The 143817-nt window shown below is 40.1% G+C and overlaps 1 protein-coding gene across 2 annotated transcripts; it reads left to right on the top strand.

Annotated features, from left to right (window-relative positions):
* The first annotated feature begins 46339 nt into the window (after window positions 1-46339).
* Window positions 46340-143061, top strand: cdh22 (cadherin 22). 2 transcript variants are annotated; one of them, XM_028575565.1, is made up of 13 exons: window positions 55138-55401; window positions 55531-55556; window positions 63868-64162; window positions 81427-81546; window positions 84681-84848; window positions 86816-86997; window positions 88759-89015; window positions 93078-93214; window positions 109675-109796; window positions 131661-131778; window positions 134991-135140; window positions 135468-135569; window positions 141468-143061. In XM_028575565.1, exons 1-13 carry the CDS (start codon window positions 55356-55358, stop codon window positions 141995-141997), a joined length of 2253 nt encoding a protein of 750 aa, XP_028431366.1. In that variant the 5' UTR covers window positions 55138-55355; the 3' UTR covers window positions 141998-143061. The 2 variants fall into 2 exon arrangements, with proteins under 2 accessions (XP_028431365.1, XP_028431366.1); XM_028575564.1 differs by lacking the exons at window positions 55138-55401; window positions 55531-55556 and adding an exon at window positions 46340-46570.
* Window positions 143062-143817: the final 756 nt, after the last annotated feature.

Genomic DNA, 143817 nt, shown 5'->3' with positions numbered 1-143817 from the left:
CCAAGGGTGGAATGATTCTAAATTGGCTCTGAAAAATGTAGTCCTCGCATACAAAGAGATGAAGGAAATATTTACGGAACAGAGTGTGTGGAAAGTGGTTGCCAGTTTAATTCAGCATCTTGTTCATTACCTCTGCCAAGGAGGTTAGGTTACGAGCTCCGTTTATCTCTCTGTTGTTAGTTTGGAAGATATCTCCAAAACGAAACAACAGATTTTAATCACATTTAGTGGAAAGTCCAGCCAGAGACGAAGGAACGAGTAGTTTTTGGTGTGGATCCCGATTCAGATTTTTTGAGAATTTCTTAACATTTTTACAAACTTAACAAATGTTTTGCTCTTTTTACATCAACTACAGCACACACAAAAAACAGTGGGTGTATCCTGTTCAACAGGTAATACGTTGTGCCATACTGTAATAATAATGTCCTTTGTGACATTTTCTGGCCATCTTAATTTGCTGTCGAGGTTGAAATTAAATACAGACAAATTTACAAAAGAAATAGCCACAAAGCAGAACTGTAGAAGTAGCAAGGTTATCACAGTCAATATTAATGGTGAAATATTTTTCTAGCTACAATGCTGCAAAAGAACAAATGAATTTATACTGTAATTCAAAGATACTGCTTCAGATGGCTACTCCTGGAAACACAATAAAAACACCCCAGTATGAGACTGCTGTTTGTTCAAAACCAGTTATTCATCTCCAGAGATGCTGTGATTCCATGGCAGATGGGAGAGGTGAGAGGCAACATCATAGTGCATAGATATCATTACACTGGGCAAACTGTGTGTGTGTGTGTGTGTGTGTGTGTGTGTCCTTGAGATTGAAGCAACCGCTGGTCTAATCATTCAGTGTGTTAGCTATGGCAGGTGGCTGGCAGTCAGGCGTGCTCCATGTTAAATCCAGCTCCTGTTGCGTTTATTGATCTTTTATCTTTTAAGAAGTAACAGGCAGGGCTTTTGTTTTTGCATCTGTAAACACTGATGGTGGTTGTAGGCTGTGGAGTTGATGTAGACATTGATTGTGACTGATAACAGGGATGTGTATATACGGTTAGTGCATAGATGTATGAGGAAGTTGCCCTTCAAACTAGTGCACTAGTGCTACATTTTTCTTCTGATCAGTAACTTCAACCACTGGTTTGTGGACTGCCATTTTGAAGCCAGGAGTTTGCATTTGTGGTCATCACCATCTTGGTATTTTGAAGCCAGAAGTGAACATGACACATCTAAGCCAGTGTTATGTATGTTTCAATGGCGCTGTGCTAAGGTAATCTCTAAAGAGGGTAAGTCGCCAATTTTCAACTCTCCTGACACAAGTCCAGTTTTACTAGCGGCTAAACGTGGTACTCCTGGTACTGGTGCCGTTCTTGCATGTACAGCAGTACACAGGGCTGGTTGAAACTCAGCAGACTATCGCTTAAGTTTCCAGCTAACACTGGCTTGGTTGGCTTAACGCTGAACAAGACATTTCTAGCCAGTGTTCCAATGAACTTTGATGAAGTGAAAACACAGTGAGATAGTCGAAGTTTAAGATGAAAATACAGACAACACCCAAAAACATGTTCACAGCTATTTTAATGTCACAGGTCCATGGATATGCATTGCTAAGCCTCCATCATGATTGACAGATCGGCGTGTAGCCAGGCCCCTCAAGCATCCCTTGCTTTATTTTAAAATAAATGGGACCATGATTCACAAAATAAACATCATGCTGTATTGAAGAAGACTTGAAACTAGGGATTGAGGCCATAAACTCATTTGAAAAGTGTTTATTGAGGTAATAAATCAAGACAGAAGTAGAGTAATTCCCCATAGAATTTTATAGAAATTGACTTATTTTGGAGCCAGTGGAGTTGCCCCCTGCTGGAAATTAGATAGAATGCACGTTTAACGCACTTCCGCATTGGCTTCATTTTTCAGGCATGGAAGTTGCCTCTTGGGGCTAACACAGTATACATTAAGCAGCCATTCTTCTTAGCTTCTGTTACAGTACATTTTGTTTCCTCTTTGTAATTATGTGCCTCTATGAGATAAACAGCCATACTACTGTGATTCCTACATTCAAACTAATAAGTTCCCATAATTCTTTTCTCTCTGTTTCAAAAGGTTTCCTCACATTCTGCACGCTTTCACTCCTTATTTGACTTCCTCTATCTTGCACTAGCTGAAACCAGAATGGAAATTCTGCCAGGCGCTGCCACATCCTCAGATGCAATAGTGAACTAAGCAAAGGGAATCTTTGAGGAAGCAAAGGGAATTTTAATGAACAGGCCCTTTATTGATCTGTGGACAAAACAGTCGTTAATTATGTGCGGGTGGGCATTTAATTGAGGGAGTGAAACAAGGTCCCTGCTTGCTAAACTAATGCATGGCAGGATTGAGGAGAATTTGATTGAGTCCTGTGCCATTGGGTTAAAAGATGAGACACAAACGATCACTCAGCCAATGCCTCTGGATCTTCCTTTCTCTCTCTCGCACTTGTGTCTATTCTTCTTCTGTCTTTCTTAGTAAGTGAGACTTGAGTGTTATACCACTCTCTTTTTGTTTCCAAATTTTCCTCAACTCTGTGTGCTCTTTTGTATTCTCTTTAGCCCAGTCTGTCTCGCGCTTTGATTTTCTGACTTTTGTAAATGGCAGCAGTGAGGAAGTGTCTTAAGCAATAGAGAATCTAATAATAATAATAATTGACTCGTGTGTTTGTGTGTGTGTGTGTGTGTGTGTGTTGTGTGTTTAGTGCAATATTGTGTATAACTTTGATTTGTAGTTGTCAGTCATCATCAGGCAGCCAACTATTATATGGCTTTGCTGAGTGAGTCTTATTATGTGCAGGCACAACTCTCCATCTCTACTAACTGTCTGATATATTGTCTCTTAACCCTCTGAAACCGATGGTCATTTAATAGGTTCTTTGCAGTAGTGTTAGTCAATGATTCTAACTGTATCCAATTTTAAAAGTTATTATGTTCTCTTCCAAGAGTTGAGAAATAAAGCCAATGAGTGGGATGACTTAAGGACAACACAAACAATTGCTAATGACAAGTAAATGTGAATAAGAATGAAGATATCACTTAAAAATATGAAAGTTTTTAAGATAAAAGATAGTCATAACAAATCATGATTTGTTTATTTATGACATGTTTGATAAAAATAGCAGCATAGCATGTGAGTTACACTCTGATATTATATCCTATTAATTGAAGACACACACACACACACACACACACACACACACACACACACACACACACACACACACATCAGAGTTATCTGTGTAGGGTAATCAGATGAGGTTTGAAGGGAAAATGTGTCACCTTGTATGTGGATGTCCAATCAGTGTTGATGGTAAATGTAGTCAATTGAAGCAATACAGTCCTCAGTGCTATATTGGCCGATAAAGCTGAGTTCTCCTGCTTGTGGATCCATGCCTGCAGTGCCCAAATGTACCAGGATGCATTGCACGTGAACTACTGACACCCAGCCAAATCATTAAGTGGCCAAGTTGCACCCATACAGATAATAATATATAAACATGGTGTCTCTGTGGTCCGATCCAGCGTGAACCAAGACAGCAACAACTCTTTAGTATTTTCCAATTTTCAGAGTGTTACAGCTTCCCTACTTCCATTTTTACCTTTCAAAATAAAAGCCCAACTTAAATTCTTTGAGCATTTTGCTATTTGGCTACTCAACAAAATAGCTAACAGTAGCGTTAGATAAGATAAATATCCACTCATCATCTGCCCTCTCGGCCCTGAATGGTCTTGGTTGTCTTTTCCAGTTTATCTTTGGGATCCTGAAGAAGGTTTCCAGCACACATCTGTCTAGGTGATTAAAACTTTCATGAGTAGTAACACACACATGGTCTCTCTCTGAGTTGGCGTCAGAGACAGCGTCCAACAAAAACGTTGACATTCATTGCAGAAGAATTATTCTGTTTCTGTTGGCATCGGGCAATTTGAGCAAAGGCACAACCAGTCGGCATTTTCTCTCGGCAGCTCAAGATCTGAAGGGTCCCCGTTGGCTAAATCCTCCCCGCTGCAGCCACAGCCTCAACCTTTCTTTGCTGCATTTCTTCGGTAGTATACTCGGGTTTGAATAAATACAGCTAGATATCTGAGTCAGCCAAAATGCTTTAAAATGCACAGTAAAAATCCTCTGCACTCATATTTTGGGATGCCAGTTTCCCTGTTGGAAACGTAGCTAGTTTGTAATAAAAGCGAAGAAAACAAGGAAGTTCTGTTTTTGAGGCATAGAGCAGTCCCCCTGGATACCTGGCAGAATCCAAGCCTAAATAGCCTGTAGTTCTTCCTCGCCTCCAGGTACATCTCTGTCACATCATTGGATGCCAGAAGAACAACAGATTTTGCAGCTGCAAACAGCAGCTTTCTCGGTCAATATAGCATGCACTAAGGAATTTATTCTTAATAAAATAATAATATAATTTATTTTTCGATTTATTAACGGATATTACTGGACATCCACCTAAAAAGTGGCAAATTTCTTGTCTAAGCAATCAGTCCCAGTGCGGTGTATAACATAAGCAACAACATAACCTCTGTCACTCACACCACAGACACATCTGGAGATGAATGGCGGTGTTTAACTGAAGAACTACACAAGGTGTAATCCCTACAGGGGATGAGTTGTGTTGCATGAGCATGAGTGTATAAGCTCAGCGTGCGTTAGATTCTCATTAAAAGAGGCTTATTTATCTCTACACCTCCTAAAGAATCAAGGCTGTCGTCTTCAAGTCTTTGGGCTGGCAGCAATTACCATACCTATCAAGAAGCTTTTATAACGCCTGTTCTGTGTCATAAGAAAGATGTGCCAAGCTATTACTCAAGCTGCCGGCACTTTTCACAAGGTGAAAGTGCTGAAAGCGCTCTCAAAATGGATTCATGTAAAAGGATCAGTTTCTGTGCGTGCAAAAAAAAACAAAAAAAAACATCCGTTTTAGAAGTTAAAAATATAGCTTTGCCATCTTTGCCTGTCTGGAGAAAAGGGAATAGTAGCTCGTAGTAAGTTGTCGAACCCTATTGTGTTGGGGATTTAAACGCATCTATGCTTTGCTTTTTTCAACACTAAGTTTAGAAAATGTTATACTAAACATCAAACAAAAGATGTAGAATCAGCCCGGTTCTTTAAGATAGATGTGAAAGAAAAAAGAAAAGCCAAAAATCATACCAAAATAAGTGAGTGTGTGGGGAGTGTGTGGTAGAGGGAGAAGTGAGAGAGTGCCGGCGATCGGAGCGAGTAGTGACTCTAGAGTTATAGTGACAGAAATAGTCAGTTATAGTGTCTCCCCTGTGTTTTCTGACCACGGTGGGGAATCTGGAGCAGGAAAAGTTAACCCTCTCCTTGATTTCATGTTGTTTATGGAGAAGGAGAACCAGAAAATGACTAGGGGGAAATGCAACGCTACCAAGCCACGGACGAGCGACGTGCGTCGCTGCGACGTGTAGTTACATTTTTCGAGAGGTGCACATCAGGCTAAGGCATAGGGTCCGGCGTAGACGCAGAACCCTCTGCGTCGATTCGACGCACAACTATAAAAAGGCCTTAAGACTGCTTGGTAAAATAGTAGGTGTCACAAATAACTCAAGTCATACTAGTAGTATTTGTAGTGCTTGTTTAAAATTGCTGCGCAATTCCTAGGAGTAAGAACGCTAAGCTTAATCAATATGAGCACTGATCCTATTATGGAACACAAAGCAACTCCTTTGATTCAGTGTACCCAATGTAAATTTAGCATATGAAAAGATAAATCCATTTATTAGCCCTTGCTGAAATATACCTCTTTAATAATACAATGCTGTCCTCAAAATGTTCACCTAGTGTCAGGCTCTGGTTGTAGAAAATTCCTCTGCTGATTGTATTGTGTGACTAGCCATAATATCATACTGCTGCTTGGAGGGCTATTACTGTCATAGTAACCCAACAGGGTGTCATTATATGGCTCGCAGCTGCGACTATTTGTTTTCTCCACCGTCAGCACAGCCTCACAGTTGTGTTTGTGTCTGCGTATGAGCACGAAGAGGACTGTGTACATGCTTGCGTGTGTGTTCAGGCCTGTGCGTGGGTGTGTGTTTAATATGCATCTGCTTGTGTAGCATGTATCAAGGGTGTGTGTGTGTTTAAGCTACAATGCACTTTTCTCCTAGGGTCAAGAACCTCCCATTGCTTTATGATAAATGTGTGATACTGGGGTGCATGTGTGGCCTTAAAATGAAACGGTCGGCTGGCCACTGTGTTCAGCCACATCATTACCCATATGGATATATTGATTCTTTGTTGGTGTGTTTTCTTTCTCTCTCTCTTTCTTTTTTTCTTTTTCTTTTCAATTAGCTAGACTTTTACACACATTAAACACACATGACACATGCTAAAGGATTTGTCTGACTGAAGTACAGTTTGGTGCATTACCATTAGAGACTGTCCACACTGGAAAAACAATAGCAGTGATCATTTAAATGCTTCAAATGACCTGTGTTCACAGGAAATACCTTCCTTATCAAGTGAGTAGCATGACATTGTTATCCTGCTGAAAAAGTCTTGAGGTCAGGGTAAGTATATGGATATAGGAAGTGACTAATGACTGACTTCGACAACAGAAACTGCGGTTTGCATTCTGTCTCCGACAAACAAAATGATCTCTTTTAAACATGAAGGCAATCTTTCCCTGACATTAACCAAGATATTTGCCTAAACTTGAGTATTATACCTTAACCGTAGAATCAACAGATCAGAAAACATAATAAAATTCCTTTTGGCATAGATTGACAAATTACCTATTTTGTCGTTTAGGTATGTTGACCTTTAGGTGATTTACATTAGATTGTAGCTCACTTCTCTCTAGCTTTCTGTCTTATGAACAAGCTATTGCTATTCCATCTCTGTCACATTTTAAGTTATCGAAGCACACAAACTTTATTTAAAGCTGGTGGTATGCCTTTTTCTGGAAAAGGCAAAACTAAGAATTTGGAAATACAGCCCTCCTCCTGCAGCTCTCCACTCTCTGTCCCAAGCTTTTCCCATAGACGAGCACGGGCATATGCACGCGATTCATCCTGATCATCATTGTGATCATGATGCTGTTATATAGCAGCAATTCTATGAGAAACACCGCCCTGTTTCTTTACAAACTTCTGAGGATTCAATGTCGTTTGAGATGGTATACTGTGATTCGAGGCTAGCTGCTACATTTCTATGAATAAAACACACAAATATTGGCAAAGCGTTTCAGACACGGAGAGAAATGTTGCTTATAGTTTAGTCAGCCACCAACTAAGCCTTTTGCTACGACTGGCAGAAGGCTAAACTATTATAAAGATGAAGAGAGCATGTTGCTGATAGTAGCCATGAGCTTGTTTTATTGCATTTATTTGTTTCATTGCATTTATTGTCACACTCTTATAGACTCTCTTTTTGATATGCCCGTCTTCCTTTTTTTGGGCTGCTTTGCAGTGTCTGCAGTTGTTGCCAATGCTGGAAAAGCAGGATTTTCCTGCCATTTACAGTTTTTTTGGATTGCTTTAGCACGATTTTCAAAACAGGGCCCGTGTTTTCAAAATACTACACACAATTAGCACAACCACACACCCAATTAGCAAAACAATACAGATCCTTTGCATAATTAAACACTCTTGTAAAAACTATACACTTTTGTTTAAAAACCACACTTTGTTACCATATGAAACACACACGTTTCACATTACTATACTCTGTTTGCACGAGTTACACTCTTCTGTGATAAACCTAAAACACTTTTAGCACTTCTACTTCCCTATGATTATAGTAGGCTACCATCAACAAAGTACAAATATAATGTAAATTCACCAAACACTACACAAGACCAATGTTGCAGACTGAAGAAACTCATTTATTTCTCAACACGCCCAAAATGTTGACATGGAGATTCATAATACTGTAACAAAATGTCACTTTACGTATTGTACTGTAAGTTTATTGTAAAAAAAAAAACACAACAAAACTAGACATTGTCTCTTCGCCTAGCTGGATCTGGCCAGAAAATTTCATCAACATCATGAGGCAATGTTGTCATTAGCAAGACACCTTGGAAAGAAACGTCTTGAATGACGAATCCATCCTTGCATTGCTGCTACCTCCATCTGGTCACAGGCCTCCTCCATGGCTTGGATGAGGGCTACCTCAGCCTGGAGACGGAGATCATATACCTTCCACCACCATGGCGAGAAAAACTCTTCTATAGGGTTGAGGAATGGAGAGTATGGTGGAAGATATAGGACGGTGAAATGTGGATGTTGCTGAAACCAGTTCTGAACCAGAGCAGAGCGGTGGAAAGACACATTGTCCCAGACAACAATGTATTGCATATGATCGATTTGATTTGCTGCGGTTATGTTGTGCAATTGGTCCAAGAATGTAAGTATGAGTGCTGTGTTGTAAGGGCCCATATGGGCATGGCGGTGGAGGACCCCATGGCTGCACAGAGTGTGATATTACCCCCACGTTGCCCTGGGACATCGACTATAGCCCTGTGGCCAATGATGTTTCTTCCCCTCCTTCGTGCTCTCGTCAGGTTGACCCCAGCCTCATCTACGTAAATGAACTCATGCTGGATCTCCTCTCCATCCATTCGTAAAACTCTCTGAAGAACCGTGTCAGGCAAAATTGTGTAGTTGAGTGTAGATGTAGTATACATATTACAGTACAGTAAAAGATTATGAGACAGTATGCAAGATCACACTGCTAAAGTGAATACATACCTCTGCATAATCATGCCGCAGTCATTTCACCCTTTCGGAATTGCGCTCGAAAGGCACTCGATAAATTTGCTTCATTTGAATATTTTTTTTTTTTAGGATGCGTGCCAGTGTTGATGTTGAGACCTGATGGATATCGTTGAAACTGGCGTGGTCATTGACAATGTTAGTTTGGAGCTGATTGAGTGTTATAGCATTGTTGGCCAAAACCATGTTTACTATCTCCCTCTCTTGCTGTTCTGTGAACATAGGAGGCCTTCCCCCTTGTCGTTCCTGACCCTCAATCCTATGTAGAAAAAAAACAGTATACAATAGTACAGTAATTTCACAGGAAAAGGTAACAGAAGTGCTGATAGTGCATAGAATACAGTACTGTAAGCAGTTACTGAAACCGTGCAGATGTGTTTGATATGATGATATTTTTACAATACCTATTTTCCAGTCGAAATGTTCTTATCACACTTGCCACTGTGTATCGGCTTAGATTTGGCTGGACTCGCAGTCCAGCCTCCCTCAGCATCAGGCCGTGGTTGACAACGTGGTCAACCAGTGTTGCGCGGATCTCATTTGTCAGATTCGGTCCTCTTTGAGCACCTTCTTGTCTTCCTCTTCCTCTTCCTCTTCCTCTTCCTCTTCCTCTACCTCTACCTATACCTCCAGCATGGCCTCCATCTCTTCCTCCTCTGTTGATTCCTCTTTCTCCCCTTCTTCCTCCCCTTCTTCCTCCTCCTTGTCCTCCTCCTCGTTCTCCTCGTTCTCCTCCCCGTCTTACTCTTTCTCTGACTCTTTCCATTGTGCTTGAAAACCGATGAACCTGCTGCTTTTTATAGTGCTTATACACCTGATTGGTGTGTCTACAATTAGGCAAACAAGTGTTTGCACACCTGATGACTGTGTTGAACAAATTGGTTGGACGGTGCGGTAATTTGACAGTCAGTGCTTTGGTATTGCAAGGAAGTGACTTCATGATAGATTTTTGTGTGTATGTATGTTAAGTGTGTTTAGTGTTTTGCAAATCACTGTGTGTAGAGTTTTGCAACAAGTGTGAGGTTGACATTTGTGCTTATAGTTGTGCAAATATGGGCTGATGTTTTGCTTCTTGAGTATAAGGTTTTGCTAATAGTGTACTACTTTTAATTTTAGTGTGTAAGCAATCCAAAAAACCTGTAATCAGGCTTTCACCATCTGAAGAGAGACATGAAACTACATCTGCATTTGCAGAACAGCCTATTTGAGTGCACTCTCTCTGAAATGGCCTGTGATTGGCCAAAGTCTTCTGTCACAGGCTAGATTTTCTAAAGCCTGAAATCAGAGGCAAGAGGAGGTGCAGATCTCTAGTTTTCTCTCAGACCACTTGAATTACAATATGCTGACAGCAAGGGTGTAACTTTGGGTTCAGCATTTGGGGGGGGGTTGAGATCTCCACTTTTGAGCAAAATCTAAATTTTAAGCATATCAAACACTATATTTCCTGCATTCTGGTGAATTTTTCTGCAACAATTTGTGCCTTTTCTGCATCACGTTATGGTGCAAATGACGCAAAACAAACTGCCCCCAGCTTTAAGCGTTAAGCTGTTGAAATATCCAGAAGGTAACATTCTTTAAACTATGTTGGTCTGGATTTTTGTCTCATATTATCAGTACAGAAATGAACTAGGCCATAGGTGAAAATCTGCCCTTGAAGCGTGAAGTGAGGACAAGTATCAGTCACATTAATGCTGTGTAATTGTTTTTACCTGATCAGTCATAAATTACCTTTCCTTATAACCAACATTAATTGATCACAGGAATTATGTATGCTTTACATCATGTGACATGAATGTATTTGTGTGTGAGATGTGTGTGAGTGATTTAGCCACATCAATGCACTTTCTTCACTTGCCAAGCAGCCAGTTACTCACAGCCTTGGATAGGAAAGTCAACCCACACACTCTACTAGCCTTATTGTCTTCAGTTCAACACTGTTTGGAACCAATCAATCATTTTATTTTTCTCAAGACTGCAGGTTTCTCTATAAATTATTTAGCAAAGCACTCAGAATCTACACATTTTTTTCTCCTTATGTTAAATGATAACATGGATATGAAAGTTTCATTAAGTATTTCATTAAACCTTATGGGTTTGAGTTGCGTATCTGTAAATAGATAATTTCTCATTTGAATAGTTATACCGGACTGATTTCTCTTTGATGCAAAACCAATCTGCCTTCATTTATTAATGCAATTACACCCTCCCTTATTCCCATAAAAACTCCTGAAACCTGACAAGAGATTTTCAATTTCCAGCAGCAATCTCTGTTAACAACCCTGGCCTACCAGGATCTATAAGGCCATTACCATTCATAGGAACAACAAGAAACAAGGCAGAGCAGATGTCCCATAAGACCAACAGCAAATGCATGGTCTTGTCTCCTTGTGTTAAATCAACATCATGCTACATTTAAAAAAAAAGAGAATTCTTGAAGCATTGCTCCAACTGTTTGTATCTTTGATGTCTGTGAAATGTGTGTTCTCTGAAGAAGGATCAGATGAGCCCTAATGCTTTATTTTGGCAAGGCGGCACGGCAAACTTAGAGGACACTGATTGCTTGTGTCCTCCACTCTAATGCTCCTGTTAATTCTCCAATGAAGCTGATTGCCACATTCAGATGTGTAGAGGGGGTTAGAGAGGAAAACTGTTAGCGGTGCAGTGACGAGGTTGTGCGGCAGCCTGACATTAATTCAGCAACTGAGTTGTTTCACCTCTTGTCTTTCCCTCTCACTCTCACCCTCTCTCTCTTTTTTTCTGTCCCTCAACCGCTTCACATAATGCTCTAGGAATTAAATTAGAGCTTGCGAAATCTTCAGACATGCTTATTACTGGGCTGGCATTGTTGTAATGTGTCTGACCTTGACCTGTTGAGGATTAATCCAAGCAGACAGGGCTGAGCAGGCGCCCCGGCTGATTCCCATGCAGAGCACAGACACCAGTTGTGTTTACCAATCTGAGATAGAGGAGGAGAACAAACAACAAGTACCAGCTCCTCACTCAAGGAGAGCAGTTCGGATTGGACTCACTAAGTCACATCAGACGGCAGGAGGGGAGAGATGTGACAATGTAAGTGTGTGCGTGCGTTAAAGATGCACAAACCCATGTTCTCAATGTTTCTATGGTGAGCATATTGACATCAGTGTGTATTTGACTATTCAGTGCATTTATGTGCAAAGGTTATATCTGAAAGAACACTTACACTCCAGCCAAAATGCCCATGCTGGCCACACTTAATTTGGTCAGGGGATGGCATTTGCCCTCAGTTTGGGCGACCGATATTGGCTCCGTCACGTACAGTATGTCTGCTAATGGGGCCAAATTGGGCTCCAAGTGGGGGGGGGGTCATGTAAGCAACAATCCTTATGTCTTAGATGGGTGATTTTGCCCCCACTGCTTGGGCCAAGGTTAGTCTATATCCTTGACTGCAGGGTAAATTGAGACAGCTAGCTAGACTATCTGTCCAATCCGAGTTTTCTCTCGCACAATTATTTTGCAGCGGCTCTGTAGCACCGCCCTTGATGATTCTGATTGGTTTAAAGAAATGCCATTTAACCAGAGCACGTTTTCCTCCCATCCCCGAATGCTATGTGGAATAGCCAGACCCTACTACAGAGCGCTTTGGAGGAGGGTCTGGCATAGCAAGACTAGGCCAAGGTAGACTACCAAAAGCTAGTGTGTCAATGAAAATTGTATTGTATTGTATTCTTCTCCTTTTTATCCTAGCCAATCCATCTAATTATTAAACACATAAAGCAAACTGCATTGACCCATGGAAATAATCCATATGTTTTCTTCCGCATGGTAAGATAAACGTGATTTCAATGAGGAGATACTTCATTTAGGAGTGAAAATGTTTAATGAACATGGTGCAAAATAGATTGATATGGTTAGAGTCTTTGGCGATTAGACTCCCTCACAATGTTAAATAAGAGGTATAGAGGCCATGGATATATAGGAATATCCCCCCGATGGAGTCCAGACATTGGTGCAGGTGATGAAGGGATAAAGGAAGCCTGAAGATCTGGATAGATGTGATGTGAAGCTGGGACTGGAGGTTAATGGGATGGAGGAGGGTTGCATTGATTTTGCCTGAAATGACAACTGACAGCAGCAGAGAGAAGAACAGATTTAAAGTTTGAATGCAACAATGCGATAGCTCACGGAGATTGTGGCAAATCTGGTTGGTTTAACTGAAAGAGTAAACACCCACATTCAGCTGATGACAATGCAGCTGATTATGTTGGGAGAGAAAATGTGAAGCATAGAAGTCATCCTGAAAGAATTTACGCTGAGCTTCATTAAAAAAAAGATGGCTCAATCGAAGATGGCCGCTTATTGTTTCAAGGTCACATGGGTTGGACAACGAACATTTGGAGGGAAACTTGAGTCTTCTCACAGAATGCTCTATGTCTAAGTCAAACAGTGGTGGTTCTACATTGAATTACACCCTGGGCTAGACCCCCTTCGGCGAGACCCCTTTGCACGGTGCCAGACTGGAGCAAAGACCACTATAGGAGCTGTTAGCGCGGATACATCTGCCCACCGGCCTGGGAGTGCACCATCCCTTTATCACTATTAAATCACTGATCTTTATTATCAACGTTTCATTCCTTTGAAGACATTTGGCAGAGCAGCATCTTTTTTTTTTTAACCAAGTTGGATTTCTTTCATAAACTTCTACTATCTCTTCTACTATCTCTACTATCTCAACACAGTCTGTTTCAGCCCCCCCTCCCTTTTCCCCTTCTCACACAGGTTCAGGGGCGCCTGCAGCTGCAGGGGGCGCCAATTTACCAATTCCCCACACAGTGAAATTAAATGAAAACCGCTTCGCGGCGCAGAGTTTTATTTTTTATTTAAGTGCTCGCGCCCCATGTGTCATGAAAAAATGCCGGCTTGCCCGTGCCAAAAACGCTACTGGAGTCAAATCAAAGGTTGTAAGGCAGGAGGTTTGCTTACTATTAACTTGTGTATGTGTAGATGTTTAAAGTCAATTTGTGTATTTTGAGGTGCCAGGTTAAGAAAGGGGTTGCATATGTTAGTTGCATACAAGGCTGTGTGGTGTGATGCCTAAATTCACTTAACAGTGCAGCTACAAAATAGGTTGACCAACAACAATATAGGTCTGGAAGGCATTAAATGTATACATTTTCATTATCAGAAGTAAACAGCTAACAGCTTTGCTTAGCTGCTATCGCTTAGTTGGTTACATGACCCAGAAAGAAATCCTGTGTTAGCTGGTGGAACATCTTTGTGGGAAAGTCAGGCTAAATTGTGAATTGTGGTTCTTAGGTCAAATGAGTCTTTGTTGTGGTGTATTCCAATCGTGCAGGCTGGAGAAAGCTGTTAGCTTTAGTCCTTGTTGTTAGCTTGGCGCTATCTTCCTTTGTTCTTCTTGACGTCAGCACGCGTCATTAAGGCAACACTTGAATTATACATTGAAGTTTATGCATTTATTAGATTCAGCCATTGTGCTATAGGAACATTTAAAGAGGTACTTTTGTTTTCTTGCCGCACAAACCAAACAAACAAATTGAAGTAGGTTTACAGGGGCACATGCTGTATTCTGCACATAATTTTAAATGCAGTAGAAACCATGGTTTTGGAGCCACATATTCTGTTCCTAAAAAAAAACAGTGCCGCATATTTGAATTGCAAAATTGTTATATTACACACTGGAATATATGATGAGTGAGGTTTGGGTGTCTCTGGTATCAGTCTGTCCTAAAGCATCCCTAACTAAAACAACATGCAAAGTGAATTCTTAAGTGGAAAGGTGATGCTTTTCCAAATGAGGACCATATACTCTGCTTCTATGTAAGTCAGTTTTTAAAATCCTCCACTGTCAACGGTGCTAATCGGTTGCCTAAATTTAGTAATCCTGTTGGCAGTGAGGGCAGGGATTCTCTGTTTGGCTTCTGCAACACTTCTGAGGAGCCTGCAGAAATGTTGTCTCAACGGTTTAGCTACTTACAGTGTCTTCAAATGAAGAAATAGCTCAATGAGCTTTGCAATTATTTTCGTTGATTTGTCGTCATCGAACCATAATTGAACAACTCTTTGACAATAAGCAATGCAATTTAATACAACATTATTTTGTGATGCCTTTATGCAATTTTGGAAAGAGAAGATAATTGAGAGGATATGTTTATTTATGAAGGTTAAAAAAGTCCTCTGCATACATATTTAACATCTAACAGAGAATATTCTAGAATATTATAGTTAGATAGGCAGTACCTATCATGTCTCTGTTGCATGCAACTCACCCCCACTTGGTCTAAGTGTCTCAATTCTTCTCTCGGACATTCTCCTGCCAGTGTTTACCCAGACTGCAATTAGTATAGAATATTCTATGCATTTCTAGCATGAGTCTTATCTACCACAGAAATGTGGAAACGAAAAGGAATGAAGTTACTGTATCTCCGTTTCCAGTCATTTTAATAGCAGCCAGCAAACTTGAGTCTCTGACCCCTCATTTGGAGTCTTGCTTGGCCCTTTAGCCCCTATTAGCCCTAAAAGATTATTTTTCTTCTCTGTATCTCTTATTATCCATCCTTTTTATGTCTAATTTTTCTCTTTTTATTTCTGTAACTGCAGTGACTTGTCCTCTCTGTCTCACTGTTTTGTCTGGTATTTTTGACCACATTTCCGTGTTCCTGTCTCTCTATCTCTCTATCTCCCCCTCCTTTTTTCTTTCTCTCATCTTGTCTTTGTCTCTATTCCTCTTTTCTCCCTCAGCAATGTTTTGTGATTGGCAGCTGAAGCTTGACTGCAGTAGAGTTAATAGAGAATAGAGAGGAATACCTAGAGGATTTACAGCTGAGTGGAGACGCACAAATAAGATAATGACTTGGGAATAACAATTTCGGTGTACCGTTTGGGAAGGCACTGGAGAGAGAGAAGGAGGGAGGGAAGAGAGAGAAGCAACAGACAAAGAAAGCCTTAAAGACCGAGAGGAAGAGAGGGAGAAAAAGAGGCAGACATAAGTGAACAGATTTCAGGGGTGGCCGACTTAACAAGATTTTTCTAAATTGGAGAAAATAGTCAAAATCCCTGTGGGGTTTCTGTAAAGATAAAGCTGATTTAAAAGTAACACTGATGAACTAAAATAGTTATTTTCCTTCCTGATGCATTTGTTTTGATATGGGTCCGGTCGATTGTTGACCATATCCTGTTTCCTAATGGGATTCAATAGACATTTTGAATATTAATACATACAAGGCAATGCTCATTTTCTGTGTGTGTGTGTGTGTGTGTGTGTGTGTGTGATTGTGTCAGTTTGTGTTTAGTGTGGTGTGTTTCTGCATTTGTCTTATAGCTAGCTTGTTTGTGCATTCCTCATCTGAAACAATGGCTGTACCGATATGAAGACATTTTTCCCACAACAGGAGAGGCGGCTGGTGAGGAGAGATAACCCACTGAAATTCATAATGCCCGAGCTTCCCTTTAACTTGCCAGACAGGAGTGGGTCACCCATCAAAACCATAATCTATAGTCATTTGGTTGTCAGAGTCGTTGGTTGAGTTATAGAGGTTGGCGGCACTCAGAAGGCCTTCTTAAGGGACCTAATCTCAGATGAAAGACAAGGGCTCTTGGTGATATCATTTTCACCCTCTCGCTTCACTGCTCTGTCCCTCCATCATCTCTTTGACATCACTCAACGCTCAACAAAGTAGCTAATGAAGCAGAAGAGGAGAGAATATTTGCCCAGTAATTAAGAAAAATGAAAGGAAGTGGAGTTTGAAAGCTGACACGGGTGCACACTATAATTGTCCTCTCCTTGACGTGGGAGTATGGTGTAGGCTATACTTTTCCAGTACACTCTTCTTAATTCAAGTCTCATTAGCTTCTCACTCTCCGCAGCCCTAAGATCTCTGTCCATCTCGAAATGTCTTTCTCACTTCATTTCTTGTGTCTTTGTTCACCTACACAGTCATGTTGGCATTTATTTATTACATTTGCCAACAAATTGATGAGGTATATTCATTTTCTGTTGAATGTGTTCAATTTTAGACAGCCACACAAGTTCTAATCAATTTCAAACTGCGTACCAATCCTAAAATATGTCAACGGTCATTCACAGGTATTTCTATAAATGCTCCAAAACACTAAACAGGGCACTGAGTTCAAAGCTTTCACATTCCTCATCTCTTTAAAACTGTACTGGAAAATCCACATAAAATGCTGAAATGCTGACATCATATTATTAGTAATATGCTGCCGAATATATCCAGCCCTGAACGCAAAGGTTTGGAGGTGTGCTCAACTGCTTGTGTACAATATAGGAAATGTCCCTCTTGTGAATAACCCAGCTGGAGGTCTTGAAAAACTGTTTAGAAATGTTCTATTTCTAAGCTGGCCCCAGGTACCAATTTTTTACAGTTTCCTATTATTGCTGGGTGCCCATTATATGTGGATACAGGCTCATTTTATATTCAGAGGAGTCGCAAACTGGTATGAAATAAGCTTCAATTTAGTCTAAATGCTGAAAGAAAGGCTATACTGTAAATCGTCAGAACATCACAGATTAGGCTATCATGTTTATTGTTGTTCATACATGTAGTAAACATTTACCTACCAAATTACAGGAATCACATCTGTTTATTTACTCTGTTTCTTTATACAGTGGATGCTACAGAGAGAAAAAGCTACCATTAGTGGGTAATCAAAGCAATTAATAGTAAAGTCAAATCCTAAGCACATTATTATATCCCAAAGGGAATAGTTTGGCTGTGTAAGCTCCATTTTAAAAAGGTTTTAAATGGATGACTAATTCAGTGCCAAGTGTTGAATCTGACCTTTTAGTTTTTATATTGATGAGCAATATTTTCACATCTTAATTTAGTTACATTTTGCTTATTTCAGGGTATTAGTGTGCAAATTGCACTAGATTTGTTTCTATTTGCAAGCTCATTATTAAATCGGCGAGTATACTACTGTGCAATTTAAACAGTTTTTCTGTTCTATTCTCCACCTTTAAATCATGTTAATCCTTAAAGTAGCTTACCATGCATTTATCACTGTTAATGTTATAACTTTTACTTCAGCCTGTTCTTTTACAAAATATGAACACATGAGTATACTAAAACTCCCTACATGACTCATAGTCCAGTTCTTGTATTTTCTGAAGGCTGTAGACTAATTCAAGCAATTTTTACTATTTTACAGTTACAGTGGTTAAAAAAAAATGAATTGCCATCCCTGCAATTTATGAAGGAATGTTCCATTTGCATCATCATTTGCATCATTTTTTACTTACTGAAGAAGTCCAAGAAGTCAAGCTAACTCTGCTGAATTTAACCCCACCCCCTACTAACACAGCTACCGTCCTCTCTGATCCACTTCTGGCCACATGCTGTGATTCTGATTGACTTCATATGGACATTATTATTTTTATGATTGTTATAATAACTGCAATGCCACCCTAATGATAGTGATCATAATACGGGGAACTCACTCTCCCAATAGTCGGCTGGTAGTCGTGCGGCAACCTCAGCGGGGAGTGAGTGAGCTGACTTCAAAGGTGTGATTTACCTCACAGTGGAGTGCAGAGGATTTTTGTAGTTCAATATTAGTGCTGTTCACCGGCCAGGTACTTGAGGACTGAGAGAAAGGCTCTAAAGGTCTTCTGTGATTTTCTTTCTCTTATATATTCACCTCCATATAGTATCTCGATCCATTCATCTTGTAAAATCACTATTATGCCAGTCTTGGCCGTGCACTGTATTGCCATTTTGGATTACAGCGATGGAAAGTTACACAGAGCTCATCTTGACATTGATATTGATCAGTTGGACAGTAAATGCCACAACTTTGCTCAACCGCAAATTGAATCCTAACACTCATCCACTACCCTCGCCTCAACTTGAAATCCTTCCTGCACAGGCCTGGTCATTTTCATGCAAAAGATTGCCTTTTCTGCCTTGAGGAGAATGCAACGAATAGATTGATTAGGCAATATCGTAATGGGGATAGGGTAATGAGCCTGTCAATCATACAGCAGACAGCGTCTAAAAGAAAAAATACGCCCAGGCAGCAGAATTACTTTGCTAGTAGATTGGGGGGCGAAAAATAGTTTTATGATGAGTCAAAGAAAACAGACTAGACTTCTCTCTTTAGACAAAAGATAATAACCTAGACTGGAATAGAGCCACATACTGCACTTGAGGCTTTATTAAGTTCATCTACTATGTATGTGTTGATTATGTAGATAATGATGATTTGTTTTAATCTAAAGTTAAAAGACATATATATATATATATATATATATATATATATATATATATATATATATATATATATATATATCGTTGATGCCTACATAATACCTAAACTGCACATCAAAGCATGAAGCATACTTTTCTTACCATTGGAACTAGGAGCTCTTTAATCCTCTTGTGAAAACAAAGACTTCCCGTGGAGTGAACAGTTGCATCTTCATTTCCTGGCATTACAACTGACAAGTAGGAAAGTTATGATCAGTTGCATTACATGTCACCCCGTATGTTCCTCTGTCCTTTTATGTCTGGAATGTGAACCAGGGGTCAAGGGTCCCATTGTGATGGCATTTCCCATGTGTTATTATCCATCATGCACCTCCCCTAAAATAGATAAATTTCTACTGCAAATATACGTTCTGAAAAGCCATGCATGCAGCAAACGACTGATATGAATGCCATTCACAGTGCCAAATCATTTCCAGTGTGAACAAGTGCATTATAAACCTAAAGGAAAGAAGCTTTCTCCTTGCCAACCCATTTGTTTTGCTGCTGGACACGGAGAGCAAACTCGCTTGTATCCGAAGCTGAGGCAATTTGTTTTATTTGACTTCTCGCGCCATAAACTGTCAACTCTGGTTCCCCTAATCCAGGCGAGGTTTGCTAGAGAAAACAAATGGGCGCTGTAATGACCCTCTCCAACAGAGTTCAGTTTTGGGGTGTGATCTATGTACTTATCCAGAACGTTTGCTTTTCTTTTTTTATCTACGACCAGGCGGATAACTAGTGAGTTTCTCCCTGTGTGCCTCAGTTCTTTTCCTTGTATCTTTTGATGGATCTCATCATTTCCTAAGAGAAATTCAGAACAACTTAAAATGTTTATAGTGCTTTAAAAAAGGCTGTTATAAAATCCAGGCCACTTTCAAAGTTTTTTTTTTTCACAAACTCACCTTTAACACACCTTAGACACTAGTACTAGTGTCCTTATGTGTATTTGTGTCTGTGTATGCTGCAGAGAGACAAAGAAGGAGAGACATTTGTGCCCATGTGTGTGAAACTATGAAAAAGTGAATTTTCAGCCAACTATTGATTTTGGAAAAGGCTCTTGCTGAGATGATGAGGAGGTGTGTCTTGTGAAGTGCCTATTATGTGAAATCAGTTGCCGTTGCTTGATTCTGTGTGCTCTATATTCCTTGCTTCTAGTTCTCTAAAACAGCTTAGGCTGCATCTGCTTATGCGCCCATTGCATTCAAATTCCCCAGTTTATAGAACACACCAGTGCCTAAACATTGTTTGCAGGTGCATCCTACATGATTATTCCAGCTCTAAGCTAAATTATAATAAATGTGTTGTTTTTTCTTGGCCCGTTGCAAGATTTAAAGTGAGCTGGACAGGTGCAGTGGATTTCTTTTTTTTTTAACTGTCAACTGCTTTGAATACAGAGTGGGAGGACTTTTTTTTTCTTTTTCAGAATATTATCCAGGATATAGGATCCAGGATTTTAAACACAAGCATGTAGTTGAATAAAGGCTATTACTCTTCGCTAAATTACTCCTACCAGTTAAACTGTAGTCCAATGCATTATGTTTAGATTTTTTTTTTTTGACATTTATTACATTACAGTTACTGGTTACTGATGATAAAATTCAAAATCTGTCAAGTTATGTTGTTCAAATGCTTCACTGGTGATGGGCAGGAGTTATGCACAAGGGAAAAAGGAGAAATGCCTATTCACTACTTTTTAATTGCTCACAAAGAAGCATGCAAGCATTTAATAAGCAAGGATACTTGACATTTTGCCATGTTAAGATTACAATACTGTATTACCAAATATTTGGGTGTACAGGTCAGAAACACCTGCCTACAGCAGCAAACTTAAAAAAACCAGACTATCAATGCATTGGCTACATAAAACTGATTGCAGAACAACCTTGTCTTTTCACAGCGAATCAACCTCTGCTAAACAGACATAAAACACAGATAAAATCCATTTTGTAGATGTAAATGCAGAGATGTGTAGTGGCTGAAAGGTTGCCCAATACTAGCCTGGATGCCAGCCAAACTTAGCCCCGCCCACAACATTTGAGGTCAGGAAGTTCGGTCTGGACTTGATCCGTTGTGGAGCAACTATGCTTGAACCAGAGCTGTTCGGACCAATCAAATTGTCAGTGCGGGCTTTATACGATGATTGACACATGATCAACAGTAACGTAATATGTATACACATTGCCACACCCATCCGCACGACGCGGAAACTGCCGCCTCTGCCTTTGCTCTGTCGAAGCCTGCCTTTGACTTGCAGCTTCTGTGATGTCTGTCTCAGTTGCTCTGATTGGTTGTAGGTCTATCCAATTGAGTGCAGAAGCATTTTCTTTCCTGGTTCGCTTGAATTACGCCCCATAATCACAGCCCAATGGAGCAGTATCAGACTCACATTCTGACTAGAATCTGAGTATGACAACGTCAGGCTAGCCCAATACAGTCTTTCAGAGACATTCTGAACGAGATGTGATTGGCAGGTAAGGTCTGCAATGGCTTTAAGAAAGTAAATAGTGTTAGGAACTGAGTAAAGAAATCATATTTAAAAGGGGCTGTACTCCACATTCAGAACATTATTATAGCAGTAAATAAATATTTGCTATGTAAAGATATGTTGGAGTAATGTCGTTCTGAGCAGGGAATGAAGTCACACTCCCTCTCTGGGTGTTGTAATTCAAGCTTTTCTGTTCTTTGTTTTGATATATATAACAATAACGTCATCATATTCACGAAATTGTGCCCATATTTCTTCTCTGCTGGTGTTTTCTTATTTTTATTTTGGATGTAGTGCTGCACACGGGACATAGCGAGAGAGGCATTTGGGGAGGCCTTCACACACACACACACACACACACAGAGTTGTGGAGGGGTAGAGGTGAAACACAGTCAGGTTTGTGCCTTCCTGACCACAATCTAGCCTAATGGGAATCTTATGGCTGAGTGCGCCACACATGCAGCAACTAGAGTCAGGATGTATGACCACCTAGTGAAAGCATTCTAGCAAGAAGAAAAGTACAGTGTAGGGCCAAATTATGGAGGGATGATGGGAGGACAGAGAGATAGGGGGTGAAAAAGAAACAGCATTGGGTTGGTGACACACAGATTGTCCTTTAACACATATTTTGACATTTGCAGTCAATTATTCATAATTGTCCGTAATAGACTGACTTACACTTCACATGCATTTCTGACACAGATGATTATTTTTGGTCACATTGGAAGGAGATGCCTCAGTACACAACATACACAAAGCTGTGTACAGTGTTAACATTGTTTTTTTACTTTGTACATATTTGCACCTTGCTTTGAGGTTTGAGATTGGCTGTTGATTCAGCGCATTGCTTCTCTGGATTCACACAGTGATAAAGAGGAAAGTCAAATAAACATGTTACTGCCTCCGAAGTCCTCTTGAAATGTTTATTCCTCTGAATATATTAATGGATTAGAGATTGTATGTAACATGATTATGAACAAAGCAGCTGAAGTGTGATCAAAGTGAGGGAGAGAGTAAACACGCACATACACAGTAGGCGGAAAAGGTGAGGTAAACAGAAATTATGAGATGGATTATAAGATTACTCCACAACATGAAAACATTAGCAACATATGGAAGAAACAGAAAGTCTCAAAAACACTTTTTCACTTTTGAGGTTTTGCACGTGATTTTATGTTATGAGAGCTCTGCTTAATAAATATCCATTGGGCTCTTACTGATATGCTTTCACTCTTGCAGGTTCAGTACACAGTGCAAGCATTTATGTAAGTGTCAAAACACAATATACTTGACAAGCCATAATTAAGTGTCTTGTTTTTCCAGTATGTTTTCTTTCCAACATGAATTCACGGCTTATGTACCACTAGTGTCTAAAACATACAGATGCGTATGTAAGATAAGGTTCAAATGCTAAGGCAAGCAAAGATGGCTTTGTTCAGTTTTCGAAGAAATACCTTTTTGTTGTTACTTGTTCTTTCAGCTCTATTCTGTTGCCTTGGGAGGTGTGCTTAAAGGTACAAAAATGTAGTTTTATTCATGTATTATTAATTTTTAATTATTTGATCATTGTGAGTGTCCCATTATTATGTGTAAAACATACATTCAGTTGCATTTAAAAATATTATTGCCATTAAGTCAAGAGTTAAAATAGATACATCAAAAATAGATGTGCTCAACTAATTTTGATCTCTAATTTGCATTCCTGTTTTGTTAACCCTACATGAGCTACATTCACACATTTTTTTCACTTACAGTAAATAATTTCCAGCCAACACAGTTACACCAACTGTTAGAAGAGAAGAGAATAATACAGTGACGAATTTACTGTGGGTCAGGTTAATTTTGTTCATTTTAAAGTGAGAGCTGGATTGGGCTTGTCTACTGACATTGAGGTACCTAAACCCTGCTTCCAAATCATCTAGTAACTTTGTACTGTACTTTCACTTCCTCATGTAGCTCTAAGACTTGACGTCAATTACTAGAAAAAAGTATCATCTCCAAAGCCCTCGACCCTTTCTCCAGTTACCAACTTGGGCTCTTCAATACACTGCTTGCTCTTACAGTTTTTTTTGGATTGCTTACACACTAAAATTAAAAGTAGTACACTATTAGCAAAACCTTACAGTCAAGAAGCAAAACATCAGCCCATATTTGCACAACTATAAGCACATTGTCAACCTCACACTTGTTGCAAAACTCTACACACAGTGATTTGCAAAACACTAAACACACTTAACATACATACACACAAAAATCTATCATGAAGTCACTTCCTTGCAATACCAAAGCACTGACTGTCAAATTACCGCACCTTCCAACCAATTGGTTCAACACAGTCATCAGGTGTGTAAACACTTGTTTGCCTAATTGTAGACACACCAATCAGGTGTATAAGCACTATAAAAAGCAGCAGGTGAGTTCATCGGTCTTCAAGCACAATGGAAAGAGTCAGAGAAAGAGTAAGACGGGGAGGAGAACGAGGAGAACGAGCAGGAGGACAAGGATGAGGAAGAAGGGGAGGAAGAAGGGGAGGAAGAGGAATCAACAGAGGAGGAATCAACAGAGGAAGAGGAAGAGATGGAGGCCATGCTGGAGGTAGAGGTAGAGGAAGAGGAAGAGGAAGAGGAAGACAAGAAGGTGCTCAAAGAGGACCGAATCTGACAAATGAGATCCGCGCAACACTGGTTGACCACGTTGTCAACCACGGCCTGATGCTGAGGGAGGCTGGACTGCGAGTCCAGCCAAATCTAAGCCGATACACAGTGGCAAGTGTGATAAGAACATTTCGTCTGGAAAATAGGTATTGTAAAAATATCATCATATCAAACACATCTGCACGGTTTCAGTAACTGCTTACAGTACTGTATTCTATGCACTATCAGCACTTCTGTTACCTTTTCCTGTGAAATTACTGTACTATTGTATACTGTTTTTTTTCTACATAGGATTGAGGGTCAGGAACGACAAGGGGGAAGGCCTCCTATGTTCACAGAACAGCAAGAGAGGGAGATAGTAAACATGGTTTTGGCCAACAATGCTATAACACTCAATCAGCTCCAAACTAACATTGTCAATGACCACGCCAGTTTCAACGATATCTATCAGGTCTCAACAACCACACATCGCACGCATCCTAAAAAAAAAACATATTCAAATGAAGCAAATTTATCGAGTGCCTTTTGAGCGCAATTCCGAAAGGGTGAAACGATTGCGGCATGATTATGCAGAGGTATGTATTCACTTTAGCAGTGTGATCTTGCATACTGTCTCATAATATTTTACTGTACTGTAATATGTATACTACATCTACACTGAACTACACAATTTTGCCTGACACTGTTCTTCAGAGAGTTTTACGAATGGATGGAGAGGAGATCCAGCATGAGTTCATTTACGTAGATGAGGCTGGGGTCAACCTGACGAGAGCACGAAGGAGGGGAAGAAACATCATTGGCCACAGGGCTATAGTCGATGTCCCAGGGCAACGTGGGGGTAATATCACACTCTGTGCAGCCATTACACAGAATGGGGTCCTCCACCGCCATGCCCATATGGGCCCTTACAACACAGCACTCATACTTACATTCTTGGACCAATTGCACAACATAACCGCAGCAAATCAAATCGATCATATGCAATACATTGTTGTCTGGGACAATGTGTCTTTCCACCGCTCTGCTCTGGTTCAGAACTGGTTTCAGCAACATCCACATTTCACCGTCCTATATCTTCCACCATACTCTCCATTCCTCAACCCTATAGAAGAGTTTTTCTCGCCATGGTGGTGGAAGGTATATGATCTCCGTCTCCAGGCTGAGGTACCCCTCATCCAAGCCATGGAGGAGGCCTGTGACCAGATGGAGGTAGCAGCAATGCAAGGATGGATTCGTCATTCAAGACGTTTCTTTCCAAGGTGTCTTGCTAATGACAACATTGCCTGCGATGTTGATGAAATTTTCTGGCCAGATCCAGCTAGGCGAAGAGACAATGTCTAGTTTTGTTGTGTTTTTTTTTTTACAATAAACTTACAGTACAATACGTAAAGTGACATTTTGTTACAGTATTATGAATCTCCATGTCAACATTTTGGGCGTGTTGAGAAATAAATGAGTTTCTTCAGTCTGCAACATTGGTCTTGTGTAGTGTTTGGTGAATTTACATTATATTTGTACTTTGTTGATGGTAGCCTACTATAATCATAGGGAAGTAGAAGTGCTAAAAGTGTTTTAGGTTTATCACAGAAGAGTGTAACTCGTGCAAACAGAGTATAGTAATGTGAAACGTGTGTGTTTCATATGGTAACAAAGTGTGGTTTTTAAACAAAAGTGTATAGTTTTTACAAGAGTGTTTAATTATGCAAAGGATCTGTAGTGTTTTGCTAATTGGGTGTGTGGTTGTGCTAATTGTGTGTAGTGTTTTGAAAACACAGGCCCTGTTTTGAAAATCGTGCTAAAGCAATCCAACAAACCTGTAACACATCAGTAAATATATCATGTGCAGATGACAAATGTGTTGAATTATGATATTGCTGAGAGAAGGGATGAGGGATGACAAATTGGGAAAAAGAGCACATTGGATGACATGATGTGTAATGCTGAATTTGCCCTCTATACCTACATGTCTATTTTTATGTTTTTTTTTTCAAAGAAGAAATATAGTTAAAAATACTTGCTGAGAAAATTTCCTATCCATGTTGTTGCAGAGACTTTCCTGCATTAACAGCTTTACACGCCAGAACAGGTTGCACAGGAAACCGGTGCCGATGGCACAGTACACCCATTTATAGGCAGATCATTACCAGGTCTCCATGCCAAGTAGACCTAAGGCTTGTGTGCAGCAGTGTAATATTATATTGCTCTGAAATGCTCAATGTATGAAGTGAATCCCTTTGCTCCAGACCAGTCTCCTGATTCATGATGCATCAAGCCTCCTTTTTTAGAAAGGGCAAAAAAACCTTGTACACTAGTTCTGCAGGATGCTCTTGAACTTGTTGACGGTACTCCATCCAACTCGCTTTTGCATTTGCATTGGCTGGAAGCAGCTCTGATAGGCACCAGTGGCTTCTGGTTGTCCTGAGAGGGTCCTAAGTATAGTCGGCCTGAAGCTAAGGGCAGAGTCGGAGCAGTGTGTTGACAGACACCAGTGCTCTTCTACCATCCTGGGCCCATGTGCACTGACAGCTGTCAACTACCTCGGTCATCACCTGTCTTTGACAGAGACACACACATGCACATACATTGATGCGTGAACACACACTGACACAAAGAATATTTTCTTTGCACACATGCATGCACACAAGCATACGTGTCTAAGTAGAAACACACACACACACACACACAGAGTCTTTAAGGAGCAAGCTTTTGGCTCGGGCTCTTACTCCGGTTTATCCCTCCTGATCCCACTGCCCTTTCCTTTTTGTGTTTGTTTCATTCATATTCTCTCTCTCTCTCTCTCTCTCTCTCTCTCTCTCTCTCTCTCTCTCTCTCTCTCTCTCTCTCTCTCTCTCATCTCTCATCCCCCCTCTCTCTCTCTCTCCCAGCCAAAGCTGGGGATACAGAGTGCCAACCACCCATGAGATGAGCGATTTAGTAATTGTGCAGCTGGCAGCCCAGGCATTGAGGTCTGTGCAGCAATAGTGGACACTGTGGCATGCATAGGCACAAAGGCTAGTCCAGGGGGTAAATGAAAGAGAAAGACAGAAAGACAAAGACAGACAGTCAGAGACAGAGGGACAGAGAGTAAGGAATGGACCAGGGGTAGTTTATGAAAAAGAAATTTAAGAAAAATCAATAGACGTAAAGAGAAAGTGAGAAAAAATGAGTGGGTGCAGGTTCATTTTAGTATGTGGGTGAAGGCTTTTGAGTTTTGAAGAGTAGAAGCAATATTGGCAGCATGGGAGAGACTGAACAAGGAAAGGGGAAGGGGGGGTTGGGGGGATTTGAAGAGAAAGGGAGGGACGGGGGTGGAAAAGCAGCAATTAGTGTAATTAGGAGACCAGCTTTAGCAAGGCACTGACAATATGTCACCTCTCATTATAACCCAAAAGCAAACACAGCAGCCTAATGCAAGGCAGCACCCATTCTCTAGACAGTTCCCTGTGTCAATGCAGATTTTGTTCTCTCCAGTCACACTCGACTGCATATCATTGACTTGCCAATACAACATGGGCTTTAGGATTCAGAATATAGAGTCCAGTTGAGAAGAGAGAGACTAGCATGCTGCCGGAGTACAAGAGGCAGCCTGGATCCTTAAAGCTACATTGTGTAAGAATTTCTCCCATCTAGCAGTGAAATTGTATATGACAACCAACTGAATATTACTTTCTAGCCCTTCCCACTCCTACGGTGGCCGAACCCGAAATTAGCTCTTAGTATCTCCATCGTTTACACCTAGCTGTTCTAGCCACTCCAATATTAACTTTGGTCTCGCGTTGTCGTTTCTAATACTCTTTTTCGCTTCCCCGGCGAGTAATCTCCCCCTGGCATTCACTGCGCGAATGGTGGAGGTATGTCCCTCTTTGGCTAATGTGTTTTAAAGATGGAGGCGCTACATGGCGGCCGTCATTCGAGTGACTCGCTCATATGTGTTCTGAATGATTCTAAATGGCAGTTTGTAAGCTTATGAGAATACTTTGATTAGTTGGTGGAAGTAATTACACATGAAAGAACACGGGTTTTTGCTAAGAATCAACTAAAAAAATTACACAATGTAGGTTTAAACTACATGGGGACTGATTTCATCCATCTGAATGATGGATGAAATGTGTTAGATGTTTGTGCAGAGGTGGTTTGAATTAAGAATTACATGTTGTGGTTCATTGGAATTGATGTTTGGACAATTATGGCACAAGAACTGAATTGTGCTTTGAAACTGTAGGCGATTTGCATCAACATTTCATCTGACAATTTATAGACTTTGTTAATATATGATTGCTCATTGAACATAATAGTATTTTATTTATATCAAATAGTGACATATACAGTGAACAACATAATTGGAAACGTTGAAGTTGCATTTAAATTGCAGAAATGCTTATTATTGAATGTTTGCCTGTTTAGCAGTCTCATCATTTATGAATATTTGCACAACTTCCATGAGCCAGTACACTTGTACACATGGTAACCCTTTTGCACTCCAGAGAAAACAGTAGTTTAGTTTGTGTCCTTTTATGCATTATATTTTTATGTTGTCCGTAAAACAGCAAACAGGCCATTAAAACTTTACCATTGCTAGATAAACCCTACATAAACAGACATGTTTTCTGTTGTGCCTTTTTTTCACTCGTCTGTGACATGGCACGGTGCGCTGAGCCAAGTGACTGTGACAAATTGGGATTGGAAATGACAAAGTAGGCTATTTAATAAGCATGGTGGCGGGGTTTGGACTCTGGTGTCGGGTTCACTTGAATAAGCACACTGTCTGAACTCCTCCTGGGCCCGGCTTTGATGGCAGCTTTCATCCATCTGATGGGGAGATTCTGGGAACAGAAGATGGTACAGGGTCTGTTTCGCTATCTACTGTGTATGTTTAACAGCCATGAAAAGGGGAGTAGTTGAATGAAAGATGCACGGACACAAACTTTTCTCAGATCATATGTGTAATGACTGAATATAACACAATACAACATACATAATACATACAATTCTGCTGCTGCATATCTACAGAACTGAAATATACCAAGCAAACAAATACAGCAATACGCAAGAGATAAAATAAAGTTATGCTGATAACCTATAGCACTCACAATTACACTCTGTACATTACAGAAATGTATACAGAACATACATGTACAATGTCTCTACATGGCCACTAAGTGCTGCTCTTTCATCCACCACGTCGCAGTTAGCATTACTAAAGGCTAATGTGGCTAGCTTACTCTTCGTCGTGTAATTAGCTTCATTACTTCACAATGTGCGGACATTCTGTGTTAGTTTTTCAATTGTTTACATGCAATTTTGAAAACCGGGTTCTTTTTTTTTCTAAAATATAATCACAATTATCCAAAAACCACACTCAATTTGCATAATTCCCTACATTGTTTGCAAAGTGACACGTCAGTCAAAACGCACACTTCAGTCAAAACATATACACATTTGTGAAAATGCTATTAGTTTTCATTTAACCAACACAGTCCTCAATGATCAGACACTATTGCAGCCAGTTTCACAATGCTGTGATAAAAAAAAAAAAAAAAAACACATTTGTAAAAAAAAAAAAAAAAAAAAAAAAAACTAATTTTAGGAAATAGCATGTGCTAGATTTTTGGCCAGACATTGTTATGTAAGGGATAATTTAGAGGACAAAAAAAATAAAAAAGTGACAAACCCACAACATTCTTCATGATTAATTTGAGATATAGGGAGAATGTACACAAATAGGCCTACTATAAACTTACCAAGCACTGCACAACACTGATGCTGCAGACTGAATATTTCAAGTATTTATTTCAATACTTACAGTATTTCTTACCATAATCAGTTACAGTAAACCACCAACAATGAAATTAATGAAACAAAATCTGTAGACAAATAAAAATTACGGCATGAAGTACATACACTTTGACTCTGAAGACTACTGTAACTATTCATCTCTCCATCTGGCTGGATCAGGCCATAAGATTTCATCCACATCACAGGCTATGTCTTCATTGGCAAAGCACCGTTGGAAGAATTGTCTCGTGTGACGAATCCACCCCTGCACAGAAGCTGCTTCGATATCACAGGCCTGCTCCATGGCCTGAATGAGGGGCAAACGGTCATAGGGCCGCAGGTTGTATACCTTCCAGCGCCATGGGGGGAAAAAAAAAAAAATAATTTATATATATATATATATATATATATATATATATATATATATATATATATATATATATATATATATATATATATATATATATATATATATATATATATATATATATATATATATATATATATATATATATATATATATATATATATATATAATAATTAACTTCTAAATTCAGAAAGGTAAGACTTCAAATTCAGGGTGCTCATGGAACCAATTCTGGACCAGAGCAGCCCGATGGAATGAGACATTGTCCCAAACGACAATGTACCGCATCTGGACCACTTGGTTTAATGCTGTGACAATCTTGTGCAATCTGTCAAGAAATTAAAGTATTAGATTTGCATTATAGGGTCCCAGATTTGCATGGTGGTGGAGGACCCCATTTTGTGTAATAGCAGCACAAAAAGGTGATGTTACCCCCTCACTGCCCTGGCACATTGGTGATTATTCCGTGTCCAATTACATTTCTCCCTCTACTTGTTGTTTTCGCAAGGTTAAATTCAGCCTCATCCACATTTATAAATTCATGTTGAATTTCTGCAGCATCCATTTGCAAGATGCTCTGAAACACAGTAAAAGACAATAGGATGCTAGTCAATATCTATTGCACAGTATTTTTTGTGCCAGAACATTATAGCAGTACATAATACCACACCATAGTAAGATGAACAATACATACCTCCACATACTCCTTGCAGAGGTTTCACTCTCTCTGAATTTCTGTCAAATGGTACCCGATACAGTTGCTTCATGTATATTTGATTTTTCTTGAGGATTCGACCTAATGTTGACAGAGAGACTTGTTGGATGTTATTGAAAATATGGTCATCGTTGATGATATTGGCTTGGCTTTCTCACAGCCTGATACAATTATTTGTCAAAACCATGTTCACAATGGCGGCCTCTTGTGCACGAGCGAACATAGGGCCCCTTCCACCTTGGTGTCCTCGTCCCTCAATCCTATGTGAAAAAAACAAACAAAAAAAACACATGCAGCCTACTGTCAAATGTCACAGTAAACAATATTGATAAGTACAGCAAGCTTCAGTTTCAATGTACTGTGTGGTTAGCTTACCCGTTTTCTCGATGAAATGTCCGAATTACTGACGTATTTCTGCGGAGATTTGGTTGAACTCTTTGTCCAGCTTCCATCAGTGTCAGGCCATGGTTGATAACATGGTCAATAAGTGTTGCACGGATTTCTTGAGTCAAATTTGGTCCTCGTCTTCTTTGTTCAGGTTCTATCAACTCTTCAAGTCCTTCTTCTCCTCTTCCTCTACCTGGGCCTCCTCCTCCATCTCCTTCTTCTCTTCTTCCTCTACGTCCTTCATCTCCTTTTTGAGCTACCCCTCTCATTCTCACTCTTCCTCTTCCTCTTCTTCTTCCTCTTCTTCTTCTTCTTCTTCTTCCTCCTCCTCCTCCTCCTCCTCCTCCTCCTCCTCCTCTTCTTCTTCTTCTTCTTCTTCTTCTTCTTCTTCTTCTTCTTCTTCTTCTTCTTCTTCTTCTTCTTCTTCTTCTTCTTCTTCTAGCTCCTTCCATTTTTGTTGAAGACAGTTGAACTCACCGGCTGCCTTTTATAGCACACCTGAGTGCTGCGTTTTCAAATTAGCACGTGTGCTTCCACACCTGGTGGATGTGATTTTCCAATTTGTTCATTGGTGTGGTCATTGGCAATTTGGGGCTTTGTAATGACAAGGAAGTAACCTCACAATCCTTATCTGTATCTAAGGTGTGTAGAGTTTTACAAATCACTGTGTGTAATGTTTTGCAAAAAGGGTGAAGCAAACATTGTGTGTAATGTTGTGCAAATCTGTGGAGCTGTTTTGCTCATTGGAGTAGAATTTTGCAAATTGTGTGGGCATTTTTATTTTAGTGTGTAAACTAGCGTAAAAAACTGTAAAAACACTCACCTCAGCACATATACACATTCACATAACACTCTGTTAAACAATAACACATATTATAGGAGACTCATACCTGAAAAGGAGAGTAGTTGAATGAAAGAGGCACAGACACAAACTTTCCTCAGATTATATGTGTAATGACTGAACAAAGGAGGTGACGTGCACCGCAACATAGCTCAACAGTTTTCCGTTCCCCTGCTGTAGCCCTCTAGTAACTACAATGCTCTTGTTCACACTTACTGCTGCTGCTGTTGAAATGACATTTTGCACATGAAAAATAAGAAATCACTACTGTACTGTACTGTAACTGTACTGTACTGTAACTGCTGAAAATGACAATAACAACTTTAACCATAAACTGTGATATACCACTAAAATGTGAAAATGCCAAAATTACTCAATATGAACCCTCAACTGCTGTTACTCAACTGCTTGCTCTGACTTATTGGTAGGCTAATAAACATTACTTTTACTTTTTGCTGTGACTTACTGGTAATACACATTATTCCATCTGTCACGTGTGAGTGTGTGTGTGTGTGTGTGTGTGTGTGTGTGTGTGTGTGTGTGTGTGTGTGTGTGTGTGTGTGTGTGTGTGTGTGTGTTTTAAGCTGTGCATGCTTGTGTGTGTGCATAGGAACATTTTTGAATGAATGCAAAATCAGTGTACATATCAATCTGAGGCAGAGATATACTGTGGCGAGCGAGTGGGCTCTGGGGTGGTGTTGGGGGAGTAAATGTGGCCATGTGTTAACCTCAGGCTATTAACTTCCAAGTATAAACTCCTTCCCTCAGATAGTAATCACCTGTGCCAGGTTTTTCTTGTGGTCACTGACATGAGAAGTTATTGTTACAGAGAAATGCAGCGACATTCCTTAATGTCACCAGGCTCAACTGAGTTGTCACATGTACTGTATATGTGTAAGAATGCGCAGAACGCACAAGAGAAGGTTAATGGAACATCATACATCTCAGAAAATATCTTTTAAAGTAATACAGGATGGAACTGATTGAAAAACTATAAAGGGATGGAAGAGATAGACAAACGGATAGAGAAAAACAGGACAAACATAAACCTGCAGAGGGAGCCTAACTGAGGGAACCTGCTGAGACTGTGGAGCAGACAACAGGCGAAAAAGGAAATACAAGAACAAATAAAAGTGACAGTGGAGTGCAAAAGAAGAAAATGAGTGAGAAAGACGGTGTGGATGGGCAGACAGCATAAGAGATGATAGAAAAGTTGTAAGGGCAGGGTGACAGAAGAGAAGACTGAGTAGAAGTCAAAAGAAAAAGACTCCAAAACAAAGTGACAAAGAGAGAGAGCGAAAGGCTGAAAAGCAATAGGTTTTAGAACTTGTTGACAGTGAGTTTGACACAGATAGACAAATACAGAGAAGGCAAAGAGGTGCATGGAATATAGAATAAGATAGTGAAGGAAGGTGGGGAAGATACCTAATGGTAGGATGGGTGGTGGAGGGACAAGGAGAGTGTGCTTGTGTGTGTGGTGTAAAGGCTTGCAAAATTAAATGGTTACACTTAAGTTTGCATTCATTTTCTGTGCATGTGTTTGTGTGGAAAACGTGTGTGTACATGGTTGTGTCTCTGAGTGAGCAAGTGACTGTCAGTGTCTCTGTGTGTGTATGTGTCTTTGCATACATTCAGTTTTTTTTCATTATACAGCCATTATACAGGAAGGAAAACGTTTCAGTGCAGCAGGAGAACACTGCATTTTTGCCTAGCTCCAACACACAAAAGTGAAAACATGAATTATGAATTAAAGCATGACATTTTCTGCTAATATGCAAATTGAATCCTATGAGGACATTTATATTTGCAGAGACTGATTCATCATTTACAACCAGAGTTAAACAGTGTTTCTGTGCAACAAAAAAAAAGCAACCTTGTATATTTCAGTCAGTAATTCACAGTACTCATATGCACTCCACATAACTCACTGAAGTGGCAGCTAATTTGATTGGTCAGGGAAGGCACAATTGAGAGGAGAGTGGGCTAATGGCAGAGCAGAAAGGCAGAGAGGCACAGATAAGCTTATCACAGTAAAAAAAAAATGGAGACTTGTTTTGGAAACAAACTCAAATTGGCCACTGACCAATCAGCTGGTGTGCATCATTCAACAACAAATCCTTAATATTGAACCTTTTATTAGCTGCAGAAAAATCACAACAATGGAAAAAAATACATAGGTTCCATTTATTTATTTTTCAGTTGTTCAAATATGTTCTATTGTGTGTGTTTTATACTGCAATGTTTTTTCCTTTATTTCATACATTCTTTAGATATGAGCTTCCCAGAATATGGGTCATTTTTTCCACCATAAAAGAAAGGCATTTCATATATTCTCCCCTTCCCCCTCCATGTTGTATTGCCCCAAATCCTCAACAACTGATCAGATCTGTTTCAAACATGAAACAAAATATTGAATTCATTGCCACATATAGCACTGCCCAGTTGTGCTTTTATGATAAAAAAATAACACATAACATTAGAACAAGGTATAATGTAGACCAAAAAAAATAAATACATTAGTTTCTCAGTCTATAAATAAAGATTATTTCTAAGATGAACAAAAGATTCAGACAAAAATATGTATTTGGGATAATTCAGTCATAATTTACTTGCAGCTTTGATACCAGTTTTGAAGAGCATGTTGGCTAGCTGCCTCATTCAGCTCTGTCTTTATACTGCTTTTCTCTCTTTTGAGGTCACTGTCACTATAAACAACAACGTACAACAACCATTATGAAGCTTTATTTGTAAAGGTACATTAACTTATTACCTAACCATAGTCACAGATTAGCCTATTAAAGAAGCTAAATAGAATCACCATTTAAAGGTCCCATGATATGCTGCTTTTTGGATGCTTTTATATAGGCCTTAGTGGTCCCCTAATACTGTATCTGAAGTCTCTTTCCCGAAATTCAGCCTTGCTGCAGCATTACAGCCACTAGAGCCAGTCCCACAATGAGCTTTCTTTAGTATGTACCATTAAATGCTATTGAGGAGGAGAGAGGGGGGGCAAGGTGGAGGGTGGGGGTGTGGCCTTGACCAACTGCCACTTTGCTTGTTTGCAAGCCATGATGTCTCTCTCTCATGGGCGGGCCAACTTCTCTGGGCTGGCAAAGCAGAGAACGGGGAGGTAACCTTGCTCCTTATGACCTCATAAGGAAGAGATTCCAGATCGGCCCATCTGAGCTTTAATTTTCTCAAAGGCAGAGCAGGATATCCAGGGCTCGGTTTACACCTATCGCCATGTCTAGCCACTGGGGGACCATAGGCAGGCTGGGGGAACTCATATTAATGTTAAAAAACCTCATAAAGTGAAATTTTCATGCCATTGGACCTTTAACACATTATAAGCCCTAAGATACCCCATGTAATGTGATGAAGCCAGTAATCAACAGTAGTGTTCCCAAACAGGAGAACTTAATGATAACGGAGGGTCTTCAAGCTCTGGCTTCTCTACATTGGCCATGATGCTAGCTAGCTAGAGGCTTGGCTGGGATAAACATACTGTGTGCAATGTGTGTGTAAAGTGCTCAAAGTGCACTGCGGAGACCAAACAAACTTCTGGTCTGCCACTTAATATGTTCGTGTGGGAACTTGGAAGGACCGAAAGTCCTGTACCGAAACGGTCCGGTACAAATACATGTACCATTACACTTGTAACAGTCATGCAACATATCCTTAGTGTCAGGCAAACATGTACAGTAAGCCAAACATAATTGCTGTGTCAATCACCAACATAACGATAAAGAAGAAGTATCTTTACAGCATGTTACACTTTGACAATTACATCATTGTGTGCTGAACAGGAGTTTGGCATGCTCTCTCTAACAGTAGTAATGGTAGTATAATATTATACGACAACAATGTTTATTTTCACTTTAATTATTTAACTACTTTTTAGGCAGTTTTGACTTCAGCACTTGAAAACTTATTTTTTAATTTAAAATTACTATTTTATTTTGCATAATGTTTTTTTTAGCAATTATTTAGTTATTTATGTATTCAATTATTGTTTTCTCTCATTCATATTTTTGGTCAGAGCAGCATGTCAGCCAAAGATGACAAAGGGCCCCTGGTCAAATGCATTTTAACACACACCCACACACATTGCTACATTTTTTTTGCTTGCATGCCTGTAAATGTGTGTGTGTGTGTGTGTGTGTGTGTGTGTGTGTGTGTGTGTCAGAGAAACAGAGAGGGCTGTCTGCTGGCCATTGGCCCCATGCCTATCAGTTCGCAGTGATCAGTCTTGCCTGGCTGTCGTCTGTCCACTGCCAGCTGTCAAAGGGCGTGCTCTGGGCATGCCCAATGATGAGAGGCTGCAGCCATGCTTTAGAATCAATCCAGCACTCTAATAGGTCACGTATGGCTGCACAGTGTTTGCCAAAAGCTTTGGATTGGAGAATGAGTAGAGGAGGGAATGGAGAGACATACTGGAAAAGAAAAAGAGAGATACACAGGAAGAGACAGATATGTCAGCCATATTTTCAACATCAACAAGTTTTGCTAGCCACTGCAAGAAAGAGAAAGAGCAGTAATTGACATGTCACTAATCTTTCTCCGCTAGTGAAGGCTTCTGACTCCACTGTAGTGATGCCAAAGTTTGAGTAAAACCGGAACACACTAACATAACTCTCCTTTTCTCTTTCTCCACCTCTGACTCATTAGAGTTCCCTACTAAAAGACCTACATGCAATCATGAGTAAATGTGTACACACTTAATGAAATTCCCCAAGCGGGGAGGCAGAACAGAAGGAGGAGATTCATTGGAAGAGTGTTTGATTTTGTTTTTAGATACCAAACATTTGGTGCTCAGCAAATGTTTCAGTTTGCAAAGCAACTTCTGGGCCATTGGTGCGCGCAGAAAAAATATTTGACACATGCTTTCTAATTAAACATACTCAAACTGCCTGCCGCACTGTAAAGTCATCTACTATAAGGGAACAAGGAAAGTGTAGATAGGCAAAAATGAATTAATTCTATCCTCCCAATGCTGTTTGCCTTTGAGGCACAGAGGAATAAACATTATGCTTTCTGTTGCTTTGAAGTTATTACTCCACAGCTCAAAAATATCTAATTGGAAACTTGAAAAGAAATATTTTTTGATCAATGTAAGTCAAGCGAGGGACTTAAGATGAGTTTTCTCTCCTTTTTTGATCAAATATCATTCAAAGTTTTTATCATACTAAAAGTATTTAAATCAGGAGATACTTCACGTAAGTGTGAAATAAATTGAATTAACATGGTGCACAATAGGTTGAAATGTTTGTCTCTGGCGATTAACTCCATTGCAATGTTATATTTATAAGTGGTATTTATAAGGAGTCTAACCAGGAAGAGCCTGAAGATCTGGATGGATGTGATGTGAAGTGGGGCTTCTGATGATGGAAGAAACCTGGGCGCTGGGAATGATGAGAACTGGAGGTGAATGGGGTGGACGGGTGCATTGATTTTGCCTGAAATGACAACTGACAGCAGGAGAGAGTCAAACAGATTGAAGGTTTGATTGCAACAACGCGATAGCCCACGGAGATTGTGGCAAAATCTGGTTGGTTTAACTGAAAGAGTGAACGCCCAGAGTCAGCTGATCAAGTTGCGTGAAGGAGAGGGAGAGACAGAAAATGTAAAGCAAAGTATTACTCTAAATAAACATAGGCTAAGGTGCATATGAATTTTTCAAATTGAACAAAAAAGAAACCCTTAAGTTGAATTTGTGTTGTAATTGACGACACACTACACGATGTGAAGCATTTAGATTAAGTCACCACCCTTTAGAGTGGTCTAGTCTGATCTATTCTGTATTAAATAGGGCATGGGTGCAAAAGTGTACAGGCTTGCAAGACGTGATATAATTTACAGAAGAACATTAAACAATAACAATCTCATGTGTGTTTCTCGATCCACAGTGATCTGCAAGCACCAGGCAGATGAGCAGGCACCTGCTTGTTCATTGTCAAAGTTCAGACCTGAAATATCATTGTGTTAATAACCCGTGTGGGGCTGCAGTGGTGTGGGCGTGTTGTTACAGGTAACAATGATGTAAAATTAAATAAGATCCAGGAAGCCCAGTTTCCAGAATCTCAGACTAGATGATTGCAAATGGAACAGTAAAATTTGCATAATTTTACATTGCTCACACACAGGGTAATTTACCTGCAATCTGCGTGCATTTGATTGACCATTGCAGTTTGTTGCCCAATGATGCTGCATTGTGAAATAAGTCCTCTGACTCTCAGAGACCAGATAGTGGGTCAAGAGCTTGAAGGAATGCAGCAGCGCTACCGTCAGTAGCCATTTCAACAAAGCTGATGCAGAGGGGTTCAAAGAAAGAGGCAGACAAGAGAGATTACTAAACCCAGGGTTCTTTGCGTCTCTGGTGGGCGGCAACGCAGCAGACAGACAGGCAGTGATTTGACAGTAAGATGGTCTGTTTGTGTACAGACAGTCAGCTACTACCTTGGCTTACAGCGACTGTGGAACTGGAGACAGACATGTTGGAACTTGCTGTTCAACAACACAACAGGGGTGGCCTGGCTACAGAAGGACAAAGCTCTGCCTCAGCAGAGAATGATAATAGTGTGTCATCTCCACTGCCAGGCAGCGTCGATTGGCTATCATCCTCTGCAGGGCAAGTGGTGGATCTTAGAAACAGGCACAGGGAGTAGTCGAAGAGCCGAGTCACATTCTGTCTCACTTGTGTCAGAGCAAAGCTGCAGAATGCTGGAAAATAAGCCTATTACTGCCAACAAGCACACTCCTACTGTTAGTGGACGCAGGCAGCGGCATGTTCAGCGCCGAGGCACACAGTGCACCACTGGTGTTGATCTGCCATGCCAATCAGTCCAGGGAACAATAGGGAGAGTCTGCCTGTGTCGAGAGACAAAGTTGTCCTTGACTGCTAAATTTTCTCTCTGGAGTTCAGTGTTATTATGTCTAGTCCTGAAGGAATGTGTATAGGCAATGGGGTCATTGCAGCCATTTTCTGCCCCCAATGGCTTTTGGCAATCTCATCGTTGATTACCTGACTGTGAACGTACACATTTCAGTTAATGGTTCCTGCAGTCGGGTATGGTCATAAGGTGGTTATAGGGTTCTGTTAGTTTATGTAATGTTCAACCAATTATTATAGTTTTATTGTGCAAACAACGCAACAACGTTTTTAACTATGTAAAAGTCAAGATATCTCAGCCTCTTTTCTCTCTTTCAGCCATACCAGCGTTCTGACGGCCACTTTGGTCCAGACAGAAATGTTTTGAATATACGTATATGATATAAAACTAACCATTCACCATGAAACCATTCATGGTCCCTAGAGGATAAAGTCTGCTGACTTTGGTGATCCTCAGACTTTTCCTATCCCTCCATCATGAAGTTGACATCGTAGTTTTTTAGTAAAATATCTTAACAACTATCGGATGGATTGCCATGGGATGTGGTAAACCACATTCATATCCCCCTCATTGTAATGACTTTGGTGATCACTGACGAGAGCCTAGCCGCACACACAGGGACGCACAGCAGCACACAAACTCTCTCCTTCCTGCTCAGCAAATCCGCCATCATAATAGCAATGTGCCAAGGTACAAACGCACCTGGCATTTAAAGGGAATGGGAGATGACACTCTGGTTGTTTTATTGCATGTTACACACACCTATTAATTAAGCCACGAAGTACAACCCTTTTGAACCATGCACATTTTACATTTAACTCAAAGCACTGTTGTGCCTAAGTACAGCCTTACAGAGCCTCTAGCTTGGCTTTATATTCTTGTAAGTCTGTATTTTGCAAGTCTTCCAACATTTGCAATACTGGAGTACCATTCATCCAAGATCAGTATTAGTCACCTTACAAGTTCCACATTATGTGTGATTGCTGCATTGTTACTTACTTGGATGTAACAAATCAACCCCTGCATCACATGACTGAATACACCGTATATGCGATAACATTACTGATATGTTATATGTGCGATTCCCCACATAGTTCCTCCATTAACAACACCAACTGGCCAGACACGATGGAGACAAACATTTTGGAAGAGGATTCCGACTGCTAAAAGAACCAGATGAAGTCATGCCTCCTAAGAAGCAACCGGCGATAGAGGAAATCGATGACATTAAGAGGTCACTTGACTTTCTCTCTGAAGAGATTACTGCTGTCAGGCTGCAGCAAAAAGCCATTTTAGAGCTGGTTGTGGAAGTCCAGCTTCAAAATCAAGAGAAGGACAAGAGACTCGCCTTCCTGAAGAACAGAGTGGCGGATCTAGAGCAGTACACGAGAATGAATGATGTTATTGTAACGGGGCTCAAAATAAAACCTTGGTCATACGCACGGGCAGCGACAGTGACCACTGACCACGATCGTGAGCCCGGCGAGTCGGTTTCTGACTCCGTGGAGCAACAAGTGGCAGCCTTTCTACAGTCCAAGGGGATCAAATTGGACTGTAATGCCATTGAGGCTTGTCACCCTCTGCCCCAGAGAAATAGAGCTCAACAGTCCCACCCCTCCTCCGAGGTTCCGGAAGTAAATTTCCCATTCATTTCTCCCATTGACGTCTGGAAAAGTCTGTATATAAAGAGTTTTAGACCATGCCTTAGGCTAACCAGTTACGACGTGAATCATAAGCATACATCATATGATTTTGAGTGAAAAAACAAGGTACAAGACTGTGTACATATTTTCATTATCAAGCGAAGGAACTCATCCCATAAACCACCGCACACCACTGAATAAAGGAAGCTACATTAGTTTAGCTAACAGCTAATTTGGCTAACCGCTAGCTGAGACAGCATGTAATAACTTTAAAAGACCCTCAAAATAAAACCTGAAAATAACCATTACAATATATAACCAATGTTACGTCAGCTGTAGCTTGCTTTACCCAGTGTTTAGTTTGAGTTAACATTATTTTAGACTGAATCAAGCTGTCAGCTAGCGGTTAGCCAAATTAGCTGTTAGCTAAACTAACGTTAGCTTCCCAGTGGAGGCTAACGGCAGAAGCGTGGAACAGATCACGATTTGTGCAGTGTCGTAAATTCTCGGAAAACAGAATTATCATCTTGGACATGCGCATGACGGATCGTGCAGGCAGCTCCCGGCAGCTCCCCCTCCTCACCAGCATGAGTTCCACCAATCAGAGGCATCACTGTGGGATTGTTCAGGATTGTGGGTAATGGAGTAGTTGTCCAAGACATGTGAATAAAAGACATTTATCTCAAAACAAGGTTGGTGCCCCATTAACTTTTGGAATCTATATGAGCATATAGAATCGCTTAGTCATGTCGTAGCTGGTTTTAAGTCTACCATCGATGGTTACGATTTTATGGCTTATACTCCAATTGTCAATGGAGAAATTGCATTGTATTTTCACTTCCGGAACCCACTGTGGGCGAAACAGTTGAGCTCTATAACAGCGAGAAGCAAGCCATTATAATGAGATTTGTTAACCAAAAACACAAAATTGCACTACTGAAAGAAGGAAGGAAGTTGAAGGGAACAGACGTCTACACAAATGAACATCTCACCAAACGAAATGCTGATATCGCCTGGAAAGCACAAACTGCAAAATCTTCATGAAACTAAACGGAACACCTGAGGAGGTGAAAGTGATGGTGATCAACGACATCGTGGATTTGGACAAGTTTCAATGAGGAGCAAAGTGGATTATGAGGTAACTGGAAACACAAGTAAATAAACTCACCTCAAACATGACACACTCTGAAAATAATCATTCATCTAGGCCTACATCCGGAGATAGTACACCCTTACCTATAACCCAACTGCTTGCTGATTGTGATAAGCTGGAACTAAAAACATTTTAATACACAGCATAATTCACAAGACATTGAGCATGATATCGACCCAGAAAATAACTTATTTAACATCAGTGACCACTGCACCTATTACACCGATGATGATTCAGTGCAACCAAACCATCAACACAGATCGGAAATGCCTGTTATCAATTATTCATTTTAACAGTAGTAGTCTGTGTGCAAATTTTGTCAATATTAAGGAATATTTACATCAATTCACAAAACCGTTTAACATAATTGCAATATCGAAAACGTGTATTAATCCTGAAAAAGGTATGGACTTTGAATTAGATGGTTATGAACTGAATTATAAGAACAGGGAGAACAAGACTGGAGAAAATTTTGTCAATATTAAGTAATATTTACATCAATTCACAAAACCATTTAACATAATTGCAATATTGGAAACGTGTATTAATCCTGAAAAAGGTATGGACTTTGAATTAGATGGTTATGAACTGAATTATAAGAACAGGGAGAACAAGACTGGAGGAGGCGTGGCAGTGTATGTGGACAAAAAAGCTCAAATTTAAGGTGGTAGAGGAAATGACAACTGTAGTAGGAAATTTATTAGAATGTTTAACTGAAATTTAATTAAAATCTGCATTGAAAAGAAGAAGAATGTAATTGTTAGCTGTATTTATAGAGCACCAAGTTCCAATATTGAACTATTCAAGGGGTGGATGGAAAACATCCACAAGGGGTGGATGGAAAGGATGTTCACATTGTCAAATCAAAAGGTCATGTTCATCTGTAAGAATTTTAATATAACTTAGCACAAAAAGTAAGGAAATTTGTATTTGGTAGATTATTTCTCTGTGGTAACAATACATTTTGGCAATAAATCTTATACCGTTGGAAAGCGTGTTTAGTTCCCTTTCAAATGGTGCCCCCATTTGTAAGGAACATGCATGTGCAAGTGTGGAGAAGAAGACGTGGAGAACGCTATGCTGATTACTGCACCGATAGAGTAGTACCTTTTGGTGGAGGCAGTGTGATGGTGTGGGGTGGCATCTCCCTCAATGGAAAAATGAGGCTTGTCATCATTGGAGGCAATCTCAATGCAGAGAAATATAGAGATGATATTCTGCAACGAGTGGCAATCCCATATCTCCACAGTCTGGGACCGAACTCTATCCCCCAAGATGACAACGCTCGCCCCCACAGGGCAAGGTTTATCAGAGACTACCTCCAGAATGTGGGAGTGGAGAGGATGGAATGGCCTGCCAGCAGTCCTGACCTCAACCCCATTGAACACTTGTGGGATCAGCTTGAGCATGCTGTTCGTGCCAGAGTGACCAACACAACCACGTTGGCTGACTTGCGACAAATGCTGGTTGAACAATGGGATGCCATCCCACAGCAGTGTGCGACCAGGCTGTTGTGGCTGTGTATGGTTCTTCCACACGCTACTGAGGCTCCTGTTTGTGAAATTAATAAATTCTTAAATTGCCAATATGTCTGTTTATTCAAACTTCAGTCATCCAATCCATCAAACATCAAACGAGTCAATGGCAGATTAAGCTGTTTGGCATTGGCAGAGAAGATTTGGCAAATTCTTCATGGGCGCAACCTACATACTCAGTGCTGCTGCTCATCCCACAAATGCATAATGTATAATCCATTCAAAAAAAGGTACACAGCAATGATTTTCAAAAAATATAGAAAAGAAGGAGGGCTTTAATAATTGCAATATGTGTTCTTTGACGTATGTGTATGATTATGCATGTGTATATGTGTGTATATACAGTATGTGTATGTATGTATGTGTGTGTGTGTATATATATATATATATATATATATGTATAAGATAAATGTGATAAATATAAATGAGATACAAATATGTGGTAAATTAAATTATAATATTAATAATTTACTGAGTTGTGGAAAAGGGGTAGGATTAAATAAGTGTATAATTCTTCCTATTCCTTTTCAGACATGTCTAAGTTGGCTAATGTTACTTATTGTTTATTGAATGTTTTGCTCATTTAACTTAGTATATTTCTTTGATACTTTGGTTTCTTTTTGATAAGTCTGAAATAAATTTCTTCATTCATTCATTCATTCATTCATAAATGTCTTCATTCATTCATTCAACTGTACTAAGTAAAGAAGAGGTCTAAGCTCGTTAAGATGCTCCTGAACTGTTTGCTGTGGATATTGGACACCCACAGAGCAATTGGTTTCCAATACCATGGACATTGCCTTGACCAACAGTCTGAGTAGGAATTATTTCCGGAAGCTCCAAGCACGCTACCAGGCAGCAGGAGAGTGAGATTAGAAGTCCTATTCCAGCCGGCAGAAATACAATAGGTTAAACCACCTGCTGGCCTGGGGAGCTTTTCTTCGACTGGTCTTGCAATCTTCCTTTCTTGAGATCGTGAGGCCAGAGACATACTAAATGTTATTGTTTCTCCTTTTTCAGTCATCCGTTTTTTGTTCTGAATGTTTCAAAGAGACCATTAATCACACTCACAGCCACACACACACAGTCTGTCTTGTTCCCTCCTTTAATCTTTCACTCATTATTTCATTTTTCAGTTCTTTTTTTCATTCTCTTTTTGTCTTGCTTGTTCTCATTTACCCTCCCTCTAACCTCTCTTTCTCTCTGTGTCTCTGCTCCGTCAGCTCTGTCTTTCTTTCTAACCTCTGTGAATGTTTCACAACAGCAGAGGACCGTATCTGCTCCCCCCTACCGCTCCCCAATGTTTGTCTGAAGTATTAGGGGGTTGTTGCCTTATTGGATAGAATTAATTGATTAATACTTTTATCCAATTAGTGCTCCCTCATGCAATTAATCAGCTGGCTGATGTTGGGGCCGCTCCGTCAGTCGGACGAAAGGCAGACAGATGCTTTGGGTCTGGTGTGTGATGAACAATGACCTCTCCCCTCTCTCTCTCTCTCTCTCTCTCTCTCTCTTTCTTTCTCTCTCTCTCTCCCTGTGTCTATCTCTCCTTCCTATTTTGCACACACCTGGTGTCCTGTCCTCTGTTCACTGTTCTCACATCGCTCTCCAGCTCACAGCACATTGTTAGAATTCTTGCTGAACACAAGAATCGCCAGTGGAAAAACAGTTATGTTCAGATAATCCTAATAAAACCAACATATCATGGTTTTTGTGTCTCAGAACACACAGAGGTAAAACAAACATGAACAGAAAGGTAGTGTCTGAGGATTTGTTTTCTTTCTTAATTCATTGCAAATTGCACATTCAACACTATTCTTGCTATATATGGAATAAATAAAAAAATGTCATTCTAAACCCTGACTGATTTTGAGGCTCAATAGGACCTTCAAATGTATCAAGTAGAAAACATTTACAGATTCAGCCCAATTTGCAATTATAATATCAATTTTCTTTTTGTGTCTTGCAGGTTTGTCCCATTCCTGCCTTTGAGTCACTGATAGAGTTGTCATGATGGCCAATGAAATACCGTAGGACCTTTGAAGAATGAACTTTCCAAACCACTGGATTGTTCTGGAGGGAAAAACCAAGATCAAACAAAATCACCAACAGTAAAATTAGTTGGCCTTTTCTCAGTCCAAGGATTCTGCTTCAGGAGGCAAAACTATTCATGCCTTTTTGAGGAACTGGACTACAGAAGAGTTTTCTTTCCAAAAAAGTTCAATATACTCATTTTTAGACAGCTTAGTATTAAACCACCTGAAACACGCACCAACCATTGGCCGTGACATGGCTAAAAGTGAAATCAGATACACTGAAGCGTAAAAAAACGAGTCAAGAATGGATGGACACCATTACTCTTCAGGGGCGTGTCCTTCACGGCCATTGTATCCCTGTTTTCCCCTCGTTTCCCCACTGATCAGGGAGATAATCCAGTAAAATTTGTTTTTGTTGCCTTCAATAATTCAGCTTGAAAGAAAAAAGTCTGTTTGTTTTACTACTTTAGATCAGAATTGAAAAAAAGTGCTTATAAAAGGTGGGGCAGATACTATCAGAGAATCATGATGACTTACATGTTACAATACAAACAGATACTCTGCAGGAGGTAGAAAGTCAATATGCGCCACGCCGTACCCTGTATTCAGCAGATAACCTCAGATTTATTTGTGATCTCATGGATTAACTTTCAAGTTCTTACACAAAGACCTTTTAAGTTTGCCCTTGTGGACTTTTATTTGGTATAAAACTATAACCGAAAAACCTTCTGTCTACATACACCTTTTATGTTACATGTAGACCCAGGCTCAATTTCTTCCTTTTTTTCTTTTCCTCTTTTTATTTTTTCAAACAAAATGGCTCCTTCTTGGACAGCAGGAGCTTGGACACTGTTGGCAGCATTGGGTTTTCTTAGCTGCTGTAGTTTTGGCTGGTGTGAGGCCTCAAGGACTAGTGGTTCGACCTCAGGAGGGAGTAGACAGGAGGAAGGACCCTCATCATTGGAAAGAGTGAAGAGAGGATGGGTGTGGAACCAGTTTTTTGTGGTGGAGGAGTACACAGGCACAGAGCCGCTATACGTTGGAAAGGTAAGACATTTCATTTCATCATCTAAATATAAAAAAAACTTTGCAAATAAGATCTGATTCCTTGAACTGAAGGGATTTCAAGTTTAAAAGGGTGCAAATGTGAACTGAAGAATACCATAATTCCTTCGCTCAATTAGACCTTAGTGACGCACCCCAACCTTAACAAACAGCCATATATATGGGCTCATCCAGTCTCTCCACTGCTGACTGTTCCAATTTAACGGGAGAGAGAGGAGCAAGAGGGGTTAGGATGGTTACCACTACCATCTTCAGCCAGAGAGGACGTTATTTTACACATAATAATCCACGATGATCACATTACACAAAACTGAAATTGCACGTCAAAATGACACATTGTCAATATTTTTAGAGACCCCCCAAAATTTTACAAATCACGTTTTCAGGGGAGCCCATGTCTTATTAAGGGGAGCCGAGCTCCACCTAGCTCCCCCGTAGTTTGCACCCTGCTTTTCTTCTTTTTATCAACATTTTTTTTTTTTTTTCATCACCATGAGCATAAATAAAGTCCATTCCTTTGAAGCAAAAACTGTTCTTGACCTTAAGAATCAGAGACCCAAAACCAAAATATGTAGCAGCCCCAACAGGCTTCCAATGGCAGATATCCGTTCATGGATTCATTTATTATTTGAGGAGATACAAAAATTCTCATCAATCTTGTTTTATACATAGTGACGCACACAAGTTCAATAAGCCGCTAAAGTCTTTGCAGTTAGGGTACTTGTTAATAATCCAGTTACATTAAAGAGAATCTTATTTCATGAAATGTTTGAAAAAATACAGAATGTTCCTTATTTTGCTAGTGTCAAATGCTGTATTGACATTTTTTATTAAGATATCAGCACTGTCTGACACATCTACAACAACCTATATCATTGTTGTTAGTAATTTTCCATTACATTAATCTAACCTTAAGCACAATAATTGCATTTCGATGTGGAAAAAACACAAACATTAAAGGCATTAACTTTGAAAGGTCTAATCCTGTGCATTCCAATTCCAACAATAACCATAACCGGTGCTCAGTGCATTTGAGTTGCAGTTCAAACAGCAGGATAGGAGAGCCTACTGTGTAGCCTACATTGAAGAATTCAAGTACAAAACACTAGTTATGATGGTGTACAGCTGGACTGGAGTATGCAGCAACATTAGCTGTTCACTGAATAAGACGTGTAAACCCCCCGCCCATTTCCAGCATGTGAGGTAATTGGTTTGCATCCAGGGTTGTGACCCAGGTCGTATCTGATTTGTCATGACCAGGGATCAACCCGTGTTGACTGGCTTGGTTTGAGTTGACAAAAGAATGGTTGAACACAGGTCAGATAACTCTGGTCTGACCCTGGTCATTGGTGTAAAAGAGGTATTACAGACACTAGCAAAAAAAAATTAAAAAACACGCTGGTCATGGGTTTAAAGGTCCAATATGTAAAATATTTACTTTATTTAATCAAAAAATTACCGCAATATGTCATCAAATATTAAGGAAACATGCTAAGTTGAAATACTATCTTATCTGACAACAATGCTTAGCCAGTATTTTCTCCTTTGAAATTTCCATTCCGTGGCCTGTGTGTTGTAGTCAACTGCTCATTTTGACACCGGAGTTGCCAGAACATGGAAGGCAAACACACAAAAACAACGTGCTGGCTGCAGCCATGGTCGCAGCAACCACACAAACCGGATGAACAGAGAGAGATTCATTACTAAACAGTTGCATCAACAGAGACGTGGTAAAACACAGGTAAATACTGGAAATGCATTTAAAAGATGGAGACAGCTTAGAGCCTAAAAGGACGCAGAGTTGGCTAATTACCTCCTAAATATGTAAGCTTCATTAATTTCTATCACGGCTAACGTAGTAGGGATGGGCATTTTCAGTCATTTCAACATTCATGTGCTCGCATGAAATTATACAGAGTACTCAAGTTAGCTATTCGCAAAAAAATTAGACGAGACACAGCCGGTGAAGTGATCCCCCTAACGTTACCGGGGGACCCGGCAAGCGGGCGAGCCACGGCTGTTTACAACCACCATGACAGACATATAACAGAAACCGCAAGTTTGAGTTACTCATAATGGAAACATGTAGTTTAACTTCGGCTAAACAACCGTATAACCTGCATTGTTGAATTGGGACACAGCTTATGTTCTCTACAGGTCGCTCTGCAATGTATGTAGCAATGTTATGCTATGTTATGGAATATTATTGTGGCTAACGTTACCATCGGCAGCTTCAAGGTTATGAGATGTTGGACAGTAAGATGATTCCCACCTTTTTACAAACTGGCATGCAACCATAATGTGTGATACAGTGTATAGACGAGCTGTATAACGGGTTCTGGAAAGTAGTAGTACCGAAAAGCTCCCCCCTGCCAAAATGATTCCCCCGCTTTTGTTCAGAGGCCGTAGTCGAAGAACAGTGACTGTGCCCTGGGTACAGAGGACCGCAAGCTTGCGATCTTTTTAGTGGCTGTTGCAGTGAGGTTAAGCCGAGAAAGGGTGGCTGTCAGTCAGGCACAAAGCTCCGCAAGGTTGCGGTCTTTTTAACGGTCGTTGTTGGTACGTTTAGCCAATAAAAGGTCAGCCGGGTACAGACCTCTGCGAGAGTAATGGCTTTTATGGCGTTTGAAACCTGGCAACCCCCGTGAACTTCGACGGTGGGGAGGAGGGGCCGGGGGAGACGACTCTCTCCAGTATTTTTAATTTGGACTGCGGTAACCATTTTAAACTCTAGCTGTCAGTATTACATATTTGACCTTTAAGAACAAGAAGAGATAGAGATCAAGTCCCAGTGGTTTTCTGCAATGAACCTCTGGAAGGTGCTCTATCACCAGTTAGCAAGCTGTAAAACCCTTTGCCAGAGCAAAGACAAAGCTTTGAATACACTGTTTTTATTATTATGATTACACATCAAAACATCAATACTGTCACTTTTTTCTAACACCATCTTTTGCTTTGAAAGGCCCTGGCATGCCATAACTGTGACCTCGTGTAGTTGAAGAGAAGCAGCCATTTTAAAAGAGTGTCTACCTTCAGCTGTTAGAAGTTTTGTAATTCCTGGGCAGTGTAGGAGTTACAGTGGTTTTGAGTTTTATTTCACTCCCACATTTCTGTTCTCATTGTTATCTACAGATAGAGGGGGACCTAATTGTTCTCTGATCCACTCTGCTTTGTTGTGCTGCAGAACCTCTGGAAGCTGTAAAAATCCATTGGCTTTTTTATGCAAACTGAATACTTGCTGATGCTTAATTTGAAAAGCTTGGTGAATCAATTGAAATGTTTCTGGTGAAACTGCATTTTGACTTCAAAGGAAATGTTGCCCGGACAGTCTGAATATAATAATACATACAGATTTTGACATTCCTTGGTATCAGCTTCAAGTATTACTAGAACACAAAAGGATGGAAAGAAGAGGCAATAAGCACTTACTGTGAACCTTAATCCTTTATCATGTTATCATGTCAATGACCTTTTAATGTGTCATTTCCATTACATATGGAAAACATCGGCAGTGGGCCTGAATCACAAGTTCTAATCCTTAGAAATAACACATAATTTAGCTGATTTACCTCAAGAGCTGTACCTGCCTTTCCACCAGAAGAACCAAGGTCTAAATTTAGTTCCTTTGCCCTAGTTCTTGAATCACAAAATGGCTCTGCTGGAAGGAAAATACTTTCTGATCACCAAGGAACTATCAGGGCAGATTTTACAGTTCACTGGTCAAACTCATCCCCCGGTGTGTAACTTTGTTCACACAGTAAGCGACAAGAGAGTAAACAAGAGAAACGAAACATCATTTGCTCATTGTTTCAATATGATTACCTACTAAAGCAAGAATAACGGACTATAAGCACTCATATCATAGCTTCTTTGGAGGCAGGCACTCTAGAGTTTTCAGACTCCTTTTCCACCTTTGCATGTGTTCTTTGCATCTGGGCATTACATCCAGCCTGTGTTATTGTTTTGCTGTGTGTGAAAACTGTGTTTTAAACATAACCGTCATTTTTTTAAATTCGTTATCAGAGTAATTTGTTAGTTTTGTGACTAATTTGTACCCTGGTACTTTAATTCCTGCGGCTCCTTTGTTCCTGAAACAATTTGGTCAAACAGCGGCATTACTCATAGATGACAAACCTCAGCCATGTACTTCTCTTTGATGTTGAGGACAATATATTGACACCAGAAATGTGATTATTGAATGTTATTACTCTAACGTAATTATAGAGAACGAGTATATGTCAAATCAAATCTGTTTGCTATCATCTTGGTGCCATGTGTTACATTTGGGAATATTGTTGCCTTCTTTTTTCCCCCTCTTCTCGTTCACATCCCATTCATCAGGTGCTTCTCAAATTAACTTTATTGAGTTGATCAGAGTGGACAGCATGTACGATTTGATTGCCTTACATAGGACGTGATCTGAAAAGACGGGATATTAATCCAGACAGCATGAGACTCAGCGATGAGTCACACACATCAATCATGTGATTCCATTGTTTCTAATCATTTAGACATGGCAATTGACCAGCTAATATTGCATCTGCATATATTGATCTCTCTATTCCTACAAATGAATGAAGATGTTCTACGCAACAGCGTCGGGTGTTGCAGAATATTATCTTTTGGCCATTGTTTGTCTGCCATTGTGATTGCGCTGCATTCCTGCTGGCAAGTCCAACAACATGGCCAACAGGCAGTGCTGTCTGTCTGATGGGGGACAGAGAGATAGACAGAGAGAAATTGAGTGGTACATAAGGAAAGAAATGAAGGAAGAGGGCAGGTTGCAAAGGGAGACTGTGGAAGAAGAGGCTTCATACACTGACTTATGATTCATTACAGGACAGGGTGCCAGGGAAGTGAACTGATATAAAAGGGCTGAGGGGAGCTCGAGGGAGTGAGACAGCAGGAGGCGAAGAGAGATGGTTTTATTAATATAATTATCTAAAGTTATTGCACTTCATGTGACTAGGGCACTGTCTAGTGCTATCAGTGGTATTAATGGTTTGTGTGAATGTGGATGTCTGTGTGTAACTCTCTCTCACACACACAGATGGACTCTGCTGGATTTTTGGTATCAACACTGTAAGTTGAGCAGTAGAGGATTAAAGCCAAGGAGTGTGCCTCTGTACTGGATAATTACGACAAGCTTTTTTTCATATTACTTTACCCCAACTCAGCAACCTTGCCAAGTTTGCTCCGTCTCACACTTTGGCTCTGCTAATGAAATCAGATTTACCAATTGGGGTGGCAGTAGCTCAGTCTGTAGGGGCTTGGGTTGGGAACCAGAGGGTCACCATTTCAAGTCCCAGTACAGACCAAAGTACAGAGTGTGGATTGGTAACTGGAGAGAGGCCTGGACACTGCCATACTACCGTACCCCTGTACAGAGTGTAAATTGTAATTTCCCCACTGGGGATCAATAAACACTATAAAAAAAATGATCACTTGCATGACATTAAACTGGCAGCTTCTGGTCAATACATTTAAATAATAAATCCTTGAAGACTTAAATGATGCAACTATATTTTTCTTCTTGCCAGCTACTTTAAGAAAAGGGGTTGTAACCAAAGGAAGGGAATGGGGAACACACAGGAAGTGTACTTTTGTAAAGTTGCTGTTGAGCCCAGATAATCCTAAATGGCTGTTGTTAAAGGAAGTAAAGGAAGCAAAAATGACACATATTTCTTCTCCTCAGTCATGTGTCTTTCTCCTCTATTTTGACAAAAGCTGCCAGAAATAAATCCATTTTGAGGGTGTGTGTGTGAGAGAGAGAGACTGCCTTTATACAAATAGAATATAGTTCGGCAACAAAAACAATATAGTTCAAGGGTTTTGTGTACAGTGTTTTTTGTATCTTTCCAACTCTATCCTGTCTCAGCATTAGTGTGTCCATGTGCTTCTTTGTCCCTTTTTGTTAACTCTCGGCATTCAAATTGAAGCCAAATTAAACAGATGGCCTCATCCTTTTTGTTCACCAAAATGTCTACATCTTTTTGAAGAATATTAGTTTGATTTATGGCGTATCACATTCTGTGGTTCTGGTTATGTAGTTTTTCTATTTGCTGGTTTGTTTCCTTAACAGCACTTTGTTAGAGGAAATAGGAAAAGAAGAGTTTAATAGGAGAATATTGTTGGAATATTTCATCTGTTTGATATTTTTCTGATTTAATACGGAGTTCCTTCGTGATACCCGAGTAGTCTTGGATGGCATACTTTGAATGCCTTGTGTATGTGTGTTTATGAATGAGAGGTGTTTGGCCATGGACACAGTCAGACAACAGAAAAATACACATACTATGCATGTTAAAGCAATTCTCCCATCGTAATTAAACAAGCTGGGATTAATCAAATGTAAGTCCAATCTTCACAAGGCTGTAATCAAAGAGGAACAAAACTGCTAAAGATGGGAGGAATGATTAAAAAAAACTGTAGTGCTGTTGGACATGGTGTTTTAATGGAGCCACATTTCCCATTTTGTGGAATGAGAAAGCCTTTTGTCCACTCTGTGTTGTCATTTTTTGGAATTATTTTTTAAATAACTAAATGATATGACCATGTTATGTAGCTTATTTCTTTCCTATGTGTGTGTTTCCATCCTCTATCTTCAGTCTAAGCTTCTTTCTGCCTCCCATCCCACCCCATCCTAGCACCATCGCCCCCTCATTTTATTTCTCTTCTTCCTCTGACTTTTTTCTTTTCTTTTTCCTCTCCACTATGCTACCATTTACACTCCTCTCTTGTCTCCGTCTCCCATGGTCTGTACCCTTCCTTCCCCATAGCTCTCTCCACCTAGGCTGTCTCTGATACAGTCACCTTGTTAACACTTTGAAGCTGTTAAGATCAGAGAGCTTGACAAGCTGCAGTGAAATGTGGCAGGCCTACTCCTGATTACACAGACTTAAATATAAGACAGCCAATTTGCTCCCGCTTTGAAACCCTCAATGCAGCCCACATTCTGATATCACCACTGGAAATCTAAAATTGTGCTTCACAAATGTCTTGCCATTCTATTTTATTCTTTTATTCTGTCATGTGATTCTGTTTTTATAGTACATTTAATTGTGCGTAGAAGCCTGTAAACTTTTTATATTCAAATTTGCAAGCTTGTGTGGACTAGCCAGACCCTCCTCCATAGTGCTGTGGAGGAAGGTCTGGCAATGCAAGACTATTCTAATACCAAATCATCACTATCCACTCTCTCATACATTCACTTAAGATGGTTTTGTGCTTTAAACAGAAAAAACTCGTGTTTTCAGTGCTGGTGCACATACATTTTGGTACCACGGTTTCCTACCAACCCACAAACTGTAAAATAAGACAACCCAGTCAGTTTTTTTGTGGGGTAATTTGATCAGAAAACTTGGGTTTCAAAGGATAACAACCCATTCAGATTTGGCTCCCCTTATGTCACATGCAAGCTCATTAGATTATACCGCCCACCATCTGACTGAACTACCTTCGCAAAGGTGCGCCATACTTTTCTCACGAGCCAATCAGAGCAGACTGGGCTTTTCGGGAGGGGGGCTTAAGCAAGGGGGTAAGCTTTGCTTCAGAACTCGAGCCATCTATGGCGCCATTTTGTTGCTAACTGGCCATCACCTCCTGTTAGCATTCCACTGACCGCCATTTTTTTTTTATGTCACTTGACTTTACATCAGAAATGTTTGAAGACTCTATTTGTCCGTTGTTTAGTTCCAAAGAAACACGACAATGTATAAAAGGCTCCATTACCTTGTACCTCACTTTATGGCTCCGTAGCAGACGTTTTTGTAAAAATAAGCTAACAATTGTGTCATAACCAAGTGACTTACTGTCGCATAGTAGAGAAATTGCCATATAGTACAGGAGAAGTTCGCAGGCAGTTTCGACTTACATGAGCTGTTTATGTTTAATTACTGATGTTAACTAGCATGTTAATTAGCAATAATTAGCCTGTGCCCATGTTATCTCCTTACATCCACCTACACTCTCCGTATCTGTAAGATTGGGAATGATTGAGATTTCTCTTGGCACAGCTACCAGAAGACTTCCAACTTTCAGACACGTTGCTCACGTCACATTCTTTCAGTTGGAGGCTGCGCAGTAAAGCTGGCCATCACCGGAAAAGTGCTTCTAATATCCTTCACTGGTCTCCGTCCAGACCAACGGGGTCTATTGGTCCATTATATACTGTCTATGGGCTTAAGGCGAGACACGGTAGGCAAAAACATAGTTTTTTTTTCACTGGTCAATTTTGAGATTTTTGGCTATTTGTGTTCAATAACATGTCTTCTTTCAGACATGTGGTGAAAAAAAGTCAAAAATACACATTTAGGTCTTTATTTTACTATACTTTGTCTGTTAGCGTCGGTAGATTTCTCCTAAATTCAACAAAAGTTGGCGTTCTAAATCATCCCGCTGCTCCGCGATCGCTGTCTGCACCCTGTCATCTCATATACCGTTGGAAAGCTCTCTCTCTCCTCTACAAAGCTGTCCAGATATGGTTATTTCCTTTTTATCAGCAACCAATCGTGAAAGTAAAAGGGAGGATTTAGCGCTAAATGCGCAATCTCATTGGCTGATGACCATTCCTGACAACGTGATTCGCTTAGAATGGTCACGTGACGCGCTCTGACATTTCCGCGGTAGTTCAGAATGTCAAAATAAATGCGTCGAAAACGGTCGAAAATCACCTCAGAGAAGACGAAAACAGTTGTTATTAGTAAGAAGACACAGGGGATTACACACTAAGACAGCAGATGATGAAATACCTTCACATAGTACGTTGATGTTTAAACTATCGTTCAGACAACAGAAGTTTTCAGACAGCGGAGGTAATCAGACTGACTCTCTCTCTCTCCCTCTCTCCAAGCAGTTTACAGATATTCATGGCCTACATGTCATATATTAAATATGTAGATGTCACATATATACTATTCTACTACTACTGTCTCATCTCCTAGGAGAACTACCAGCTTCTTTTCTAGTGGTAAGTTTGGGAAATTTTATTTTTTTGGCTATTTTTCCAAGGTGTAAATCTCTTAGTGAAGATACTTTTTTCCCACTGGAGGAGGAAGTGCATCTCTGTCTGACCCAGTTGGTGGTCACTGAGCCTGTATTTAGTCAGGATCCGTCTCTTCTTCGTATCTCTGACAGTGTGAAAATAATAAGTTTAACAATTTAGTCTACTTTGATTGCTTTCTCCAGTGTTCTAAATATTGGTCTTTTGAATGATTCATAAGAAGCTCATCCCTGTGTATCACCGGATGTCCAGTGACAGTGCAGCATGGAGGCACTCAGAATGACAAAGCACGCCTCAACTTGGTCATATGGGCCCAGTGTCCACAAACTGCAGCCAGTATGGCTATTTCTACATTCAATGAGGGTGCCTCTGCCATGCTGGCTGTGATGGAGAAATTGTGGCTTCAGAGCACCGACTGTTAATGCAATGAAGGATGACGACATGGTTAGGATCTCAAAAGCCAATAGTGTCCATACCGCCAGTGCAAAGTGGAGCTTAAAAGTGTAAACACAGCCAAAAAAGTGAAAAGACATCAGCAGGAGATGGAGGAGGGCCCTACATATGGTACTGGCATGGATATGGAGACTGTAAACTAACTTGGGGGAACCAGGCTGTGTAATGGTTGTGTTCTGCCAGTTTGAAGTTTGTGATGTAATGGTCTTCAGTTGAAGGCCATGTTGATGTGTTGTTTTGGATGTTATGATCAGTGATGGATGAAGCAATAATGAGTTGTGGATGTTAAACAGTGTGATACATGGATCTTACTTGGACCTGAAGGGATATATGTCTGTAATTCATGGCTTTCAATAGAAATTTGTGGAATTTTGCTATAAAAATCTTTAAAGCCCATTTTCTCAAAATGACTTTTCTCTCATACTCCAAGAACGAAATCTCCACTTTAGTAGCACCTTTATACACCAAACCTTCCAGTCTTGTACCTAGTTATATTATGAAGACAATTACAGAGGGATTTGTAAATATATTATTCCTAGCCTGATTTATATAACATTTTATTCCCAAAAACATGGCGAAAATCGTTTTTTTAAGGCTATTGACAGTATCTTCTGATTTACAGGATAACAAAAGTAGATATCCATAAATCCCTCTGTAATATTTTCCCCATCTAATATGTGAACACAATGAAAAAATAATTTTGAACGTGGCTTTATCCAATACTCAGATTTCGTTTTTTAAAATATATGCAAATTAGCGCATTTTTCATTAGATAATGCCTAATTTGCATATTTAAACATTAAATTACAGAAAACTTGTAATACATTTTTTTCTCATCTTAATGTAAGTAATCATCTGGCAGAGTTTCATCGTGATATCTGCTAGTTAAAAAAAATTCCCTATTCACCTGTAGTGTCTCGCCTTAAAGAGACACACGCTAAAACGCTATAGAAAGAGGGTGAATGCTGGTATATTCAGACAGACAGTAGAAGAAAAATAATGTGTTTCTTAAACAAAAGCATGCATGCAAAAACCCTAAATACAAGTATGAACCCAAAAAATTAGCATGATATGTCTTCTTTAACATGCTTTTAATTTACAAACTCAAAAGAGCTGACAACCAAATAAGAAGGAAACTTTCCATCACTGCATGTGAGTCATATGTCCCTTCAGCAGGTTAGCCTACAGTGACAGCTAGACACATTGTTATAACCCAAGGGTGAACCTGACAGGGCATCAACAACCTCACTCACCCTTGAGTCACTCCACAGACCTCCACTGTAAAGCCTAAGGCATTGCTAACAACTACTTGCATAAAGTTTAACCTAAAGCCAGACACTGAATCATAATAAGTGCAAAGCTACTGTGACAAATACACATTTTTAGGTTTCAAAAATATGTTCAGATGTTTTTATCAATTTAATTTACAATAGGTTATTACTACATTACTATGCCATATGTAGAGAGAGCTGAGAGAGTTATTGTTCGCTCTAATAATTCTTTCAATACTGGACACAAAAGTAATTTCTTTGCAACAACAAAATCCACATTCTTGTTATAGTTCTTTTATTATCGAATGATTACTGCAACCAATAATTATTTTGAAGTACACATTGTTATGTGGAGGCAGGGAATAGTGGGCCCAAATGCAGAGACAAGGGAGGCAGGTAGGAGATGGTTGGAGCTCAGGGATTTATTAATGACAAAAAGCGGCAGCACAGAGACTGGAAAAACACTGGGAAAAATTCACAAGGAAAAACTCACAAAAGAATGCAGGGAAGATTCCAAAAGACACTTGTCAGGATAAAGGCACAAACTAACGAACAGACACAAATGGATGCAAAGTAACAGGCACAGACTCAAAACGATCTGACAACAGACAAAGAAAACACAGAGGCTATATAAACTAGGTAACGAGGAAACACAAGACAGGTGACACCAGGGCTGGGGAACAGGTGGAGCACATCAGACAATCACACAGGCGGGAAAACACAGGAAGTAAAACTAGACATGACAAGACAGAAAACAGACTATCAAAATAAAACAGGAAACAGAAACACACAATTCAAACAGGGAACAGAAATATACACAACAAAAAACACAGTCCACAGAATACACAAAACAGGATAAATCTACAAGACAGGGAACAGAAAAATACAGAATAAACATACAAAACAGAAAACGGCAACAGAAATATACAAACAGGCAACCGCAATGTCCATAACCGCAACACACGTAATGGGTGTATGAGTATTGTGTTAATTATTTGCTAACTAAAATACAATTTGTATAGTTGTTGATGTTCAATAAGCAATACATATTCAGATTCAGTGAGTTATGCTGTGGGCTAACCATTTTTGTTAAGCATGTATTTGTTTACATTTTGGTCAATTGGCACCAGGGAAAATTTGCCATCTTAAATGGGGATGTCCTATCAGTTCTAATGGTATATGTACTCCAGTGAAGAAATACATTCCCAAGTGTGTGCTATATTGAATGAGAAAGTGAGTTCTCCATCTCAAGGAACCATGGCAGCTGTGCCTTCATGTACCACGATGCATTGCGCATGATCAGCGAGTTCACTAAGCCCTCTAATCTTTTTTAGTTAACATAATAAACTCACAAAATATCAAGAAAGGAATATTATTATTCTTACACCTAAACTGCAAATACAAAACAGTACACCTTCTGAATTCAAGTTTGTCTCTTTCACCGATCAAAGACGAGATTAATTACCTGTTGATCCAGAAGTTCAGGAGAGGACAATAACAAAATAAAATTCACAAACCGTCTAAGTTAGTCTTTCCACTCTAAATTCACCGAGCAAGATGTGAAAATATGCCAGCTTCACACGCTGTATTTCCACTCGCGTCTGTCTCTGCTGTCCTGGCTGCTCGTTGCCGGCTCTTGCTCCTTTTCCGGAGGCGGACCATTAAATTAGCTAAATAAAATGACAGAAACCGCCCCAAAATCGCCCTGCTGGTCCTTAGATAGAGATAAGAAATTGCTGAATTGTTCCTTTAAGTATATCAAATTACCTATTAAGAGTTCCTGTTTCTTATTTAACAGTGGATGTACAGACAATGACAACGCTGGATTACTTTGATACGGAAGAAAACTTAAAAATGTCATGATTCTCAAGCAAATTCTGGAGTTATTAGGAGTGGTTCCTACTATGACTTTGAGTGGATTTGCAATGCACATAAGAGAGATAATGATATCATCGTAAAGTGTAAGTCACACCAATCTAAAAATATAAATATGTCTGTCTCTCCCTCACAACTCTCGCCTCACAGTCACATTAAAGGTTTGACTAATGAAGCAGTTATGATTCTTGCTCAGCAGTAGTGGAAAGTTCGTTTTTTTCTCCATCTTTTTCTCATGTAAATTTGTTAATGGTAGATTTGCACTCCTGTTTTTTTTTTTTTTTTTTTCGCTAACAGAATGACGTCCTGGCTCTGACCTTTAGTTTGCTAAGAACAACTTAGCTAAGCGTAGTGTGTGTGTTTTTCAAGCTGCCAACTTGAATCACTCCAGTGAGGATAGACTGACAGACGGATGGATATATCTAGCCTGAGGGGGGAGAAATAGCATCATCTCAGAATGATGAACTGTGTGTGTGTGTGTGTGTGTGTGTGTGTGTGTGTGTGTGTGTGTGTGTGTGTGTGATAGGTGTTTGTGTGGCTGGATGACCACATGTACAGTAGGTTGGAACTTACACGCATGGTGCCAGCTTTTGTGCAATTGAATTAACAGATCATGACAACATTTCACACACATTCTTTTCTGCAGAATCTAATTTAGAAATACAGAGAGAGGGTAAGTGAGAGTGTCTGGGGGAAACATATCCAGTGGCGCATGACTATGCACACTTTTATTGGATAACTCTCACAGTTTGGACCAATGAAACTTATTTTATTATAACTGAAATATTGATACCACCAAAGTATCTGGCAGTATATTTCCTCTGACTGTTCATGTCTTCAGGATGATTCAGAATAGTGAGAAAAGGCAAAAACAGATAGATAAAAAGGGAAGGGAAAATGGATGAGGGAAGCAATATCAAGGCACAGGCTTGCATTATTCCGCAGTTTTACGACAAATACTTAATGAAAACCCCCGCGAGGGTGATAGAAGCCTGCATTTAATTAAACCTTTATAAAATATTAACCAGGGAGGCCAGGGCGATTTCCCCTCTCCCCTGGTCTGCTCAGTAGATTGAACCACAGTTACACTGCATGGACAGCTCTGAATTATAATTTCAGATAGAAGGTGTGTGTGTGTGTGTGTGTGTGTGTGTGTGTGTGTGTGTGTGTGTGTGTGTGTGTGTGTGTGTGTGTGTGAGAGAGAGAGAGAGAGAGAGCATGTCTAGTGCTCACTAAAGAGCCAAAGGGGAGGTTGGGATGGGGGACCAATGCTACTCCTATTGCTGCCTCTGGAATGTCTTCTAATCACATTAGGGGGGAACTATAGCTCTGATTTATAAGGGCTCTTTTAAGTTCACTTTTCAGACAGACACCTCTATGTCTCTACCTTTTTTACAATCTTTGAAATGACTTTGATCTCCTAATTTGGGCGTCACATCCTGTGAAGGGCACAATGTGCAGAAAAGGCGTAAATCATCACTAGAACTGTGGTGTCTTTTTTTCACGAGGATGGCCAGTCTATAGAGCTCAGAGAAGGCCTTAAGCTGCAATTGCTATTGGGGAATAAGATAAGGGAATGGGTGGAAGGAATGTACTAATTTTTTCTGACAACTATCAATTACACAAACCATCAATATTCAAAGCAGGCACGGCGCCAGGATTCCAGTTTTGGATGGGCCAGACCAATTGTGGGTGGGCCTTAAATTAAAAACGTTATCAAATCCCTGTTTAACCTAATAAAAATGACTGGCTAATATACTGTTATATATATTATATGTGCTTACATAATAAAGATTGTAATAGCTTGATGCTATTTATATGTTGTTGCATTGTAAAAGTTTTGGTGCAAAGGACGGACCTATCCGCGATCGCTCTCCTTGGTTCTGCCCAAAAGAAGAGCGCTTTGGACTCTCCATTACGCACCATACCTGGCTGTGCTATAGCGCATCTCTCCTAACCTCAGGCCTATAGACTGTAAAAGTGGTCAGGAATCTAATATCGGGCAGCACGGTGGCCCAGTGGTTAGTGCTGTGGCCTCACAGCAAGAAGGTTCTGGGTTCAAAACACCTTTTATGTGTGGAGTTTGCATGTTCTCCCCGTGTCTGTGTGGGTTTTCTCCAGGTTCTCCGGTTTCCCCCACCACTAAAAATATGTTCCCCTCCCTAACTAGCTGATGTGTGGTGAGCGTTCTGGCGTCTGGCATCGTAAGGCGTTGTATGGCTGCCGTGCATCACCCAGGTGGGTGCTACACATTAGTGGTGTTAGAGAGCAGTCCCCACCCCCCCTCTCCCCAAATGCGCTTTGAGTGTCTATGATAAAGCGCTATATAAATGTAATAAAATAATAAAATAAATAATATTTCCCCAAACATAGTTTAGTTCTGCTCGTATAACATGAGGCCGAATATTTCACAATTCTTTTCAACTGTTTTAAGTTTTCAACAATATACAGATCAACAACACTGCCCGACAGTTTCAATCAATACTCGGCCACAGAACGTGTTCATTGCAACGTCAACTGTCATGTAAAACAAGACTCAAATTATTTCCTTACTTTAGTGTGATGATTCATGTTAAAAACATGTTTAACAAAAATAAATAAATCGTATTAATAGCCCTAAAGCATTATTGGCCATAACAAGAGAAAACCATGAGGGAAAAACAACTTGACAACAGTAACAAGCTGTTATAGAAATAGAACTGCGCCTGCAGCTTCTGTAGCGGGTTATGAATTGATTATTTTAATCCATATATCTCATATAACGACATAATACAATACAGGCAGAGTAGCCACATACCTTACTGTTATCCTCTGGCGGTCCTACACAATTAAACTCAGCAGAAGAAGTGACCGGATACTTTAGCGCTGGTTGAGTTGCGGGCTCATCCACGGAAGACCGATCCACAGGGCTATATCCATAGGGGCTATATCATCCACTCGCGAGGCAGAGGCAAAGGCTATAGCACCGGCGCTGGCCGCGCTAGCCGCGCTGGCCGCGCTTGGCGCATCCTGCGGTGTCCGAGACAAAGATGTGCTCGCCGTTGTGGATCTCAGCTCTCCTTCATCTCCTGGTTGCAGCGATGACTATGAGAACGTTCGTGCACGTTTAAGGTACCTAAACAACGACTGTTGCAACCTTGTCCTTTACTGGAAATGATTTTCACACTCTCAGATCACTGGGAGCTAGCCTAGCATACAGACGAGCTACATCCGATCCAAACCTCACTGTCTGCTGAACTTGCGCAGAAACATAAAAATAGACATGACCAGCTTTTTTTAAATTGTTTTTGAAAACTAAACATTTAGACAATTTTAGCAGAAATTATGAGATTATTTTTCGATTTTTAATAATTCGTCACCAAATTATAATATATTAATTAATTAATGTTTTTTGAGGAAATGTTTTGGGTGAGCCTGTTGAAAAGTGGGTGGGCCTAGGCCTGTCAGGCCCACTCATAAGGCCGTGCCTGATTCACAGCTAATGAAACTAAATAGAAAAGCCCATGCAAAATGTGGAACGTATTAATCTCAACTCAAAAGGTCCATGTACTGATTTTTCTAAACTTTCAAACGCATCTAACAGTTTGCTCAGGTGTCATCAAGTGTGGAATGTCGGTAAAAGCAATATTCTGCCTTGCAAAGGAAAAAGGCTGTAACTTTGTTTTTGGTCGAAAATAAGTTAATTATATTTTTGGGACATTCAAGACATCCTTTATCATAAAAGATAAGTATCTTGAGTAAATGTTGTGGTTTTTTTTCGAGAAAATAATGGGTTGTCTTAACAGTAACTTACAAAAGCCCAGCAGAAACCAAGGCAGAACACCGTCATTGTGATTGGTATAAAGAAATGCAAACAACCCAGGCCGTTTTTTTCTCCATTTCCAGGAGTGTATGTGTAGAGGGGCCAGACCTTGCTCCGCAGCGCTGTGGAGATGGGTCTGGCAAGCGAGACTATGGCAGGTGTATTGATTAGGACACTGCGAGTGTGAAGTAGTTTGAGTGAGCCAATCTTGAGAAAGCTACAAGCAGCAATAACAGAGGCCAAGCAATTGTCCCGTTCCGATAAGGCACATTTTGAACAGCACTGTGCTCGTCAAAATAAATTACTGTAGTTATTGCAACACTCGTAAAGCAATTTCTGAAAAAGGAAGACTTTGATACTGAGTCTTTGCTTATACTGAGTTTTTGCTTGTAGAACTTAATCAGAACGCCGGAGATCAGACCTGAGCCCTGTATTTGTTTAGTTTTAGGCAACAAAAGTGCTTTGGTTGATTTTGATAAAAAAGTAAACTTGGCCTATTTTGTGCTTCTAATCACTGTTGACTTTTCCATCTCCCTTGGTAAAGGTAAGGAGTCTAAACATAATCATAACAAATAATGCTTTAGTTGCTAGGAGTGGATGTTGTAGTGCAAGAGCAGATATTATAGGGAAGACAAATGAAATGCATTTTAAGTGAACAATTGTCAGAATCGGCATTTTCCTCAGTATGTCGGTAAAAACACAATCTTTGCAGCATTACTGTACATTTCTATTAAAATGTATTTGCTGTTGCAACGTAGTAGTATTAAAACGTAATTTTGAGGTGTAAGGGTTGCCATGGTGTTACAATGACAAAATAAAACAATGTATAGGGTGTGGCTCCTTACTGTCGTCACGTTTATTTTTTGTCAATTTACAGATCCATACGGACTCTGACGAAGGTGAGGGCAACATCAAGTACACTATCTCTGGAGAAGGGGCGGGCTCCATCTTTATCATCGATGAGCTAACAGGGGACATCCATGCCACAGAGAGACTGGACCGAGAAGAGAAGGCTTTTTACACACTTCAGGCTCGGGCCCGGGACCGGCTTTCCAACGACCTTCTAGAACCAGAGTCAGAGTTTGTCATCAAGGTCCAGGACATCAACGACAGTGAGCCCAAGTTCTTGGAGGGTCCCTACATCGGCAGTGTGGCAGAGCTGTCACCCATAGGTAAGGCGAGAAACATAGTACGGTCAGTCATCTGGATAGCTGTTTGAGCTCAGAATGGCCCAAAGGTGCACATACTGTAGATAATTACCAGTATATTACAGCTATTTTCCTGATCCATAAGTAGGGTATGTTACATAATGCTTTGTCCTGGGCTCAGGGAAGCTAGAAAATGCCAACAAGAGCAAAATGATCAAATATTCCCCCATTGGGAAGATGGAAAAAAAGACAGGAGTTGTGAGATGAAAATAGATTTGGATTCAGTGAATTCCTTGTGGATGAAAGAGAAGTAGAATGATGACATGGACATATGAGCAAGATCCCCACACAGGACTGTGTCAAAGCTATGACCCGTAGGTAGGAATGATATGGAAAATGAAGAAGACGGTGCAGGCATATGAAGAAGGCGAATTGCATTACTGTCAAATGAGCATTGTGGCTGCGTTCTGATACACTGTTATAAGGCAAATGATGAAGGGGGGAATTAGGAGGGAAAGAGGGGTAGAGGAGAAGTGCTCTACGAGAGTAGATAATGGCGAGTGTGCACCATATTATCATAGAGGCTTTTGACATTGAAACCACAATGCCACCTTTATTCTTAATAAGCATGTTTTTATTGTGAACAACAGTATTAGCGGCACCCTATGGCTGCTTAAAATTTTCAGCGAAATGGAAAAGACAGGTGAACGAGGGTGTCCGGGGCTTCATTAGCATTGTATTAATGTCACAGACACCGCTGATGTTTAATAAACAAAATTCTGTTTGGCTGCCAAGAGATATCACAATATCATGTGTGCTCAGAATGTTGTGTGTGATGCTGATTTGTGGATGTGTGTGTGTTTGTGATCATGCATATGCAGTAGAGGGGGGAGGATTGCTTTATGTTTGAGTGACTCCAGGAGTGGTGCAGAATGGAATGGCTCTTCTCTGTTCAAGCCTGATTGGAATTAATTCCTGCCTCCTCAGCATGATCCAACCATGGGCATTTCTGCCTACATTGCTCTCCCAAACTGAATGGGTTGTGTGTGTGTGTGTGTGTGTGTGTGTGTGTGTGTGTGTGTGTGTGTGTGTGTGTGTGTGTGTGTGTGTGTGTGTGTGTGCGTGTGTGTGTGTGTGTGTGTGAGGCAGAGAAAGAGTGAGAGACACAGCAATTGAAGGGTAGCAAAAAATAGAAGAGAGATAAATAGAATAGAAATTGTGCAGAGTTTTAGAAAAAGATGCAAAACCTTGGTAAGCAAGAGAGCTATTATCTTCTCAAGAAGGAGAAAAATTGAGTCATAGAGACCACGCTTAGTTAATGTTAGTTAATGTAATCTTAATGATCAGGACCTTTCCACTTTGGCTGCTCCCCCTTGTTCGACCCTGTCGCACCTCAGTCAAATTACGCACTAAATGAGTGTGTAGTTCATGTTTAAAACATCGTTTCGGAGCACTAGCCCTAATGAGGTAACAGCTATTGCTTAGTCAAGCATTCTCCTGCCCTGTCCCTGTCCCTGTTTCTTTCTGCTGTTCCCCTGTTGAACATCAGCTAAGGCCAGCAGGATTTTTTTGGCATGTCAGTGATAAGGTCACAAGCACAATGACAATAACGGAAAGGAGTAAAAGGAAAATAGAGGTGCCGGACAGACCAGGTTGCAACATGTCACTCACCAGCTCATTGGCTTTTGCTGCATATTACCTCTCGTACCCAAGTGTTTGAAGCATAGCTCATAATATGACTTATTGGGCCGTATCTTGCACCCGGCGCAAAACCCGACGCAAGTGTCTTTGCTAGTTTAAGACCGATGCAGTTATCAATTTCCCATCCAGCACCCGCGTCGTTTAAATAGCAAATGCACCTGTGATCATATTTGTTCTGGTCTTACAGGGAGGTGTGTTCAGGTGAAGCGGGAAGTGATCAACAAAAACCTGGTCTAAAGTGAATAGCGCAGCATTTCATTGTTATTTTAACAGCAAATTAGTAAAATGCTACACTAGCCATTTATTTGCTTTTGTGATGTCCTTTGAGCTGTCTCAACACTATCCACAATTGTTTTCTTTTTTCTCATCTCTGAGCAGCTCCTCTTTTTATTTTGTGCCCCGAATTATCCAATAATACTGTTCGTCAACACCGCATAAGCATGTTGAAATCTAATCTAAATAACGTAGACTTGATTTTCTCACTTTTTCTGTGTGAATGCACTATATACTCATAACCTGGTTAGAATCAGTACTTTCTATGTAATTTGGACACAGCTCCTGTAATCTGAAGCAGGGTTGCATTTAATGCCGTGATGGAATCAGGTTGCAAGCATTAGCCACACCAGTGATAAGCTCACTGTGCTGTTTTAGGGCCAACCATACAGCAAACTGCTTTAGAAAACGTGAGACCATAATAGTAAGAAGGGAATTAGTAGTCAGTTGCCTGAGGCACGTTCATTTTTTCTTATCACTCCTCTCATGTCTCCCAGTGCACGTCTTTGTCAAAGCTTTACAGCCTCCACCCCTCCCTCTTTTAGCAAGGACTTCCTGTCTGTCTGCCTGTCTGCCTGTTTGCTTAGCATCTGCTACCAAAAATAATACCTGTGTACATTGTCCATTTCTTTTTAGGGGTTGGTTAACTCTGAAAAGGAGAGAAAAGGGCAACTACAATAGGAGCCGCAAAGATGATGATGAAATTGGAGGGCCTGATCTCGGTGTTGTCCTTTGGAAAATGTGCGGCTAATGAAATTGAAGTCTTAAATCAAATTTGTAGTGCATGGGTGATTGAATGTTGCTCTAAGAACCGTGCATGTCTTTATGTTGGGAAAGAAGAGGGAACATGGATGGAGCCTCTCTGCTAGCTGTGTCCTCTGACTCATGATGATAAAGACTGTGAAAAATTGATTTAATACAGTGTCTTGGTAGAGGACATCCTGGACTGAAAACAACATGTCTCTAGAAGTTCTTTTTAACAGCCCAAATTTAAGTGTTTTTATTTATTATATAGATTCAAACTAAGCAAACTAAGACAGTGTGGCCTAGAGAGGTAAACACATTCACTGGCAAATGATAGGGTTTGCTGGCTCACTTGTCACCACCAATAGCAGGGTGTATTTTAAGCTAACACATTGGTGTTTTTAAAGAAATGAGTTAACCCAGACTGGTTCAATTATTTTGCAACTTCAACACTGTACAGTGATGAGTCAAGCGGGGCCTTTGGCAAATATTTTTTGCAGTTTGCATGTTCTCCCAGTAGCCACTCTGTGATCGACTGGACAGCTGCTTATGGTGTTTCCCTGCATCACTCCCAGTGCACAGCTGATAGGTTGGTCCAGCGAGGGAACTTGTTTATTTTTGGGTTGGGTTTATTTTTTTCGATAAAGAGAACTGTTTTGGTGTTAAGAGAAAAGACTCATTTGCTGAACTAAGTTATATGTAAGTCATATTTCAGTTACTTTGTTTACTTAGTTATTTTTGTAAATAACTAAGCTCTGTTATCTTAGCATATACTAGTATCGGATTGGGACTTGGTATTGGCAGATAGTTAATATTTAAATGACTGGATCGGGGCCAAAAAAGCTGATGAGTACATCACTAATGGGTATGGCTGTTGTCTGGTTTAAGAAACATATTTACCTCTGTGAGAAGATGCATACATTTACTGACATAGTGGTGCACTGCAGCAGCGAATTCTCCATCTGACTTTTGTTTCACCTTCCTGCCTTTGGTATGGCTGCATGCCCCTGAGCTGACTTTAACTTTTGTCTTAAACTCTTCTATAAGTTAGCTGCACTGTAAAAGTTGTACTGTATGCATCTGCATTACACGTATATGTGGAAAGACAACTGTTTTATTTTATATACGAATAATGCAGTCTTAAGTGCATTGTATTAGCAGTTTTGATTTATTACATATTTCAGTATGTTTTTCATGCTTCAATGAGATAAAGATGTATTGTATTCTGAAACCAAAAACTGTGTATTATAGGTATATTTAATTAATGGATGTTCACATACAAACCAACAGGTCATCTTTCTCTTAGTGGCTCACCATCCCTTGTATTTTCTGAATACAAAAATGGACCCATCATCATGTAAATCACCTACGATGTTAAAAGCTAATGTTGCCTCATGTCTATTTGCAAGTTAATGTTAGATTTACAAGTCTGTTCATTTAAAACAGCCATTCGTCCATTATAAAATACCTCAAATCACATCTTTGGCAAAAAAACCCTGTGTGATCCTAAAGGTCCACTTAAAATTGCATAATCTGTTAACATACAAAGAGGTAGATCAGAACCTCAAACACAGATAATGCAGATTCACTTTCTTGCAGAGATGCTAAACACACACACACACACACACACACACACACACACACACACACACACCCACACACACACTTGAGCCAGGTAGCTAAGATTAGCAAAAAGTCTGGAAACAGCTAGCCTTGCTCTGCTGTTTATCGATTATGGGATAATTTTTACTCTGAGTACTTAGTTTTTTCCACAAAGTAATATTGAGCTTAACTAGTGCATGAGAAGTGATTGAGACAGGTGAGATTTGTCTTTAAAACTGTGCTCTCAAGATTGAAAAATCCCCTCAGCTGAAAATAACAAAATATTTGTATAATGATGATAATATGTAGTGTAGAGACAGATGGGGTAGGTATCTTGAGGTTCAGTGTGTCTATTTGTTTAAAGAAATGTAATGGGCGTCCCTGTTTAGGCCATACATATAGCTGACTGTAGAATTAAACAGAAATGGGAAAATACTTTGTTCCTCTTTTTTGTGTTGCCTCAGGCAATGTGTGTATCAAAGCACAAAAAGTCAGATCATACATGTTTAGGCTCCGAATTTACCTTTCTATATGAACAGCTTTGGTGGTTACATGTTAATAGGTAGCTTATGTAGAATGACATGTTGGGCTAATTTTTATGTTTTGGAAAGTCTCATCATTTATGTTTAAATTGGATTCATTTCTTTTCCTGTTGGTTTTCCCCAGCCCTGGTTTAAATAAATGCATAGCTTCAGGCTAGGCCTCTAAAGTTTTAAAAACTGTCAAACTGCATTCTGCCAGTCAATACTACATAGTTGTAAATATCTGAATCTTCTGCAGTTACTGTAAGTATTAGATAGATTGAGATTTAGACACAATATCTAGCACACATACTGCAGAGACATCGGCGGTGACACAGTGGCACACCAAGCTAATGTTTATGCTTTACACGCCCAGCTAATGTTGAAGTAATAAAGACAGGCCTTTTCCAATTTGAAATCAGTATTACAACGTGTTACAACATACATACTGAGACATCTGTCACTCTGTTTTTTTTAATTCTTTATGTGAGCTGACTGACTAAGGAGCACAATTTGTCAGATTTTAAACCATTTAGTCACTGAGGCAGGCATACTTTCCTACCACTCAAACAAGGGTGACAGCGAGGGAGTCGGATGGAAATGTGGCTAGGAGGGGCAGCTCTTGATGGTGGAATCACAACAGGGTGAAATATTTCCACCGAGCTAATCCTGTGATTGATGTGGGTCCATAGAGAGGACCTCTGAGTGGCAGAGATGTGACCTCAGGTAACATTCAGTGGGTTTACAAGCAGTTTAAAAAAACTATTATATTTGGGTTAAAGCATAATGCTCGCCAAAATGCAACCTAGGGTCTTTTTGTGAATGTACCCGTGTCAAATTTTTGTTTAAAAGCATATTTAGGACGGAATCGTCACTTTTAAGATTTACCGTATTTTCATTTTTTCGGTCAAATTCAGTCAAGAGTTACGCTTTAAGGCAATACTCGGATTTCTCAAACGCCATGTAAACACCTTACTCCAGTTAAAACTCACAAGGCCCCGGCTGAGCGCCGCTACGTTGGAGTTTACCCGGTGGACGAGAGGGTCGCCTCCCTACGCCTGCGGGTTGTGGGGGGAAAACTCTGACCGTTGTTTGTGCATATGCACCAAACAAGAGTTCGGAGTATTCGGCCTTCTTGGAGACCTTGAGTGGAGTCCTGCATGGGGCTCCAGTGGGGGACTCCATTGTTTTGCTGGGGAACTTCAATGCGCACGTGGGCAATGATGGAGACAAATGGAGAGGCTTGATTGATCGATCTTATAATCGTTTCATCTGATCTGAGACCATATGTTTTGGACACTCGGGTGAAGAGAGGGGCGGAGCTGTCAACCGATCACCATCTGGTGGTGAGTTGGGTCAGGGGGTGGGGGAAGACTCTGGCCAGACCTGGTAATCTCAAACGGGTAGTGCGGGTAAATTGGGAAAGTCTGGAAGAGGCCCCTGTCCAACAGACTTTAAACTCACACCTCCGGCGGAGCTTTTTGTGCATCCCTGTGGAGGCTGGGGGCATTGAACCCATGTGGACAATGTTCAACGTTTCCATTGCTGAAGCTGCGGCGAGGAGCTAGGGTCTTAGGTGCCTCAAGGGGCGGTAACCCACGAACACCGTGGTGGACACCGCTGGTCAGGGAAGCCATCTGACTGAAGAAGGAGTTTTTCCGGGATATGTTATCCCAGAGGACTCCGGAGGCAGTTGCAGGGTACTGAAGGGCCCGAAGGGCTGCAGCCTCTGCCGTGAAAGAGGCAAAGCAGCGGGTGTGGGAGAAGTTTGGAGAAGACATGGAGAAGGACTTTCGGTCGGCACCAAGGTGCTTCTGGAAAACTGTTCGCCACCTCAGGAGGGGGAAGTGGGGAACCATCCAAGCTGTGTACAGTAAGGATGGGACACTGTTGACCTCAACTGAGGAGGTAATAGGGCGGTGGAAGGAGCACTTTGAGGAACTCCTGAATCCGACTAATACTATGTTAGAGGCAGAGCTGGAGGATGATGGGAGATCGTTGTCAATTTCACAGGCGGAAGTCACTGATGTAGTCAAACAACTCCACAGTGGCAAAGCCCCTGGGATTGATGAGATCCGTCCAAAAATGCTCAAGGCTCTGGGTGTGGAGGGCTGTCCTGGTTGACACGCCTTTTCAAAATTGCGTGGAAGTCTGGGACAGTGTCAAAGGAGTGGCAGACTGTGGTGGTGGTTCCCCTTTTCAAAAAGGGGGACCAGAGGGTGTGTGCCAATTACAGGGGTATCACACTTCTCAGCCTCCCTGGTAAAGTCTACTCCAAGGTGCTGGAAAAGAGGGTTCGGCCGATAGTCGAACCTCAGATTGAAGAGGAACAATGTGGATTCCGTCCTCATCGTGGAACAATCAGTCCCTCCAGGATTTCGCGGCCTTTTTTTGAGATTGTTGCGATCCAAAATGCCTGATTTTGCGGGAGCTTTTGTAAAAAATGTCGATAAAATTTGCGATGTATTTTGGATGTTTGTTGCAATGAAGTTGCGGGAGACAGTGAAAGTTGCAAAAAAGTTGCAATTTTTTTTTTGTATAGTTCTTTAAAAATAAAAAGGAAACATGTTTTGGGGAGAGTAAAACTATCCTGGGCTGAGTTTTCCTAGTAACCTTACCAAAAAGGCTCAGGATGCTGCAAATGTTGGTATAATATGAAAATGGCTGGTGGATTTAAGACAAAAAAAATAATAATTTATTGAATGAATCAAATTTGAAAATATCTATCAGTGGCTTGTTGATCTTTACATTGTTAGTTCATTTCCTAACCTGGCCTGGGACTCACATTCATACAGTTTGATAAAGTACTGACTTTGACTTATCATTGCACTTACAATAACAAGCGTAGCTGTCCTCAATTTAGGTCATCGTGTCGTCTCATCTCCTTTTTCTCCTGCATCCACCGTGTGTGTTGTTTGTATGTGTGTCTGTGTGTGTGTGTGTGTTGTTTGTGTGTCTGTCTGTGTGTGTGTGTTTGTGTGTGTGCAAGCGTCAGTTGCGGAGGGAACAGAGCAGTAGCCCCACCCGCTGCAGAGAGCCGACAGCCAGGATTGAAACGGCAACAACTTCAGCGACTTTTAAATCGTTAAAGTCTAAATCGTTGCACGTCTTGCAAAACAGTTTACCCCCGCTTTCGTAAAGAACATCTAGATACTGTTTTTCACGGTCCTTTGCTGTTATTTTTGTAGGTAAATGTGAGACGTTGGCAGCACACGTGTCTGCTGCGCATGCTGAGCATCTTCTGAACAAAACAAGGAAGTGAGTTTGCTGACGTATGACGACGCTTTGCAGGAGACCGCGATGATTGGTCAAAGTTGCAGAAAAGTTGCGGTGATTGATTGAATTTGCGTGAATTGGCGCGATCGCGACCTCGCAAAATCCTGGAGGGACTGAACAATGGACCAGATCTTCACTCTCGCAAGGGTCCTGGAGGGGCCCTGGGAGTATGCCCATCCGGTCTACGTGTGTTTCGTGGATTTGGAGAAGGCATATGACCGGGTGCCCCGGGAGATACTGTGGGAGGTGCTGCGGGAGTATGGGGTGAGGGGGTCTCTTCTCAGGGCCATACAATCTCTGTACGACCAAAGTGAGAGCTGTGTCCGGGTTCTCGGCAGTAAGTCGGACTTGTTTCAGGTGAGGGTTGGTCTCCGCCAAGGCTGCGCTTTGTCATCAATCCTGTTTGTAATATTTATGGACAGGATATCAAGGCGTAGTCGGGGTGGGGAGGGGTTGCAGTTCGGTGGGCTGGGGATCTCATCGCTGCTCTTTGCAGATGATGTGGTCCTGATGGCATCATCGGCCTGTGACCTTCAGCACTCACTGGATCGGTTCGCAGCCGAGTGTGAAGCGGCTGGGATGAGGATCAGCACCTCTAAATCTGAGGCCATGGTTCTCAGCAGGAAACCGATGGAGTGCCTACTCCAGGTAGGGAATGAGTCCTTACCCCAAGTGAAGGAGTTCAAGCACCTTGGGGTTTTGTTGAAGGCTGTGTCATGACCGAAAGAAAAGTGTTTGGTTTTTTAATTTCTTTTGTTTGAACATCCATAAGCAGCACAAAAGTCCAGCATCTTTAGTGCTGATCTGAATGTGGGAAAACTAATTTGGCGTTTCAGATCCCCGTTCCAAGATGGCGGTGTTGTTGGCGCATGCTTAGAAGCCCAAGCCAACATCTAGTCAGTATATACAAAGAATTTCTAATGGTCTATCTATATATATCTATGCGCCACTCACCTTGAGTGGGTTTTGAACCAGACATACTCTGTCAGTGTCGTTGCTATGACACCATACAGCAAAACAGCGTTACCCGAATCAACGGGCCATCGGCAGCAAATCCTTGCCGAGGCAGCAGCGGACATCGGGAGATGGCTAAATTCATCTCCGGGTCTGTCAACGCTGTGTCTCCGCAAAAAAGTGGAGGGAGTGAGCAGCCCTTGCTGCGGCCCCTGGCTAACGTTATTGTTAGTTAGCTAGCTAGGTAACGAAGTTAGCTTGCTAATTCCACCCGACACTGGTTAAGGATTACATTATAAACAAGTTAGCAGTCATCTGGCGGAAACCTATGCTGTGACAAGAGTGTTTAGCTAAATGAAACATTAAGTTGTTAAATTGTACAAATTTAGTGATAAGAAAAAAACGTTGTGCGCTGGCAGAGAGCCACCTATTGAACCGGAGTTAGAGTTACTCCCGTCATTCTCCCGGTTATTCACTTAACCGGGTTAAGACCATACCCATACACATATACTGCTGTGCATGTACACGTACTGACTGACTGACAAGTCACGTGTCCAAAGACCAACAGGCAGGCAAACAGCAGGCTGATAACAGACATTAGGCTGACCACTATCCTGTGTAGAATTACCAAACACAAACAACAACAGACAGAGTTCAAAGTAGCATAATAGTATTCTTAGACTGACATTTATCATATTCTTTAACAAAGAAACAATCTAATTTACCAAAGGCCATTAAGATATGTTTTAAGACAATGTCCTGCACTTTTAGCTACTGAACAAATGTCAGCATTTGAACCTTTCTTGCTTTTCTCCATACCTCAAGGCATGTTATCTCTGTAAATTCCATTCCATGCCTTGTGCATTTTGTTTTCATTTTCATTTTAATTTAACTATGTTGTAGCAGTTTATCTTTGGACATTTTAATGGACACTATATTGATTTCAAGTATCAAGCACACTTTGTTTGTGGATATCATGACTAAAGTACAGTTCATTAATGAATAAAAAGTACTTGCAGTATCTGTATAGGACGATTTGGTACTGGAAAAGATATGTAGTCGACAAGTGCTTCGTAAAATACCTGAAGTGAGGTTTGACAAGACTGAAAGCCAAAAGAGCAGCATAGGAGAAGCCTTGTGGAATGTGCATTTTAAATGTCTTCATGATGCTCACTGCACCATCTATCACTGTGCACAACAGCATAACATTGATGTTACACTTACACACAAAATACACATAAATAACTGCCATCTGTGGTGAGCAGAATAAAGCATTAAAAAAGAAAGCCCTGTCAATAATGGTTTAACAATTTTTTTTCATATTATTATTTTTGTTGTTGTTGGCAAGTGACACGCATGTGTTGGCATGTGAACACTCAGGAAATCATAGCTTCAAAGCACAAACTCAGAGGCCTTTTTACGAATGAAGTAAAACAAACTAATGCATGTAGGAGTACCTTTGTGGAAAAGACGTTGAAAACAAAACATCTTATTTCCTTTGATCTTTCTCTTCCTGTTCATTTGACCTTTATCTTTCTGGCTCCCTCTTGCTCTCACCCTCAGCATAGTCAGCACGAGAGATAAATCCCCCGCTCCTTTTGTATGTAATGTGAGAACTCCACAAGGGGATTACAGTAATAATCACCCTCCCTGTTGCTGTGGTCCAGAAAGGTTGCCCAGGAGGCTGCAAATTGCCACAGCACCATTAGGACAGCCGGGGCCTGTCATGCTAACGGAAGGTGAGACATTTGGAGCAGCAGGGTCACAGGAGAGAGCAATGCTACAAGACAGGAGCAACTTACAATCAATATTCTCTGCCAACCTCCTTTATGTATACTGTATGACCAGTAGCATCTACCATTATGTGCTCAACCACAGCCCTTGACATAATTGATTTGGGCTGATTTGTGTGGTCATGTGTATGAATCAGTGTGTACGTGGGGGAGGGGGGGAGAGAATGTGTGAGCAGCACGATAGATTTGCAGTTGTGAAATTGATTAAGGCTGTCACTTTAATCCCATATGTGATCAAGCAGAGAAGCATGGGCACTGTCATTAGTTTTGTGTGCATTACACATTTTTGACATTGTACAAGGAATACGCTGTGTCTTAAACAATCATGTTGACACCTGGCCTGCAGATTAAGGGCAGGGAGGGAGGTTAAAAGGTTTCTACACAGAAAGGTTTTTGTACCTTAATGTTTGTTCGTCTAGATTGAACGTTGACACCCATGTGTCATTGTTCATCGGGACTTTGCTTGAAAGTAATGAGAGGTTTACATTTAAAGTTGAATTGTCACACTGGCCTACAATAACGTCTGCAAAAACGTAATTAACGTAAGTAAAAGTAATTATGCAATCTATTAAAAGACACACATTCAAAGCCTCACAAAGATTAGATTTACAATCTCCGTCAGGAGAGATGAAAAATATCCCCAAATCCTTGTAGGGGTCTGGAAGAGGATCAATGTAAGCAGGCCATTGGCTTTTATGACATGGCAGATTTTTCTCCCCTTTATACTTCATTCTCTCTCACCCTCCTTTTTCTCTCCCTTGTTCGCTCGCCACCTCTCTCTCCTGGGGCATTTACGTGGATGAGAGAGGAATGAATCACAGTGGAAGTAGTGAAGAAATAACTTTTCATGTGAAAACACCTCAGCTTTTATGGCTTTACTAAATGATCCATAATGCAGGCGGGGAGCACTCAGTCCTGCAGATTAAGGCGGGTCGTAGCGGGAACGAGGCTCAGAGCTGCAGCCGTTAGACCCCTCCACTGAAGCTCGCACCACTACAGCACCAGCTGAGATAGGCACAAATCTCTTTTACGAGGCTGCCTCTTAAATAGCTGTCAGTCTAGTGTCTCACACGTGGCACACTCCTCCAGCTCCCCTCACAGTAATTGAACCATCTCTCCCAGAGTGCTGAAATGGTGTGGGAAGCCATTCCGACAGCCTGTGTTGATACCGTTAAACCAAACTTGTGCATAAATCTGACTATATAGCCATTGTCACCCAAAAACAACTCTACTCTCCGTTTCACCAGCGATGGTCCCAGGGTTAGTTTGCATCTGATTATTTTTTTTACATTATCCTTCAAGGGTTACTGGACACTGCTTAAAGGAACACGCCGACTTATTGGGAATTTAGCTTATTCACCGTAACCCCCAGAGTTAGACAAGTCGATACATATCATTCTCATCTCCGTGCGTGATGTAACGCTGCCTGACGGTTCGAGCATTAGCTTAGCCCAGCAGAGATCCTGCAGGTAACTGGTTCCAACTAGCCTACTGCTCCAAATTGTGACAAAAGTGACAAAATAATGCCAACATGTTCCTATTTACATGTTGTGATTTGTATAGTCACAGCGTGTACAAAAAACAACGTAACATGAGACACAGCCATCTTCTAACAGTAAACAAACCGGGAACTATATTCTCAGACAGGCTTGCTGCGAGCATATCACTCCGCCCAAGTACTATATTATTCCGCCTGAGAATATAGTTCCCGGTTTGTTTACAGTTAGAAGATGGCTGTGTCTCATGTTACGTTGTTTTTTGTACACACTGTGACTCTATAAATCAGAACATGTAAATAGGAATATGTTGGCGTTATTTTGTCACTTATTCGGAGCAGTAGGATTGCTGGAACCATTCACCTGGAGGTTCTGTGCTGGCCTGATGCCGCTGGAGCTGTCAGACAGCATTACAGCACGCACGGAGATGAGAAGGGTATGTATCGACTTGTCTTACTCTGGGGGTTACGGTGAATAAGCTAAATTCCCAATAAGTCGGCGTGTTCCTTTAAATGTCCTTTGCAACAAATACCTTATGTTATTATTTTGGAATGACGGTTGCTTGTTACGTTATTGTAATGTTATTTTTTTTTTATAACATTTCCCTTGTTGTGGACATCAGGTTAATATTTTCCACATGAAGTACATTACAGTACATTTACATTGTATAATTAAATTAATTTTTAAGAAATGTAATATTAAAGGTATTGTGCATGATTTTAACTGGTTATACATAGTGTATGTGCAAGACAAAAAAAATCTATGTCTGAGTCTTCCTTAATAATTTTCAATCAAATCTTTTCTGCCTCGCTCAGTGCTCTGTTTCCTGAAGTATGGAATATGGTTGAAAAAAGGAGAAACAAGTCCCACAATCCCCCACAAAGCACATGGGTTTAAATTTTGAAAGGCATTGCCGTACACTTCTAAAATCTTTATTCAATATAGGACTCATAAATACAAAACAACATTCTTATGTAGAAAAGAAACAATATATCTTATACATTTGATCATGTATCTCCTGTATTGCCCTAAAATGTGTTTTCTGCAATTCCCCCCATTTCCCCCCCATTCAAAGACAGAACATGAGCTCTTCTTCTTATGTGTGTTACATACACAAAGCCCAAGATGTGATTTTCGCAGTACATTAGAATTCAAATAGACTGCATACATGGTGTTTGAAATAAAGGCCTCAGTGGCATGCCTCCCACAGAGGACAAATATGAGTTGCCGGATCTCAGGAGGGTATTGTGTGTACCAGTAAGAAACAGACTAATTCATAAAGTAGTGATGTCAAAGCTCCTAATTCTGAGGGTATCTACTTTACTTAATTAGCTGTTAATCTCACATACTTGGTGGGATTTTAAGTGGCTTAAAGAGTTAGTTATCGTATTATTACAATAGCATTATAGAAATATTAACAATTACATAGAAGTGGTAAATAATGTTAAATAAAAAGCTGCCATTCAGAGGATTAAATGAATAACAAAGCCACATCCTCATTACTGTTGCACAGCCATGAGAAACATTGCTAAACAGTGTTGCTCTCAATGCTTTGGTGAATGCAAGGGGAAAAGCAAAATTCAAATGTGCTGTCACATCATCTGATTACTATACTGAAAATCAGTTGTGTTACATTTGAAAATTAGCATATGAAAATTAGCACCTCGCTGACTTTTCTATTTTAATATTGCTTTGATGGTGAGACCAACAATGCATATATCTGCAGGCTGTGAAAGCATGAGTAAGTGAGGTGACTAAATATTCATTTGTTCAGCAAGTGACACAAGTTAACTCAAAAAAAACAAAATTACAGAGGCTGCATATGTTTTAGAATCAGAGTCAGCTTTAATGGCTAAGTACGTGTGAACACATACAAGGAATTTGACTCCGGCTTTTTGTTGCTCTCAGAGTACATACACAGAAATAGACATAGGCCTAAAAACAAGGACAACCAAGCATAAACATGTGGATACCTTGTACAGATATAAGTTCATGTACATATACAACTACGTACAAACATACACATGCGTACAAACATACACACATATAAACAAACAAATAAAGAATTATTAATATAACTTTGCTTATATGTCTGCGGTAGGTGGATATGACAGTATATATTTGAAAGATATTTACATGTTTAAATTATGTTTAAAGAGTTACATAACACCAAGCTAAAAAATAGTGTTTCACTGATCTCTTCTGGTTGACAGTTGCACTTTTGAACTCACCTGATTGTTGGAACGGGTCACCCAACCGTGATGTCAGGGTGTACTATAGTAAACACACACACGTTTCTTTTAACGCAGCATTGAGAGAATATCAAGTGTTTGCAAAATAATAATTTTTTTAAGCGTAACAAATAAAAACTGAAGCAATAACACAGGGTATCATTGACAGTGTCATTCAATTTAATTGTTTTATTTTATTGTTATTACATGGAGATTTAGAGAATAAGAAAATTTTGTTGTATAACCAAACCAAAGAAACAGCCCAAACAAATGTGCCCATGAGGGGGAATAAAGAGAAAAAACCTGTATATTTTGGTAATGAAAATTATTATTGCTACAGTGCATGCTGTCTCATCTGAGAGCAATTTGTGATTGAAGTTTTTCTTTAGTTAATGAATATCTGGAGCTTCTCTCCATTAGACATATTTCTCCTATTACTGCAGTATGCATTACATTCGAATTTGAGAAAGTCAATAATTTTTATTCAATTCCCACAAGTCCATCAACAGTAGAATCTGCTTAAGTGGGACGCCAACCCCGCCAACAGATGTAAGTAATGACTTCTCCTACTGAAAACACAGATGCAAGCCAGAGCTTTAATAAGAACCCAAGTGCCAAACTCACTGCTTCACTTCTCTTTTTAATATAAACACAATAAAGAAGCATTTGCATTTATATAGTTCTTCCAAGCTATCTGACGTTGCTGCCAGCCAGTACCAGAAACAGCTGAGCATCAAACTGATTGTTACCTGGGGAAAATTAAGATGAGGGAGTAATCCAATGAACGAAAAATGGTTTTGTTGGACCCACAGCGGTAGGGACAACCAAGTAGGCAGAATTAGCAAACCCCTGCCTGCTGCCAGTAATGAAAATACCTATACAGCCTTATGTTTTCGATATGATGAGAATGATATTTCACTTATTCCCCCAATTAAATGCAGCATATCTTGATCTTCTAAGGATCAGGGTAGTGTGCACTTTGGTATATTTGGATGGGGTAATGACTTTATTGTACGGCACAGAATATGAATTAAAAACTCATTCCAACCTAGTTAATATGCAATGCTTTGAATCCGCTGGGAGCAGCAATACATCAAGATTTAACTGAGACCCACACAGGGTTGTTGATAGTGCCAGTTTTAATAATTCTTTAGTTTAGTACATGCCGGAGAAATGCTTATCCATCTGTCTGTCCATTTTTGTGTGTCCACCCTTTTTACACCAGTTGTTTCTTGGGATAATTCACCTTTGGGCTAATTTGTCACATTGCCACATAGTATAAAATAGCTGCAAAATAGCACACCTTCATTTGTGTCACTCGTATCATAGACTAGGTAGAGTGCCTCATCATATGCTGGCTCTATGTCGGCATGCTAACCAGCCAGCTCCTCTTTACATACAGGAAGAACAAAAGAGTGCTATAGGTGATACCAGCAGCATAGTAATGCTGAGCTGTCTGATTTAATGGCCGGGTGACTTTAATGATAATCCACTGGCCTCTCCCTCCCTCTTTCCCCCTTAGGAGCTCCATTGGATGACAGGAAACAAACAGTGCTCTGACACTTCCCGCTAATTAGCATCATTAGCATAAGGCCATTATGTGGCTGGACAGTAGCATGACAGGGCTCTGAGAAAGGCTACAGCGGTGACCTTTGGTGGACACACCAGCTGTCAGTAATTACCCATAGCATTGGCCAGAGGGATGGAGACAAGAGCCAGTCCTTGTGCTTCAGGCCCTATATGGCACCCAGTAACGTCTCCCTTTTGATTTTCCTTCCTTTCCTGTAAGTGAAATTATTTATAGAAAGAAAACAATGTGCTCATTCGCTAAAAGGCAAGTACACGGTTTCTTAACCTACAAATTAAGATTCTTAAAGTTGTATAGGCTTTAGGCCGAGCTTTAACTAAAATGTGTGACTAAATGGAGAGGTGTGCCAGCCTATTTGCTGCCAGGGGCTTGTGTTTGCACACTGGTAATGAATATACTACACTGAATTAGAAATAATGACTTTTTCTCCACAAATCCAGATTTTGAGGCCTCAATTAAATGCCTCTGTTTTCTGCCTAAGTGAAGGTAATCATGATTAATTGTTTGTTGTAGATTTCTTGAACTTCTAACAGTCTTTGAAGATATAAAGTTGACTTTATGACTCCATGTTTCCTTTCATCTCTGATTGCATTTTCGGTGCCTATAAGAGGCAAAACTACTCTGAGCATTGGTGTAGTGAAAAGGTTATTTGAAACATAAACCAATGTGTTTAAAAAATAATGTGCATAGAGATGTAATAGCTACCTGGCTATCACCTGACCAAGCTCAATCGTTTAAGATTGAGCATTAGTCTGGGGAGTCTGCTCTGTATTTTCTACTGCACAAGAGGCGTGATCAACGGGCATAGTTCCAGCTGCAGGGCAAAATCAAATCGCTGGCAGATTGGGCGGGGTTTACCCAGTCTAACTACCTGGTGCAGTGGTACCCAAATGCATTAACCTCTCTCTTCCAAGTATAATCACAGACTTGTACGCATCAAAGCACACACAGCTGTGTGCACAAACTGACACCTGCATTACTGTTATTGTACTTGTGAGTACCCCTTATTGGTATGATGTATTTCCAAGCCCACAACCTTAAAAAGATCATCATTAAGAAGTTCAGAAGCTTTTATTCTCTTTTTTGACACATTGTCTCTTTTTCAACAGGAACGTCCGTTATGAAGGTTACTGCATCAGATGCTGACGACCCTACATATGGCAGCAGTGCCAGAGTGGTGTACAGCGTACTGGATGAAGAAAAGATTTTTACTGTTGACAGACACACAGGTAAGAATGATAACAATGATCACACATTCAGCCCTCCCTACACCTACTATTTCTTTTCTTATAAGATTTTCTTGTGCTCCTTTTTTTCTACAAAAGCTTTAGCAATCGAAAGCCCAGACACAGCAATTCCCAGATCAATCAAACTTTGTGGCCAAAACCAAGAAATCAATTGGCCAAAAAACAAGCAACTTTATAAAGTTTTTGCCAATAACTACTGGCTCCTTTTAGCAAACACTCAAAATACCATATGGCATAAATGACTTGGCCCAACATAGTGTTTTGTGCCACCTTCAAGCCTTAAACTTCTTTTGTACAATAAGTAGGCATAAACATTGTACATATTACATGGGCATTCAAAGGGAGAAAACAAAATGCTAATTACACATATATTGCATTGTCACTGCCTATTTTATTGATTCTTTTTAGACTTTGCTGGTGTCCATTAGGCCAAATGCACTGGGTGTTCAGCATAGTAAAGCCTAAAAGTTTATTGTTTTTGCCTACTAGCGCTAAGGATGAAAGACTTTCACTTGTCTAACTAATCACCTACCATTATATTAGAATCATTGGTTATATGTTGACCAGATCCAGAGTTACCCTATGATAAATCCCACCTAGCTATATAATGAAACATTCTCTATAACCGTACTGGTCTGGAGCTTATAGGAGTGACCCACAGTCTTTCAGGAGTAGCTTAGCATCAGTGTTGCCTTTGAATGCCCCCCCAAGGGAAAAGCACTAAAGTTTTAATGATTCCTTTTTTTGGTCTCTAACACTTTGATTTGGTCAGTCTGGGCGCATGGATGATAAATGGCTTTGCCTTGGTGGGACTAGCCAGGAGACTGGCTGGTTCATTCCAGCTTCTGTCTAAGAACCCCCATTCCACCCAACCCCCTTTACCCATTTCGTAGGCAGACCGGCCAGAATAATAGGTGCGAGTCAAGAAGGTCAATATGAAGAGGAGACAAAGCTGCTGTGAAATCTGCCTCATTAATATCACTCTCACTCCCTCTGACACACATTGAACAGCAAGTCACTGCGATTTTTCTGTCGCCTTGGCCATGCTGGATGGTCTGTAGGTGTTTTTAAGTATCTGTGTCCAAGGTGTGATTTTACAAGAACTGAACCACACATTGTATATGAGGACATTTCCTTGTTTCATTTGAATGTAGATCATAATATCATTGTTACATAGAAAACCACAAAAATGTACTATTTAAAAAAAGAGTACCTACCCAAAACACACAATCTATTCTATTATCGATTATTCTATTAGTGTTATAATTTAACAACAGTCTAAAAAAATGTAAACTTGCATGCTTCCGAATACAGTTTTTGATATCAACTTCAGTGGTTTATGAAAAATGTCTTGCAGAAATATGTACAGATCATTGGTTGCTGACCCACATAGCAGCAGAGGAAATGCCATTCTAACAGATGCAAAAGGCAAACTGACACCTTAGCCTGGCTAAACTACTTATTTTCAATTCTTATAGTAGGCGAGGCCTATATGGAAAGACAGGTAGTTTCATAGATACATAGTACAATTAGATTTCCATTGCCTAGTGAGATGACAACAGAAACGCAATTGATAAAATATTGGAACAGCATAATTTATTTCATATTAATGTAATGCATTAACATACTGAGGCTGCTGTACACAGCCCTATTACTCAGTTAAATTGGTTAATGTTAAGGCTGCGTGATATGCATCGGAATATGGACCCCATAGACTTTGACTGCATTGATGAATACAGACCATGAAAAGTCATATACATATAGTCTCTACCATGATGTTAGAGCAATGGTGCAGCGTACTAGCTGTGGTTTGGGGCTTTACTTGTGACATCCCTAATTTAGATGCATTCCCTCTGGCCTTTGGTGGATGAAAGAGGAGCATGTCATCTGTCTCCCTCCTTAACTCCAGTGCTGCCTGTACTGTATTTTGGCTACTCATAGAACATGGCCCTGGGAAAAATGTGACTGGAATCAGTGAGTTGTGTACCCAACACAATGCAAACCTTTGGGAGGGAGACAGCACACCAAGCCCAGGAAATGCATCAATACATTTCTGATGTGTAAAATCCCAAGGGGTAAAGTGGAAATATATTACTACTGCACAGTAAACCAGTCGGCTCCTGATGCTGCTGCTGCTGCTGCTGCTGCTGCTGCTGCTGCTGCTGGGCCAACAAGTAGAATGTCTCTATTAAATCAAGGACTATGTGCTAGTTTGTAAGAGAGACAGATAAAGAATAAAAAGAGAGACCACAGTACTGGCTGTTTAAGTAACTAAATCTAGTTTTTATATAATCTCCATGAAGCAGATGTCACATATTCTTACCCTAACAATGATGAGACATTATAGTGCAGGGTCACATCCAACACAACCTTTCCGCATTGGTCAGGATGTCTGCATTTGGTCCAGCTGACCATATTTGTTTCCACAATGGTTTGTCAGTTATTTGTTGTTCTGCTTATCTTCAGTTGAATGTAAGGAATTCCCCTTTTACATTTAAAATAGTTATTTAAATTGAAAGACTAGCAGGACACTGTTTTGAACTGACCACTAACTCTGGTAAAATGCTACAGCATGTACACTCCAGAGGAAATGAAGCCATTGCATTTAGTTTTGCCTCTGTCTGTGCATCTGCTAACTCACTCTGTACATTTTATCACTTTATTTATGTCCCTCACTTGCTCTTTGGAAATGTACTTCTCAAAGTTGAGTGCAGCCTTACCTACCATGGAGGAGTTGTGATGCTATTCAATGTGGCTGAGGCATGCCTTCATTCTGCCCTAATATATTATTCATTTTAATACAGTTGAGCCAAAAAATGGTGTATGAGTAGAGACGCAAATATGACACAATCTCTTCCATCCAGCCAGTCGGAGGAGGTAAAATACAGAATACGCTGCACTTGTGTCTCCATAATAAAGTGCTTAGCAGAAGTTGATATTCTGACTGAGAAGGAAAATATAGTTGCTTGTTGCATAAGTGCTACCCGCTAATAACCTTTGCATTGGCGTCACTTACTATTCCCCACTCTCTCTCTCTCTCTCTCTCTCTCTCTCTCTCTCTCTCTCTCTCTCTCTCTCTCTCTCATTCAATCTCCCCTCCATCCCTCAATCATTAGGGATCATCATGACCGCAGTGGCAGATTTGGACCGTGAGACACAGGATCGGTATGAGTTGGTTGTCAAGGCAACAGACATGGCAGGACAAATGGGCGGTCTCTCCGGCTCCACCACGGTGACCATAGTGATCACAGACGTTAATGACAACCCACCACGCTTCCCACAGAGTGAGTGTCTCCCACACATGATTTAACATGATTTTAGGCAGAGAAAGAGATGGCAAGACACATGAGGAGAGGGAGGAAAAATCAGAGAATTTAAAAGAGAAGACAGAAGTAAGAGTTAAGAGGGGGAGGAAAGTAATGAGGAAAGTGAAATGCAAGACATAGAAACACTGAGAAGATGATAAAAGACACACAATATAGTTTGCAACATGCAGGCCGCTGACACCAATAAACAATGGCAGCATCAGCGACCATACTGAATGGCCTGCATGTACTCTAAGAAAATCAACCAACTTAAATTCATGGGCCGATCAAACCTGAAGCCCATAACAAAGTAGTCTATCAAATGCAGAGAATTGATATGTTCCACCACACATTTGATCATTCTTTTTAAGCGAGGCTCAAGAGAGGACTAAATCAATACGTTTGATTGGTCCTGCATTGGAATGTTATAGGTTTATGATGGCGAGGGGGCTTTTGGGCTAAATGGCTTTTCAGTGCACGTAATATGCACCACAGGTAGATGTAAAACATGCACCTTAATTCAGTTAAAAGAAAACCTTATTCTTCAAACAGCTAAAGTCTGGTTTATATTTGTTTACATGTTGCACCAACAGAAGTACATGTAGCACAATAAAAAGCGGTGTTCTTTCGGATTACTAAATATGCTAAATGCTACACATATATATATATATATATATATATATATATATATATATATATATATATATATATTTTTTTTTTTTTTATAATATAGTACTTCCCTGTCTTGCTTTCCTTTCACTCTTTTTTTGAGTTAAACCATACTCTATTACTTTTGTTACAGCTGGGGGAACAGCATCTGGCAGCCCAGTTGATTGTATTTGATACGTCTCCACACACCTTTTCTTATTTCTGTATGAATTCCTTTTTCATCTCAGTAAATCATATTTACCCAGTCAGAGGGATAAACCCTGCAGGATTATAGTATCTCCACTGTATGGTATGGGGAATAGATAGAGTTTGGAAAGCAGCTTCATAAATAAGATGCAAAGGAAGATGGCATGCTGTATATGTAAGGACTTTGATGTTTTCACATTATTTTCCCTCTTGGGAAAAAAACATAGTTTTATCTTCTTACTTTTATCTTTTTATCATATTCAAAATGAACTCTGGCAGATCTTAAACATTTTCTTCAGTCTGTTCTGTCATTTTAAGTAGACCTTCTGATTTAAGATTGACAACATCAAAAATAAAATTTATAATGTACATTCACATCACTTAATATATGTGCTATTATTATTATTATTGTTATTACTTTATAATAATACTGTTATTATTATAATAGTATTAGCATAATATTCTAACAGGGATATATTGTAAATTAGATATGTTGTAATAATTAATAATCTATAATTAGTTCTAATAATTAAATAAGGTAAATATGTAGTGCTAGTGTTAATGTAGTGCTAACACAACACTGTGATGTATGCATATGGAGGAAATTGTTGTGTATGGACAAAGGAGATTATTTTGTACACTCCTTTTACGTGAATGCAATGATCACACTGACAATGACTGTCTGAAGTCTACTTGTTGCTGTTCTTTCATTATAATCCCATCCAAACTTCATTTTTCATTACCTGTTCTTCCTCTCTTTAGCTTCTTTATCTTTGTTACACTCTCATCCCTTCTTCCTCCCACTTTTCTGTTTCTGCTCCCGATCCATCTCTCCTACCGATATTCTCACTTCCCACCCTCCTTTTTTCACCTACAGCCATCCATCTATCTTTCCTCATCTTTCCTCCACTCGTGTTGTTTTTCCTCTTCTTCTCCATCACTTTTGTCTCTCATCCTTCTTCTCTGGTGTTTTTTGTACACCTGCTCTGTTTTTTTGTCACTTCATCCCTCTGTTGCTTTGCTAAACCTACGTCTCCTTGTTTTATCCGTCAATATGATTTCCACCTCCGGCCACCTACTCCACATACCAGAGATGTACCAGTTTTCTGTGTCAGAGGGGGCAGCTGTGGGGACACCAGTTGGACGCGTCATTGCCACGGATGCAGACATGGGCGAGAACACAGACATGAGCTATCTGATCAAAGAGGAAGGCGAACTTTTCAAGGTCACTACTGATGTAGAGACACAGGAAGCTGTTGTCTCCATCAAGAAGGTACAGTTAACTTGAAGAATTGCTGCACTGCTGTTATTGTTGTCTGTTAAGCCAATATTATTTTTTACTAATAAAGAGGCAAAAAAACATACTAATACAAAAAATGTTGACTTTAAAAAACTAAAGATAAATACCCACCTTTCATTGCAATCACAATTTTGATTCATTCTCTTTCCTCCACAGCATGACACCAACGAGCTAAATGAGCTAACTAACAACAATTTTTTCACCTTGCTATAAATTTATTAACACAATTTATTATAAATGAGAATCAAGAGATGGCTTATTTGTGATGGAAAAGCTTGACTCAAAATTAGAGTAGGTATCGTTAACAGTTATGCTAGTTTTTAAAAAAAATAATATTTCAAGCTTCCTTGCAACACACAGCGGTCCCTTCCATCTCTGGCAGAATCAAATGAAAAATGATTGAGATTCTGTTAGCTAGAAATCAACAAGTGACTGGGCCTCTGCTGGTTAGCAGTCAACAAAACCTATTAAGGGTTCTTGTGTTCCCAGCCGCTAAATCTTTCTAGTCAATAAGCTGAACAGCTCTTAGGCCCTGTTCAGACAGAAAAATTCAATGCACGCGGAGGAGATGGACAAAGAGAGATGATTGGTCTTTACTGACTGATGATCATTGGTTTCCCACTGGGGTTTAACAGGTACGGTCAGTGCCATGTTCTTTTTTTCCACCTTGAAACATAATGCAGAATGCTACTGTATTAGTAGTATATTTTCATTGAAACACACAGATGTCAAAAGTGTTTCTCCTAAGTGACACATCGCTGTTGTGAATGGGGCGTCATGGCAGAATGAACATGCAACATTCATCCAGCAGCAGTGATTTGGTTCAATGGATTGTCAACAATGTGGCAATGTGTTTTAATCATTCTAGCTCTCAATGGTGATGACCTAGTGGTTAGCGGGTACTGCAGACAAGACAGACTCAAACAAGAAGTGATGCGTGCAGTTTTTTTAATTAGCTACTCCAAGCTATTCTTTTTTCAGTGCAATCTCCTCCTACCTATCCGTCCTCAGCCCCCAATCATTGTCACTGCCCACTTCCCAAACTAAGTGAATTAGGTAATCTGAACTGATTTGTTGATAAAACTCTTTCAAATATGCATATGAACTGGCTTCAGCAGTACTGGTTGTTGTGTTGTCTGAATTGCCATTTGCACTAGCCATGCCGGTGTTTCAGCTTAACAAATGACCGTGTTAACTGCTGACTCTTAGCCCAATGTGTTGTGGTTGCTCGTTGTGACGGTGGCTGTTGAAAACCTGAACAGAACATGTACTATACGTGTTCTCGTGAAAGCCTTCAATTTTACTTTGATACATTTTAAATACATACTCATCTGTGTTTATTATCTACGCCAACCATTTACGCAAGTTACTATAAGCAACCACGGACGCATTCGCCTGAAATTCGCCGGTAAACACGGTCACTTGTTAGACTGAAACACCAGCATGCCGGGTGCCGTAAATCCTCGGTGATGTAAATCATGTTCATTAGTTGCAAACGGATACGTTCAGTTGAGCAAAAGAATGAGCATGTTCTCATGCACAACACTGGACACATGTACAATGATGCATTGGCTAAGTGCTGCCGTTGATAGTTGGAATTGAGTTTGGAACAGTCTATGCTCATTCATGCGGTATAGCTTCTGGCCATCAGTGTCAGTATCGAGCACAGTGTCACTTTAAATGGCTTATTGTGGATTGAAACCGTTCTTAAACAGAATCTTGTTGTTCTTTCAGCCTCTGGACTTCGAGAACAAGCGCACACACAATGTCGTGGTGGAGGCGGTAAATAAGCATGTTGACCCTCGCTTCGTGGACCTGGGTTCTTTCCGAGACCAGACCATTGTCCGGGTCAGCGTGTCGGACATAGATGAGCCACCCATCTTTCAACCACTAGAGGGCACTATCATGGAAGTGCAGGAGGATGCCAAAGTAGGAGCGCTGGTTGGCATCATCACTGCAAGGGATCCAGATGTGAAGAATAAACCTGTCAGGTATGGCTAGGGCTCTAAGGCCAACTTTACTAAACAAACTGCATTATTTTGTTAAAAATAGTAGAATGTATAATCACACTTCAGCTGCTTGTTGTGTCAGAAAAGATTATGGCTTTTACTCACCAGCTACATGTACACCGTCGCATAGAGTTTTAGTTAGGTCTCTGCTTGGTGTATACTCTCCATATGGATAACATAGGACAAACACATTGGCTCACATTGGAATGCAAACCACTACTACTTAAAAGATAATGGATAGAGTGCACTGGGGCTTTAAAGGAGAGAATTGTTTCTGACCCACTAGCACTGAGGTTGTATTGAAATATGTGCTGGATTTGATAATAATATTAAATTAGCTATAAATGAAAACGATTTGGCTGTGTTAAAAATGTGGCATACAAAAATGAATGAAAATATAGAAATAAGATTAAAACAGTACTTAGATACTGTAGGCACACAGCTGCTTTTCGCAACAGTAGGTAGCCTGATAAAATATATCAACCAAAACATTGGCAATAAACTATTGCTGTGGGAAAGATTACTGCTAAATAGGAATAATAACATTACAGAGGAACCTTTTGCATGACAATGAGTCCCTCATTTTTATGGGGCTTGGATGGGACACTGCAGCACTGCCACATGGGCAGCCATTCCTCAAGCCCACTATCATGCGTTCACTCCTGCATGAACTGTATATTACTTTACGACTGTAGATACATTTTTATTAGAACAAAATTTGTACTATAAAAAATGGAACTTTAAAGAACTATAACTCACTAGCTGCAAATAGATTCATAGGTAGCAAATTCTTATTTTTTTCAACAATTCCTCTTGAAGATGGAGTGAAAAGCCACTAGCGGCGGATGGTGGGACTTGTGCAATGGATTAAGCTGTGCTGTATGTCTCTTTTTTTCTCTCAGATCACTATGTGTGATAATAACAATATCGTATAGTAATCTTCTGTACCAAGGTCTGTGGTTTATATGTCCTCCGAAGAGCAATTGCAGTGTGAGAGGGGAATGTAGATAAGGGCTAAGACAGTCTCACTGACAGAGTATACACCGACACACGCAGTGCCTGTGCAAATTACCTCGATTAAAAATGCATGAGGCCCAGAGTTCCAGGTGTAATAAAGTACAACACATGGCAGCGCTGTCGTTCACCAGTATCTTGGCAGCCTGGAGCTGGAAGTGTGCGTGCGATACGTGTGCAAGCATATATATGTACGTGTGTGTGTGTGTGTGTGTGTGTGTGTGTGTGTGTGTGTGTGTGTGTGTGTGTGTGTGTGTGTGTGGGTGGCTGGGTGGGTGTGTGCATGTGTTTGAGTAAGTGAATGGATGAGTGAGTGAAAGGGCAGGAGAGAGGTTGACCAGGAGCCACCTTCTGGGCAAAGTTAGTGAGCTAATGGCCTCTGGCATTAGGCAACACACATTCTTTGAGCAGCAGGTAACGCTGAGTGATGAGGTTTTAGTGCAAAGCATGCATGTGCTGTGGATCTGATCAGCAAGACTACTTTCTATTGGTGAATAGTGAATAGTTAATTCTGCCACTATAAAAACAAGCTCCTGCAAATGGAACCTCATGTAGCTACTAAAACAAAGAAAGTCTGACACATGAGGATTCAACCAGGTTAGGGTTAGCAGCTGGCAACTTAGATGCTCTTGTCAAAATTTGCTCTTAGATACAAAACAAACAAGATACAACACTTATTATCTAGTTTAAAGACATCAAAACTAATTTGCCTATGTTGGAAATGTGGGAAACCATCTGTAAAGCAGCCAAGTGAATCTTTGTGATGCAGGCGGATTGTTTTGGAAGCTTTTTGATTCTGTTTATGTGAAAAAGGATTGTTAAGAGACTAAAAACATGGTGATGAGGTCCCCCACTCCCCTCCCACAAAAACTGCCATGTACTGGAAACCTAAGGATTAGTTTTTGTTTACTTTTGAATAATAGTGATTGTTGGCATGTGGGGGGACAAGGATGGCCAAAACCATTTAAGAGTTGTTGATGTTTTTTTGGGTCTGTTAAAAACTGGACTGGAGTGCAAGACGGATCAAACAAGATAGGGTGCTGCACAATTCTAGTTTTGGTAAAGGAAAGAGAAATCTTTATGTATTATAAATGTATTGCAGCCAAATCGAATCACTGCCCTAAATGGGATGGATGCTAATTTTAGATATAACAGGGCTGTACACTGACTGATACAATAATGCACATACAGTGCAAGTAGGCTGTATGTTTGTCTGTGTGGAAGTGAGTAACCTCATTTTAGTATCTTTAACACTGATTGGTTCATTACCATGCTGCAAGAGTTGATTTTCATGTGAACAGGCAGCATCTCAAACATAGATTACTTTAAGGGAATTTTATCCAAAGCTAGTTCTGAATAAACTGTGAAAGAAATAATCGAAATCAGTTACATATATTGACATTTGCTGACATGAATGAAATACAAATGTAAAATGCTATTTTAAAATAGTGTGATCACAAACCAATTTAATCCATGTGTTCTCTATACCACATCAGTTTAGCATATGGTTCTTTTGGCATTATGTTTAATATCTAGAACATCTGACGTGAGTCAGGATGCTGGCTAGCATGTTTGTTAGAGAGACCTTAAGAGTTTATAATGCCCATGGTACTTTATGATGGCTTATGTGGGCATGAGTAAGCCAGCCAGCTGTGTGTGTGGTGGGGGAGAGGAACTAAGAACAAAGAAACCTTTCAGCGGATTTTTGTTGACTCACCAATCTTTACAGAGCACCAAGTTCCCCAAGAAGGAAAGATGTATTTGTGGATTTTTCTTGAGTGCACAATGAAAATTTAATGACTATTTTCTTACTCTAAATAGGCAGGAAAGAGTTACTACCGTATATAGCTGACTGCAGGAAGGACACAGTGCTATTAGAGTCACAGGACAAGTCTCTAGTAAATACCTCTAAAATATTACTTAAAATTAGTGGGGTACTTTTACCGGTACCGACCGAATCAATCACGTCGGTACTACCGAGTATTGGTTCACGCAAAGTCAAACGGTGCCAAATTTCGGTACCTGAGAGTAAGCGCAAGCTTATCTGTCCTCTCTGCATGTTGACAGAGAGCAGAGGTCCGACACACACACACAAGCGCAGAGGTGCAGACGGAGCAAACTACGTCGTCTCTGCAGTTTTGTTGAAGTCACAGTGAGTCACGACAGTGCCGATAAAGTGGTTTCAAGTGTAGTTACGGTTTTTAAAAACTTCACGCAGACAGCATTTGCTGCGATATGATATTAATGGCGAGCCGAAAGCGGTTGCGGTGCTGTTGACGTTGCACTTCCTCTGACACGAGCAGTCACAACGGTGGTTTCTATGCCCTGGAGGATAACTGACAGGCTGAGGTTGTAAGGCAAGGCAACTTTACTTCTACAGCACCTTTCAGCAACAAGGCAATTCAAAGTGCTTTACATGAAACATTAAAGAGCAATTAAAAACGGTCATGATGAAAATAAAACAGGCTAAAATAGAATAATATACTAATACAAGAATAAACGTAGAATAATTATAAATAATTATTCAATTTAATAGGTTGTAGGGACGGGTTTGGGAGGAGAGAGGGAGGGGTTTTATTTTTGTTTGTGTTTAATTTCTGTCAGTGTAAAATATTCTAAATAAATAACATAATGTTCTAAGTAAATAGGTTTGGAATTATTTTTACAACTGAAATAATTTTTTTGTAATTACAGAGAGAAAGTACCGAAAAAAAGTACAGTTGGGTACCGCAACTGAATTCCAGGTACCGGTATCGGTAGTGGTATTGGTTCAGATGCGAAAGGTACCCAACCCTACTTGAAATGACTTAGATTCTGATTCCTTCTGTAAGAGCTGTTATTATTTATTGCAGCCCAAAGTCAACTCAAGTTCTTGTTAAGCTCTTAAAAAACAACAACGAATAACTTAACTAAATTACTGAAACACTGACATTTCTCAGTTATTATTGTCTCTCTCTCCTTCCTCTCACTTACTGTACTGCTTCTCTTTCGCAACATCTATATCTTGTTTTTTTGTGTTTATTGTTACAGGTTCTCCATCGATCGGACCACAGACCAGGAGATGATCTTCCATATTGATCCTGATTCGGGTGCCATCACACTGGGAAAGATTTTGGACCGAGAGACTGCTGGCTGGCACAATATCACTGTGAGGGCTGTAGAAGCAGGTACATTGCTTCCCATTTTAAACTGCGCTTATCACACATACAATTCGTGCATTATCTAGTGACTTTTTCACCTTGCCAAACTTTCTGAAAGTTGGTGAAACTGCAAAATCCAGTTCAACAGGTACAAATAATTAACTTGACTTGCAGATTTTAAAGTTACAATCTCAAAAAACTTGTTTTCTTTGGTGGCACCTATGGCAGTGAGTGATAATTGCAGGTGTGCTTTTGGAACTTATGTCCTTGAAAATCAAACACAACGCCATTTTACACACAAGTGAGTTAAAGAGCGAGTCTGTCTCGTTAGCTCCGCCTACCTTCTCTGGCGGACCAACCACTGCTGGGTAACGTGTCACTAACTGTGCACCATTTGTGATTTTTCCCTAGAATGAAATACTGTAAATGCAAGGCCTTTTCATCAGCGGGTCAAACACCATTGTGTTACCTCATTTAGTGATAAATAAACATTTATTAAAATTAAAATCTTTGAAATTATTGCTCTAAACAAATACTTTACCCACACAATTACCATTTGTATATCAATTATTCACTTAGTGTTGCTTTGAATTTGTGAACAAAACTTTGTTTTTGTGCCACCACGGTGAACAAAGAATCCAAAAACAGAGCAAAGTCTTGATACATTAAAGTAATAGGTGGTCACGCTTCTTCTTGGACGAGTAAATAGCGAGTAACACACCTGTGCAAGTGTGAGACTGTTTATGTGGAAGTGTTTTAAATAGTAAGGTAACCGAAAATGCATGTGTTTGGGAAGTACCGAGCATATTACTGGATAAATGAGACTTGGATTATACGGCATTTTACTGAAATATTCCTTGTCAAAACAAAAACCTTGAAGAAATACAGCATCAAGTTAACACCAATATAGTCTATATTGACGACGTTTAATTTCCGGGATTGCTCTGATGCTGCCGGATGTCCGTTACCTTCCTCTTTCTTTGTGTTGGCATTTTAAACTCCGGTGGATTTATGAGGACTATGGTTAACTGGTCCTGAGATCTCTGCAGGGTAAATCCAGACAGCTAGCTAGACTATCTGTCCAATCTGAGTTTTCTTTTGCACTGCTAAAAGAACTTTTGAACGTACACATGTTCCACCAAAACAAGTTCCTTCCCGAGGCACCATGGCTCCGTCCGGCGCTTAGCGCTGCCCGAGACAATTGTGATTGGTTTAAAAAGAAATGCCAATAAACCAGAGCACGCTTTTCTCTTATCCCGGAATGCTGTGTGGACAGGCCAGACCCTCCTCCGCAGCGCTGTAGAGGAAGGTCTGGCAATGCGAGACTAACACCAATATAACAAGCAATAAAATGAACAAACAATAAAATTCAACTTTATTATCTTTTGCAATTACAGTTGATCTAGCAGCCATGTACTCCTCCTCCTCATATCTGAGGAAAAACAAAATAAACAATAAAACTTAAATGAGGGGCAACTAAAACTGCTATAAAAAGAACACTTACGTTGTTTTTTTTTAAACAGTTCTCAAAAGTTACATAATACAAGAAAGTTAGAATTGCTCTGATGAAGCTTTGCGTACAGCCAGTGCCTGCCAGTGATGGCGAATGTGCAAGTTGAATTAGCTCTCCCAACATTTGTCGACTCCCACCAGGGGTGATAAGGGGTGACAGACATCCTCAAACTGGTGTGATTATTAGCTGCCAAAGCTTTTGGCACATTTTTAGCAGAAGAGTGTTGTAGCTTTAAGCTTTGAGAAAAACAGGGAATGAGAAAGTAATACGATGGAACAGTTCTTCAATAGGCGTAAGATTTTGACTCATTGCCCTATCCTTGAAGAGCACCTGATTGTTTTACTTTAACATCACCAAACACCAAGTTTATTGACCCAGTGCAGCACTCCTTATTTTTTCTCCAGGTGTAAGATTTTGTTTTCAACAATTTTTCATCATCTGCGAACAAGATACAGTACGTGTCATGGGATGAAAAATGATTACAGTAATAACTCATATAAATGCCAACATCAGTAACTCTAAGTAGATAAAATGTACAATATTCTGCACTTAATGCATCCACCACCATCTGAAACTCTCTCCCGGAGAATCTGTGATGCTACATCTATGGACATCTTGAAAAAAACTCCTGAAAACCCCCCTGTTCACAACAGAGGCAGGAATGAGGGCTAAAACGCATCCATTTCCCCTGCTGCTGTGCATTATGAAAAGTATTAGGCTATTTACTTATATATGAGTGCTGACGACTTCATTTGCCAGTATGATATTTTGGTCAGCACCCTTTAGACTCTAAAAAACTATTGAGTTTAACACGCCAGTTCTTTTGTTCCACCACAGCCTATGGGCTGAGTGAAATTGAAAAAAAAAATTGCTCCCACTATTTTATTATTATTATTATTATTATTATTATTATTATTACTGGAATTCCTTTGCGTAAGATTTAGTTTTACATGATATTTTGTACCATTCATGATTGAAAATATTGTTAACAAACATTACTAATGTAAACACAACTTTTACATCATTACAGAACATAAATAACTTATTTTTAGTTAAGATCAATTTTGGGTTTCAGTTCTTCGTTCTGAATTCTGGTGGTTGGGCTGCCTTTTACTTTTAGGTCACAAATATCCTCATTGTATATTGTTCAGCCTCATACATAACAGCTTTTCAGCTGGAAACCCACAATTAGCTGGTTTTCGTATAATCTGCCAACCCATCAAGGACATCATAGTCCTCAGTGGTAGCCATCAGCATCATCTTTTTGGTACCAGGTGTAAAATACAGTCATTTTATCGTTTGTCTTAGAGCTGACAAACATTGCTAAAAATGAAGGAAGAGGTTATATTTTTTCATCTCATTGGGTCCTTTTGTCATAGCAAAGAAAATGAAGAATGTAATAACTCGGGGGAGCTAGAAAGTTATTACTGTACCATTAGAAGTAAACTTGAGAAAGGAGGAGGTCTGGTATTCCCCACTTTTTCAATCTCATACAGATGAAGTGATTTTGGGATTGCAGTGAAAGCAGAGGAGATTGCATTCCGCGTCTAACTGCTATCCACCATCACACACAGAAGGAGGAAGGAAACAATGCACATAAACAAAGCTGATTTTAAAATGTCTTCATATTTGTTCCTCTCTCATACAGCCTTAGACAGTGATTATTCCAATAATCAATACAGCCTAAACTGAACAGTAAGCAGTCTCACCCAGCACAAACATTAAGACAAAATTAGACTTTCAGAGTCTTTTTTTTCCAAGCTGTAATTCCCTGAGCAATTTGGGCGCTTTTGTGCTCTGCTTCTTTGTGCTTGGCATTATGTCATAAGCACATTTTAATGTTAATTGAACATTTAAAGCGGCCCTTACCCTCCCAATATCAGACATAAACACATGCCTGCACTTGATAGATAAAGCCTCTCACATTGCCTTCCAAGGAAACATCCAGACAGATGGAGTCAGTGGTCAACGGCATCAGAATTCCCATCCAGAATGTTTCTTTATCACCAGTTAGCTCACAGAGTCTTAAGAGGTGTAGACACACAGACAGGAGACAGAAAGTAAAAAAAAGGAGACATAGAAGGAAAAAAACGGCCACAAGAGAGATGGAAATAGAGGGGGGATGGGACTTGTGAAGCAGCTAGAGAGATTATGTTGAGAAAGGACTTCATTTTCTCCATAATAATTTTGTCCTTTTTTTCTTGGGTCCCTCTGCTCATTAAGGCTGGAGAGCCACAAGGTCAACCTGTCTGAAGACATTGTTAAAACTAGAGTTTTGTGGCGCAACCCCTAATTATTTCCCCAGTCCATTACTGACCTTTGAACTATTGCATTGCTACTAAATCCCTATTGGACAAGTGACAACAGCTTTCTGACAATGCTAGGAGTCTGTGCCTGAGGATTAATCCCAGCTACTAAACTGCAAGAAATACACTAAATGTCAATTACCACACATGTGTCTGTGCACTAAGTAAAGATTTTTTTTTCGTTCAAGTATGAGTAGAATGCATGTTGATGACACCCAACCAATCAAACACAAATATACACACAGCTTGTCTTCAAATTCACCCATTTAAAAGTAGCATCCACAAGCATCTCTTCCTGCAGACAATTGTCAATGTTAAAGAGGAAACAACCTCTGTTCTGTATATGACTTGTATGTGACAGAACTATTTTAACTGCACTGTCGCTAGCCGGGGTACTCGTACTTCCTGACAGTGTTCTCCATAAAAACATATCAGGGTAAGTTAGAGTGACATATAATTTTTCTAGAACTGATAGCAAGTATGATATCACCTTGCAAAGCTGCTTTTTTTGCCCAGACAGGTAGGTGGGGGGAAAAAGAGCATCACCCTGAGGAAATATACCAAAGTAGCTGGAAAGTCTTTATCTCTTGCACTATTAGAGACATTTTCTACAGCATAACTTTTCTCACCTGCTGTCTGGCAAACAAATGCATGCTGTTTTGACTCCAAATGAGTCACAGACTTGTTGCAACATTGTGAAGGGAGGTAAGTGTCACTTTTCAATCACGGTTATAAAATGCAAAAGGAAATTAATCTAAAGAGGAAGGGGAGGGGGGGGGGGATCAAATCCTATTTGAAGAGTAAAATACATGGTTCTCATTAAACTGGAAGTCAAAATGAGATGACATTTGGTAAAGCAAGTTTTTTGAATGCACCACAGAGTGTTTAAAGTGCTCTGCTTGGATAAATGAGATGCTATTGTAGTTCAAAGCACATCCGTCAACAAGGATAGGGAGACATAATAATGTGTAATCAGGGACCAGAGGCTGTGGTCTGGGTGATGTGTACTGCTAGTTTGTCTTGTTATAGAATTACTTACATGTTCTTACTATCAGTGTTGTTGTAGAGGAGGAGAACATTGTGAATATGATTGTTTGATGTGTTTTGTTTTTCTACATTTGGTAGGTTGACATTTATATTAGTAAAAAAAAAAGATGATTAGTTGTCATCCATAGTATATAGAGTGCTTGTGGGAAAAGTCTAGCATTCAAGGCCACAGAGTTGCTCACTTGCATTGTATTAGTCTCTGAATATTGTAAAGAGGAATGATTACATAGACACAGCCATCAAGGTTATGTAAATGTTGTTTGTTGTGTATTGATGTCCTTTAAAAAGTACCAGTCTTCACTGGGATTAATATCAAGTGAACTTTTTGTTTGGTTGCTTTTTCATCTGTGCATTCGTGATTCAAACTCCACTGAGTGTTTTTGATGAGACTTGATGCATTCACCACTGGAGTGCAGCATATTCATAATCGCATTACTGCACTGATTACCATTGCATATTTGATTGTTTGAACTTTGATTGGTGAAATTGTGCATCTTTCCAGTGTGTCGCAGTGTAAAACCTTCAAAATTATTGCTATTAGCTAAAGGTGACATGCTGATTTACTCATTTAAATAACATGATGTTAGAAAAACATGTCTTACAATTGTAAGTAATACTTTGTCCACCATAAAAAATATGCTAAAGTTGCCAGTAAGGTAAAACAAATGTAAGGGTCAATTTGGATTACATATCTTTAAATGCAGATAAAATGAATTAATGGAATTGACTATTCAATTCCATTCAATTCTATTTGTGTGTGTGTGTGTGTGTGTGTGTGTGTGTGTGTGTGTGTGTGTGTGTGTGTGTGTGTGTGTGTGTGTGTGTATTTTATTGTTTGACATTGTTTGCCCTTCGGTACTAGTTAGCAATAGTTGGAATCTAGCCAGCATGTGATGTGATAGTCATGTCAACTAGAATTTCTGCCTGGTCCCCTTCATTGACCATGCTGCATTTCCGCTGGGACCCTTCTGGGGCCGACTGCTAATGCCCCTAGATGCCCCCATATGAATGTATCTATTCACCAGGAGGAGCAGTGATTATGGAAGCTGAAGCAGTTTAATGCGCCTGAAATCTGCTGTTCTTATCATATTTAATGTGTATGAGGGAATGTGCTTCCCACACAGAGTATATTTTTAATGATTATTATCATATCATAAGCACTTACTCACTTAGGCCTTAAGATTCCCATAGGAACATAGGCCATCGACGAAGCTCTTCCATCCTCTCCGGTCTTGGGCCGTCCGCTCCAGATGTTGCCACGTCAGCCCTTCTTTCTTCATCTCCTGTTCTGTGGTTCTTCTCCAGGTAGTTCTCGGTCTGCCTCTCTTCCTCCTGCCCTGTGGGTTCCACGTCAGCGCCTGTTTAGTGATTGATTTCTTTCTCCTGAGTGTGTGCCCTATCCACTTCCATTTCCTCCTCCGGATTTGCATTTCTATTGGGTCTTGTTTGGTGAGTTCCCACAAGTTGGCGTTAGAGATGGTGTTGGGCCAGTATATTCCGAGGAGGCGCCTGAGGCACGGGTTGTTAAAGGTCTGCAACTTATTGAGTATGGTGGCGGTAATTCTCCAGGTTTCTGAGCCATAAAGTAGAGTGGTCTTTACGTTTGAGTTGAAGATTTGCAGTTTGGTCTTGAGTGACAAGTTTTTTGCCTTCCAAATATTGTTTAACATGTTGAATAAATGTTGTCCTTGCTTTTCCAATCCTGGCTTGGACATCGTCTTCCGTGCCATCTTCCCCTGAAATGATGCTACCAAGGTATGTGAAGCTGTTTACATCCTCTAGTGCATTTTGATCCATGGTTATGGGTGTGTTGTTCTTGCTGTTGATACGCAATACTTTAGTTTTTGATTAGTTTATTTTGAGACCGAGCAGTGCAGCTGTTTCCTCCAGTTTTCCAGATTTTTCCTGCATCTCATGGTGTGTGTGAGCCAGTAGTGCCAGATCATCAGTGAAATCGAGATCTTCTAGCTGCTCGGTCAAGCTCCACTGTATGCCGGTTCGTCTATTGTTGGTTGTTTCTTTCATCACCCAGTCTATGCAGAGGAGGAAGAGAAAGGGTGAGAGCAGGCACCCTTGCCGCACACCAGTCAAATGCCTCCGATATACATCCTTCATGGAGGACTTGACATCTCGTCCCTTGGTAGGTGCTCCTCATGATGTTGATGATCTTTGCTGGGATCCCATGATGAACCATCAGTTTCCACAGCCTTTCCCTATCCACACTGCCAAAGGCTTTTTTGAAATCTATGAAATTCACATAGACAGGCGAGTTCCATTCGATGGACTGTTCAATAATAATCCTGAGGGTGGCAATTTGGTCTCCACAGGATCTGTTGTTCCTGAAGCCAGCCTTGTTTTCCCTCAGTTTCTCATCGACCCCCTTCTGGAGCCTCTCGAGCAGGATATGGTTGAGCACCTTCCCAGATGTTGAAAGGAGCATTATTCCTCTATAGTTTTTGCACTCACGGAGGTCTCCTTTCTTGGGGATTTTTATGATGTGGCCATCTCTCCAGTTCATTTTCATCATATCATAAGGTCATGAAAAAATTATGCTGAAGACTTTTGTAAAACAGTGATACAGATTATTGTTTGTACGCATAAAATATAGGTAGTGAGAATGCTGAAAGAGACACGCCTCTCTAGTTACTGATTAGTCTTCAATTCTTTCCATGAAAGCTCTTAGAGATGTGTTATTCAACAGAACTGCATGAAAATAAAAGCAATACAGGTAAGAAATGAATAAAATAGAGTAAGAAATAGTAAGAAATAACTGTGACACTGACACCCAGCTGACTTTATCTGCAGTTGAACCCTATAACAGGCCGGGGAAAACTGACACATTTAAAAAAAAAAAAAAAAAAAAAAAAAAAAATAACTTGTAAGTATGTTTGTATTGTACTTATTTAATGTATTTACGTTCTTAACTGCGTGATTTTTAAGGTATTCTAGGACTTTCTCCCAGGATCAAACTTCTAATGCAGGGTATTGAATTAAAATTCAGAGAGGTCCAGTTACTAAAATATCCTTCCAGCAAAGGTCCGAAACTCGTAATGTAGTATTACGTTGTGTTACGTTGTGAAATTTGTCTTCTTGACATCAGTGAAGTAAAAAATCAAGACTGTGTAGATACCTCAGAAGGAGAATGAGGAGATTAACAATTTTGCTGCCAGAATAGTCAAAACTTTTCAAATGTACTCTAGCTGAGATCAGGTTTTTATGATGACTCTAAACGTCCATCACTGACAAAACTTAATCATGTGTCATTGTTTGACCACAACAAAGCTCCCCGAGGATTATGAATCTGGATCAGGTTTGATTGAAACATTCATTTTCCTCATAAAAAAGCTAATGCCATTGCTGGCAAAATTATGTTTTCATACAATCATCTTTATGATTGATATGATATTCGTGAAACATCAGTTAGTGCGTTAAGCATTTTTCATTTAGCGTTTTCAGAGAGCATGTCTCAGTTAGTGTTTAGATGTAAAGTCCAATTGGGATTTTATGTATTAGTTTGGTGTCATACTCTAGGTGTAGCGAGATTGTTGTTTGCATTCATTTTGTCCTTCAGCGGACCTTTTTGTCATGGAAATGAATGTAAAGCAGCCAGCACAGCACAGACAAAAGCTATGCATTTAGAAGTATGTTTTGATTATCCCTGGTGTATCAGATGTGTGTATTCCCAGTTGCTAAATCTGGTTAATCTTGATAGTGGTGAAAATTATTTTCCATATTTGTTGGCTGAATATTGTAATGGGAATGAGTGACTGTTACGCATATGGGGATCAACACCTGAAGTTTGTTTGTTTTTTTGTGAAAAACTTTGTCTTTGATAAAGGGTAATTGTGTTAATTTTCCTTCCTGCATGTACCATATAATTTGGCTAATACATATAAATATATATTTATACAAATATATATATTTTTTGTTCAATTATTTATTGTATTTATAGGGTACTGATGTGTTGTTGTTTTTTTACTTACAAAGCATTTGCAGCTGTCAAACACATAAAGCAAACTGTTATAAAGAGATTTTGGTTGTACACTGGTGAATCTGTGTAATATTGGCACAATGCAACTGAAGAAAAATGACCATAATACTTTGTAGTGTCTGTACCTATACGTGGCAGGGCCTCTGGCTCGGTAAAGAGACCAGAAGCAGACACTGTTGAGAACATTTGTATCCTCAATTTCCCCTCCTGACAAAAGTGACATTTTAAACCAAACTGTTCCCTCCAGCAAAAAAAAAGATGAGCCATTTGGTCACATGAGACTCCTGAAAGGCACACACCCACACACATAGAAGCACGCACATGCATGCAAAGACATGCACACACACTCTCATATCCTCTATCTGTCTTCCCTGTAGTTATGTCAGTATAATGCAGTGCTAGAGCGATCTACTATACAGTCGTTCTGAAAGATTCGCAACAGCTGGTGAGTGGCGCGCAGATGCAGAGCATGCCAATAATCTGTTGAAATCCTTTTATTCTTCTTCTGTATCTGAAGACAGATTTAGAACGGCGCTACTTGGTCCAGATGAATGAACCTGTCTCACTGAATAAGTCTTTTTTTTTTCCATGGAGAGAGTTTGGGGTGGGTAGAGGCGGGGCATTCTCATATTGTTTCATCTGTTTTCAATTCTGGGAATTGAAATGTAAAATGTGTAACATCTGATGATTGCTGGTTTTCATTCAGGCACAGCAGGGACAGCAGCATAATGTGAAGACAAAATTAGAAGAAGAGAGGAGATATCTAGCACTGGTGGAGCTCTCTCCTTTTTGCCAGAGCAGCAAGAACATAAATGCACAGTCAATTAAAGCCCTGCATTGATGTGTGGATTATGCTATTAGTTGAAACCAGCATTCTCATTAGCTGCTGTGCCACTGTTGGGCAGAACTGTGTGGTGAGATAGAGACAGAGAGCTTGAGAATTTGCCCGCAAAAGTCGGTTGATTATAGGTTATCTAGCTGTCTCTGGTAAACCTTTCTTGTCTTTTTCTTCTATCCGACTTGTGGCCCATAGACACACTGTGCCTCTGAGTTCACCGGCAGGTTTCTTACTTTTTAAAGCCTGATGTTTTACCCTTGACATCATCTTGTAATAAGGTTGCTGGAGCAAGAAAAAGCAAATGTGGGCAACAAAAAAGAAACTGGGTGGAGCTGAGGTGGGGCAAGAAAACAGCAATTACCACGGCTGAGTGTGGAGGAGATTTATCAATTAAAGCAAACACGCCTCCAAACATGTCACCCTTTAAGCCGTAATGTCCTCTTTATGGAACAATAATTTCTGTGTAGACATAAATTAGAGGTGAAGTAAATATTGAGATCCAAAGGAATAAAAAAATGAATTTTTAGAGGGAAGTTGAGGGTATTTTTTAAGGACGTTAGTCCAGTCTTCAGGGCCGGTAGAAGACCAAGTGACAATTAGGAGTATGCAAGTTATTTCCGGAAGAGTGTAAGTTGTTTATTTAAATACATATTGGCATATTACTGTGGCAAAAACAGAGGTATTGTGAGGTCTACCAACAGGCAACGTTAGTGAATTTTAATCTTGAAGGCAATCTTACTTTAACCATAAGATTTCCCTAAACTTAACCAAGTAGTTTCCCAAATGTATCCATGCCTGTGTGATAGGGATAGCAGATCAGAATGTATGAGGTCTTGTTGTATGAACTCTTTGTGTCTGGACATTCAGCACAGACTTCCCAAGGTTAAAATTGTAGCAAACACTGCATAGAACCTAATATTTTTACAAAGGTAGCCTTCAGTTGGATTCACATTGAGTTTGTGAGACTTTCACTAAATAGCAATAGTTAGTTACTAGTAATAATAACTGTCTATCCATTGAAATTCCAAATGCTAACCTCAACAATCAGCCAAACCGCACAACTTCAAACATTCTGCATTCAGGCTGTTACTGAATGTTACAAAGACTATCGCGCATTTACATAGGCCTATTAAGTTTTTTGTCGAGTATCCTGTACAGTAGGTTTACATTATGAAAAGGACCTGGTGACACAAATTCACATAACCATAGTAACTCGCTGTGCTTGCCTGCACAAGGCGAGAGAGGAGAGGGATGCTGCTCTGCTCTGCTCACAGTGACATGTTGGATGTCATCCATGTTCCCACTCGGATCAAAGCCTTTATGTAATGACAATACTTCCAGCTGTTGAAATGATTCCTCTCTCCGTCATTGTTTTTTAGCTTTTTGGCTAGAGCGAACATAACGTTTCCTGCCCTGGCCCTGAGCTGTCGTTCGCTAAAATTACGATGAGTTTATATCACATCATTATATAAGAAAGCCTACCTTTGACAAAAAAAAAAATCACAGGTAACGCAGTGATTTCTCTGAGCAGTATGAACAATGTCAATGAAACCGAAATGAACTCTTAGTATCACCATCATTTACACGCAGCTGTTCTAGCCGTAGCTAGTCTGTGTTACAACTCCATTACGTGAGTTGTCTGCCAGGGAAATCACGACACATATGATTACGTTTGTTACAAGGTAGATCCCCGGGGATTGATGAGATCCGTCCAGAAATGCTCAAAGCTCTGGGTGTGGAGGGGCTGTCCTGGTTGACACGCCTCTTCAACATTGCGTGGAAGTCTGGGACGGTGCCAAAGGAGTGGCAGACTGGGGTGGTGGTTCCCCTTTTTAAAAAGGGGGACCAGAGGGTGTGTGCCAATTACAGGGGTATCACACTTCTCAGCCTCCCTGGTAAAGTCTACTCCAAGGTGCTGGAAAGGAGGGTTCGGCCGATAGTCGAACCTCGGGTTGAGGAGGAACAATGCGGATTCCGTCATGGTCGTGGAACAACGGACCAGCTCTTCACTCTCGCAAGAATCCTGGAGGGAGCCTGGGAGTATGCCCAACCGGTCTACATGTGTTTTGTGGATTTGGAGAAGGCGTATGACCGGGTCCCCCGGGAGATACTGTGGGAGGTGCTGCGGGAGTATGGGGTGAGGGGGTCTCTTCTCAGGGCCATCCAATCTCTGTACAACCAAAGCGAGAGCTGTGTCTGGGTTCTCGGTAGTAAGTCGGACTCGTTTCAGGTGAGGGTTGGCCTCCGCCAGGGCTGCGCTTTGTCACCAATCCTGTTTGTAATATTTATGGACAGGATATCGAGGCGTAGTCGGGGTGGGGAGGGGTTGCAGTTTGGTGGGCTGGGGATCTCATCGCTGCTCTTTGCAGATGATGTGGTCCTGATGGCATCATCGGCCTGCGACCTTCAGCACTCACTGGATCGGTTCGCAACCGAGTGTGAAGCGGTTGGGATTAGGATCAGCACCTCTAAATCTGGGGCCATGGTTCTCAGCAGGAAACCAATGGAATGCCTTCTCCAGGTAGGGAATGAGTCCTTACCCCAAGTGAAGGAGTTCAAGTACCTTGGGGTTTTGTTCGCGAGTGAGGGGACAATGGAGCGGGAGATTGGTCGGAGAATCGGCGCAGCGGGTGCGGTATTGCATTCAATCTATCGCACCGTTGTGACGAAAAGAGAGCTGAGCCAGAAGGCAAAGCTCTCGATCTACCGGTCAGTTTTCGTTCCTACCCTCACCTATGGTCATGAAGGCTGGGTCATGACCGAAAGAACGAGATCCAGGGTACAAGCGGCGAAATGGGTTTCCTCAGGAGGGTGGCTGGCGTCTCCCTTAGAGATAGGATGAGAAGCTCAGTCATCCCTGAGGAGCTCGGAGTAGAGCCGCTGCTCCTTTGCGTCGAAAGGAGCCAGTTGAGGTGGTTCGGGCATCTGGTAAGGATGCCCCCTGGGCGCCTCCCTAGGGAGGTGTTCCAGGCACGTCCAGCTGGGAGGAGGCCTCGGGGAAGACCCAGGACTAGGTGGAGGGATTATATCTCCAACCTGGCCTGGGAACGCCTCGGGATCCCCCAGTCGGAGCTGGTTAATGTTGCTCGGGAAAGGGAAGTTTGGGGTCCCCTGCTGGAGCTGCTCCCCCCGCGACCCGACACCGGATAAGCGGACGAAGATGGATGGACAAGGTAGACAATCATTTTTCATCATTGACGCGAGGAAAAGTATCCTAGATGTCGTTCTAGCGTTATGCACAACCATGCTATAGTTAGCCAAGCAACTATAAAACTTTACACAAATAGGCAGAATTACTTTTTGAGAAGAAAGCAGGCAACTTCGGTGTCCCTTTTAAAATCCTTGCTCCTTATGAGCAAAAAAGCCACTCCAATATTAACTTTGGTCTTGTTGCTTTGCCTGTCACGTTGTCGTTTTAATTCTTTTTTAACTAACTTGGCAACTCCGTTACATGTCCTAGAGAATAGGTGCAATCCTCCATCTTCAACAGGCTTTCAAATCTGCCGGCAGTGAGTTGGGAGTAATCTTCTCCCCCTCCCATTCTACGCTTACGAGAATACTTTGATTAGTTGGTGGAAGTAATTAGACATGAATGAGCACATATTTGTGAAAGAACAAAGGTTTTTTTACTAAGGATTAACTCAAAAAATTACACAATGGAGGTAATGCATTACTTAATGCGTTACTGCCCAACACTGCCTACTAGTGCTAATTTAGTTCCCACATACGCATCAGTTATTTCACAAAGTGAAGGTACTCACTCTTAAGAGTGAGTTTACTTAATTGCACTTAACTATCAGCATATATTTACATAATTACAACAATTTAAATTCATTCACTGGAGCTGTTTTTACTGCAAGAATGTTTGTGTGTTTTTCCATCATTGGATCATTTTCAGTAGCTGCATGTTGTTACATTTTCTGTGGGGTGCATTAACGTGGTGGTGACAGCTGTGTATACTGATTTATTCATAAGCTACGTACTCTGACCAGGATATCCAGACCAACACTTTAAGCGACCAGATCACTCATTTACAGTTTTTCACGATCGCTATGACACTTTTTTCAATACTTTTAACAACTTTCCTAAACTCTTAACGCACCAACACACCTACAACACACGATTGGCAAAACAGTTAATTTCATGCTCAAAATCACACTTTGTAAACTAAACTCCAACACTGATTTTCAAAATACAATAATTCACTTACACAATACACTATGTCTACCAAAACAATGCAATCATGTCTCAAAATCAAATAATTCTTCCAAAACACTAACACATGTTCTCTCCCAACAGGAATATTTAGTCAATCACTGCACAATGACATAAAAAACACATGCAAGAAATCGTCACAAGCCAGATTTGAACCCTGGACCTCTGTGTCGAGGCATAAACCTCCAAGTATATGTGCGTCTGCTCTACCCACGGATCCAACCCGGCCACCATTTTGTTTCTTTTGCTGCAGAGATTCATTACAAAAAATGAATGACCCATGTCATAGTAGCTTTATAGAATGTACGGTTTATGAAAAAAAGGATATAGAGACAGAATTGTCCTGGTACTCCTCTTCCTCTCCCTCGTGAAGGCATTTTTCTTATTTTCTGTGTTCATCTACAGTATATATTTCAAATAGGTCCTCTTTTACTCTACTACCATATGATCATGCGATTGAAAGAACCTCAACACCTGAGTATGTTTCCTAGAAGGGAATCAGCTGGGATTGATCTACGTATTTGCATAACTTCAATCAGCTGTTTCCAATAAATGCATGTAGAAAATGCAGGGGATATATTTGTGTTTCAATTTACAATTTGAACAGCTGTTCACTTTGACTTTGACTTCAAGTTAGGTTTAGAACATGATGTTATCTGTTCTGACATACAGTGTGAAAGCATTTGGAAATTTGGCAGTAAGGATCCATTGTTTTGGTTTTGGTGGAGCTTGTGTGTAAAAGAAATTTAAGCACTTTAAATTTGTGTTAACTGTATGCATTTTGTGTCAAAGCAACAAGAAATGTGTTAATTGTATAGCCTACACAGAAGGATGTTGTGCTAACTGTGTTAAGAGTTTAGGAAAGTTGTTAAAAGTATTGAAAAAAGTGTCATAGCAATTGTGAAAAACAGTAAAACAGAGATAATGCGCTCTCTCTCTCTCTCTCTCTCTCTTTCTCTCTTTCTCTCTCTCTCTCTAACTCACCTCTTAAACACACGCACACACTCGGGGCCTCAGGCTCTGACCTGTACATAGTGTTTTATGAGTAAATGGAAACTCTAACAGACATTATCATATGATTACGAATGGGAATTAAGATTCAAGGAGAAGTCAAGTTAATTTGAAGTGGGTTTTGATTGTACTAATTATATAATCTTCTCCACTCTACATTTACATTCTGGCCCATTAAGAAAAATGTCTTGAGCATTGTGCATTGTGGTGTTATTCCTTGTGTGTTATGTAGTTGAAAATGGCACAAGAAACAAAATTACACCACTACATTGCAATTGTGTCATTTACATCATGCTGAGGTGTGCCTCTTGCACTCAGGCTATTAAACAGCTATATACTGTTGTGTCATTATAAGAGAGTGAGGACCTAGAGAGAAAAATGTCATCTCTGGTTCCATTTCTTATGTCACTCACTGGTGCCATAAAGTGTTATTTAGGTAATGGGTGCAATCTGAGGAGACATTAGATTAAAACCTGTCAGCACTTAGCGACAATGCCAAACCAGCTCTCTGCTTTCTTGTGGTAAATCGCATCCCTCGCGATCTGAGTCTTGTCTTGCTCATACTGAAGGCAGACGAGAAGATAGGGTGAGCTGATCTCAACAAACCAAATGTGGTTTAACGTTTGTGTGGGACAATGTGAGACACCTTACCAATGCTATGAGGGTCTAAAAATGCAATATGTCTATTTTAATATTACTATTCTGCCTCTTAGCTTGTAACATCTCTGTGATTTTTCCTCTGGTTGATTTAGTAGCACACAATAGACTATGCAGGTTACAGGTTAGGCCTTTAACATGTGAAGGACTTAACAGATATATTTTTTTAATGCAAGTTTACCAACTCCCACAGCCTAAAAGGAAGCTAACGTTATTATGGTATTATGTGATAGTCTGCTTTCAATCATGTATTCCCAGTCAATAGTTTCCTAGGCTTTGTTGTAGCTGCATTTACTTTTCTTTGTGGTAGTTTCCATCCGCCTAAATCTGCATAGCTTGTGCCTTTATAGTGACTCACAATTTTCCCCGTTGGGCGTAGCGAAGACGGTGACAGGTTAACTTGCACTTGACCCACGTGTGCTCAGTTTGATTGACATCAAATACATCTCCGTGCTGACAGCCTTTCCTGCTTTCTTCACAGCCCTTCAATGAAAGCCAGATTTTAGAAAAGTGACTGTCCTGTAGTGGTTAAACTTTTGAAATCTAGAACGGGACATCGTCTCAATATGTGGGTTGGGGGAATAAAAATGCATAAAGCAGGACACCTGGTCACCGTACAAGAAGAGCGTTAAGGGTCTTGCCCACAGACTCTTAGACCTTGTGTACACTAGCCTCTTGTGTCAAAATAGGTATGTTAGCAGCAGCTGCCATCCTCTGTTAATCTGCACTGGATCTGGTACCCCTACTTTATCCAACCACTATACTACACTTACGTCATTTGTTGTAAATGTTTTTGCAAATGCAGCTGTCACGGAATGTCATGCAAAGACCCATCTGCCACAGCTTTTTGCGCTATTAAAATGTGTCTAGACAGATGTCGTTGATGAGTTTTCTTTCTGTCACTCCTAGACAACCACACCATGGCGTCCCACTCAGCAGTGAGTATTCGGATTTTGGATGTAAATGACAATCCTCCTGAACTGGCCACACCATACGAAGCTTCTGTATGTGAAGATGCTAAACCAGGCCAGGTAAGACATTTCCTGATTCAAAATTTCAATCAGATCATTTCATATGTATTTTCACAGTAATAATTTAATCTGGGCATTTATAAAGTCCTAATGAAATGGACAAAACTTGATATCTGTTTACGGAGCAACAAGTTAAAAATGAATGTTGTGCTGATTGAGTTATTGTAGCTTCACAGATTGATCCTCAATTTCATTAGTGTTGATGATAATGAATGCAGGAGTTAAGGCACTTAAAAACAGTGTTGTGGCAAAGCAATAATAAATTATAATAATAACACTATACGAAAAAAGTTGTTTCTTGTTTCAATGCCACAAATAAACTTACTGTGGGTAATTCAGTTTGAAAGGCTGCACCAAAACTAGTGCACAGCCCACACAATATTCAGCAGACCATATTTATTAATGTAAAAAACTCAAAGCTAGTTATTGATGAGAAGTGAGCTGAAGTGTACTCAACCGTGGGTAGTATACTGTATTAGAACATCAGTGATTGATTTTTGCATTATACACATTAGTCACAATAGTACTGTAGGAAGAAGTAGATGAAACAAGAAAGTCATAAATGAAACAATATATATGTAATATCACAAAAATATGGAAGTGTGATAACTCCATTTAAATCAATTCAAGCATTGCATCACACATCATGAAAGTAAAAATACACAGAGAAACAATTATTCATATTCTTAATTTTACCTGCTCTCTATTCCAAAAAGCCATGTTGTTAAAGCTGGTTTATTTTAAGTGGGTCAGCCAGGCAGAATAGAAGCAAAGACAGTGTTCACCTTCGGAGTATGTGTAGTACCTTCCTTCTATCTGCATTCTTCTTGATTTAGACATTAACATCAAGTAACGGAACATGAAAGCGATACAGCTATTCTGTGCTGTGTGATGTATTGCAAGAGACTAATTTACAATGATACATATATGAGACAAATGAAACACTGATATTGAGTCTGGGCACTTTTAACATACAGACAGTAAGATAAATGTACATTGTCATTAAAATGTAAAATCCATAAACTGGCAAAGGACAGAAGGGTTTGAAGATACTAGGTAAGTTAAGATGATAGGTGGAGAAGGTAAGAAAGATGTCACGATAAAGGAAGAATACACCTATACATCACTATCACAAGTTAACATTGTGATATCTGTGTCAGTGCATCGACAACAAAGCAAAATACCATATCATGTCTTTCTATGACTCATTTCCTTATTATTTTTGTTTTCAATTGCACAATATGATTTATCAGAGATTTCTTACGAAAGGCAATTTATGAATCAGTTTTTGGGCAAAGTCACAGTTTGCCAAAGAATGTCAGAAACAAACTGTTTCCCGAAGAATTTTATGCTGGATGCAAGTCAGTAAGATTAATATTTCACAGATTTCAACATTGTATCTGTATCTATTCCAGCACTCTGGTTGTTTGCTGAACTAAATACAAACGTAGAATGGACTTTTGAATGGATACAGCGTTTGTATAACTATTTAGCCTGTCAAAAATACTTCTGCATGTCATTTAACAAGATCTTCATGAAAAATCATTATTTCCTTCCTTTATTACAAAAGCTACATTGTTTGCTATTTTATTTTCACACAAGTGATACAGCTGCAAACATGTGACAAAATTAAATGTTGCATCATTATCTAGCACCAATCCAACAGTGGGAGTCTAGAAAAATCAAGACAAATTCAATCCAGGTCTTTCCACTGATCACCATTATAAATGGACACAGTGATTAGGGTGTTTTATTCTCCTTACACAGTCAACAGGCTTTGGGCTGAGTTAAACCCAATTATCATTTGCAGAGCAGAGGAATAATTAAAAAAGCAAAGCTTTAAAATGGGGCCTCCATGCTGGAAGTTGCATTTACATGTGTAATGAGGCTCAGGCCTCTCCTCCCCTTGATCCACAGACTCTTAACCACTTATAGCCCCCCTGTGCCTCTGCAACGCCGCCCGCCTGCGCCATTCTAGAATATTGTCTGGTCTGATCTCCCTCACTCCCACCTCGCTCCCTCTCCTATCTGCGAGAGACCACATTAACCTTCAGCTCCTAATCACAGAGAGATGATTAGTCTTCCAGCAAAAAGATCATTGCTGGCTCCCAGCATTGTAAAAGAAAAGGTTTTTAATGCTCTCATTAGAGAGAAATGCAGCAAAATATTTCACACTGTAATTATAAGCCAAAGGAAGGGATTTCAAAGTACATAGAGGAGAATATGACATTCAGCTCTATCTATCTATCTATCTATCTATCTATCTATCTATCTATCTATCTATCTATCTATCTATCTATCTACAGTCAACAGTCCAGGAGCCCTCACAGTCCAGGAGCCCTCACATGACAGGAACATCTGACAAAATCTTCTTCGCAATTTTTGTATCCCAGTTTTTTGACTTTTTGTGTAGGTTGTGTGGAGCTCTGTTGGAGTCTGCTGCCGAGATTGAATGAAAATGTGTTAGCCTGCCCCTGGGTCAAAGCTTTCTCATGCTCATTTTCAGCCTCAGGGGTAACCACTGGGGGCATGGGTGAAACAATTTTCTCCTCCATGTTATTTCAGAATAATATTTTAAAAAAACTACTAGTTGTTATCAGTCACTGCATCTTTACCTTTGAAAAATGGAGTGAGTGGTGTGAAGAAAATGTTGTGGGTCCATGGATTCGCTGTGTCTGTGCTGGTGCCGAGAGCTGGTGTTTGTAGCATTTCTTCTCTGATTAATGGCAAGGATAGAGCCTTTATATTGTTGGCATTCCAACTTGTAGAAAGAAATGAATGAGAAAATGAATTACTTTATCATATATATATATATATATATATATATATATATATATATATATATATATACCTTTCCAGTGAAGCAAGACCAATAAAAGTTTAGAGAATGACAGGATAAACAGTACTGAACCAAAGAATTGTCTTTCAAACAGAAGCCAGTTTAATGCTTCTCAATTTCTCCCCATCAATAAGTGAGATTTTGATTCACAATACTCTAAGAAAATCAGAGGTGCTGGCACTCTGCCTTCATTTAAAACCCTTTGGTCTCTTGAGAGGTAATCGAGTTGTTTGGCAACTGTCCGATTGGCGCAATTTGGCCATATCCGATATTCAAGCTAGCTCTTGCACAGGTCCAGGGAATTGAAGCAAACAAGATGATGTCACACAGCTTTTATGAAACGCTGCCATTGATAAATTGATGCATGTTTTCCTTTCCTCATTCTGCCTTTGTAGCACAAAAGGAGCTCCGTGCCATTTATGAAATATCAGCCACACTCACACACACACACACACACACACACACACACACACACACACACACACACACCTGCAAGCACATGCAAAGATCCTTTAATTTTGTCATTATTCTATTATTTAGGATCAAAATCACACGTGTAATCATATGTTTGAGTTTGCGATAAATATGAGCAAGTGACACTGTAGTTAGGTTGCATGTTTTTAGGTTTGTCATGAGGCAGCATGTGAACAAAGCTGGGCTAACATAGCCCATTATTATTATCTGTTATTGTTTATTACTTCATAAAACAGAGTCACATAGTCCTAATTATTTAATTATATATTAGAATATAGTGGATGTGAGAAGTCCACATAAACTAGTCTGTGCAATCGATCTGCGTCTCAAATGCAAGCCAGGTGTAAAAGAGAATTTAATGTGCATTTTAAACTCAAATAAGGGTAAAGCAGAGGAGAAAGCCAACATACTTTAGTATTTTTTAAAGTAGTAGTGACAAAGCTTGTGATGGAAACTACAACTAGAAAAAGTACATTTTGGGTCTGTTTCTCCTTGGAACTGACAATTTTGTAGTCAGACATTAAAATTAAATGTACTGTTGAAGCTTGCTGTGAAGTGTAAAGTTAGCATTAAGGTTTCCCACATTTGTAAGATTTTCTTTGGTGTTCTCTTACCTTACAATATAAATTCAGAGGTAAAAATTGGAGGGTTCTATTGAAGCAGAGGGCTGTTGCCTGATATGTTAAAACACTTTAATGTCTACTGCTTTCCAGGATTCACTTATTTATTCAGTAAAATAAGCTGCCAAAGGAGGAGCCCAGAGGTATAAGCATCAGCCAACAGATGTTTGTGTGTAAAATGAGCTTCAATTTAGTTTTAGCTCCCCAGAATGTTGTTAATCAATTTTGAAACTTGGACAAGGCAACAGCTCTTGGAAATAGGCATAATTAAGTCAATTTTTCTTTCACCTGGAATAGATGTCAAACACTGGCGAGCTGCCCTCTTTTGCCTTATCCATATGCCTGTGTGCCCAGAGCCCTAACTTCATCTTTCCTCTGTGAAAAGGAAATCTGAAGTAAGAAGAGTTATTGCTGCTATGTTCAGTATCTAGCCTGTCTCACCTTCTTTATAGGCCTGCTACACTGGCAGAATTAATTAGAGCGAACACAACATTTTCTATTTTTCAATTGAGTCAATTGAGATTCAGAACTTTTCACAGAAGAGTGGTCTTTTAGTTCCATGTTGCCATTGCAAATCAGCTAAAACTCACTCATGAGGCAATATGAGTATCACTTGATTGATAGCAAGACTTCATTGTGGCTAATTATAGGTAAACAGTCATTCATTGTATACCTGAATCGTTCAATCAAGCTGTCAATGGCTTATAACGTGGTGCTTTCTGTTGGTGGTGTTTTCTGTTGGTGGTGGTGTTTTTTTCATTATTATTTAATGATGTGACACATTCTGTGAAAACAGGTCAGCAAGTCATGTGTTTGTTATTATGTTCTGTGTTCTGTGTGTGTGTGAGTTCTGGGGACCAAAAGCTGTTTTTACAATGACGTTGTGGGGACTCACCTCCCATCTGGGCACCTTTCCCTTCATAACCCTCAACGCATCCATCTCATCCATCTTGTCTGTCTGTCTGTCTGTCTGTCAGCCTGTCTGTCCATCTCAGCTGAATCTGCTTTCACTTTCTGTTTACTACAAATGATATCATAAACACAATTGTACATGCTTGTCCCTGCACAGATGCATGCTACAATGGAATACATTGAACTGCATGCACACACCCACACACATGTATACACACAGCCTTAACTGTCACACTCTTAATACAGCAGATCAACCCCGGTTTACTTAGCTAATGAGGAGCGTTCCATTGTCTCCTGTTGTGTGCTGTGTTATCACCCAGTCTTGTTCATGGAGTGTCAGCTCCCTGGCTCAGGTCTAGCTTTCAGTGGAACCACGGAGAAAATCAGATTAACCTAAGCCTTTTAACTGCAGTTGGGTTTTATCCCATTTGAGAGCTGGCAACACAACCTATTTTGTTTGTGTTTAGAGGGAGAATGCATGCGGAGAGAGGAGGAAGGGTAGCCAAGAGAAGTAAATAAAAAAAATGGGTGACACAGGCTAAGCAGCTTTTGCTTGGGGATACAGTTCAAGCCAGGGCCATGACCCAAAGTGTTAAATAGCTTCTCACATTTTATATACAGGGCTTTCTAGGGATCTTATGCAGGCTGATGTTCAGAGATGGAAAGAGAAAGCAAAATAAGTGACTTCACAGAAGGACAAAAGGAGAGAGACATTATGGGTAGCAACACGTTAGAATGAGGGGGCCCCCAAAGTCTAGGGCCGGCGTTGCTCACCACTAACCGAACCTATGCACTAACCTTTCCATCACTATGATAAAAAATTCTACCCTTAGCCCCTAAAGCCAAGTCTTAATCCTCAAACAACACTTTTAAAAAGTGAGGACTGACCATGTCATTTTCCAATTGTGTTCTCACTTTGAATCTACAAAAAGAAAGTGTGATGATTCACAGTGAGCATCTTTGCAAGTGAAGTGATGTGCTTGTCTATAGCTTTCATATTGTATTGTAAATCCATAAATGCAAATATAAATGTAACTTATTGCAAGTAAAACAAGGCCAACAGTGTGGCAATTTAGTGCCATACATATCACTGTGCTCAAAATGTCAAATTTCTATAGGGCCTTGAAGATTTTAAGATGTGCTGCAGTTTAACAACAGTATTACCATGCAGCCATGTATTGGATCAAACCAAAATAATACAAATCTTAGCTTAGTGATGTTATAGTTATTATAGTTCACAAGATTTATATCCCCTCTTGATTTTCTACCATTCTGGATTAATTTCCTGATTTGCCCATTTTTTCAATCTGCTGCACCTCACTGAATGACACATAAACACAATCTTTGCCTCTCAGCCCCTTCCTCGCCCACCTCGTGGTATTTATCTGACTGAATGCAGAGGGACAGATATCATATAGTGCCATGTGTGCAGAAAAAAGGCCGGGCGGAAACCCAAAACTAAGTATGGCCTGAGGTAACGGAGGCCTGTCAGCTCTGCCGTGCCATCTCACAGCTGGCAGACTGGGTCACTGCGACAGATCACCTCAGTTTGGCCACGTCATCGCCAACCTCCAACCCCTGGAAGAGTCCGTTTGAAATTGCTAAATGTTAAGCCTGTCTGAAACACGTGAGCGCAACACTTACTCACCTAATGCACATATAGAAAGACTACTAAAACAAACACATACAGGCAGATGCAAGACATACAACAAACTAAAATGAGAATTAGCAAACCAACATAGAAGATAAAAAAGCCAGACAGATTCACAATTGTGCCAGACAGTATTTCATAGGAGACTGAGTGAGTCATTTGTTCTACTCACCAAATGCCTCTTCCTTTGTCTCTCAAATGTTAACATTGCATCAGACAAACCAGCAGACAAGAGGGACTGGAATATTCACTGTTTCTTGCAATATCTTATTAGATTTACCCTGTTCATGTCAATGTTTACAGCAAAAAGGTTTATGTGCATGTGATGGGAACTTTTCATGCAGCCCTTTTGCTGTTTCAGTGGTTCTCTGCAGGTGGAAATTCCTCAAGCCTAAACAATGTTTATCAGTGGTTAGGTTTTCTAACCGGGATTAAACGAAATAAGATAAAAACAAGTCTAGCCAGGATCAGCAGATCTTTGTTTCTAAACCTTTTTGTGGCAATATAACAACATCATCATCCTACTTACAATATGTAACCTGATGTAAACATATATTATTTTAACCAATCATCATGTTTGTCATTGCTTTCTGGTGAACACAGTTTTTATTCATATGAATATTGCAAGAGGGAAAACGTGCTAGCTTTACCACCACAAAAGGTAGTAAATTGTAACATAAATTATTTAACCTGGTGTATATACTTTGTCTATCCTATCAATGGCTAGCCAACAGGCTATGCTTATGCTCATGATATGTGATATGTAATATGTGATAACATGAGTTTATTACATGCTCGTTAATTAAAGAGTCATCAAATTATGCATTGTACCTACTGTAATGTGGGCTTACCAATTTAGATGATCATATTATTCAGTTCAATTCAATTTTATTTATAGTATCAAATCATAACATAGGTTATCTCGAGACACTTTACAGATAGAGTAGGTCTAGACCACACTATAATTTACAAAGCCCCAACAATTCCAACAATTACAGTAATTCCCTCAAGAGCAAGCAGTGCGACAGTGGCGAGGAAAAACTCCCTCTTGGGAAGAAACCTTGGACAGACCCAGGCTCTTGGTAGGCGGTGTCTGACGGGCCGGTTGGGGGTGTGATGAACAGTGGCAATAGTAGTCACATTAATAATGGAACAGTGACTGGATGTAGCGGGAAGCTGCAGGGTTCAGCAGGAAGCAGCAGGGTTCAGCAGGATGCAGGGTTCAGCAGGACGCAGCGTGACATTGCAGGGCACCGCTGAGCTCAGCAGGGAGTGCAGCAGGACCACGGCAACAGCTGGAACCAGGATCTTGGTGCCAACGTTCTCCAAGGAAATACGCTGGGGGAAAAAACATAAGGACTACGGGGAGTAAACTCCCCAGAAGCTAGGATTAGTAACAAGCATTTCTGGGACGGGATACACACAAATAGTAATAGTAATAGTAATAGAAAGGGAGAGGAGAGAGCAGCTCAGTGTGTCAAAGGAAGGAAGGAAGTCCCCCGGCAGTCTAGAACTATAACAGCGTAACTATAACAGCGTAACTAAGAGAGACAGGTCATAAGGAGAGGTAGCTTTTTCGGGCTTAGAACTCTTCCCCTGCCAGATCGGGCTTGGCTGGCCTGCCTCCCTCTACTTTGTTATGTATTATTAATCTAACAATTATGAAGAGAAGCAGGTGGGCCAGTTAGGTGAACACTGCAACTCCTCACTCCCTAACTAAAAGCTTTATCAAATAGAAGAGTTTTAAGTTCATTCTTGAAAGCGATTACAGTTTCTGCCCCCCGAACCCAGATCGGGAGCTGGTTCCATAGGAGAGGAGCCTGATAACTGAAGGCTCTTGCGCCCATTCTACTTTTATAGACTCTAGGTACCACCAGTAACTCTGCATTCTGGGAGCGCAGTGCTCTAGTGGGACAATAGGGTATTAGGAGCTCTTCTAGATATGATGGTGCTAGACCATTTAGAGCTTTGTAGGTCAAGAGAAGGATTTTAAACTCAATCCTGGATTCAACAGGGAGCCAGTGCAGAGAAGCTAATACAGGTGAAATATGATCTCTTTTCTTAGTTCTTGTGAGAACAAGCGCTGCAGCATTCTGGATCAGCTGGAGAGTCTTAAGGGACTTATTTGAGCAACCTGACAGTAGGGAATTACAATAGTCCAGCCTGGACGTAACAGATGCATGGACTAGTTTTTCAGCGTCGTTTTGAGACAGGATATTCCTAATTTTGGCAATGTTACGAAGATGAAAAAAGGCTGTTCTTGAGGTTTGTTTTAGATTGGCATTAAAGGATATATCCTGATCAAATATAACTCCTAAATTTCTGACAGTAGTGCTGGAGGCCAGGGCAATACCATCCAGAGTAGCTATATCTTTAGATAATGAGGTTCTGAGGTGTTTAGGTCCCAGTACAATAACTTCAGTTTTGTTAGGGTTTAACATCAGAAAATTATAGGTCATCAAGGATTTTATATCTTTAATGCACGCTTAAATTTAGCTAGCTGACTGGTTTCGTCTGGTTTGATTGACAAGTATAATTGAGTGTCATCCGCATAACAATGAAAGTTAATTGAGTGTTTCCTAATAATATTGCCTAGAGGAAGCATATATAAGGAGAATAGAATTGGTCCAAGCACTGAGCCTTGAGGAACCCCATGGCTAACTTTAGCGTACTTAGAGGATTTATCATTAACATTAACAAATTGAGATCGATCAGAGAAATAGGACTTAAACCAGCTTAGAGCAATTCCTTTAATGCCAACTAAGTGTTCCAATCTCTGTAACAAGATTGAATGGTCAATAGCAGTGTTTGGAATAACGCCGTTTAAAAGAACGGCGTTAGGTAACGGCGTTATTTTTTCAGTAACGGGGTAATCTAACTAATTACTTTTCCCGTTGTTAAAACGCCATTAACGTTACTGGACGTTAAATGCGGTGCGTTACTATGCATTGATTGAATAAACTGTGTAATCCGAACGCATCCCTTGCTAACAGCTACTGAGGAGGTGGGTTAATTTGCAGGGTTGTTTTGAATCTACTGACTGGTCAGTTTTTAGTGATTCTGCCACCTTGCATGAGTACACAGAGGCAGTTACTGACTATGTTAAATTCTGTGTGGACAGCTGTATTCCCACGTGTACCTTTCGTGTTTACCCAAATGAAAAACCGTGGGTAAACAGAGATGTACGCGTGAAATTGTATGAGAGGACAGTGGCTTTTAAATCTGGGGATGATGCTCGTTATAAGACCGCGAGATACGAGCTCAGGAATGCAATTAAGTCTGCTAAAAAAACAACACCGGGACAAGAGCGATATTGTTCTGACGGGGACTCTAGGCGCGTTTGGCAAGGCCTACAAGCGGTTTCTAGCTACAAGGCCAAACCTAGTGGCGTCACAACAACTACTGCTTCCTTCCCAGATGACTTGAACATTTTTTATGCTCGCTTTGAATGCCCTGCTGAGACACTGGCGTTGAGACCATCTCCTTCTGGGCATGCGCATGTCAGAGCACTTCCTATTGGGAACTCACACATAGACACATCATCCCCAACTGGAAATCTGTTCAGCAGGCAGGCACATCAGGTCTCAGTCATTGATACACGTAAAGTTTTTAAATCTATGAAAATAGGGAAGGCTGCTGGGCCTGATGGCATTACTCCACGAGTTTTAAAGACATGTTATAGTCAACTTGCCTCTGTTTTCACTGACATTTTTAACTTGTCACTCTCTCTTTCCAAATTGTTTTAAAAAATCAATCATAATTCCTGTGCCTAAAAAAACGACTGCTATCTGTATGAATGATTTTAGACCTGTATCGTTGACTTCTGTAATTATGAAGTGTTTTGAACAGCTTGTGAAGACACATATCAACAATAGCATACCTGCCTTAACTGATCCATTACAATTTGCATATAGATCAAATAGAGCTGTGGATGACGCTGTATCCCTGGTGTTACATACTGCACTCCAACATCTAGAGGGCAGGGATAAGTATGTCAGGATGCTATTTGTTGATTATAGCAGTGCCTTTAATACTATTAGACCTTCCATTTTAATATCTAAGCTGTTAGACCTGGGCCTCTGCAAATTTATTTGCAGTTGGATACAGGACTTTCTAACAGGCCGTCCCCAGACAGTTGGAGTTGGAACTACATACTCAGCCTCTATAGTGCTAAACACTGGAGCACCACAAGGCTGCTGTCTCAGTCCTCTATTATACAGTCTGTATACCTATGATTGTATTGCTAAACATCCCAATAATAGTATCGTAAAATTTGCAGACGATACTACTGTGATAGGACTTATTGACAGCAATAATGAAACTGCCTACAGAGATGAGGTAAGCAAATTGATCATGTGGTGCCAAAGAAATAATTTGTCTCTCAATGTGGGGAAAACTAAGGAGGTCATCATAGATTTTAGGAAGAACAAATCTACACATACACCTGTCTTTATTAACAACTCTCCAGTTGAAATTGTTAACACCTTTAGATTCTTAGGCGTCCACATTTCAGACACCCTCACATGGTCCTTCCAGATCAGCTGTGCCATTAAGAAGGCACATCAGAGGCTTTACTTTTTGCGGTGTCTTAAGAAATACGGTATGTCTCTTAACATTCTACTGAACTTCTACCGTTGTACAATTGAGAGTATACTGACAGGTAATATTGTAGTGTGGTTTGGTAGGGCTACTTCACATGACCTTAATCTACTGACAAAAGTGGTCAGGACTGCATCTGAAGTCATCGGGGTTCCACTTGAATCACTCCAACAAATTTACTGGAAACGCAGCACTAAAAAGGCACAAGGTATTATACAGGATTCTAGTCATCCTGCACACAATCTCTTCTCCCATCTTCCATCAGGGAGACGCTTGCAGAGCATCCAAACACGCACAACACGTTTTAGGGATAGTTTTTACCCCCAGGTAATAAGGTTATTGAACAATAGTACAACAGGAAGGAGGGCTGTGGTCTGAACTTAGTCACTTGTATATATTATGTTGGATATTTTATAATGTTTTTAATACTATTAAGTTTTTAAAATTGTTATTATTGACTGGTGCTGAGGGAGTGCTAAGGCACATTGTATTTCATTGCTGTGGTACTTTGTACTAATATGTATATGACAATAAACTTGAACTTGAACTTAACGAGGTAAGCGTTTATGATTGGCTAAGGCAGAGTCGTGTTTCATGGTAGCCAATCAGAGCCAGTGTTTTTACACACATGCCAGCACACGCGCCACACACAACAGCTAAACAGATTAGGCAGAGATGGCGAGTCAGGAGCAATCCAATGAAAAGTTGGCATTTTCAAGGTGGAGATATGCACTACTTCAAATTAATTGTGGTCAAAGGCAAGAACGTGCATGTGTACATTATGTTCAGGAGCGAAGACTTTGTCGACATCCGTTATAAGCAACTCTAATTTAATGAAGCATCTCACAACAACACACGCATCTACAAAGCTAGTGGCCGAAACCAGCGATACCTCCACCACAGATGATAGCTCGCCATCTGCTAGCAAAGAAGGACTCGGAGCAAAGTCCTCCAAGCAGCAAAAGCTAGATCTTTCTGCCTCACAACAAAAACCTATGACACAGGCTGAAGTCAACCGTATGACAGGCAGGTGTTAAAAGTATATGTGTCATATAAGTTTATATGGTGTAACTGTTTACTTTTCTTACAAAGATAATACTTGAAGTGCAGGATAAATCTCTTGCTGTCTGTCGACGTGCAATAAATATCGAAAGTTATGTACGTTAAACACCTGTCTGTTCTACTCATTTCAACTGACTTGTGAAAACTGCTAAAAAAAATCTAAATTCTTTGACATATAGCAATTTTTTTTTTTAAAGTAATGCAAATAGTTACTTTCCCTGGTAATGAGTTACTTTTATTATAGAGTAATTCAGTTACTAACTCAGTTACTTTTTTGAACAAGTAGTGAGTAACTATAACTAATTATTTTTTTAAAGTAACGTTCCCAACACTGGTCAATAGTGTCAAATGCAGCACTAAGATCTAGTAAAACAAGAATGGAGACAAGTCCTGTCTGCAGCAGTTAAAAGGTCGTTAGTAATTTTCACCAGTGCCGTCTCTGTGCTATGATGCTTTCTAAATCCTGATTGAAAGTCATCAAATAAACTGAATTGCTATGGAGAAAATCACCTAACTGATTAGCAACCACCTTCTCAAGGATCTTGGATAGAAAGGGAAGGTTATATATAGGTCTATAGTTTGCTAAGACCTCAGGATCGAGGGTGGGTTTTTTCAGAAGAGGTTTTATCACAGCTACTTTAAATGACTGCAGTACATAACCTGTTAATAAGGACATATTGATCATATCTAGTAATGAAGTGTTTACCACGGGTAACGCTTCTTTGAGTAATCTCGTTGGGATGGGGTCTAAGAGCCAGGTAGATGGCTTAGCTGAGGATATCTTTAACATTAATTGTTGAAGGTCTATAGGATAAAAGCAGTCTAAGTATATGTCGAGACTAGTCGTTATTTCTAGCGACTCTGCGTTTAAAGGTGAACCGTTAGAAGTTGAGGGCAAAAGGTGACGGATTTTACCTCTAATTGTTGTAATTTTATCATTAAAGAATCTCATGAAGTCATCACTACTCAGAGCTAGAGGAATAGATGGCTCAGTAGAGCTGTGACTATCTGTCAGCCTGGCTATAGTGCTGAAAAGAAACCTTGGGTTGTTCTTGTTTTCTTCTATTAGTGATGAGTAATAGTCTGATCTGGCCTTTCTTAGGGCCCTCCTATAGGTTTTGAGACTTTCTTGCCAATCCAAACGGGATTCTTCCACTTTTGTGGAACGCCACTTACATTTGAGGTTTCGCGAGATTTGTTTTAATTTGCAAGTTTGGGAGTTATACCAAGGTGCTAATTTCCTTTGCTTCATCATCTTCTTTTTCAGGGGAGCAACGGAGTCTAAGGTCGTCCGTAGGCAAGTCGTAGCACCGTCTACAAATGTATCAATTTGAGAGGGACTGAGGTTAACATAGAGGTCCTCTGTTATGTTAAGGCATGACATAGAGTCGAATGCTGTTGGAATATCTTCTTTAAATTTAGCTATAGCACTGTCAGCATCTGGTGTAGAAGCTTTTATCTAATTTAATATAGTCAGGTAGTAAGAATTCGAAAGTGATTAAAGAATGATCTGATAATAACGAATTCTGCGGAAATATTATTAAATCCTCAATTTCAATACCATATGCCAGCACAAGGTCGAGGGTGTGGTTAAAACAGTGCGTCGCCTTGTGCACACTCTGACTGAAACCGATTGAATCCAGTAATGAGTTGAAAGCAGTACTAAGGCTATCATTGTCAACGTCCACATGGATATTAAAATCACCTACAATAAGTACTTGGTCTGATTTAAGGACTAAACATGATAAAAACTCTGAGAATTCAGATAAAAATTCAGAATATGGACCTGGAGCCCTGTAAATAACAACGAATATAATGAAGAACAAGACTTTCAAAGGAGTTATAATTTAATTTAGGTTTAGGAGTAATTAACAGGCTTGCATCAAAGATGGCTGCAACTCCCCCTCCTCGGCCTGAGCCTCTAGGAATTTGAGTATTAATATGACTGGGAGGAGTGGCTTCATTTAGACTAACAGTCTTCATGGCCCAGCCAGGTAAGTAAGTAAGACAAAATAAATCAATGTTATTATCTGATATCAACTCGTTTACCAATACTGCTTTAGAAGACAGAGATCTAATATTTAATAGTCCACATCTAATTTTCCTATTTTGTTCTATCGTTGCAGTCGTTTTAATTCCAATTAGGTTGTTAAGTATAGCGCATCTTTTGTTTACCTTTGATTTAACCGATCTGAGTCGGGGAACAGACACCGTGCTTATTAGACTATGAGTGGGTGACTGCTCCAACGGATGCACAGAGGGGCGCGTAGTACTGCACCCCTGATTACTAATATCAAACTTGGGTTGTCATGGTTTATGTCTGTTAAACTTGTAAAATATATATGTATATATATTACTTAAAAAGCTTGGCTTTTAATCCTATTTTAGCTCTTTCTTTTGAGTTCAGAGCAGTGCATTGAGACATTTAATGCTCCACTGGACACAATAAGGATGCTTTTTACCACTGAAAATAATGGATGCGTTTGAAAACACACCTCTGACGCTTATAATGCATTCCAGGCGTCAGAGATGAACCTCTCTCAGCACATTTTAAGTGGCTGTCTGTTTGTTTGTTTATTTATTTATTCATTACCTCCAAGCTGCCATCGTGAAATGGTTGATTTCTGCTTCGAATAAGAAAGCTGCCTCCCTCTCGCAACCTTGACCTTTCAGACACCTCAAGTGCAGATGGGATATACTTTTGGGAAAGTCTCCCCTTCTAGCTTTCCAGAGATGCAAGAGATTTAAGGGGGTCAGGAAAGGGGACTGCTAGATAGAAATCTAATTAGGTGATTTTGCTTGAGGGAGCTTCGCTAGCTGCTCGATAAACTCCCACACGCTCGCTCTGCTCCTCTCTCATTTCACTCTCTTACTTCACTCTCTGCCTCCCCTCAGCAGTTTGCACTCACCCCGAGATGCCGCCTGAGTGTCCCCCTGCTGAGGGCAGAGTTGCAGGACGCAGATCATGACTCACTTAACTACATCTTCACTGCTGTTCATATCTCTTCAAAGAAATGAGTAGAGTCATCTCTCCGCTGATGACAAAGCTTTTGCTTTAAGTGTCTTCTCTTCTGCTCATTATTCCTCTACCTTCAGACCGGAATAAAGGGCTCCGAAGAATGATGAGAAGATAAGACGAGGCCCGCTTTGGCATACAGCACACTTGGATTCTTCATAGATCACTGTGGATTGACTGGATGTGTGGTGGTCTTTGGAATAATGAAACTTAGAAGCGCATGGTACAGTAACTCATATGAGTTAGTCATGCAGTAGTGTGGCAGCTTTTGCAACCCCTCAACCTCCTACAAAGGTTGTTAATATTCAACTATTGTGCTTGTTGGTAATGTGCAAAGCATGAAGTAGTGTAATATTAAACTAACTCTTACCATGATGGGGAAAATACACTGCTCCTGGCACATTCTGGCGCACCATACAAATCATGGAACTGGAAGTGGGTGTGCCACTCCAGGTAGAAAATGGGAAAAATATGCACTGCTGCATCCTGAAGCTGGGAAACAGAAGAGTGGTACTTTAATGTGCCAACAATTGTCAGTGAAAACAATACATGTAGGTGTTTTGACCAACATGTTTGTATTGCACTGTACTCAACCCTTCACAAATTGGTTTTATTTGCTTAACTTTAAATATACAGTACCTTAATCATATTTTAGTTGCCAAGCATCGATATTGTTGGCTATCCAGTTGGAAAACATTAGCAGTCACGCTTTGCAGATACATTCAACACAGTATGAATAAGGTCTGATATGTTAAAGAGAAATGTAATCTGGACAGCATTACACCTTTCACACAACTTATTTTGCTATTAATCAGAGCCAATAAAAGCCATCATAGTTCATAAAAGTATAGCAATCTGGACCATGGTAAGATTTGAGATGGCATGTAATGATATTTTTATAAACACTAAATACAGGCTGTAACACCTGGTTCATTTCCATGTGTTTTTTGTGTGTTTCTCGAGTGCAGAATTTCCGGCGCGCTAAGGAAGAAGCATGTGATTTACCCTGAAATCCTGCCGTAGCGTTTTGTAATTACAAAGTAAGCCGTAATATCCCAAACAACCTCCCTGAGCTGTGGGTATGACTAAGCCTGTTTTGTGTCTGTGATGCAACGTGAGGAGCTGTTTATTGTGAAGGTACAATAGTGGCCCGGAAGTATGCTAGGCAGTAGCTTAGTCACAGTACTGCATAGCCCCCGCTCAGGCTCATAATTCAGAGTTATGTGCAGAGCTCTAAAGGAATGAGGCTGTCTCACACAGACAGGCAACATGAGCTTAAAAGTTACACAATAAAGCGGATGTCTTGATGTGCCAGAAGGTTGTGGAGTATATCTACAGTATTGTTTGAATAATCAATTTGCAGGTAGATGATTAATGAGTGACACATCTTTCTGGAAAGGAGAGGTATGAGAGGGAGATAGTTTGGAGAAGATAAAAGCAAAGGCCAAGGAATGAGAGGAAAAGGAATTCAGTGATGAATTTGAATGTGAAAGAGCTGGCTGAAGAGGCAGAGAGGTAGAGGGGAAATGACAAAAGAGTTCAGTCCAGTAAACAAAGCCGTGTTTAACATTGTATAAGTATCCTGCCCCTTAAATAGGAGACTGCTATCGTAACAGCTGAGTAATGGTTTGATATATTTCCCTCGATCTTATCTGATACCGTAAGGTTTTGTGAGACCAGACAAAGGAATTACAGCCATCGAACACCATGCTTTAATCATTCTAAGAAACGCCTCACTTAATAATAGTTCCGGGAGTTGTTTGTCATGTGCGTCGCTGCAGATCCCTAACTGTGTATGTGAGAGAAAAACAGAGGTTTCGCTGCAATATAAAACTAGTCTTGCTTAACAACAGGAAAAAGAACATGTGTTAGGACCACTGTTAGCAAAAACTAATTATTATTTGTATTTCGTGGACTTCCAAGTCAAAATGTATTTGGGGGTCCTTTTACAAGGTTTTACAAAAATGAAAACAGCCAGTGGTGGATGTCACAGGGATTGCCTCTCTCAGTCTCTTTTCCCAAACGTTCACAATTTTTATAGTCAAGTACAATGTGTGTGATGGATAAATCTCTCCATGAGCCTCCTGACCCTCTTGATGTGTTCTTATTCATCCTCATGCAACTTATTGATGGGTGGTGGCTATTTCAGTTGATTATTAAGGAATGTAGAATTGTTCAAATTCAGAAGGAATATATTTAGTAAAGAAAGGTCTTTGTGTAGAATAGGCAAGAGTGAACAGCTGACTGTGTGTGCAGTAGGAGTTATGCTTCCGATACTTGTAAAGGCTGACAGGAGTGGGATGAACTGTTGCTAAACAAATACATGACGTGTAAATAAGAAAACGTGGAACATAAAGAAACTGAGCTTCCATAAAGTCAGTGGCAGCACCCAGCTTTTCCTGTAAACCAGAATAAAAACAGGTATTGTGTTTTTGACAAAATGACATTTGCCATCTGTGCTACAAGTTTGCTGCATTCTGTGATAGACAACAGCAGTACGTAGATACGGTACACAGCACACGTTTGGGATAAAAAGAGAGACATAAGCATACAAAACTGTGCAGACTTTACTGAATTACAAAGTATTTTGTAATGCTGTGTGCTACTGCTATTCAATCATTCTAAAACTGTCCTTTAAAGGAATAATTCGACATTTTGGAAAATACATTCACACGCTTTCATCGATACCACTCTTCATATCTGTTTATTCAATATAAGGCTACAGCTTGATTAGCTTAGCTTAGCACAATGACTGAAAACGTTGCAAAACTAGCCTACCAGTCCCTCTTCAGCTCATTAATTAAGACATTTGTTTGTTTAATTCGTACAAACAAACTAAAACAACAAATTCACTGTTTCTTGGCCAGGAGGGGTAGGCCTACTAAGTTCCTAGAGTCTCTGCCAAGAACTTGTCTTAAATGTAACTTCCTGTGAAACTGCAAGTCTTTGGGTGCGTCTGGAAATCCAATCTGACACTCAACACTAAAATGACAATGCTGTTGTTTGAAGAAATTGCAGAGTACATGTTGATTTACTATTTTTCATAGCATTATATAACTTTAGGATAATCAGATCAGCTCTGTGAAAGGTATAGTATTATTACCACAGTGCTTTAGGTGTGCAACATCAGCTCTTGACATCTCTCAACAGTAGTTGTTGAAAAATCAAAAAAATCACATCATTCACCAAATGTATTATCAAAAGAATAGACTGATTATTTAAACAAAAGAAAATAAAGCTTTGAAATATTCTCAGGCAAAATATGAATATTCTTTTCTCACACACACAATAGAATATAATAGCTTTTGTTAGCTCAAGGCAAGCAAGCATTATTCAAAACACTATCTGACTGACAAACTGATTATGGATTATATTATTGGACTACATATTTTTGGAAAAATTAGTTATTAGTTATTTCCAGTTTATATAGCTTCAGGACACTGCTATAAAATGTAGTATAATGTTTCAAGGGGATTCAAGTTTAGTTTTAAAGCCTTTTAAGCCAAAACATCTTTTAACTTGGCTCATTATGCTGCTTGGCTGTTGGTCTGCTGTTTTTTTAATATTCATGTAGAACATTTTGACATTTAAAAATGTTAACAATTCATTCAGCAACACTGAATAGTATATTTTTGTTTTTTAGCGAGACTGTGCTAACAAAAGTGAGGGAAAATAATAAGAAATATGTGTACATAGTGTGGTGGCAGCGGATGAAACAGAGCTGACGGATGTGAAAATATTATTTATCAGCTTGTGGTTTGATGCTGGCTGCAGATTTATAGGATGAGAGGAGGATGAATTGTCACCGAGAGGCCTGTGTTAAGGTGAAAGAATCTCCAGAGGCTGTTTGATGTCTGCTCAGCTCACAGTGAATCAAATCTCACTGTATTGTGTCCACACAAAGTTCTCAAAATGGGATTACAGTTGAGTTTTATCTTTGAATGTAGATTACTATTACTAGAAATTAAATATAAATTATTTCATAAATGACCTGATTTCAATTAATTGGGATAGGTTTCATCTTATTCCAGATGTAAATAATGCATGGGACTTCCTACATTCTGAATTTATTAACATGCTCCCATGAAAACCATTAAAGTTAAGGGTGCGCATCTTCCATGGATAACATCTGACCTTATAAGTATATTTAGACAGAGAGATCATGCCTGGGCTAACTTTCATAAAACAAAAGACCCGACCGACTGGGAAAGGTATAGGCAATTGCAAAATTATAGTAAAACTATGTCCAGAAATGCTACATCTAGTTATTATAAGGAATCCTTTGCACATGACTTTAAAAATCCTAAACAGTTTTGGAATACAATTAAAGATATAATTAATACATCTAAGAAATCTTTACCTACTAAACTTAGAGTCAATAATATAATTTTACAAGACCCACTACTAATTGCACAAGCGTTCAATCAAAATTTTTCTCAGGTATCTTCAGCTACAGTTCCCAATCTTTTTAAAGATTGCCATTTAAATAATCTCCTGCCCAGTCATAGTTTCTCTTTCAAGCATATAAGACCTGTGGAGGTACAAACTGCAATCAATGCTCTAAAAATGAGCAGTGGTCCTGGGTTGGATGGCATTGAAACCAGATTTCTCAAACTGTCAGATCATATCATTATGTACCCGATATGTGACCTCTTTAATATGTCTTTATCCACATGTGAAATACCCGCCATATGGAAATGTTCACGTATTACTCCACTTCATAAAGGTGGTGATATTCTTGATCCCAATAATTATCGACCAATTTCAATTATCAGTTCTATTGCAAAAGTTTTTGAAAGAATTATCTACGATCAACTGTCCCATTATTTTGATAAATGCAATGTTGATTTAACAAAAGCATTCGACTTAGTTGATCATTACTTGCTATTGGATAAGTTGTTCTCTGCTGGTTTGTCACGCAATTCACTACTCTGGTTCAATTCTTATCTCCATAACAGAAAACAATGTGTTATGATACAAGGATGCAAATCCGATATATTAATTCAGCAATGAGGTGTCCCTCAAGGTTCAACTCTTGGTCCAATTCTCTTTTCTATTTTTGTTAATGACCCTCCATTAATCTTCTCTGAATGTTGTGTTCAGCTTTATGCAGATGATACAGTATTATACACTTCCAAAACTAATCTATTACAAATTGAATCAGTTCTGCAGTCTGACTTTGATAACCTACAACATTGGCTCATAAGAAATAAATTACTACTTAACAAAACTAAATCTCACATTATGATTTTTGGAACTCCACAGACAATCAAATCCAAATTAAAAGGTCACACATGTGTAATTACATGTTTTGATGGTAGTTTACTGCAAAAAGCTGAACATACCAAATACCTCGGACTTTGGCTAGACTCTGAGCTCTCATTTAAGTATCATATTGATTATATCTTAAAAAGAATCAATTTTGGTATTGGTGTTCTCTACCGATCCAGAAAATGTTTTTCTCTTACTGTTAGAAAGAAACTTGCGCAACAACTTATCTTACCAATTATGGACTATGCTGATGTTGTATATCAGGTTGCATCCAGCACTAATCTGCTTCCACTCAATGTTGCCTACAATAGAATTTGTAGATTTGTGCTTGAATGTCCTTTTACTACTCATCATTGTATCATGTATGAAAAACTTGGTCTTCCATCACCTTCAATAAGAAGACATCAGCATTGGTTGCTGCTTATTTATGAATGTATACATTGCAATTACCCTAGTTATCTGAAACAGCTTATCGTACCCTTCTCTTTTATCTATCACTTGAGACACTCTACACAACTTTTCTTTTCTGTCCCTGCTGTACGTTTCTCAACAGCTAAGAAAGCCTTTAGCTTTAAAGCCCCCTCAGACTGGAATAATTTACCTGTAAATATTCGGTCCATTCAATATCTCCACTTCTTTAAAAATGCCCTGTTTTCTTATTATAGTAACAACTGTACCTGTTTTTAAACTTCTACAACACCATAACAACTTTTCTATTCTATTATGAGCAGTATTCAGAATCATTTTTATTTTGTCACAAACTTGATTATGACGGACTAATTCTGTTTTTCTTTTTTTTTTTTTTTTTTTTTTGTTATGTCTGTTTTTGTTGTCTGTTTCTGTTTTGTTAACTGTTGTATGTAATTATGATTGTAATGTATATTCAATTATTGTTTAGGACCCCCTCGAAAACGAGATGGTGCATCTCATGGGAAATTTTCAACTATTATATAGCATTAGATTGGAGGATGACAACCTCATTGGGTCTCTGTGTCTTCCTTTCTGTTGCTCTGCACATTTGCACTTAGTGTATGCTATTTCTTACAGCAAATATGGTAGCCTCAAAGAATATCCTGTTCCTTTTCTGTTCAAAAAAGGCTTTTTAGTGAGGCATTTTATGATAGTTTTGCATTTCTAACATTAAGACATTTTTTTATGTTCCTGTGTCAACTTTCTGGAGAACAAAGGTTTATCTCTTTGTGACTGTAGCCCCTTTGAAATGCACATGCATCCAAGTACACTCACTCCACCTCACTCCCTCCCTCATGAAAGAGGCATTTGAAATGTAAAATGTAAAGTGCTTTTCATATTCATTTTCTTGTTCCTATTGAGTGGATCTGAGCAGAAAATCTAACCTATGTTTCTTTTCTTTCTTGTCCTTTTATTTCCCTCTCTGCTTTGGTTGCTTCTTTTTTCTTAGCTAATTCACACCATCAGTGTAGTGGATAGAGACGAGCCACAATCTGATCATCGCTTCTACTTCACCCTGGCTCCTGAAGCCTCCAGCAATCGACACTTCACCCTGCGGGATGTCAAAGGTGAGAGGGCGAAGGTCCTATGTTTTCACCCAGGAAATGCCTGTTTCTTAGGAGTGTTTTAATCCAAACCATGATCTTTTTCCTAATCTTAACTTTTGTCACGGCAAAACGGTCATATTTTGTGGACCGAATATATATGTCCGACCGAAACGACCAGCAGCTCGCATGCTCTGTACCCGGCTCAAAGTCCCCTTTTTTCGGGTACGTGAACCACCAACTACCCCTGATACAACGAAGGTCTGTAGCCAGCGTCACAAAGCTTTGTAGCAGCTTAAACAACTAGCAACTGCCACTTGGCGTCATGTAGCCTACCTCGTAGCCAGCCGGCGTCACGTGACCAGCCGGCGTAACGTGACCAGCCGGTGCTCTCCTAATTTTGTAGGATATCATACGTTTTGGTGTGTATACATTTTCGTACAATATCATACAGACCCTTTCATGAGAATGTGTTGCTCTGAGTACATTTGGTGAAATGCTTGAGGGCATACTGCAAATGTGGACCTTATGGTAATATTGAGTTAGTTTAAAAGACATGCAGTTTAAAAAACTTTGTATTTTAGTTACCTCATTCATGTGCCAGATGGTTGATGTTTTTAAAATAACAATTCAACGAGTACACTACCAGAAGATTTTGATAAAAAAAAAGCGAATGCAAAGTTTTTTTTGTGCCTTGGCATGCACCAGATTATCAGATACTTTTTTTTATTATTATTATTTTTGGATAAACAACACCTGTTCTTGTCCTCGTAGCAGAGTGATACTATTGGAAAATATGATGTGTGCCATTGCATGCCTGACACTCTGTACTCATTTAAAATTGTCTGAAGAAGTTTGCTCGACTGTACAAACTGCATCACTAAGCTGAGCTTTTTTTCCCCACAGTAATAGCATTTTATACTAATTTCATTTTCTTTTTTTTTTTGAACACTTTATTTAACACATAATCTTTTCTTGATTCCTCTTAAATAGCATGTCAACAGCCTACAGCTAATTTTCTCAAGTGTCATCATGAAAATGGCATTCCGTTAAAACTCAACATTTACACATATCTGCACAATGTAGGGAAACATTAAAATCACTGAGCTCCCCAGTGATGACTTTGCTTTGTCAGGAAGATTAGTTTTTTTAAGCTTGTCTGCGCTTGCAGATCCCTCGTTTAAGGATGTGTACCAAAGTGAATGTGACATCTGGCTAAATCAAGATTGATCTGACACCGGGAAAATGTCAGGGAGCAGCCCTAGCAAGGGAAATGTCATAGTGTGAAAAGGCAATGAGGCCTGCTGCAGTCCCGCTCCCATGCATGTGAATGGATACACACATAATACGGGCCTTGTGTAAAGTACACACACGTGTGTGTAGACATTCAGGAAGAAGTACGACAGAAGTGTCCCTCTGGCTCTTTCTTTCTGTCTTGTACACATTCGGGTAATACACACCAGTGCATAACACATACACACACACCACAACATCATGCAGACCACTACCTCTCTGTGATTGTGTGTATGCAGATGATTAGGGAAACTCATTAAATGTCACAGTATATTGTTGCTTAGATTTAATGTATCATGTTAACTTTTGCCCCATTTCCCCAACATACCCAAACATACAAACACACACACAAATACACACATTTGTTTATATATATGTAAGACATATGTACTCATGAACAAAAACACTACCTCAGACCATGTATGTATTTTGGTAAAAGACAAACAAAACCCCACACAGACTTTTGATCCTCCCACCCCTCTTTTTTCCACTCTGGTGTATCTTTTCATTGACACATTTGTCAGCCTGTCACTTTCAATCTGTCACTTCCTCTTTTCCCCATCATGGCCTCACATGGTGTTCTGTCTCCAAGCCTTGACACACAATGATGAAAAGCCCCTCCCATATTGCTAAACTCTTTTAAGTTGTTGATGGCAGTCTGCAGAGCAAAACCTACACCACAAACTGCCATCATGTTACCTGGAAAATGTCCCCCATCATGCTTTCAAAAAATGTCATATGATGGGAAGCTGAAGTAAAAAAGAAATTCACCTTTTAGTGGATTACTTTTACTTCTTTCATTCCACGCATTTGTGAAAGGTTTTGTATTTCTTATTTTTTTTGTATGTGGGTTGGTCAGTCAGGGACAACATTTCGAGAGCCTTTTTGCACATATTCCACTGTGGGAGACATTTATAAAGCGTGAATGGCAACACTAAAGTGATACAACATCATCATAAAGTACTATGCAGTACCACCACCAGTGATTAAAAAAACACTGTAAAAACCGGGCAAAAAAACTGAATAAAGCAGTTTCATGTTAAAAATCTATTTTTCTAAAGCAGACAGCCGTGGAAGAAAATGCTGTGTTAAAGTCAAAAAGGACAAACTCAGGGGCGTAACATTCTTGTAGATACAGTAAACAGTAATATAAAGATTGTTCTACATGAGCCAGAGAAGCTGTAGGGCGACATGGATAACGGTGATATATGTTCTGCGAGATGGATTGCTTGGTATCCGCAAGTCTACCCACAAAGCTTCTCTGATTCTATTTGTCAAAGCCTCCTCCTGTATTCTGTGTTACATTTATCTATGTCTCCGGGAGAGGGCTGATATATATACACCGGTGAAGTTTAATTTCAAACAGTGACTCTCTCACTCATTTTCTTTCCTGTTTTTGTTTGCTGAAAAAAAAAGAACATGATAAATGTTAATAGCACAAAAGCAGTTCTCTTCCACAGTGAAATCGTTCAACCCTAAGTTAAACTTGACAGTCCTGACACCCTTCATCTGGAGTCCTTGAACTATGCATTATGGCACATGATTTATTGAGACTATGTATAACAAGGATGGTGCTTTTCTTTTCATTTGACCATTTCTTGATGAAGTTGCTTCCATTTTTATTTTAAACATCAAACATCTAGGCATTTAGGCAAACATCTTACATTGACAAATTTCAAGTCTTAAAAAAACTATGATTTTAGTAATCAAATAGGCCGACACTCCCACTTGTTTCTACGTCCATGAGTACAGTGTTGAGTTCAAAGAACTCACTGGATGGAGTTTCATCAGTTCTACTGCAGCCTGGTTAAAAAAAACAGACATCAGTGAGCAGACAGGAGTGGTTTAGGTCTCAAAATATTAAGGCATTCATGTGTAATTCTCTGCTATTTCCTTCTCTTTCTGACCCCCACCCCCTGACACACTCGCACCCACTCACCCAGACCACACAGCTGGCATCCAGACCCAGCGATCAGGCTTTAACCGCCATGAGCAGAATGTGTACTTCCTGCCTATCCTGGTGGTTGACAGCGGGCCTCCTTCCCTCAGCTCCACAGGCACCCTGACCATCCATGTCTGTGGCTGTGACGCAGGTGAGAGCTACAATAGGAGCTGCGCCATCATTAACATTATCATCATTGTCACCTTCTGCATCAGCAGTGCTAAAAAAGTCATCTACGTGCCACTGGTTTGGTCAGCAAACAGTTCTTATCAGCTTATATTTGTGGAAAGCAAAATAACACAAGGCCACAAATCTGCAGACAAATGGCCCTCAAGAGGGATTTCAGCTGGGTGAAAATATAATATATACATAATAAAAACTTTTGATAAAACAGTGCTTAATCCTTGTCCACTGAAGTGACTCATAACTAGTGTTAACTCTGTATAGTAAATGCTATTTTCTTCTTTGTGGAACACAGAGGGAGCCATCCAGTCCTGCAATGCCACAGCCTATGTAATGAGTGCTGCTCTCAGCCCTGGAGCTCTTATAGCACTACTGGTCTGCATGCTCATCCTCATAGGTAAGCACATGGATGTACTCATGTATGTATGGATGAATGAGCAGATAAATGTATGGGTGTATGATGGATGACTAGAGCGATGGATAAGCACAATTCATTATTATTGCTTCTCTGGGGTCATTGCTAAGTTCAACTACTCCAGCAGGACCACCACAAGCACTACGCTCAATATTGGTATGTACTAGTAAAACGGCAAGACTGCAGGGCTGCACCTACAGTAAAGACACAACTCCAGGTCTGCTGCTCATACAATCATGCAACCAAGCATGTGTCTTTTAATGGATTGAACCCTTTTAGAAGTTATCTATATTTCAGGAACAATATTGCACATGCAGTGGCAGAAAAACTATGTTGAATGACAAAGATGATTGATTTTTCATCTTTCTTTCATGAGGCTTTCCTGTTGGACATTTTGTTGCCACTTTTCTGAGGGGAAAGCTTTTGTTTAAACAGGAGCACAGATGACGCCTGGGTTTATGAATGATATCAAGCCACTTTGATCCTTAGAACACAGATGGAGAGGGAATGAATGGGGATAAAGTGGAGGGGGTTGAGAGAAAGCAAAAAGGCAAAAGAGCTGCCTCAGCACTTGTATACCTCTGGAACCGCAGGCTTTAAATAGACGAGGCTTTCCAGATATTCTGTCATTTATATACACGTATACACACATGCACACACTAATACACATGCATGCACACGCTCACCCTCTCAGAGCCCGAAGAGGTTTAGTATTGTCATATCTAAAAAATGTATGAAGTAGCTTCTCGTTCTTCCCCCCGCTGCACGTCTTAGCCTCCCACTCCTCAGTGACAGAAAGAAACGACAACGCTCTCCCGGTGTTTTGTCTCCCCCGCTTGCGCCGTTACACATTGTGTAGGCAGTGAATGATGGATGATGTGACACCAGGCAGCTTTAACTGTGACTTACATTGCTATCTATTTCTTTTAAGAGCTTTTCTAATGAGAGTTGTTAAAACTCTGTCTCCATTAACCAAACTATCAACTGGAATGAACTTCAAAAGCAGAGCATCATTTATTCATCATAGTTTTAAAAGCCTCAACAAAAATGTTATGTACAAATCTGAGGCAACCTCGGCTGGCTATAAAAAACTGTTTGCGGTGTATCGTGGTTTTGGTGTTCTGGGCTTGATGATATGCCCTCAAAGGCTGTTGGAGTTGAAAACACTCGAGATTCTGGCCTTAAAACTTGTGGAAAGCTAGACACTGTGCAGGGAACTAGAGTTGTGTGGTGCAAACATAATCTTTTTCATTGCAGCCTTGGTTATTTGGATGAAAACATACATTACACGTTATTCAGAATAACATGCTTATTGTGAAGACTGTGATGCTTCAACTATTTTGGTATTTTTTCATGTTTTGTGTCATTTTGATTTAACTAATGATAGTGCCAGTGACTCTAATCAGTCCATGCAACTTTGAGTGACTAATACTGATTGGTAAAAATGTTTATAATAATATTACCTTTATTTATAAAGCGCTTTTCAAAAAAAGTTACAAAGTGCTTTACATTAATTTAAAAAGCAACAACAATGACAGAAATGTCAGAAACAGAAATGGCAGAAAATTAACAAACTAAAATTAAATCAATAAAAAGCAAGTCTAAAGTAGTGAGCTTTTAAAAGAGACTTAGAAGCTGACAATGTGTTGGCTTCCCTAATCTCGTCTGGTAGGTCGTTCCACAACTGGGGGGCCCGATCACCAGTTTTGACCAGGGAGTGACCAAGAGTGCCCTACCAGAGGATCTCAGGTTACCTTTAGGCTTGTATGGGGTAAGACGTTCAGCTATATATATTGGAGCTACCCCATACAAGCCTTTAAAGTGATCATTAAAATTTTAAGGCTTTCAGTCCCTCCAAAATTGACTGAAAATGCATCAAAGCATTGAAGGACAGGTTAAGTCGGAGTGGCTTGGCTTCTGCCAGTCATCATGTGGACAGTACAATCTCAGGGCTACAGGGTCTGGTATCTACCGTGTTGTGTGATAACAGACGCGAGCGAGGCATGTGGCAGCAATCTTATCGACTGCACATTGCGCTTAGACAAATAACTCCTCACCTATTAACTGCAATGCATTTCGTTCTCTCAATGTGCCATTACCTCTTGCTTCTTATCTTCTCTCTCACACGCACGTGCACATGCACACACGCACGCACGCACACACACACACACACACACACACACACACACACACACACACACACACACACACACACACACACACACACATACACACATATGCACACAACATCTACCTAACCAGCCAGCACTCCCTCTCTCCTGAGGCTGGACCACCTCTATTACATCAATTCTTGGATGATGAGAAAAATGAAAACAAATTTCTGCCTAATTATTTTACAAACAAACAGTCCCTCCATCAGTTCATTTATAGGCCTGATGTGATGAATCCATTCCACTGCTTCGCAGCATCTGCATGCATCTATGCCAATTACCTCCCATCTGCTTGTTATGAACTCCTGGGTGGGGGGGCGGCGGTGGCGGCGGCGGGTGGGAGACTACCAGCGCAGCCCAAGGGTAAATTAACTGTCTTGTCAGGAACGCTTATCGCAACATCTGTACACATGGGGACAGGCTTTGTATGTATAGGAGGCAGCTATACACAGGTACATATGCTTCCTACTAAGGTAAATTCTGTACATGTGTTGTATTAACATCTCCTGAGGCATGCTAATCTCTAATAGAATAAATAGGTTTCCAATAGGTTACAGTTTAAGCATCTGTGTACATAATAGGCAGTGACACTCATGTTATCAGTGAGGGAGGATTTTTCACAAATGAGGTTATTTGATTGTCTTTGCTTCAGACTGAACTGCCACATACTGTCACTTCTTCAAAACTATTCACTGAAAAAGCAGCTGATCTGCACGTATGAGGGAGTTCATAACATCAAGTTTCCGACCTCCTATTACTCTTCTCATTAGTGTGAATTTAGAGTAAGTGTCTTAGGGCCTGTTTAGTATGCATGGCAGTGTGCACTGCAATTTACCACAAACCATGACTGTTTCCTCGCCCCAGTGGCAATTAATTCGCCCAATTCATGGAGGAGAAGAATAAACACAATGGTTACAGACACCGCTTTCCCAATGGAGCCCAGCAAACAATGTAAGAGGAGAACGAATGTACATTATCAGTCAGAGATACTGCACAAAATCCCCCATTCAAGATCAGCAAGGCTTTTTAGGCTGGCACAGCTCTTTAGGCAAGGAACACACAGGGCGATTTCACTCCGCAAGTTATTTCTTAGGTCATTTATACCAAACGAAGACAATTACTAGGAGCAGCAACAAGTAATTTGTACAGATTCCATGTTTGAAACCGATGTTTGTTTTGCACTTGGCTCTAGAGAAAGAAAAGAAGAGTGGAAGGAGATGAAAGCAAAAGGTGAAACATGGTGTTTTATAGTCACATCTTGAAGTAAGGTCACTTGGAAAGAGTGCATTTGGCCATGGGCTTTGTTCACACTAATGTGCTTTAACATGTGTTAATTTCCTGCACACAGCACATAAAGTCATGACATTGATCTAGTTAGACTGAAACGATGTGGGCATATCTCATTTTCACAATGTATGGATGGGTGTTCTGGTGGAGCATCAAACAATCTGTGCCGTGCCGTCCCAGACAGCACAGGCCCCATTATAATTGATAGTCTTTTTATCTCTGTGGGCTTGTGGGCATTTGTTTTAGGCAACAGGCTATCTATTCCAGAAGATGCATGGTGCCTACTGGTTAATGATCTATCTAAATGTCTCTTCACTGGCATCCCTTTAGAGTAGTTGTTCATTGTCCCTGCTAAAAGGAAGAAAACGGGATTCTTTCCACTGTTACACAGTAGCACAGTCCATCGCTGACTGGCCACAGGAAACATCCTGCTTGTCACAGAAATTCATTATTTATAAGCCTGTTTTTTATCACCAATATTAAAGTGCTCATATTATGCTTTTTGGCTTTTTCCCTTTCCTTTATTGTGTTGTATATCCTTTTTGTGCACGTTATAGGTTTACAAAGTGAAAAAGCCCAAAGTCCACCCCAAATGCACTCCAACAGAAAACACTGTTCACAAACTGCTCCAAACAGCTCTATTGTAGTCCAGCCTTTACTTCCGTGACGAACGTGCGTCACTTTGGAACACATGTTATAATGCTCGCATAGCTGCTAGCATGGCACTCCCTTGTACTCTGCTTCTGACTGGCTAGTAGTCCTTACCTAGCTACTGCGCATGTACGACTCCCAACAAATTATTTCTCAGCATGTATGACAAATTACTAAAAGGCCACTCGTAGCTCTTACTAATTCAGATGATAATGTGAAGTGGGAGAGCAGGAAAAAACTCGTCCTAGGAAGAATCACATTTATTTGGATTAGGTATCCATTATAGAGATAGGAGTTAATAAACTGATCTACTACCAGCTACTGTGAATTCACACATTTTGGTATAGCGGTTAGTAGTCCTTTGGTTTATTTAATGAATTAATTCCTGCATAATTTTAGTGATACACATATGATAATGTCATGTTTGTATTTGTGAGTAGTTACCACATACTGTATATCAATCCCTGTCCACATCCTTCTTTGCTTATTAGTCAATCAAAAAGAGGCTTGATTGCTGTTTATCCATAAGACTATAGTTAATGGAGTTGTTCATTATATTTCTCATACACCCCAGTGTATTCTGTGCGAAATTCATTTATAACTGCCTGTAATATGATTTTATCATCACTGAAAATGATATTTGATGTTGCTGCAAGTCTGAGAGAGATCTGGTAGAGGTTTCATAGGGAAGGGTGCAGCCCCCAGACAGGCTGATGGAGTCAGGGGGCGGGTGTCAGAGCTGTGTGAGCTAAGTGAGACTTGCCTAATCACAAATGTACGCAGTAATTAAAATAACTAAGCTGAAATTAAAGCCTCATTGATTTATCTCTGCATACAGCCTTTGTTTTCCTCTCGTCTCATTAGCCTTAAATTGATCCATCTCTATTGCTTTCCCTTCTTTAATTCAGACTTAATTTTAGGAGGCATTTATTTCTCTTTGTAGGTGGTTGCCTCTTGTTTTAAGTAGTGATGGAACCACAAAGTCTTAGTTTCACTCGACTTGGATGAGTATTGATATACAGATTGGTCTCCATTAGGCCTTTTAAATCATATTTCTGGGCAAGGCAATCAGGATTGTGAAAAATCAATACTCATGCATTTGAAATGTAAAACTTGTGAATATATTATCCCCCCTCCTTTGCCCTGAGAGGTGAAATCAAAATCACAATAGAAGTAGTTAGAAACTTTCCCATGAAAAGTGCTTGTAAATCCATCATGCACTGTGCATGTTTGATGTGAAGCACCATACACCATGGACACATAGTATCACATTTATTTTCCTACAGTTGTTTTCTTTAGTACTGAATGCCCTGGATCTGAGTTTGGTATGTAATCATTCTTAGCAAGATTAAGAGGAATTCCATTTTTGCACGCAAGCTTTTTAAAGTCAGCCCGACAACTCTTAATCGATGGCTACTGTGCAGCAAGAGAGTTAAAGCCACAGATGTCTAAACGCTTGCTGTAATGACAGTTTATAAAATCCCTTAAATGGGAACCTGTCTTTCTCCTGGCTTTTATCTCGTCCTACTGTTCCGGTTCATCAGACAAATTCAACCTTTATGTTGTGTTGTGCCAAAACAAGGGGTTGCAACATGTGCACTTAACACTTAACAATATCAAGGTTTTTTTGTAAACTTGTTCAATTAACCTGTGCATTTTTTACCATTAGTGTGGAATTACAATCATTGTTTTTTCTCTCTCTCTCTCTCTCTCTCTCTCTCTCTCTCTCTCTCTCTTTCTCTCTGTCTTGTTATGTCTCTTTCTTCATCAGTCCTTGTCTTGCTGATCCTGACCCTGAAACGCCACAGGAAGGGCCAGAGGATGGCGGAGGATGAGGAGGACATGAGGGACAACGTCATCAAGTACAATGACGAGGGCGGAGGGGAGCAGGACACTCAGGCGTACGACATGAGTGCCCTGAGGAACCTCTATGACTTCCCAGAGGCCAAGAGCTGTGACTCTGGCCCGGACATCCGCTCACTGCCACAGTGGATACAGGCTAACCGGGTGGGTGGTGGTGCAGATGGAGCTGCAGCTGCGGCGGCAGACTTCTCCCTATTTAAAGGCTACATCCGAAAGAAGGTGGAACAGGCTGATGCCGATCTGTCGGTGCCGCCGTATGACTCCTTCCAGACGTACGCCTTTGAGGGCACCAGTTCACCAGCGCTTTCACTAAGCTCCATCCACACGATGTCCACCACCTCGGAGCAGGATTTCTCCTACCTCAGCGACTGGGGACCACGTTTCAGGCAACTAGCGGGCTACTACGCTCCAGAAAACCCTGAGGAGGAAAGGTCGTAGCACAGCTTCTCCTCTGCAGAGAGACGTTTAAACTCCTTCTCTGCCTCCCACTTCTCTGCCTCCTCTTCTCATCCTCTGGCACTCATCAAAGCCAGCACTGTGTACTCCTTAAAGACAGAGCACCACTCCTTTATCTATTTTGAAAGAAAAATCCAATTGTCAAACTTTGAAGTTTTTGGTTTGTTTTTTACTCTCTTTGTTTTTTTGTGAGAGTTTTTTGGACTCCAGCATGAGAGCTCTGGCGATGATATGAGAAAGAGTAACGAAAGAGATATCCAGTCACCAAAATTGTCATTTAGTTTGGAGGAGTTCCACTTTCTTCATAAATGAAAACTCTATTTTAAGCAGTGAGACTGTTTCCAGAGTTTCAGAGTATAAACATGATGTAGGTAAACTATGCCAAGGCAAACCTGTTTGACAAACATGTATTTATTTAAGGAAGAACTATTTATGTATTTATTTGTTTTTATGTATTTATTTATTTATTTACACCATAATCACTATGGCAACTGCAACAGTGAACTGAAGTGGTAAAGATAAATTGAGGGGAGGAGGACATTATTAAAAAAATGAGGGACAACATGGAAGAAAAAAAAATGGACTGCAGTGGCGGGGTGAGGTGACATCTGGGCCATAAAAAAATTACGTTCTGAAAATACAGTATTTGTATTTATTTTCTATGACCACTTTTGTAAAATAACCAACTCAAGACATTGATGAAAAGTAGAGGCAAGTAGAAAGAGGGAACAGATGGAGTGAAAGAACTGCAGAAGAAAACGTGCTGTCTGTTTAGCCGGAACGGTTGAGACTGACATACTTTTGCTGTACTTTAGTGATTTATAAAAGGGTTTTTGGAGGTCACAAACTGAGGACAATTGTGTGTTAACAATTTCTTTTCTTATCCTCTCCACAGCCAATTGTAAGGCAATAAGGCACAAACCGCAGCAGTGATTTAAGACTGAACAAAATGACTATTTCATGGAATTGGCTGGTTGCCAGCATTGTCCCACAGGGAGCCAATTTTCATTCCAGATTGTGTGTGTGAATTTGTTCAATTCATTTTTTATCCTGAGACATTTGATTTTGATATTTTATTTCCTTTGGTGGAGGGAGGGAGGGAGGGAGGGAGGGAGGGAGGGATGGAGGGGGACTAGTGACAACAGGATGGTTGTGTCTAATTAAGAGGGAGAAGGGTAACACATGATGAATGGACTGGTCACATCCACCTGATATCCGCAACCTATTCAATGTTGACCTTAACTTGCAAATGTATTTAAAATGATAAAAAGAAAAAAAAGATGAAAACAAATAAATATTTAAGTTTTTTGGTTAAAAAAGAAGCCTACATCTCACTGTGTGCAATAAACTTCAATTACTCAGTGAATTACTCAGTAGAAGAGTTAACAGTGATAACGCAAATACAGCATCCTTATCATTTGCCACTTGTTTGCTGAAGATGTCTCCTGAATTATGAATGATGGTGGAGCTACCTTGTGTTTAAACCAGGGGTAGAGTCAAAGAATAGTCCTAGATGAAAACAAACGGGCCATATGACAGCCAAACAAAGACTCTCCTCTCAGCATGGCTCCCTCCTGCCTTCTGCCAAACTACTGTAATTGTCGTAGTCACCAGAGGATGCTGAATATGAAGTTGCTTTCATCTTTATGATCTTCTGCTAAAATGGCCAGTCAGACAGTGGCTGATGTTCAAAGAAAGAAATACTCAGCTTTTTTCATTAGTAGGTCTTCTGTATCCACTGAGTGTGTTCTGAGAGCTGGCTTTGGATTGTGTCTCAAACATATATTATTCTTCACTGCTGC

The sequence above is a fragment of the Perca flavescens genome, chromosome 4 (genome assembly GCF_004354835.1).
Source record: "Perca flavescens isolate YP-PL-M2 chromosome 4, PFLA_1.0, whole genome shotgun sequence".
NCBI classification, from domain to species: Eukaryota; Metazoa; Chordata; class Actinopteri; order Perciformes; family Percidae; genus Perca; species Perca flavescens.
Note: the sequence above shows the minus strand (reverse complement) of the source record. Positions and strands in the feature narration are given on the sequence as shown.

Bases quoted from the DNA above. Each gene is read 5' to 3' on its own strand.
- cdh22 (XM_028575564.1), top strand. From the start codon at position 46,340: ATGGCTCCTTCTTGGACAGCAGGAGCTTGGACACTGTTGGCAGCATTG. The intron at 81,547-84,680 runs GTAAGAATGATA...CTCAATCATTAG, and splicing joins TACTGTTGACAGACACACAG to GGATCATCATGACCGCAGTG. The intron at 84,849-86,815 runs GTGAGTGTCTCC...TCCACATACCAG, and splicing joins CCCACCACGCTTCCCACAGA to AGATGTACCAGTTTTCTGTG.